The 107670-nt window shown below is 35.4% G+C and overlaps 16 protein-coding genes and 2 pseudogenes across 33 annotated transcripts; 9 read left to right on the forward strand and 9 right to left on the reverse strand.

Annotated features, from left to right (window-relative positions):
• The first annotated feature begins 898 nt into the window (after window positions 1-898).
• On the forward strand, window positions 899-10131 carry LOC107415433 (paired amphipathic helix protein Sin3-like 2). Of its 6 annotated transcripts, none has more exons than XM_016023757.4 (24): window positions 899-1075; window positions 1158-1267; window positions 1403-1478; window positions 2272-2514; window positions 2607-2787; window positions 2868-2966; window positions 3095-3268; window positions 3363-3648; window positions 3996-4132; window positions 4326-4401; window positions 4488-4517; window positions 4695-4888; window positions 4983-5137; window positions 5265-5392; window positions 5501-5755; window positions 6122-6814; window positions 6959-7050; window positions 7158-7763; window positions 7845-7945; window positions 8044-8182; window positions 8256-8408; window positions 8516-8679; window positions 9238-9349; window positions 9595-10131. In XM_016023757.4, the coding sequence occupies exons 3-24, from the start codon at window positions 1405-1407 to the stop codon at window positions 9730-9732; spliced, it is 4230 nt and encodes a 1409-aa protein (XP_015879243.1). In that variant the 5' UTR covers window positions 899-1075; window positions 1158-1267; window positions 1403-1404; the 3' UTR covers window positions 9733-10131. The 6 variants fall into 6 exon arrangements, with proteins under 6 accessions (XP_015879243.1, XP_048327498.1, XP_060672313.1 ...); XM_048471541.2 differs by having other exon boundaries at window positions 1158-1191; XM_025072545.3 differs by having other exon boundaries at window positions 964-982.
• A 1094-nt stretch (window positions 10132-11225) lies between these two features.
• Window positions 11226-14154, forward strand: LOC107415431 (uncharacterized). Of its 2 annotated transcripts, none has more exons than XM_048471127.2 (3): window positions 11226-11590; window positions 11902-11968; window positions 13075-14154. In XM_048471127.2, the coding sequence occupies exons 1-3, from the start codon at window positions 11510-11512 to the stop codon at window positions 13884-13886; spliced, it is 960 nt and encodes a 319-aa protein (XP_048327084.2). In that variant the 5' UTR covers window positions 11226-11509; the 3' UTR covers window positions 13887-14154. The 2 variants fall into 2 exon arrangements, with proteins under 2 accessions (XP_048327084.2, XP_015879241.2); XM_016023755.4 differs by having other exon boundaries at window positions 11231-11578.
• Window positions 14155-15427: 1273 nt separating this feature from the next.
• Window positions 15428-17777, forward strand: LOC112491276 (probable galacturonosyltransferase-like 10). Its single transcript, XM_048472786.2, has one exon. The coding sequence runs from the start codon at window positions 15535-15537 to the stop codon at window positions 16633-16635; it is 1101 nt and encodes a 366-aa protein (XP_048328743.2). The 5' UTR covers window positions 15428-15534; the 3' UTR covers window positions 16636-17777.
• Window positions 17575-20182, reverse strand: LOC107415430 (uncharacterized). The gene is made up of 5 exons (XM_016023752.4): window positions 19597-20182; window positions 19253-19511; window positions 18401-18499; window positions 18012-18220; window positions 17575-17776 (listed from the first exon to the last, which is right to left on the reverse strand). The coding sequence occupies exons 1-5, from the start codon at window positions 20052-20054 to the stop codon at window positions 17701-17703; spliced, it is 1101 nt and encodes a 366-aa protein (XP_015879238.3). The 5' UTR covers window positions 20055-20182; the 3' UTR covers window positions 17575-17700.
• A 153-nt stretch (window positions 20183-20335) lies between these two features.
• Window positions 20336-25156, reverse strand: LOC107415406 (E2F transcription factor-like E2FF). Of its 4 annotated transcripts, none has more exons than XM_048472784.2 (11): window positions 24038-25156; window positions 23879-23952; window positions 23633-23685; window positions 23441-23518; window positions 23280-23351; window positions 22968-23049; window positions 22182-22249; window positions 22055-22097; window positions 21856-21917; window positions 21342-21750; window positions 20336-20859 (listed from the first exon to the last, which is right to left on the reverse strand). In XM_048472784.2, exons 1-11 carry the CDS (start codon window positions 24130-24132, stop codon window positions 20771-20773), a joined length of 1125 nt encoding a protein of 374 aa, XP_048328741.2. In that variant the 5' UTR covers window positions 24133-25156; the 3' UTR covers window positions 20336-20770. The 4 variants fall into 4 exon arrangements, with proteins under 4 accessions (XP_048328741.2, XP_048328740.2, XP_048328742.2 ...); XM_048472783.2 differs by having other exon boundaries at window positions 22025-22097; window positions 24038-24599; XM_048472785.2 differs by having other exon boundaries at window positions 20336-20901; window positions 22025-22097; window positions 24038-24597.
• Window positions 25157-25297: 141 nt separating this feature from the next.
• On the reverse strand, window positions 25298-27379 carry LOC107415373 (protein transport protein SEC13 homolog B). Of its 2 annotated transcripts, none has more exons than XM_016023676.4 (2): window positions 27222-27379; window positions 25298-26525 (listed from the first exon to the last, which is right to left on the reverse strand). In XM_016023676.4, exon 2 carries the CDS (start codon window positions 26444-26446, stop codon window positions 25538-25540), a length of 909 nt encoding a protein of 302 aa, XP_015879162.1. In that variant the 5' UTR covers window positions 26447-26525; window positions 27222-27379; the 3' UTR covers window positions 25298-25537. The 2 variants fall into 2 exon arrangements, with proteins under 2 accessions (XP_015879162.1, XP_015879163.1); XM_016023677.4 differs by having other exon boundaries at window positions 25298-26599; window positions 27222-27377.
• Window positions 27380-28561: 1182 nt separating this feature from the next.
• Window positions 28562-34380, forward strand: LOC107415425 (alpha-mannosidase 2). The gene is made up of 4 exons (XM_016023747.4): window positions 28562-29411; window positions 29946-30095; window positions 30187-30219; window positions 31059-34380. The coding sequence occupies exons 1-4, from the start codon at window positions 28833-28835 to the stop codon at window positions 33798-33800; spliced, it is 3504 nt and encodes a 1167-aa protein (XP_015879233.3). The 5' UTR covers window positions 28562-28832; the 3' UTR covers window positions 33801-34380.
• Window positions 34381-35061: 681 nt separating this feature from the next.
• On the reverse strand, window positions 35062-39632 carry LOC107415348 (uncharacterized). Of its 2 annotated transcripts, none has more exons than XM_048472415.2 (15): window positions 39157-39632; window positions 38914-39011; window positions 38634-38734; window positions 38422-38500; window positions 38252-38312; window positions 38076-38122; window positions 37855-37947; window positions 37640-37730; window positions 37300-37348; window positions 36820-36936; window positions 36588-36735; window positions 36211-36303; window positions 36039-36107; window positions 35544-35586; window positions 35062-35404 (listed from the first exon to the last, which is right to left on the reverse strand). In XM_048472415.2, the coding sequence occupies exons 1-15, from the start codon at window positions 39215-39217 to the stop codon at window positions 35304-35306; spliced, it is 1251 nt and encodes a 416-aa protein (XP_048328372.1). In that variant the 5' UTR covers window positions 39218-39632; the 3' UTR covers window positions 35062-35303. The 2 variants fall into 2 exon arrangements, with proteins under 2 accessions (XP_048328372.1, XP_048328371.1); XM_048472414.2 differs by having other exon boundaries at window positions 36820-36939; window positions 39157-39631.
• Window positions 39633-40315: 683 nt separating this feature from the next.
• On the reverse strand, window positions 40316-43555 carry LOC107410168 (uncharacterized). Its single transcript, XM_048471791.2, has one exon. The coding sequence runs from the start codon at window positions 43466-43468 to the stop codon at window positions 40694-40696; it is 2775 nt and encodes a 924-aa protein (XP_048327748.2). The 5' UTR covers window positions 43469-43555; the 3' UTR covers window positions 40316-40693.
• A 3688-nt stretch (window positions 43556-47243) lies between these two features.
• Window positions 47244-51178, forward strand: LOC107415396 (protein NRT1/ PTR FAMILY 5.9). Of its 3 annotated transcripts, none has more exons than XM_060816651.1 (4): window positions 47244-47898; window positions 48220-48334; window positions 49581-50092; window positions 50194-51178. In XM_060816651.1, exons 1-4 carry the CDS (start codon window positions 47882-47884, stop codon window positions 51014-51016), a joined length of 1467 nt encoding a protein of 488 aa, XP_060672634.1. In that variant the 5' UTR covers window positions 47244-47881; the 3' UTR covers window positions 51017-51178. The 3 variants fall into 3 exon arrangements, with proteins under 3 accessions (XP_060672634.1, XP_048328792.1, XP_048328791.1); XM_048472835.2 differs by having other exon boundaries at window positions 47245-47898; window positions 48220-48437; window positions 49687-50092; XM_048472834.2 differs by having other exon boundaries at window positions 47254-47898; window positions 48220-48437.
• Window positions 51179-54085: 2907 nt separating this feature from the next.
• On the reverse strand, window positions 54086-55437 carry LOC112491442 (metalloendoproteinase 2-MMP-like; annotated as a pseudogene).
• Window positions 55438-58206: 2769 nt separating this feature from the next.
• On the reverse strand, window positions 58207-59453 carry LOC107415409 (metalloendoproteinase 2-MMP). Its single transcript, XM_016023732.4, has one exon. It carries the CDS (start codon window positions 59434-59436, stop codon window positions 58471-58473), a length of 966 nt encoding a protein of 321 aa, XP_015879218.1. The 5' UTR covers window positions 59437-59453; the 3' UTR covers window positions 58207-58470.
• A 3208-nt stretch (window positions 59454-62661) lies between these two features.
• LOC107415415 (metalloendoproteinase 3-MMP) lies at window positions 62662-63684 on the reverse strand. The gene has a single exon (XM_016023737.4). The coding sequence runs from the start codon at window positions 63665-63667 to the stop codon at window positions 62750-62752; it is 918 nt and encodes a 305-aa protein (XP_015879223.3). The 5' UTR covers window positions 63668-63684; the 3' UTR covers window positions 62662-62749.
• Window positions 63685-67594: 3910 nt separating this feature from the next.
• On the forward strand, window positions 67595-68823 carry LOC107415410 (metalloendoproteinase 3-MMP). Its single transcript, XM_016023733.4, has one exon. It carries the CDS (start codon window positions 67663-67665, stop codon window positions 68581-68583), a length of 921 nt encoding a protein of 306 aa, XP_015879219.1. The 5' UTR covers window positions 67595-67662; the 3' UTR covers window positions 68584-68823.
• Window positions 68824-76527: 7704 nt separating this feature from the next.
• Window positions 76528-88232, forward strand: LOC125421856 (metalloendoproteinase 3-MMP-like; annotated as a pseudogene).
• A 44-nt stretch (window positions 88233-88276) lies between these two features.
• On the reverse strand, window positions 88277-91766 carry LOC107415382 (uncharacterized). 4 transcript variants are annotated; one of them, XR_007240428.2, is made up of 3 exons: window positions 90455-91766; window positions 89836-89919; window positions 89485-89702 (listed from the first exon to the last, which is right to left on the reverse strand). XR_007240428.2 is itself a non-coding variant. In XM_048472204.2 (2 exons), exon 1 carries the CDS (start codon window positions 91461-91463, stop codon window positions 90456-90458), a length of 1008 nt encoding a protein of 335 aa, XP_048328161.1. In that variant the 5' UTR covers window positions 91464-91766; the 3' UTR covers window positions 88277-89462; window position 90455. The 4 variants fall into 4 exon arrangements, 3 of the variants coding, with proteins under 3 accessions (XP_048328161.1, XP_048328160.1, XP_048328159.1); XM_048472204.2 differs by lacking the exons at window positions 89485-89702; window positions 89836-89919 and adding an exon at window positions 88277-89462; XM_048472203.2 differs by lacking the exon at window positions 89836-89919.
• Window positions 91767-94037: 2271 nt separating this feature from the next.
• On the forward strand, window positions 94038-96521 carry LOC107415440 (uncharacterized). Its single transcript, XM_016023765.4, has 6 exons — window positions 94038-94353; window positions 95038-95073; window positions 95408-95609; window positions 95829-95907; window positions 96001-96118; window positions 96213-96521. The coding sequence occupies exons 1-6, from the start codon at window positions 94169-94171 to the stop codon at window positions 96235-96237; spliced, it is 645 nt and encodes a 214-aa protein (XP_015879251.3). The 5' UTR covers window positions 94038-94168; the 3' UTR covers window positions 96238-96521.
• A 210-nt stretch (window positions 96522-96731) lies between these two features.
• Window positions 96732-102550, forward strand: LOC107415439 (CRM-domain containing factor CFM2, chloroplastic). 2 transcript variants are annotated; one of them, XR_007240166.2, is made up of 13 exons: window positions 96732-97500; window positions 97785-98304; window positions 98379-98509; window positions 98884-99198; window positions 99345-99501; window positions 99642-99934; window positions 100421-100480; window positions 100594-100647; window positions 100725-100841; window positions 100983-101207; window positions 101322-101510; window positions 101668-101798; window positions 101893-102032. XR_007240166.2 is itself a non-coding variant. In XM_016023764.4 (13 exons), exons 1-13 carry the CDS (start codon window positions 96805-96807, stop codon window positions 102103-102105), a joined length of 3105 nt encoding a protein of 1034 aa, XP_015879250.3. In that variant the 5' UTR covers window positions 96734-96804; the 3' UTR covers window positions 102106-102550. The 2 variants fall into 2 exon arrangements, 1 of the variants encoding a protein (XP_015879250.3); XM_016023764.4 differs by having other exon boundaries at window positions 96734-97500; window positions 101322-101514; window positions 101893-102550.
• The last annotated feature ends 5120 nt before the right edge of the window (window positions 102551-107670 follow it).

Raw genomic sequence — 107670 nt, forward strand, 5'->3', positions numbered from 1 at the left:
TAAAAACACTCCCTAGTTTTCCCTTTGGTTCTAGTGACCAAATATGACCAGTTTCTATTCCCATCCTTTTCTTTTACATTTCTTTGCTATTATTATTATTATTATTTTTTGGGGTCAATTATCGGCTTTCTATTAGTTGGAAAATATAGGTCCTATTATGACTTCTCCATATTTTATTAATTTTATTTCAATTTTTTACCTTTCATTGGCTGAAAGGGCATACAATATTCTCCTGTTGTCGTTGTTTCATATGGTTATCTTTTATCCAAGCTATTTCAACAATGCTTATGGCATAAAAATAAAGTAAATTAGCAACTACTAAACTTTGATATTTCGTTAAGAGGATAAATCGGATCTATAAGATTATTTTATTGAGATCTCAAAAAAAAAACCAAAAAAAAAAAAGTTATAAGAATTCTTTAGAAGTTCATATTGATTCTCAAATAGAGTTTGCTCTTCCAATTTTTCTTTTTTCTTCTGGTAGTAAAGTTTGTGTCCTTCAACTATATGAGGTTTTTGAAAAAATTAAGTGAAAAAGGGGGTTGCCAACATGGAAAAAAGCCAATATTAGGCCCTATTTGAGACGTTGGTCTTCTTGGGAGTATTTCAATAATTTTCAAAAAATACTTCTAGCATTTTTGACTTTCAAATTCACTTTTAATCAACCAATACAATAAAAAAAATGACTTTTTTCCAAAAAAACATTTTTAAGGAAGGGATAACAAAAACCATAACAAACAGGCATTATGAAAAAATTAACGCATTGGAAGAAGAGCAATTTGGGCTGGACAAGAAAGTGTGGTGTAAACCCGACCCGGAAATGAGCCCAAAAAAGAAACAGAAGTGAAAATGGTTCAAGTTGTAAATTGCAAAATCTAAAAATAGGAGCAACCTGGTACGAAACCCCCAAGCACAAGCTATTCCTCACACACCCTTTTTTTCGAATTTCGATTTTGACTGGGATTAGTTCCACACTTCCCACGTACCATACTTTCCTTTCTACATAAACCAAGATTTCTCTCTCTCTCGCCTCTTCTTCTAAATTTTCATTTTTTACGTAGTATAAGCCGAAGAGGTTCAAGCTATTCCTCTTCTTAATTTTTTCTTTTCCTTTTTTTTTTTTTTGGTTTATTTTTTTTTCTTTTTTTTTTTTTAAGGCTTTCTCTGTGGGCGATCAACCCCCTTTACTAGGTTCCTTTTTTCTTCCCTGGAGATTTTCTCACTATTTTCTTGCTTATCTTCCCGAGAAAATCACGAAAGTAGAACAGTGCGTTAATTCCTTTCCACATTTTTAAAACGACCTTTTGGATATTTTCTGCATTTTTTTTTTTTTTTTTGTTCGTGATTTTTTGGTGAACTATTATTACTATTTTTTTTGGTTCATGTTAATAGTTTTCTACAGGTATGAAGAGAATAAGAGATGATGTTTACGCTGGTGCTCAATTTAAACGTCCCTTTGGGTCTTCGCGTGGAGACTCGTAAGTCTCTCTATCTTTATATTTCATGTGATTTTGTTTTTGGAATTACATCTTTTGTTATACTCTTTTTGGTTCGTTAGAAAATTTTCTTATTCATGTTAGTGTATTGTTCTCTTTCTCTTGCTGATGAATGTAACAATTCCTAAAATCTGATCATGTAGGTAGTCATATTCCATAATGTATTTGGTAGTGTTTGAGATGAAAGTTGTTAGTTTGAAGGGTTTGGTGTTCGATTTGGGTAGCTAACGAATCATTTGACGTTTGAGACGATCCATTTGGAAGTTTGTAAAATTTTAGTCACAAAGATCGATTCAAGCACCTTTGTGAAATTATTTTCAATATTTTTCTCTTATTTCGCATATTTTCAAGTAGGATCAAGTTAACTTGATGGGAAGTTTCTTGTTGAACTTGTTCATGACTGTTAGGGTTCTCTTCTTATCACTGTCTGATGTTGCTTTTTTTTTTTTTTTTTTTTTTTTTTTTTCTTTTCAATTTTTTCTCTCCTTATTCTGATTCTTGTATTTGGGATAAAATACTAAATTCAACTTACCTTTAGTAAAAGGTTGATTACCTAATATACGTTATATGTACGGAAGAAATTGTGTGTTTAGAGTAATTGTGCTGCAAATGATTCTCTCTGATATATGTTATATGTCTGTATTTACTTCTTAATTTATATATAGAGAGCTGTTGTACTGTAAGCAGTCATCTTCTCTGATATATGTTATAATTATTTATTATTTGTTTTTTGTTTTTCATCTTAATGCTTCATTTTTAATTTTTGGGTATTAAGCTATGGGAATTCCTCAATCCCTGGAGGAGGAGGTGGAGGTAGCAGTTTAGGAGGAGGAGGAGGAGGAGGAGGAGGGGCTAGTGGAGGTGGAGGAGGTGCGGCTGGGGCAGGAGGAGGTGCTTCACAGAAACTGACAACTAATGATGCCTTGACCTATCTCAAAGAAGTGAAAGACATGTTTCAGGACCAAAGGGAAAAATATGACATGTTTCTTGAGGTCATGAAAGATTTCAAGGCTCAAAGGTGCTCGTTACCTGTCAACTTCTTTTCCATTGATCAATATTTGTTGCATTTTAACTGCTATTGGATTTATGCCGTTGTTTTGTCTCTTCCAGAACTGATACTGCAGGTGTCATTGCAAGAGTGAAGGATTTGTTTAAAGGGCATAGCAACCTAATTTTGGGATTTAATACCTTCTTGCCAAAAGGTTATGAGATAACAATCGATGAGGATGAGACACCACCAAAAAAGACAGTTGAATTTGAAGAAGCTATCAGTTTTGTAAACAAGATAAAGGTGAAAACTGTTCTTTTACTTTTAAATTATGATATCCCATTGTTGCTTCCTAACCTTAATATTTTAACTTTATCCTGCAGAAACGATTCCAAAACAATGAACATGTGTACAAATCCTTCTTAGACGTTTTGAATATGTATAGAAAGGAGCACAAGGACATAAATGAGGTCTACAGTGAGGTAAAACCATGTAGTTTCTGGTTATTTAAAATATAATGGCTTGCTTTGTTAGCCTGGATTTTTCTCAATTGAGAATGTTCTTAATGTATCTGTTGTTTTTTAGCGGTTTACATTTGATCTGTTTTCAGGTTGCATCTCTATTTGATGATCATCCAGACTTGCTTGATGAATTTACAAGATTTTTACCTGATACTTCTGCAACACCTTCAACACATCTTGTTGGATATGGCCGTGCTTCATTTCCGCGTATCAGTGAGCGGGCCTCTGGTACACCCACATTGCGTCAAATGCATATGGACAAGGTAGTTGCATTATATATTGTGTTCTGTTTTTCCTTTCTCTTTTCCCTCTTTCCATTTTAGTTGATTGTTGATGGTGGAAATATCATCATTGCAGCCACGTAGACGGGATAGGATTATTGTCTCCCATGCTGATCGTGATATGAGCGTTGACCGTGCCGAGCTTGATGAAGATAAAGCAACGAAAATGCATAAGGAGCACCGGAAGCGTGCTGAAAAGGAGAATAGGGATAGGAAAGTTCGGGATCATGACGATAGAGAACCTGATAACAACAGAGACTTCAATTTGCAGCGTTTTGACAAAAAAAAATCTTCCAAAAAAGCTGAAGGATTTGGAGTGAATGCTAATTTTACTGCTTATGATGACAAAGACACGTTGAAGAGTGAGTCGTCATGCTGCAATAATATTTTTGGTTTTAGACTCTTATACTTAATGCATTTATACAGGTGGTATTGTTTCATTTTCTAGCATTTTGGAAACTATTTGCATTTCTTTCTTGTTGACAATGATGTATTGCAATGTATCTGCAGTGAATGATGTGTTGCAATGTATCTTTTATATATGATGTGTCACAATTTTTGTTGCAAGTGTTCAACCTTCATGTATCCTCTGATGGCATTTTCTCTCTAAATTGCTGGTGCAGTATTGGTAGCAAATGGAGTTTTACAATATTAAATTCTATGTTCTGTTCATGAGTGTTATTTAATTGCCTTGTAATTTTCATGTCAGGCATGTATAACCAGGGATTCATTTTCTGTGAGAAAGTCAAGGAGAGATTGTGCAGTCCAGATGACTACCAGGCATTCTTGAAGTGCCTTAATATCTATAGCAATGGAATAATTAAAAGGAATGATTTACAAAATCTGGTATGTGTCATTCTATCTTGCAACCAATTCATTATGCATCATCTTATTAACCTTTTAACCCCCTATGGTCAACTAAAGGAAAATGAAACCAATATAATTAAGGAACCATGTATAATTTTTCTAGATTTGGTAACTTGGTTTGTATTTTGTTGCCACTGGTTTGAGTATTTCTTTTGCCTGTCTGCTCATTCAGGTGACTGATTTACTGGGAAAGTTTCCAGATCTTATGGAGGAGTTCAATGATTTCTTGGAGCGTTGTGAGAATATAGGTGAGTCAAAAATATCTATTTGTTTAAGTTGTTTTCTCTTATTTCCATATTTTTGTGGCTGTTACTTATTGGGTATATGCTTGCAGATGGATTCCTTGCTGGTGTTATGAGTAGAAGTATGTGTACATTTCTTCCTTTCCTTTTGATAAATTCGATAATTTGTATATGTAGGCAGAGGAAAAAAACAATCTGTTTTTCACATGCAAATTTTAGCTGCAGCATTACTTAACAGATCATTTAAAGGTTTATTTGGTGAGTTTTGAACTCTGATGATACTAACTTGTTGATTGCAGAATCTATGTGTAGTGACAGTCACCTAACCAGATCACTGAAAGTAGAGGAGAAAGATAAAGAGACAAAGCGTGAAATAGAGGGGAGTAAAGAGAAGGAAAGATACAGAGAGAAGTATATGGCAAAATCCATTCAAGAGCTTGATCTCTCTAGCTGTCAACAATGTACCCCAAGCTACCGGCTTTTGCCTGAGGATGTAAGAAATTTGGTATTACATGCAGTGTTCTGTTTGGAAATAAGCAATATATTTTGTAGTGAAGTGCAACTTTTTGGTGTTTGTCACTCTACAGTATCCAATACCTTCAGTAAGCCAGAGATCGGAGCTTGGTGCACAAGTTTTGAATGACCACTGGGTATCTGTAACTTCAGGAAGTGAGGATTACTCCTTTAAACACATGCGCAGAAATCAATATGAAGAAAGTCTGTTCAGATGTGAAGATGATAGGTAAAAAAGTAGTTTCTTGTAATTTCTGGTTAATTTTTTTTTTTTTTTAGTTTTTATGATACGCATGTATATATCGTTTTTAACTAGTTTCATTGGTAGCTATGATTGACCTTTTTGGTGATTTTAGGTTTGAACTGGATATGTTGTTAGAGTCTGTGAGCGCAACTGCTAAGCAGGTAGAAGAACTATTCGACTTCATTACCTTAAATGAGATCAGTCCAGACACTCCACATCTTATTGAAGATCATTTCACTGGTTTGTTGGCTGGTTATGATTTAATAATATTTTCAGATATTTGCTTCTCGGTGATTTTATTTTATTTTTTACGCCTGACATGCCCTTCTTCACTTTCTTTGGCTGCAGCTCTAAATTTAAGGTGCATTGAACGTTTATATGGTGATCATGGTCTGGATGTGATGGACATATTATGTAAGAATCCATCTTTGGCGTTGCCTGTCATATTAACACGCCTGAAGCAAAAACAAGAGGAGTGGACAAGGTGTCGTTCAGATTTTAACAAGGTTTGGGCTGAAATATATGCTAAAAACCACTTCAAATCACTTGATCATCGCAGCTTCTATTTCAAGCAACAAGATTCAAAGAACTTAAGCAGCAAATGTAAGTTCAACATTGATATTGAATTTACAGCAGTTCTAAACGTCAAGTTCTTTTCCTTTTTGGGTCCTTTGTTCATTAGGGTTATTACAATCAGTGGTTAGCTCTGTTTTTTCCCCTTTAGTATCATGTGTGGTTTTAGTAATATTAAAAGTATTTATTACTTCCATCTTTTAGTTCTTCCATATTTGTCTATAAAGCCATGTCTAGCTGGTTTAAGATTAAGAAAATGGTTTATTACCAATTTCCCAAGGATTAAGGATTTTTATAGTTTGAGATACAGCTTATAAAGAAGCTGCCCTTATTAGTTGCTATTGTTATAGTATTACATCAGCTTCCTCTTTTAATGGTTCTTTTTTGAATTTTCAGCTTTGGTGACTGAGATCAAGGAGCTGAAAGAGCAAAAGCAGAAAGAGAATGGTTTTCTTTTCACTGTTGCTGCTGGAAACAGACAATCTATTGCTCCACATCTAGAGTATGAATACACGGACATGAGCATTCATGAAGACTTGTATAAGCTTGTTCGGTTTTCATGCGGAGAAGTATGCTCTACAAAAGAACAGTTAAATAAAGTTATGAAACTTTATACTTCATTTTTGGAGCCAATGTTAGGTGTATCTTCTCAGCTTCACGGTTCAGAGGCTAACAAAGATGAAAAAGTTAAGAATCATGCTATAAATTGTAGTGCATCAAGCGTAGGTGAAAGTGATGGAAGTCCTGGTGGTGATGCTACTGTTGCCAATTTTACAGAACTGAAATCTGTGAAATGTGAGGATGGAAATACTTTACCAGAATTGGTGAATTTCTGTCAATCTACTTTGGCAAATGGAGACACCTTAGCTAAAGAAAATAGTTCTCTTGATTTGGATCATGTCTGTAGAGATGATCCAATTTCTAATACTCTTCAACTAGAGAACGACCAAAAAAATAGAGATGTGGCTGATAAAATGTCTGGATTCAATAAACAAGTTGCCTTTGCTGGTCAAGTTGGCAATTCAAATGCATCAGTTGCAACTGGAGCAGAAAATGGTCCCAGCAGAACCAGTGTTGAAGGGACATCAGGTCTGCATTTTTGTATAGTTGAATGGTTGATGATTTTTTTCAGTCTTTTTTGATACCCAACTGATAATGAGGCAGTTGTTTCTAATATTTCCTTCCATTGTGCGTTTGTAATGTGCTTTCATACTAAAAATGTTGAGTTTCAAGGTTGTGGTGCAACTCTGTCCATGCCCAATGACACAATAAGTGAAGGTGACAATTTACGCAAAGCTAATATTGATGCTATACCTTCATCTGAGGTATGTGTTGGGACTTAGTTTTTCTTCTATTAGATAAAGTTTATATCACTGATCTGTTTTTGTATGCTAGATGCGAATATTCTATTTTTCCCTTCTGTTTTTTTCAGGGTGGTGGGGCCGCAAAACCTGCTTTATTGGCAAATGGAGATTCTAGTATATCTCAGGAAGGACCTGTTGAACCCACCAAAATTGAAAAAGAAGAGGGTGAGTTATCACCTACTGGTGATTTTGAAGAGGATAATTTTGGTGTCCCTGGAGATGCTGGAATGCGGGCTGTTCCTAAGGCAAACCATGATGTTGAAAGTAGGCAAAATCAATCTGGCAATGGGGAAGAGTTTTGTTGTCAAGAGGCTGGAGTAGAAAATGATGCTGATGCTGATGATGAGAACAGTGAAAATGTTTCTGAGGCGGGTGAAGATGTCTCAGGAAGTGAATCAGCCGGTGATGAGTGCTCAAGGGGAGAGCATGGAGAAGAGGAGGATGCTGAGCATGATGAAGTTGATGGTAAGGCTGAGAGTGAAGGTGAGGCTGAGGGGATGACTGATGCACATTTTACTGGAGGAGATAGCATGGCCTTGCCACCATCAGAACGTCATCTTTTGTCTGTGAGGCCTCTTGCAAAGCATGTCTCGGTTACTTTGCTTGAGGGAAGGAAAGAGGCTCGGGTTTTTTATGGAAATGATGATTTCTATGTGCTTTTTAGGCTTCATCAAGTAAGGGAACACACTTTTTGTTCGTTTATTTGCAATATTGTTTTTGTTGTGCTGAAGGCATTGGTAATTTGAATTCACCAGATTCTTTATGAAAGGATTCTATCAGCAAAAATGAATTCAACTGGTGCAGAAATGAAGTGGAAAACCTCAAAAGATGATACTTCTCCAGATCTATATGGCAGGTATTCCAGTAGTGTGTTTTTGCTTTTACATAAATTCTAAAGACTCTTAAGTGACTGATGCTTTTTACTTCTCAAATTATGACATAATTTTTTTGCAGATTTATGAGTGGGCTATACAATTTGCTTGATGGGAGTTCTGATAATGCAAGATTTGAGGATGACTGTCGAGCTATTATTGGGAATCAGTCATATGTTCTGTTCACATTGGACAAATTGATATATAAACTGGTCAAACAGGTTTGCTTACTTCAATTTCTCTCTCCTATAGTTGTTTCTTAGCAATGGTTGTAAATTATAATTCTTGTTGCAGCTTCAAACTGTGGCATCTGACGAAATGGACAATAAGCTTCTTCAATTGTATGAGTATGAAGAATCCCGGAAAGCTGGAAAGTTAATTGATGCAGTGTATTATGAAAATGCACGTGTACTTCTTCATGAGGAAAATATTTATAGATTAGAATGTGTAAGTTATGTTTCTTCTCTCTCTCTCTCTCTCTCTTAACTGGGGGCTGTTTTGTTTTTATTATCAACTATTTGCCCCATTTCTTGATTTTTATCTCCTCCTTGTAGTCCTCTGCCCCCTGTCGGCTGTCTATTCAATTGATGGACAATGTGAGCGAAAAGCCTGAGGTGTATGCAATTTCAATGGATCCTAATTTTGCAGCTTATCTACACAATGATTTTTTATCAGGCTTTCCTGGCAAAAAGGAGCCACATGGCATTACTTTGCAGAGGTAATAATTCTGTAGTTTGATAATGTGTTTGTTGATATCTCACTTTAAACAGCAGTAGAAGTCCTGAATTGTGTATCACATAAGACAGTTCAAGGTAGTGAAAAATTTGCACGTTATTTGAGCTAAACTGGCAAAATCTGAATTTATTTCTTCTGGGAGATGTAGCCCAGATTATGCTGGGCGACAACGCACCTCTCTACATGTCACCGATTTTATATTTGGCTATATCGCCCAATAGAATAAAATTTTATATGTATATATGTTGTCCTATTCTCCTGGGCAACGAAGCTCAGGAAATGTTGTGAATGTGTAAAATCAAAATCAACATTCCGCAGCATGTTGATGGACACTGTATTGTGCAGCATATCATGGATTCCGTTACCCAGTAGAATATTTTCTCATATATATTTATATATATGTATGTATTTATTCAACTGTGTTTAAATTATCACATGCGGTACTAACGTCTAGCACAATAAGTGATTCTAAATTGGAGAGGTTTCTGTTTTTGATATATAGCATATAAATATTAAGATGAAAATTATTTGAAATTTGCAGAAACAAGCGCAGATATGCATGCTTAGATGAATTTTCAGCCATCGCCATTGCCATGGAAGGTGTGGAAGTAGTCAATGGTTTAGAGTGCAAGATAGCTTGCAACTCATCCAAGGTATGTTGCTTTTTCCATGCTAATGGTAGGCGATCATCAGTTGTTTAATGCTTTATTCACTGCTGTCAGTTATCCTATAGCTGCCCTCTTGGGAATTTTCCTCATTATCGAATCGGTCATGACTTGGTCCGTTTTTTTATGTCTCAATAATTTAAGACAGCATCGTGTTGTGATGCAAAGTAGAATTTTTACGCATGATATGCTTTTTATTGCAATCTATATTAATTTGTAATATAATGTGTCAGATCTCTTATGTGCTGGACACAGAAGATTTCTTCTTTCGGTTGAGAAGAAAAAGGGCAAAGTCATTGGGAGGCAGATCATCGTATCATAATCAGACTAGAACACAACGCTTCCACAAATTCTTATCATCGGCCTCGTGATAATTTAAGCATTTCAAATTTCTAAGGCGGTGATGCTGAAGGGTGGTTGTTCTGTACAGAGAAGCAACAAATCTTGGGAGCTAGTTTTATCACTCTTGTTCCCAAACATTCTATAGAAGTATTTAAAAGAATGGCAAACTACATGCTTTTGGACATGATGAAAAAACAAAAGCTCCCAGAAAGGTTGCTAGAGGGGACGTCTTGTATTGTGTTATAACTGGGGATAAAAGATAAAAAGAGCCTTGACGTCGTTTGCTGTTAGGTCATATTAATGGCTGCTAAGGCCATTGCTGTGTATATTATATTTTTATGTATGATATTTTTGTAGAAAATGAGTTTCTATTTAGTTATTGATGTTCACGTTTATAGGAAATCTAAATCATTATTATTATTATTATTTTTTGTTTTTTTGTTTTTTTGGCTTACCCACTACCTAGCTTCTTCAAAACAATAATTACTAATATTTTGATGAACTGATCTTGTTCGATAGGGTTAGACATGCAAGAAACCAAAGGCAACGATTTGATTTCAATTAATTAATTTCTTTATATAATTATTTTTCATGTGTTTTATATGATTCTTGTTTAAGGTTTATCAGAAAAAAAAAAAATGCTAAAAGAGGTTGACCAAAAAAAAAAAAAAAGAAAAAATAAAAAGGAAGAAAAAAAAAAAAAAAGAGTTTTGTAATAATTATCAATGGGCACTTAAACTATTAAATAGCATAAACAGCTTCATAATCTTAATTTGAAATAAGAACAAAAATTAAACAATACATATCAAACGACCATAAGTGGGATCAATGGGGTTTGTTTGTGGTAAATAGATTTTTCTTTATTTAAGGGTTATTTTCCCAATTTTAATATTTTTTAAAAATAATAATACAGGATTTTAGTTTAAAAAGGTTAAAAAGTGCTTTAAATGCTGCCTATTAATAATTGATATCTGGATTTAGAGATGGAAAATAGCAATATTCATAAAATTTATTTTTTTTGAAATAAAAAATATAACTAATTTTTTTTGGATACAAATTACTTAATTTATAAACTATTTAAAATTTTTTCATTTCATGGGCACAAATAGGAATACTAAACCACTGAAACAATCCGTTTCAGTTTCATGCGTATAAACATAAATACTTAACTACTGGAGTAACCCTATTTAAATATGTAAAATTTGAATGGATCTAATCTAGCCGTCATATTTTTTTTATAAACAATACTTAATCATAATAAGATATATATATATATATATATCTTATTATGATTAATATATATATATATATTATTTTTTTTTAAAAAAAAAGACTTGATAATCATAATATATTCCCGGTGTTAATATCTTTACTTTTTCTTTTATTTTTATTTTTATTAACAAGTGAACATAAATGTCTCTATATAGACAGAATAATAAATAAATAACTCACAAACAAGGAAAGTGAAAACAGAAAAATAAAATAAAAAGAGGAAGGGGGAAGATAACGTAAACAAGGTGGATAGCGATGGGCATTATAGTAAACTAAAAGCAGTTAAATTAGTGATGTGGAAGTGGGAGAGTCAACCGTTTGAGGCCGTCGAAGAAATAGAGAAAGGGCGCAAAACCGGGAAATTCGTAGTATCCATTCCCTCTCTATCTTTTATTCTCATTTGCAAAACCGAAGCGCACAACCCTCTCTCTCTCTTTTCATTTTTTTCAAGAATCAAAATTTTTTTTTCTGGGTTTTTCTTTATCTCTTTAATATCGAATTGGGCTTTTGCCAAATTCCCAAGGTCTTTCACAAATGGGTTCGGATTCTATCTCTTGCTCTCCTGCACCTGCTCTCCCAAAAGATTTGGTCAAGAAGAAAAGGGTAATGTCTAATGTATACTATCTAATTTCAATCTCATTCTATGTTTTTTAGTTTTTTTTGTTTGGTTGCTTGGAAAAAGGGAAAAAAAGAAAAAACAAAAAGTGCGGGTAATCAAAAGGAATTTAAATTGGGAAAATATAATGAAGGCTAAAAGCTGGTTCCATTTGGCCTCGGTTTTCGCCTTTCTTAAAGATTGTTACTTTCTTTCCTCTCGTTTCTTTTTATTTTTATTTATTTATTTATTTTTTTTTTTGGCAATTTTGTATGAAGGTGAATTTGACTTTGTGGACTGAACATTGTTCGTATCGTGATTGTTCCCTCAGACGAACAGGTTGGCCAAATTGAGGCAGAGCAAGCTCGACGTTCGGAGAGAACAATGGCTTTCTCAAGGTATTTCTTGGATTTTGATTGTAATTCCATTATTAGTTTCTTCAATTCACGAATGATTGGGGGAAAAAGAAACATTTTTTTTTTTTTTCCTGAGAAGTCAAATAAATTTTTATCTGTTTTGAGATAACATAAATGTCTTTAATCATGTTTAATAACATAAATGTCCTTAATCATGTTTTAAGGTGTATCGTCTTCATGTGTATTATATATCATTTTGCTTTGGTGTTGCTGATTGGTTACGTTGAAAATGCAGGCTTAAAAGTTTCATGTTTCTACTTTTTACTGATTCTGGTCTGGGCTAGATATCATAGTTATGTTATGTGTTATGTGAATATTTGAGTTATTTGAAATATACTTCTTGGCGGACTAGCTTATAATTGGTTGCTGCAGTTGACTGCTGATTTTTCATATGGTAGAATGAGGGTCTTGAGTTACAATTTTTCTAAGGAGTAAGTTTATTTTAATGCTTAATTTTAATGCTTATGTAAATTTGTTTTGGATGAAAAAAACCAATAACGAACTTTAACAAAGGGCAGTAGTATTTTCATTATCATTCCTCCCCCGGAAAAGTGTAAAAAGTCTGTTCCCTGTTTTTTTTTTTTTTTTTTTTTTTTCCCTTCCTACTCTATTTCTAAATCCTTGCCAACTGTCCATTTGGCATGTGACCTCATCATTCTCACGAACTAAAGGAATATAGGAAGAAGTGTCGTTCTTGTCTCGGAGAATGCTTTAAGTTTTTATCCTATATAGGAAAATCAGAACAAAAATGAAAATAGAAGAGGGGCTTATTTATTTATTTATTTCTATTTTTTAAGTGAGCGGTTCTACACTTTCTTTTCCCATTTGGCCCTTACGATGTTTGCACAATAATTTAATTAAGTGTTACACAACCATGTTCTATCAGTTCATTTATCTGGTTATCAAAGGAACATAAACCAATGCTCTCTCCCGTTGTCTCTCTCTCTCTCTCTGTGCCAATCTCTCTCTCTGTGTGTCCTTATGTAGATGATTAAAGAAGCTTTATAAGGACAATTTAGAAACTTCCATAGCGTTGCAGTATCTGCTTAATTATGATTGTTCATAATGGATTTGTGGTTGTACTGCAGTTAAGAGCAAGGGATGCAAGGTGGATTCAAATGAGAAGGGAAAGTCTCCACCATGTATACAAATAACCAGTGAACAGAATAGATCATTGGATAATTTGGAAATGAGGTCAAGAGGAAGGTGTAACAAGGATTTGAGAATCCATAACAGTGATTTGGAGTCTTTGATGAATAGTCCAAATCTTAATGGTTCAAAGAATCTTAGCAACAGTGGAAGTAGTGGTCATTGTTGCTTTGGAAGCATCAGTGAGGAAGAAATAGATGATGAGTGCCTAGATGACTGGGAGGCCATCGCAGACGCTTTGAATGCAGATGACAATCAGGTTAACTCATCCTCTGATTCTCTTTCTAAACCTGACATTAGATTTGGATCACCTGACCCTGAACTACCTAACAAGAACCCTGGTAACGATTTGTTAAAAACAGAGATTAAAAACATGGTTCCCAGGTCACATGGGAATTGTCGTGCTTGGAGACCTGATGACACTTTCCGTCCTCAGTGTCTTCCTGACCTCTCAAAGCGACACAACTTTCCAGTAAGTTCGGATAGGCATTGTGGACGTGGAGCCATCGCATGGGCATGGCAAAGTATCATGGCCCAGCCATCTTCCTGTCCTATATGCTATGAGGAATTAGATATGACAGATGCTAGTTTTCTCCCTTGTTCATGCGGTTTTCGGCTTTGCCTTTTTTGTCACAAAAGAATTCTTGAGGCAGATGAGCGGTGTCCTGGGTGCAGGAAGCAGTATGATACTGTGAATGGAGATATAAGCTTCAATGGAGGGGTTATAACTTTTAGAGTAGCTCAATTATGAAGTATGAATACTAGGTCGTCGAGACTTCCAAATCATTTGAATGGTGTGCATATCACGTTTAGTTGCTTATGTTTCAGTATGGCTGTCAAACTTTCATTTGAATTGAGGAAAATGAGGGCCAAGTGTGGGAGTTTGATGCAGCTTAGGAGCTGAGCTGGAAATCCATTCACCGCAAGGAAAACTAGTTGCAATTATGTAAAAAAACAGGGGGTGGTGTAGATTTTGAAACTTTGAGAATCAATATAGACCTGTCATTTTTCTTGTGCTGCTTGCTTTTTATTTATTTTTTTTTCCCAATACTGCACTTCTGCTGTGTTCTTTTGAGTTGTGAAATTAAATGAAATTTGGACAAAGTTTGACCATGCTTAGCCTCCTGTTTGACATCCAACATTCTAGATGGTAAGAACAAATATAAAGCCCCTGGTGAACTCAGAGCAAGAAAATTTCACTCGTCGAAATAACAACAAAACTCAAAGCAGAGTATCAATAAAATCTCTTCATTCAGCCGTTTTTTTGGGGATCATGGAAGCTGTTATCTTTTGAAAATGTCAAAATGGAAAGCGTATGGAAATTTTTGGGGGCTAATTACATTTTACTTTGTTTTGTTTTTTTCTTTCTTGGTCTGCGCTATTAATTGTGTTTTCAATTGTTTTCGTAGTAAGGTGCAAGGAATAGCTCCATCAAAAGTTCATTTTACTCTAATCCAGAAACTTCCATATCAGCATTTTCTTTGTGCTTGTTAATGTTTGGTTTTAACTAAAATTAATGTAGTATATACTTTGAAATGAGTAAATAACTAAAAGTTGACCAATGATAAAAATAAAAAAAGTAAAAGTTGACCGAAGATATAAATAACTAAAAGTTAAACATCCTACCTAACTTCTCAGTCATTTATACCCATCAATTATTTCTTTTCTTTTTTTGATAAAATACCCATTAATTTTTACTTTATCTTTTTTAAAAAGATGAAAATAACGAACCTCATTAGTTTAAAAACAAAAAGAATTCGAGAAAATATATTTCTTTCGTACATTAGGAAATTAATTAGACTATTTTTAGTTTATGGCACTTTTGCAACAAACACGAAAAATAATAATCATAAATAAATATATAAATAAAATAAAAAGCAAGAACCAACTTTTGTAAATTCCCAATCACAGATACAGTTATGCTCATTGCACGTGGCCAGATGTGAACAATAAATTAAGAGGGTTCAATAAATAAATTAAAATTAATCAGTTCAAAGCACGTGGTCACTTTCCTTGAAATGTAAATAAGAACATATTCGTCCATTTCCTAGAAACGTATACACAATAATAATGCTAATATTCTTTTATAAACGAAAGCAATGCGAAAATTCCTCGCACACCGACATTCAAATTTCAAAAACCGAATATTACAAGCGCGTTCTTTCTATATGCCTAATATTATTATTATATATTTAACAAATAACGTGTTGTCGTTAATTTTTTCTCCGTTTAGTCAATTTGACTATTTCAATATCTCCGCGTCGTCTCTATATATATTCTCGTTTCATTTGCGTATCCATTTTAGTCTCTCTTATCAGCTTTCTTCAACAAATCTCCCAGAAAGAAAAAAAAAAAAAAAAAAAAAAAGTCCCATCTAAACCTATTCCCGACACAGAAATATGTTCAATTTCAGACCCATTTTTGTGGTGATCATCACTTTCATCTTCCTTGGTTCTCTGGTTTTCTTTCCTACCGAAGCAGTTCGATCATTTCCCAACAAGATCAGCATTAATGGAGCAGAAGGCGAGTTGGGTTTGCCTATTCAATTCTCGGAGGCACCAGATTATAGAAACGGTGTCAAATGCCCAGTTTTGGCAAAAGACGGTGTGGCATTTCTATGCAATCCAAGGCTTGTTCATATCGCAATGACTATTGATTCAGAGTACTTGAGGGGTTCAATGGCTGCTGTCCACTCTGTTCTCAAACACACTTCTTGCCCTGAAAACATTTTCTTCCACTTCATTGCTTCTGATTCCGGTTCGGTAAATATTGAAAATCTTGATTGGACTGTCCGGTCCGCGTTCCCTTCACTGAGTTTCAAAGTCTATGTATTCAGAGAAAGCCTTGTGAGAGATCTAATATCTTCTTCGATTCGTCAAGCTCTTGATAATCCATTAAACTATGCAAGAAGCTATTTGGCTGATTTACTTGAGCCTTGCGTTGAAAGGGTGATCTATTTAGACTCTGATACCATAGTGATCGATGATATACAGAAGCTGTGGAGGGTTTCTTTAACTGGGTCTCGGGTCATTGGAGCTCCTGAATATTGCCATGTAAATTTGAACAAGTATTTCTCTGCTGAATTTTGGTCGGATGCAGAGCTTACCAAGGCTTTTGAAGGGAAAACACCTTGTTATTTCAATACGGGTGTGATGGTGATGGACTTGGTGAGATGGAGAGAGGGCGATTACACAAGCAAGATTGAGAACTGGATGCAAATTCAGAAAGAAAAGAGGATTTATGAACTGGGCTCTCTTCCACCGTTTTTGTTGGTTTTTGGTGGAGATGTTGAGGCTATTGACCATAGATGGAACCAGCATGGGCTTGGTGGTGACAATGTGGTAAATAGTTGCAGGACGTTGCATCCAGGTCCTGTAAGTTTATTGCATTGGAGTGGTAAAGGAAAGCCATGGATGAGGCTTGACTCTGGAGCTCCATGCCTAATTGATTTTCTCTGGGCGCCTTATGATCTTCATAAACCCCATAGCCATATTCAGTAGAAGACAGACAAATATTTTAGCACAGGATTCTTTTAGTTTTTCACATTTCTTGTTTTCTCCTTCGATTCATTTGTACTTAACGAGATTCTTTGATACATGTGTACGTAGAGAAAGAGGCAAACCAAAATTTATATATTATATTGATTCTTTCTATAACTTGGTTCTTTTACGCAAAAATGCAGTATTATTTGCTCTTGAGCATCAATTTTTGCAACCGTACAGCATTAATTCCAGATTAACGCTAACTTGAAACCTCAAATAATATTAGATAGATGGATAAAACAGGGGAAGGGAATGGGAATGAAAATTGAAGAAAGAAAAAAAGAGTCTACATGCTTCCCACATCCCTCTCTTTACAACAATCCGAGGAATGTTTCGACAAAGAGTTCACGGACGTCATCACTTGATTTACATAAATGTTTTGACTGACGGAACGGCGTTCAATTTGGAGGTGTGCCTTCTACTTGAGATAATGTGCAAGAGGACCAAACTTTGTGGGACAACTAGCCTATGTCCAAGCTGTTATGCTTAATTTAAATTGTTGTCTAAATTTTAGCAAGATCATGTATTATTAGTACGGCTAGCAACATCCCAAGAAAGCATTTTCTGTTTAAAGTAACGAACAAATTGCTATTTAGCTAATCATAAATGTTTTTGTTTGCATAAAATTGGTTTATTCAATCGCGAACAAACATCTATTATCCGCAATGTCATGATTCCATTGAGATTTTTTCCCAAGTGATATATGTGTTTAAAAAACTTAAGTTCTAACTTCTTGTAAGGCATCTGTTATTTTGTATATACACAGCCCAAAGTGAAATACAACATATTAATTCCAGGTCGCAGCTCAAAACAAACACACCTACCTTAAACCACTTCTATCATGCCTTGTGCGTACTTGGTGAATGAAATCCTAAATGCCATATGAGAGGTAATAACTAACTTGAAAATCTCAAAATCGTTTTGACTTGATTAAAAATAAATAGTAATATCGATAAACAGGGGAAGAGAAACAAAATGAAAAAAGAGAAAAGAGAAAAAGAATGTACACACACTTCCCTCTCTTTACAACAAGCCAACAACACAACTCAAATGCAATCTGTTTTCCAAGCCTCTCAAATGGTGACCCAGTAGCATACACCTGCCAGCAGAAAAAAGAGTGAGTTCCTAATTCCAGATGAAAAGAGATCGGTTCATAATGGTTAGAAAGTTCAATTCTCGACTGATTACGGGAATCAGAGATATGCCTACGGTGTGAACATGAAGCATTGTCCTTTACCAAAGTGCATATAAACATTCCAGAGTTATAGGTTAAAAAGTAGAAAAAATGGAAGAAAAAGCAGACATTTATAAATGGGAATGACAACTATTCTTACCAGAAAAGCAGCTTTGCTAGGTAATCACGTGAGGTGCCTATGGTTTCACAGAATTCATTGTCGTCGTCTGGGGTACCCTCTTTATTCCCTGTGGTGGATTCTTCCACGAAAGTTGTATCTTCTTTGAAGAATCTTTGCAATATGTTCCGAACAAGCTGATGTATAATATCCTCCACCTCTAATGACGATGGCCGAGATAGTTCTGTCACCTGTTGTAACAAATTGACCATCATAGAATCTAGATATTTCAAGCACAGCATACGCATAGGACCAAAAAGAGAGAGAGAGAGAGAGAGAGAGAGAGAGAGAGAGAGAGAGAATGCACTGGCAGTTTAAGTACGAAACCTTAAGGAAAACAAATATTAAATAAGAAGATTTTATTTCATTACCATATACGAATCCAAAGATCGTAAATAATCCAGCAAATCATTCCTATGCTCTCTGCCATGCTCTATTTGCATACTTTCCTTCTTTCGCACATTCAGTTCCTGAAACAATACACACCAATCAACTTGAGAAAGGCATATCAAGCATTGGGTAAACTGAATACACCGCAAGGAAGAACACGATAAAGCATTAAAATCTTTTACGCTTTACTTAATAGCAAGGACTAAAAATTAAAGAGGACATACGCAGCTGTCTGATTAAATTGAGACATTTTCCAGATTGGCAAGCACTCACATACTCCAAATCTCAAGTATCTCTCGTAAGAAAGCTTAGTAATAATCATCTCGCATTCTATGCGAAGGTATTTGACAAGCATAAAATCACTCCACCATACAATTGCTTATTTAACAGCAATCCAGATAGATGACAACTAGCTCAATCGAAATGAGAAAGAACTGGCACCTTCCTCCATTGAACTTCTAAGTTTAGAGGTCAAAAACTATTAACCATGATTATATGATATGTGGTGGAAGAAAAAAAAAGAAAAAAAAAAAAAAGAAAAGAAAAGAAAGAAAAGGTTGGCGAAGCGCATATTTTCTTTTTGAAATTGCCTGAAAACGTATATATTTGTTGTATATATGTTATATTTGTTATAAGCTTGACGTTGTTTCGAAGTCATAAAAGTAAAATGGTCGGCACTACCAACTCTTGTTAGTATAAACTGTCCTCAGAACGCTCAAGAAAAATACAAGAACGCTTCTCAGCGTGCATTTCTATGAATTCCATAATTGAATTCCACGACTCAAAGTCATGGAAACAAAAAATAAAAGGAAAATTCTGAACAATCAGCTCACCTGCTTTGCATTGGACAACTCCGATTGCAACTGTTGAATATAATTCAAAGCCTCTGGAGATAGATCCCCAAAAAGCTTAGGACTCATTACCTCCAGTTCTTGGGAACTCGCCCCACTACCAATTTCATCCTTCTCCTCGTTTTCAAGCACTTCAGAAACCCCATCCTGCTTTGATTCATTCACAAGCTTCGAATTTTCGTTGGACATATCGAAGTTCCTCATCAACGATACGCGATACTCGGCGTTCCACAGCGTATACCTAATTTCCAAACCAAATCAAACTATTCCGTTCCACCAGCAATTCGAATTTAACCCAAAACTCAAAGATAAAAAAATTTGATTACCCGGTGATGATGGATGACACGAGGAGGCGATCCAGAGGTCCTTTAGAAACCCTAACAGTGACTGAAAACTGATCGGATGGTAGCAACCCAAGCATAGTTGAGATGGTCTGCTTCATAGAGTCCTTGGCGCAATCAGAAACGCCCTTGGAGATAACGCACGTGTCAAGAGGTTCGATTCGCTTGAGCATATTGGCAATTACGGAGAAGCCGCGGTCGAAATCAGACTTCCTCGTCGAAACAAAGTCATCGGACACACCTCCCCCGTCGACACCGGAGATGAGGCAGCTGACGGTGGCGGCCGACCTGGCGAGACGACATCGTTGCAAGGAAGGGAGAAGAGGGCGGGCGATGACGAGGTGGCGCGAAAGTGGAGGGGGTGGTGGTTGGGGGGGCTGACGTGGCCTGAGCGAAAGGTCCGTTACGCGAGAGAGAATGAAAGCTCGAGCTGTGGCTGCCATGAAAATACGAATTGGGCTTTGTCCACTCAGCCGTAAGAGCTCTCTCTCTCTCTCTCTCTGTCTCTCTGCGCCTCAGATTATATGTCTCGTTGGGGTCCTCGCACGACTTCTACGAATCTTTTTCCTTACCCTCTTCTCGGTGCCCACCAAAGCCAAAGCTTGTTAGAAATCACCCTTGCTTTATGAACAAATTACAGATTCGCCACTAGGATTTTTGAACGTCCAAAGTGCGAGGTCGACATTCTCGGATGTGATATATAGGAATAGGATGCTAAGAGACGCCCAGCATCACAGATTCACTGGATTTGTCAATTTTTACCTTTAATTTCCCAATATCCTTAATATTTATGAAAATAATAATAATAATAATAATCTAAATATTAATTATGCACTTTCATCGAATATCTCTCTTTTTCCGTATCACAGCACAGCGGATAAGAGAACGAATATTACAAAGGAAGATGGACCCATAGGCCAGAGCTTTATTCAAGAAATGACAAATTCTGTGTCTTACAAACAAGACCTTTCCAGAAAAAGGGCAAAAAAAAAAAAAAAAAAAAAAAAAAGAGGTTACAAACAAGAAAAAAAATATTGGAAGTCAGTAAACGGAGCAGGAAATTGCATCCAAGAAACACTCTCATATGAAATTAGATAAAACTGTGGACTGTTTGGTATGTACTCAGATTATTTGAAATTCGATGAACAAATTTTGTGCATCAGCATATTTGTTGCGTTTGTTGCTTCCTTGTAGCTTCCAGCCATGATTTCCAAGCCTCCATGTAATGAGCAAAGAGGTCGTACAGAGCTGCCACACCATTAACAAAACCCGTCTTCTATAGTTTAGTTGCTGCAAAATCATATACATAAAAAGTTTGATATGTGCTATAGATCAGAGTGATCCTACAAAGTGCAATTAATATGGACAATGACAAAGCGGCTACTCGTGTGAACAATGTGCTGGTGAATTATTTAAGCTAACTAATACATAGAAGTGGAACTCCACACTGACAAGAAAGACAATACGCATCCATATTTGGGAAACATAAAATGGGATACAAATTCCAAATGGAAATAGAAGTAATGCCTCAAGGTTCTAGTTAATTTGTTATTCCAGTTCTTACTTTGAATCACTATCAAAGAACACAAATATTTTCAAATTCATATGAAATGTTTCCAAACTAATTAACAATGCAAAATTGTGTACAAAGTAAAATACTAACTACCATTTTTTCATGCATAGCCCAAAGGTGGACCATCTAAATTGGTGCATTAAAATTGTCAAAGTACCTTGGTTGTGATACTGAGGACGATATGTAGAAGCCAAGCTCTCCATGTCCTGGACCTGTTTCACATTTTTAAAAGCTGCATCTCTTGCTTTCAACACACTGACGGGAGCAAAAGGGCCAAAGTCAATACCCGTTGACTTATGTCTCGGATGCTGCTTCAATTCATTCTCATCATATTCATGCTCCAAGTCAACTAGTTTATTATGCATTCGCACACTTGTCTCCTTACTTGATTTCCATCCCACTACAGAATTTGTCTTATTTCTCTTTGAATTGTAATTTGTAATATCAGACCCAAAAACTCTTTTCTTAGGCTCATTTATCTCTGAAGCGGTATCAAATCCATTCTTGAGCTTCCCTTTCCATCCCAACCACCTATATGCTGGTTTACCGCTCTCCGAGTGACGAATCTGCAAATCATTCAGAAAATCACAAGAAGTGATGAGAAGAAAATAAAAGCTGAATTTAAGCTTACATACATGTGCACGGTGGATGTTAATAGGAATATACTTTACCTTCTCAATCAGATTCAACGAAGAAAAAACGTTTGCAACATCATATAGTCGTCTAACCTTTGCTGGAAAAATAGATCACAAAGAAAGCATTAGTTGTATGTTTACTTGATATTTCTTCCCATTAATTTCTTATCTATAAAAACAACAATGAAGATGGAAGGTCAAATACTTCTCAAAGTTGTTTCATCATCTGCATCACCTGGCAATGCTTTTGCAGCATTATCAAGCAAAATCATATCCACCTGAACAAGGAAACAAAGAAATTAGCAAATACAAGAAAACTAACAAATCAATAATATGAGAACCATAAAAATAAATCTTCTCACATTTGAACAAAGAAAAAGCTTGATAAAGTTCTGGCTGAGAAGTGCTAGAGATTTGTCACTTTTGTTGTCTGGAAATAAACATTAAGCCAAATAAATTCAAAAAAAGTATTTTGATAAATTTAGATATAAATATTGCCTATGCAAAATGAAGTTCAACTGTAAACAAAAGAAAGACTTTCAAGTGCAACAAGTAAAGAAAGACTTTCAAGTGCAAAAGTAAAGACTTTACATCAATGTTTTATTTCATGTTTTGAAGGATCAATACTGACTTGAGAAGGTTCTAGAATTATCTAAGTTTATTTGATATACTCGAACAGCAAGTAAAGAAACAGAATTGGTGAAGAAACTATCTAAGATTGCAATGTGGAGCACCGACATGATGGAAGAATCAAGAAGCTTTGACAAACCAATATTAGACAAGCATAAATAGGAAGCTTGGTTTTCATGTGAAGTGAGCTACTCAAGTGAGTCAAGAGTAGCATAATTAGCGTGAGTTAAGAGTGAGAGCATGCGAGAAGAGCAAGTATATTGCTGTGTGTGTGAGTGGTGTCCCTAGGAAAGTGTGAAGTTGGTTTTGTGTGGGATCGGTTTATTTATGGTAATATGGTATTGTATAAGTGTGTTTAAATTGTACAAGTTGTTAATGCAATATAAAAGAGATTGCCGCAACAACTTGATAGCAGAGCTAGATTAACCCCAACATGATTGTCATGAATAAGTGTAAATTTAAGTTAAAAGCAATTTAAATAACAGTATCAAAATAGTAGAGCTTGAAATAGAAATTACTCTTTCTTAATGATGCCAAATGATTGGCCTCCCCACCAGTGTTCAGACTCAGAAGCCCTCCACATTGATTTTCATTGGAAACCTATTTAAATATCAAAAAGACATGGAAAGACTAAATGGCAAATTAAGAATTTTTTTATTTTTATTTTTATGTAAATATAGAGGAAGTAAAGTTGCCTAGGTATGCTTACTAGACTAGCAAGTTGCATGCAAGTGATATTATTATAGTATTTCAACATGCAGTCCCAATTATTATTTCAATTCTTTATGGTGGAGCTTCTTGGCAAACGAAGTGGAAGAAAATGAGGATACACTTTTTCTGTGACATACTCTAGCAGAACTGCAGGAACCAGCGCTATTGAAATTTTCTTTCAGACCGTCTTTCTGAAAAGGCACGAGGAATAAATTATGACATGTCGTTCAACCCAAATTTATTAAGAAAAAATAAATAAATAATCAACATCTATATCTACCTTCAGCTGCTCTAAACATCGAGGAATTTCCTCTAAACCCTTCCATGTGTACTGGTTCTTCGCTTTCCTAGCTACAACCTAGCCGAAGGCCAAAACTAACTCAGGACTCAGGGGAAGATTATATTTACCAAAAAAAAAAAAGGACAGCATAAAACTTGAGAAGAAAATCGTTTCTAAAAACTGAGAATTTACTCCAATGCTCTCCAATATATTGACTACGTCATACATGCGGCGCCGCTCAACTCCTGCAAGGTCAAAGGGATTTTACCTTAATTCAATCAAGAAACTATAAGCTTTCTGTTTGGCTGCTGAGAAAATGTTGGAAAATAATAGAAATCAAATATTGGGGCTCAATTTGAGGACTGTGATTCATCTTCCTTATCGATAGAGAGAGAGAGAGAGAGAGAGAAAAAATAATAAGAGATATAAGATGAAGACCTAAGCGGTTAGCAGCATCGTCAAGTCCAACTGTACTCGTTCCGGCACAATCTCCATTGTATAATCCCAAGAAACTGATAAAAATTTCCACATTAAAAATCGATTAAAAAGCTGATTTTTGAACAATATCAAATTCAACAGTGAGGAAGTAGAGAGTACTTGGAGCACAATACTCCCAGAGATTTTTCTTTACGAGAATAAAATTGTGGCCTAGTCTCGGATTCTCCGTAAACCAACGAAACCAACGACGACATTGTTATCAAAACGTTTCTTGATTTTCTTTCTTCTTGGACGCAGAGAGAGAGAGAGAGAGATAAAGAGAGACCGTTGTTGAAAAGAGAAGGGAGTTTCGAAATTCGAAACGCACGGCGTTCAGATCTAATAACTGGTAGACACTCTTTTTACCTTTTTATATTCGAAATGGGATCCGATCTTGGTCTCGTGGAGGTTCTTAGAAAGCGCGTACCAATCACGGGGAATTCAAATTGAGAACTGGTAGCGCGGTAAGCAAATTAGATTACTAAAAGACCCTTTTTGGTCTCACGTTTTACTTCCCGTTCGGAGTTGGTGATGGGGGTATTTGTTGGTAATCTGAATCCTTCCCAGTACTATTTGTTTTGCTTTTGGCCAGAAATATATTAATTATTCAAAGACAACACTACCCCTCTATGAACACCGACTCGTCAATTTTTCCTTTTATAACATCACGTTTGAAGAATCAACGCCAAAAAAATGACAATAAGAAAAAAAAAAAAAAAATTCCGTGAAGAAAAAATGTTCAATTTAGTTTTTAATTATGTATTAAAAAACAACGTAATATCTATAATCCTCTTTGTGTACATTTCATTCTTGACTATATGAAAAGGTTGTTCAAGTTCAACCATATTTGTTTTCACATTTAAAAAAAAAAAAAAGGAAAAAAGGAAAAAGGAAAAACATTAACCACATTTATTAATTTATTTTTAATAAGCATGCCTTCTCCTAAGCATAGCAGAAACACAACAATAAGCAGTGCATTCCTTGGTATGTGTGTGTTAAAAAGATTGATATACGGACAAGATCTTGCCTCTATTGAAATCTCAGGGAAGATTGTGAGTTAATCGTGTGCTCCTGGTTTTCAATTATTTTGAGAAAATAAGTCCAAAAAAGTGTTTCCACATCAATTTGGCACCAAAAAAATTATCAGCAGGCACTCCACATAATTGCATTTCCTAGAAGTTTATCTTAACAGAAGGCGGCTGTAAGCATGCATAGTTTCAGCACATTCTAAGTAACCAAAATTACTCATCTTTATCATTTTCTCTAGCAAGGGACATTATTGTTATAAGATGATCATAATAAAATACAGCATAAGTGAGTTGGAAAAATACAGACTAAATTTGAATCAGATTATACGTATTCAACAGACAGAAACAGGAATTACATAAAGAACAAAAGTTGCATAGGATTAATCAACTCGTAACTGTCTGAAAAAGATATTCTCAACTGTTTGATCCAAGCATCCGGTATTAACAATCCAAGTAAAACACCACCGGTACAAAGTATTCATAAAAAATCAATAAAAAATTGTTAATAGAAGACTGACAGCAAGTTCATGACCATACCAAAGGACATCAACTGGCAGAAGAAAAAAACATAAAAGGGAAAAAAACCTGAAACCTATGGCTCAACAGTGGTAACTTGCTGCCACTCACCATCAACAGCTTCTTTCCACAATGTAACATTGTTATTCCCATCAGCCACAGCCAACAAGTTTCCAGTGAGCGACCATGACACCCTCCAAACTGGGGTCTTAAAATCCTTCAAAACTTTGCCCTCCCATTGCTCACCTTCCTTAGCTACAGTCCATATGACCACTGTACCATCCTGTGAAGCACTTGCAATTGTAGACTTTGGCAGCCCCAAGTTGGGTGCCCAGGCCACATCTCTCACCCAATCTGTGTGCATCTGGAGGGCAGGGAAGCAATCCATCTTCCAAGTACCATTATACAGCTTCCACACCTTCACGGTATTATCACAACCACCAGAAGCCAGCTTCTGCACAGGATCCAACAAGCCAGAACCAACTAGAGCACCAGGAGCCATTGACGGAGCCCAAGAAACTGAGGTTACTCCAACAGGATGGGCTTGGTCTATCCTAGTGGTGTCCCAACCACCATCAGCCCTGGCAGTAAAAACTGAAATGTTGCCATCAGATGATCCACACGCCAAGCATAGGCCAAGTTCATGAGGTGCCCATGCAATGGAGTTTACAGACGACTTGTGGTCGTTAAAAACATGAGCCTGTTGCCATTCATTTTGATTACCCTCCTTCCAGATTATGACTTGGCCATCATAGGAACAAGACGCAAGGATTGAGCCAAACTTGGGATGTGCCCAGGATACCTCCCAAACAGCTCCTTTATGACCAGTCAATGTAGCAAGGTGCTGCGAACCAGCGTTGTTGCTAACTCCAACAATCTTAATGGTGGCATCGGATGAAGCTGTTGCTAGACGCTTTCCATAGTAATCCATGGCTATATCATGGACGGTATCTTGGTGACCCGTTTCAATCTTCTGTGCAGGCATTATTCCTAATTTCTTCTCCCGTACTCAGTTTTCCAATATAAGAAACCTTAACCCTTGCCGATGGGTTTTTATATCTCTCCTATAAATTCCAAAATTTCATATGTCAAGATTCTTACAATTCTTTCAACTAAATTCCCACATAAATAAGTCCACCTACAGCCCATTAGTAACATTATTACAGGTTCAAAAAATCATATATGATTCTGTGCAGAACTCGGAAAATAAATAAGAGCCAACAAGCTGCTAATATTCGCTAGGTTAGATAGTTGAATTATAGAAGATTAAGTATCTAGTTGATCACAAAAAATCTTATCTAGTTGATCCCGTAAAATCTTCCTAAACAGAAAAGTAACAATTCAAATGAGATTTCAAGATAGAAGAAATCTTACCATACAAAATCAGACAACCAATCACGAAGCATATAAGCAACTATACAAACAAACAATCATACGAACTGCAAGTTTTTCTATTCCATAACGAAACTAACTCAAATCAATAAAGACAAATTAACAAGAGAGGGAAAACGAATCGAACCCTAACACTACGTAATAATTGCTTTTAAAACCGAATGATTTACTGCTAACAAGAATTCCAGGGCAAGCATTTAGGAGGCTAATTTTCTGATAATATCCACAGATCAAATGCAATAGATCTGGAAATTAACCATTAGAAGTTGAAAATTTGCCATGTATATATAATCAAAATAAACAATTAAACGCGAAGAAAATGTATATAAAAAAATAATAATAATAATAAGGGCCGAGAAATGACTTACCTATGAGGAAGAGAGAGGGCGCGTCGCGTTGTGTATCTGACCGGAAATTTTAGAGATTTCTATAGCAACCAAATCAACTCTTCACGCTCGATTTGCAATTTGGTTAAAGCGTTGCTTCAACATCGCCACGTTATATTTTATATATCTGAGGGTAAAATAAGAACTGCACGCTGTTTTTACCAAATAAATAAATAAATAAATAAAATAAATTGCCCCTGTAGCTTCAGTTAATTTTATCATTTTTAACAATAATTTTTTTCATGTTACAAAAATTACTAATTACGATTTATTTTACACATTTATATTTAATTCAATTTTTTTTACACTAGTATTATATATAATTTACCCTTACAATAAATAAAAGTATACATATACAATATCATTTTTTCCTAGTCTGTTTAAATAATAATAAAATTAGTAAAAATTTATTTTTTTTACAATAATAATGATTATTTTTGTTTAAATATCTATTATAAGATAGAAAAATATAATTTATAAAATTGGATTTTTATATCAAATATATAAATTATAAAAATCTAAAAAAAATAATTTTAAAATTTATTTAAAATATATTTTTATTTTTAATTTATTATATAATATTAAATTTAATTATTTATAAATTTTAAATTTTCTATTATTAATTAAATATAATAATAAAAAATTAATTTTTAATAATTAAATTTTGAAAATCAATTTCCTTCCCACCAATGTTTTCATATAAATTTAAAAAAATTAAATTTTAAAAATCAATTTTGTTCCATTGGCACCTGCAAAAGAGATGTTAATTCGTAATGAAATTGATCGACTATCCTCCACGTTTCTAAATCCAATTGAAATATCTATCCAAAATTTCAACTGAAGATTATGAATTAATAAATTCTCTAATGTATGTATATATATATATATTTTTTTTTATTTTAAGAAAAACATAAAATATTAATTTAAATCATAAAATTTTCTAGCAATACCAAAGCTGACCGTGACAAATAAGTCAACTTTTTTTGTGAATTTATAAATATTAAAAAATCAAAATGAAATTATAGATATGTTTAGGATTAATAGCACGAATTATCTTTTATCATTTAATTTAAACAGATTTTAACAAAATTATTAATTACAAAACATAACTTATACTTTTTCAAAGTTTTGAACGATATATTATTTAAAAAAAACTTAAAGAAAAAAGAAAAAATAATTTTTTGGGTAATATTTTTTCCCCTAATTTATACATGTCTAATAGATAACAGTTTTTTTAAAAAAAAAACAAAATATATATATATATGAAGGATGTAAAAAAAAAAAAGAAGAGGCCCCACAGTTTGAATAGTCCGATGATCAGACGGACCAGTTTGTGCACTTGAGCAAGAAGGCTAGACTCGCACGCGGCGGGTCTCGAGTCTTCTTCTTCTTCATTTTGCATCCTCACTCACCCACCACAGAGAGAGAAAGAGAGAGAGAGAGAGAGAGAGAGAGAGCGAGAGAGAAGATTGCAAACAGATAGATAGATTCATTCATAGATCGGACAATCCAATTTCAGTTCCGATATATGAAGAAACCTCACATGGCCAAACTCAATTAAGCCCCAAAAAAAGTTCATTTCTATTTACGAAAATGGCCTTCTCCACTCGTCGAGGAGGCTGGGCTAGCTCTCTCCTTCCCACATCCTCCTCTTCCTCATCCCCCTCCTCAACTTCCAAATCCAAGCTCACCAGGAAATCTCGCAGACGATTTGCACTCCGAGACTTCATCTTGGCCAACTTCTTCACCATTGGTTTACTGATCTCGTTCTTCTTCTTCTTCATCGTCGTACTCCGTTACGGCGTACCCAGTCCCATTAGCTCCCGATTGAAACCCAAGAATCCGACCCGTATTTACAAACCCCCGAGAAAATCTTCTCATCGGAAATCCGTTAAAGTGGTTGATAATCTAAACGGTTCCGCTATCGGAGCCACCGTGGATATTACGACCAAGGACTTGTATGACAGGATTCAGTTTCTGGATGAGGATGGTGGGCCTTGGAAGCAAGGTTGGAGGGTGACGTATAAAGGGAACGAGTGGGATTCGGAGAAATTGAAGATATTCGTGGTGCCCCATTCGCATAACGATCCGGGTTGGAAGCTTACGGTTGAGGAGTACTATGATAGACAGTCTAGGCATATACTCGATACCATTGTTGAAACACTATCCAAGGTAAAAATTAGGTCTTTGATTTTGGAATTTTTTTTTTTCGTTGTTTTCGATGCTAATTTTAGTTCATTTAATTTGGTTTATGTTTGGTTTTTGGTTTTTGATTTTTTCTATTAAATTGCATTGAGTTTGCTTAAATTAAAATTAGTTAATATTAGTTGGAATTTAGCATCTCAATTAACTACCAAACACTATTTCCAAATAGGAACCAGCTTGAAATAATTTTCAATTTGTAGTTTATGCTTCCTAACTACCACTCACTAACACTAACAAACATTTGAAGTAAGCTAGCTAAATAAACGAAAGGCATGAACGTTACGAAAGGACCGAGCTGCTATATAACTTGTTGTGGTTAGGAAGGTTTTCAATTTTCAACTGGGTGTATTTGTTTGATTGATTGATGCACATTATTTTGACAGAATTTTCTTGTAAGTGATTTATTTCTAACTGATTCTACGACTGGGAAACTAGATAAAGTTTTTATTATGGCTTACTGTTGGGTTAATATGGTAGAATTTTCTGGACTTGGACATGTAGGATTCTCGGCGCAAGTTTATATGGGAAGAGATGTCTTATTTGGAGAGATGGTGGAGGGATGCCACAGATGAGAAACGAGAATCATTCATTAACATAGTGAACAATGGTCAGCTTGAAATTGTTGGTGGTGGCTGGGTAATGAACGATGAGGTATGATTCATGGGCTTTCTTAGCTTATTTACGTTTGATCCTACACTTGTGGAATCTTCTCTTATTTTCTTAATCCCTCCTCTTGATGCAGGCTAATTCACATTATTATGCCATTATCGAGCAGGTAAAATTGAAGCCTTCTTAGTTTTATTTGCTGTAGTTGCATGTGTCTAAAAATTGTGAAGCTTTGAGTTGTTATAATTTGCAGAAGCTTTGACGTATTCACATTGACATATTGTTGTTCTACAACTGGCATACTACACTCCCAACTAGACATTCCTAGAGATAGTTGTTACATTTTTGTTCTTGATAACGAGTCATAACATTGATGAATTTATAGAAAAGAAAGAAACTGATACATTCCATGATGCCATATACAGTAAAAAGTTACATAATGTATTGATGAGCTTTGAGCTGATGAGAATTATAGAGTTTGTTAAAGTGAGGCACCATAATTGTTTTCAAAATATGTCTGGTATTGTTTTTGGTGAGTTTGTATGTATGTCCGTATAAAAATTCACACAAATGCGATTCACGGTTCATATTTTCATGCAATCTTCAATGTGTTTGTTCGTATAATTTAATCTGAAATTTGACATGTGCATTTTGTTTATCTTCCAATAAACTGTCTTTAACACAGTGAAGATGGGCATCATACGGTTTGTTTTCCAATGAACTTTGACGTGTGCTTTTTGTTTATCTTCCACATAAGGTTTAATCAAACCCTTTTTCTGATACTCAGTACAGTGGTCATGCAAATTCTTCTGCTTTATGATGTGTGTATGTATATGTGTTTGATGAGTGCATAATACAAACAGCACTCTGTCATTTTTTGCATCCCCATGTTTGTGCATATAGAAACACTGTGGTTCTTCTCTGTAGCATTTTATTTTGATGTGGCTATATGGTAGTTAACATATCATTCTCAATTGTTGCTCTATCAATTTGCAATTGATGTGTCAGATGACAGAGGGGAACACTTGGTTAAATGACACCATTGGGGTTATTCCTAAAAATTCTTGGGCAATAGATCCATTTGGTTATTCACCTACCATGGCATATCTTCTCCGTCGAATGGGTTTTGAAAATATGCTTATCCAGAGGACGCACTATGAGCTGAAGAAGGAACTTTCTCTGCATAAGAATTTGGAATATGTATGGCGTCAGAGCTGGGATGTGGAGGAAACTACTGATATCTTTGTTCACATGATGCCGTTCTATTCATATGATATTCCCCATACTTGTGGGCCGGAGCCTGCTATTTGTTGTCAGTTTGATTTTGCTAGAATGCATGGTTTTGTTTATGAACTCTGCCCTTGGGGACAACATCCAGTAGAGACCACCCAGGAAAATGTAAAGGAGAGGGCACTAAAATTACTAGATCAATATAAAAAGAAATCTACCCTATACAGGACAAACACACTTCTTATTCCTCTTGGAGATGATTTCCGCTACGTCAGCGTTGATGAAGCCGAAGCTCAGTTTAAGAATTACCAAATGTTATTTGATTATATCAACTCCAATCCCTCTTTAAATGCAGAAGCAAAATTTGGTACTTTGGAAGACTACTTTCGAACTCTTCGTGAGGAGTCTGAGAGAGTAAATTATTCACAACCTGGTGAGGTTGGCTCTGGTCAGATTGGAGGTTTTCCTTCTCTATCTGGCGACTTCTTTACTTATGCTGATAGGCAACAGGACTACTGGAGTGGCTATTATGTCTCAAGACCTTTCTTCAAAGCTGTCGATAGGGTTCTGGAGCAAACACTCCGTGCCGCAGACATGATGATAGCTTTATTGCTTGGGTACTGTCAAAGATCACAGTGTGAGAAGTTGCCAATTGGGTTCTCTTACAAGTTGACTGCTGCAAGAAGGAACTTGGCTCTCTTTCAGCATCATGATGGTGTAACTGGTACTGCAAAAGATCATGTGGTCCTGGACTATGGTACTCGGATGCATACTTCTTTGCAAGACTTGCAGTTTTTCATGGCTAAAGCTATTGAAGTACTGCTGGGGATACGCCATGAGAAATCTGATTCAAATCCTTCTCAGTATGAGGCAGAACAGGTGAGATCTAAGTATGATGCTCAGCCTATTCATAAGGCAATCAATGCTCGTGAAGGAACCCAACAATCAGTGGTTTTTTTTAACCCTCTGGAACAAACAAGAGAAGAGGTTGTGATGGTTATTGTAAACAGGCCTGATATTTCTGTTTTGGACTCAAACTGGACATGTGTTCAGAGCCAAATTTCTCCTGAATTTCAGCATGATAAAAGTAAGATCTTTACTGGCAGATCTCGTGTCTACTGGAAAGCTTCTGTTCCTGCAATGGGGTTGCAAACATATTACATTGTCAATGGTTTTTCTGGATGTGAAAAAGCCAAACCAGCCGTTGTAAAATTCTTCTCGGCGTCTGGTTCATTAGCTTGTCCCCCTCCTTATGCCTGCTCAAAAGTAGAAAACAACGTGATTGAGATCCAGAACCGGCATCAAACACTCACCTTTGATGTTAGGCATGGTTTGTTGCAGAAAGTAACATATGAAAATGGCTCTTCATATGTTGTGGGTGAAGAAATAGCTATGTACTCTAGTTGGGGAAGTGGAGCATACTTATTCAAGCCAACTGGTGATGCCCAGCCTATCATCGAAGCAGGTGAGCAGATGGTGATATCCAAGGGCCCTCTGATGCAGGAGGTATACTCTTATCCACATACAGCATGGGAGAATAGCCCCATTTCTTATAGCACCCGTGTTTATAATGGAGAAAATACTATACAGGAGTTTCTCATAGAGAAGGAATATCACGTGGAGCTTCTTGGTCATGAGTTCAATGATAGGGAGTTGATAGTTAGATACAAGACTGATATTGATAACAAAAGAATATTTTATTCTGATTTAAATGGCTTTCAGATGAGCCGGAGAGAAACCTATGGCAAAATCCCCTTGCAGGGAAATTACTACCCTATGCCCTCTCTTGCATTCATGCAAGGATCCAATGGCCAGCGGTTTTCTGTCCATACCCGGCAGTCACTGGGTGCGGCTACCCTTGAAGATGGATGGCTAGAGATTATGCTTGACCGCCGCTTGTTAAGAGATGATGGACGAGGTCTTGGGCAAGGAGTGATGGATAACCGTGAAATGAATGTGATCTTCCACATTGTCTTGGAGTCCAACATCTCCACCACTTCAAACCCAGTTTCTAACCCTTTGCCCTTAAACCCCTCCCTTCTTTCTCATCAGGTTGGTGCTCACTTGAACTATCCCTTACATGCATTTATTGCCAAGAAGTCTCAGGAATTATCTGTGCAGCCGCCACCCCCAAAGTCTTTCTCCCCTTTAGCTGCTTCCTTACCATGTGACTTGCATATTGTGAGTTTTAAGGTTCCCCGGCCAATTAAATATTCTCAGCAACCACATGAAGATTCTAGGTTTGTTCTAATCTTACAGAGGCGAAACTGGGATTCTTCGTACTGTCAGAAGGGCAGATCACAATGCACTAGCGTTGCCAATGAACATGTGAATTTGTTTAACATCTTCAAAGGGCTTGCAGTGTTGAAAGCCAGACCCACTTCTTTAAATCTCTTGCATGAAGATGTAGAGATGCTTGGGTATGATGAGCATTCTGGAGATGTTGCACAAGAGGGACAAGTCCTTATCTCTCCCATGGAAATACAGGCATACAAGCTGGAATTACGACCACATCAGTAAATTTGATTTTCATAACCACGGTTTCACTGATCCTCATTTGGCTGGGCTTGTTGCAAAGAAGTGTCATTTCTCACTGCCCACCATTAAATATGATCAAAGTGGAATTACTTAGGAACTGCTGTCTCTATGCATCTGATGAAGTTAATGCTGGAAATGAAGATTTTATAGGTGAGATTTTTCTTAGCGAAATCATCCGAGGAGGGTTGGTTTTTGCCGAGGAAGTCGATTGAAAGACATGGGCACGGGAATTTTTTGGTGTACAATTCCTGTTGACCATTATGTTAGAGAAAAATTAACCTCTTGACATAGTTGTATGTGTTGGGGGAACTGGCATCAGACTTTGATTCCCCAAAATATACCAAAAAAGAAAAAAAGAAAAAAGAAAAAATAGCTTTGAGTTATGTACACTTTTGCTTTAGAATATAATGGTTCGCTTGCATGGATAGAAATTAAACGTTAATTTGTACTGCTATGTTTTCGGTCGTTGTGCTATTTATAGGTTTTCGCAAAGTGTCGCTTTTAATTTTTTTTTTTTTTCCCACAGTAGTTTAATGGATTAACAGCTTAGATATTTCTCTTATTCAACATTGAGTTTCCATTTCTATAGAGGGTTTGGTGGCTCTGAATTATTTCGGTTATATTTGGAACTTAACTTAAATTCTTCTACAAAAAAGAAAGTAGGGATGATATTTGTTTTTATTATTTGGTTAAAACATATATATATTTTTTTTTGGAACAAGGTTAAAAGAGAATTATGACAAGAAAAATACAATATTAAATGAAAACAAAGTATAACCAACTCATAAATTTTAATTTTTCGTTGAAAACTATGATAATTTTTTCCTCATTTCTATCTCCATTATTCCAACGACAGGATTGAGGAATTCTACTTCAACGTGGGCAAGTAAAAAAATTTTAGACCATTTGTGGCTTCGGCTTCGACATCATAAATAGTCTAAACCCAGAGTTGATCCTAAATCCTTAGTAAAACTAGGATTTCAACATTAGATTTCTAGACTAGAACAATGCCAAAGCACCCAGAAGCCAAAACTGTAAAAATCTCTCCTTTTCATAGATATCACACCTACTTCTCAGTCTTCATTTTTAGGCTTAAGACCTTCAATAGGATGATCTTTCACCACTGCATGTCACTCGACTTCCTTGTCAACTATGTCACGATTTGTATTAGCCCATTGCTTTGAGCAGCTAAATTTCACATTTCATATGATCACCAATATTCATCACGAAATAAGAACTCAAATTGATAAGAAAGCATTTCAAATCTTTCCTTTATTATTGTCAGAAAAAAATTGTCTACAAAATGTAACCAACTGCGTGACAAAAAAAACCATGACTAAGTTCTTTCATTTACTGATCCGGAATAATAATAATGATAAAAAATCGTTCCTAGATGATGGGTACCTCGATCATACAAAACCACTTCTAATCCAAGAAAAGGCATACAACAAAACTAGAGGCCTTGTGCAGATTTTCTTCTCACTATTACAAAATGATCTCTTCCTGTACACTGACATTAAGAGTCTTATTCGGTAGAACAATGCTATTGATCACCACAACTTCATCTTCAACAGTCACTGCTTCTCCTGTGTAAAAGTGCAATTAAAAAAAAAAAAAAAAAAAAGAAACTCAAAATTGGTTAGAAGTGAATTGCATTTTCTAACTTTAGAGCATTAAAGTGTACAGGATGACAGAAGAATAAAATAAGAAGACAAGGACAACTACCAAGGATGGTAATTCCGAGCTTTGCGTTATAGTCTCCATCAGCCTGAAACAATCAATCAAGTTTTAATACACAGTAACTAGCAGCGGTCTACATAAGTATCATCTTAGCAATGTTTCATACGAGGTCCTAAGGAGAAATCTGTCAATTAAAAAAATTTATATCTAACCATTCTTTAAATAGGATTTATTATTTATTTATTTTTTCTTTCAGGCCTTCCATAACAATAAGCCTTCAAGATTTATGTTGGCCATTAATTTTGATCCTTAGTTGTGAACAGATTTCCATCCATCATTATATAACCATTCGCCTTTTTATCCTACTCGATTACTCATCTGGGCACAAGTTTTATTACCGAATTAGCTTTGCTATATTATTTATCAATTTCCAATAAATATTATCATTTCTTAGATAGTTATCTCTATTAAATCAAAATCTTCAACAGTGATAGAGAAATATAAAATCTGAACACAACCCAACTGCATCACTACACTTGCCTGGACACGTGACCATTTCCCAATAGATGACTTCCATCCAACAATGGAATGCATTACAACCGCATTTTCCTGTCATGAGGACATACAGACATATACCTTTATATAAAATAGAACAGAAAAGATTGACATCAAACTATAGGTATAACTGTTTCGTAAGTAACCCATTCTGTACCTTAATTTCAACATCATCCAAGATGATGCAACTTATAAGCCTTACCCCTGCACCTACCCGGACATTTGCTGAAATAGAGACATTGGGGCCTATCTGTGAATAAGAGCAACCCACCCTTTAGAAGAAAAGCATGATAGAGGTTTCAGTAGCTCAAATCTTTGTAATCCACTACATCACCATCCATTTAATTCATTAGTCACTTATTATGCATGATAATAATGGACCATACATGTATTTTTGTCATGTTATGGTTTATGAATGCATCTTATGAACAGAGCTCATAACAAATGAGGGAAAAATTTAACTTGCAAATTTGCAATAAGAAAAGAAGAGGAATGGTTGTTCATAATACTGCTAATTATATGAGATGGAACTACCTTTGCAGTTGGATGTACTTTTGCTGATGGATGAACATAAACATCACCAATGATAGTAGCACTCTTGTTTCCATCTCCACCAGCCAAAAGATGGGGGGAGGTAAGTCGAAATTGGGCAAGATACAAAGCCGAACATCGCAAAGACATCCTATAATGCCAAGTACAAATTGATATTGGACAAATAATTGGAAGAATATTAAAGAAAAAGGAAAGTTCAAAGAAGATAAGGTACCCTGGAGTCTTAATTTGTTCCCAGAAATCCATGGTCTCATATGTATATAATTGCTTCTTTCCAGCAAGAGGTGACAAAATATCTTGATCCAGCCTTACAAAATCTGTAGGAAGTGTCCTGCTGAAAGACATGTATATCAGGATGAAAATTGAAAGGAACCTTAGCTTTCAAGATTAATGTACATAAGAAGTAACATGTCCATAGATGAAATATATCATTAAGAAAATTTGTCATCAAAAGGGAGAACATGGCCATTCAAGAATATTGCAAAAATACATATCATAAGACAAGGAATAAAAAATTAAAAGGGCAAGGAAGCTCAATCAGTAACACTGTATGATCTGTTGCCTATCGAAATTCTACGCCTAGTATTACATGTTCTAATAAAAATTTCTCTACTATGTTACCCAAAAAATTAGAAAATGAAACGTCTATGGATTTATGGTTTCAGAAGTGCAGAACTAGGAGAAAGAGATCAACCTTGTTGCAGATTGAAGGGCTTCAAAGCTGGAAACACGGCGTAAATTAGCTGCATTTGATTTGACAAAATATGATACGCTTTAACATCTTGCATATTGCACACCAATATCTAATATCATATGTCATATACCATAGTAAGAAAGAAGGAAAAGGAAAGGAAAAAAGAACTAGATTGGTATTTCTCCAAATGAAACTATACTAGTTATGACAAATATAAGAGAAGAGGGAAAAAATAATTGGAGGTCAGCTTTATTAAGCAGTCACATACATAATGTAAAATTTGTATGGCTAGAACCTCCAACAACAATTAATGAACTGCATATAATTACCAAAGACCAACCTCTATCTTCCCTATGAGTGGAGACGTCTTGGATGGCAGTAAAGATCTCTGGAGTAAAGATATAGACACCACAATTTATCAAATCACTCACCTGCATTTTTTAAGAATAATAAATCCTCATAATATTTGACCAGGATCAGAAGATAAAAACAGTCGGGTTCATTTAAACATTAGAAATTAAATCAGTATCTGCAGAAATTGCATTATATACATACAAAAGTTTCAGGTTTCTCTGTGTAATGCAACAGTTCTTTGGTGATTGGATCAGCGACCAGCTCACCAAACTGGTAAGCAGATTCAGCAGAAACCTGCATACAATAGAGAAATATTTAAACCAAAAAAGTATCTATATTGGAGAGAAATGACTCAACATGATTCAGCTTGCTAATTTTCTCCTTTTCCATCCACGAAAGCAGTTGATGATGCATGCTCAAACCTTGATAACTAACATTGTTCCCATCCCACCGTATCCTTTATGAGCCTCTGAAAGAAAATCCAATAAAAAAAAGTAATGCCCCTTAATATCTTGCCAAATAATAATATGCAACACCATGACTTCTAGTTCTTTAATGTCTAATAAACACGGTTCGATGAGATGTTGGTCTAACCCACCAAGCATGTCGGGCAAGGGAAAATTGCAGCAAACATCACAATTCAGCAGAAAGATATGCGACTGCAAAACAAACATAAAATATAACATAAGAAATTCTCCCCCTATATTTAATTTATTTTATCATTTAAAAAAAAATGAAAATACAAACTAAGATGGAGAAGGCACAAACCGGGTTATCCTCCAATATCAAATCTCTAAAGTAATAAAGGCCACCAGCAGAACCATGCGGTTTGTCTTCTTTTAAGTATCTAAAAATTCCACATAATCAACAACAAACTACAATAAGCTACCGACCAACACTAATATTATTTAAAAATTTTGAATTTACATATATATATATATATATATAAATATAAATAGAAAGAATACTGATAAACCAACCTCACTGGCACTTTAAGCTCATTTGAGATCGACGAGACATATAATGCGAATTCGCGTTCCTCGTAGAATCCAATTAGAAATATTTGTGCCAAATTGGGTATCTATAAAAAAATAAAATAAAAAAATAAAAAATACAACAACGACAACAACAACAACAACAACAAAAGCCAACGATTCCGCCGATTGATTTCGAAGGAAGCAATGCAAATGTAATAGCAGAACTTATAATTTATATAGTTAAAAGAGCGAAATTCAGTATTGGGAAAGCAAGAAAGCAAACCCTTTTACAAGCTGAAATGGGGTGGTGAACCATTGGCTGCCCAGCCAACGGAAACAGTGGCTTCGGAGTATTGAAAGAAAGTGGCCGGAATCTAGTCCCTGTACCCATTTTTTGAAATTATAAATAAAAAAAAAAAAAAAAGCAAACTACAAAATTAGACGAGAAATTTTGACCAGAAATGCAATTTCAAAATTCGAATTGTATGTGGGAAAACAAAGCAAAAAAGAGTCTAAAGAATTTTACCTTTGGTGGGTCCGCCCACCATGATGACGGCGACGACCTTCTCCTCCTCCGAGTTCTCCATGGAGAAATACCCCAGATTAGATCTTCAGCTTCTCGATTCGAAAACCAAAGTTCCTCACGGACTTCAATTTATTAGAAAATGAAATAAATAAATAAAATTTAAAAAAAAAAAAAAAAGGTGGTAGCTTGGTGGCGCAGGAAAACAGGTAGCGAGACTGAAAAAGGTTGGATTGAAATTGAATGAAATGAGAGAGAGAGAGAGAGAGAGAGAGAGAGAGAAGGGTGGAATAGAAGTTTGATGACGGAAAGAAGGAAGCGAGAGACGGTTAGTCGCTGAAACACTTTCACTCTTCGCTTCAACTCAAAATTCTTTCTTTCTCTGTTGCTCTTCCTCCTGAGGGATCCTCGTTGGATCGCGTGCCAACTACATTTTCTGCGGGCGGATCTACATTCTTGAGCCAGAATATTCTCAAACCCTTACGACGTCGTTCGTCTTATATATATATAAACATATATATAAGAATTGGAATATGTTGTGTGTGTGTGTGTGTGTGTGTGTGTGTGTGTGTATATAAATTTAGAAAAAATATATGCTTACCAACCCAAATAAAAAAAAAAAATTATGGTTAACTAGATGAAGAATTTCGCCCAAAAAAATAATTGACTCATGTTTTATTGATTTATGAAAAAAAAAAAAAGAAAAAAGAAAAAGAAAAAAACGACAAGATCTTTTTAGTTTTTATTGTTTGGTCAAGATAAAAAATAAAATGTCTATATATTAGATATTCCAATTTTTCATAAATAAGAGAATATACGATCGGCGTTTATGTTTTTATTCTTTTTAAGATTTTGAAAGGAGTTTCACGTGCTTTGTATTGTTTTCTTAAATATTGTAGCATTTAAATGAGGTTTTACAAATGCAATAAAAATAAAAGTAGTTGCCATAAAATACTCTTTACACATATAAGCTCACTTAAAATATTTACTACGTACAAGCGGAGCACGAGCTACTAATTGACAAAGGAGGATGCGTCGCCCAAGGTTCATCGGTAATTGGTTATGAATTTTGAAGTTGGTTTTCTTACTCGTAAGAAAATTTTGATGTTCATAAAAAAGAAAAAAAAAAAAAAGGATAAAAAAATAAGAAGATGATGCTATATAATAACATAAAATAAATCCCCAAATAAATAAATGCCCAGTGAATATGTTCATTTACATGCATGTCTTCACAATTATACATAGAACCAGATAAGCTACTTCGTTATGTGTTGGGATGGTGACCGACTGATCCAAAGAGAAAACCTTCATCCTCCATGAAGGGAAAGATAGATGCTCATCTTTAACACCAGCAAATATGTGCATCTACCATCTCAACTCTTTGAAATATATGCAATTAAACTTAAGTTTACCCCGACAAGAAGCAGCACAGAAGCTGATTTTCAGAACATCACCATCTAGTCCTGAAATAACACGCACCTTTCTTTCCTTGAATACCATCCAGAGGTGATAGAAAACCGAGTCAAAAAATCCATGAAGCTCATTGCCCAACACATTCAACCTGCAATGTTAAATCCTTGATTCCGGCATCGTGTAAGATGTGAGACACTTGTGCCTTTGTTAAACCCTTGTCGGTTTCAGTTGAGACATGAAGATGAAGTGTTCCCACCACATCTGTGTTAGTGAAACTCCATACATGCAAGTTCTGAATGCCGCAAACCCCCTTCATCTTCCTAACATCATTTAGAGCTTTTCTCAAATCATGCTCATATGCTCTAGGAACTCTTTGGAGCAAAATTTCAGCCGAGTTTCTAAGCAATGGGATAACAGAAGCTACAATTAAGACAGAAATAAATATTGAGCAGGCAGGATCAGCAATAAGCCACCCCTTATACTTGATTAAGAGGGTTGATATAACAACTCCAACACTTCCCATTGTGTCAGCCAGAACATGCAAGAATATACCTTGCATATTATGGTCAATGTGATGATGCTGATGCTTATGTGATTCTTTGCCATTCAATACCAGAATTTTTTGCTGGGATTCACTGTTTCCCAAGGAAGCATGACTATTAGAATGCAAACCTCCTTCTTGAACATGGTCATGGTCATGGTCATGGTTATGATGGTTGTCATGGTCATGGTTATGGTGGTGGTCATGGTCATGGTCATGGTTATGATGGTGGTCATGGTCATGGTCATGGTCATGGTCATGGTCATGGTTATGGTGGTGGTCATGGTGGTGGTCATGGTGATGTTTATGGTCCTGTCTATGATGGTCATGTTCGCATGCATGGTTTTGGTGGTTGCATTGGTGGTCTTGCTCAAGATGGTCATGCTGGTGGTGATCATGGCACTCGTTGTTCCCAAACTGGTGATCATTTTTACAATCATTGGATTTGCCACAGGGAGTAGAGTGATTGTGTTCATGGCCTGAACATTGTTTTCCACAGACTCCATGAGAAATGGAGATAAGCTGCTCATGCTTTTCCCCATTGTCTCGATCATGTTGAATGTGGTCATGTACATGTTGGTGATGGTGGGTGTGGGCATGGGAATGGGAATGGTTATGGGAGCATGATCCTGATCCACCATGGGCATGGTGATGCTCCTCATGGAAGAAGATCAAACCAACAATGTTAACAAGAAGTCCTCCAATTGAAACAGTTAACAGGCTGTTAGTTGATATGTCCTGAGGATCCAAAATCCTTTCCAAGGATTCTAACACTATTAGTGATCCAACCAGAACCAAGAAAACCGCATTGACATATCCTGAGAGAACCTCAAATCTCCCACGACCATAATTAAACTGATTATTTGCAGGCAATCGTGATATGTATGAAGCATATAGACCAATTGCTAAAGCAGCACAATCAAACAACATGTGACAAGCATCCGATATCAACCCTAAACTATTGCACATGAACCCAGCAACAAATTCCACAATCATGTATCCAGTGTTGATCATAAGGAAAAGAGCAATCTTCCTGGATTTCCTCTCACTCAAAATGTGCCTCAGAGGCTTCATAATGAAGCTACTCACTGACTCTGGCGACTCCAACCCTAATTCAATATAAGTTGAATAAAAAGGATCTAATTCCCGAACAGCAACAAATAACAACAAACCACATATCAATAGACCCCAAAGTGATAGCTCAGGATAATAGAACAACTCTAACACAAGAGTACAAACAAACGTGACCAAAAACTCCCTCCGGAAATCTTTAGAAGTCACTAACTTCTCATCACTGAAGTTTTCAGTCAATAGGACTCCAAAAACAACAGTGTTGGCCAGAGGCCAAGCCAAGTTTCCTACAGAGACGCTATCCCCTTCACCTTCAAACATTAATATACTAATAACTGCTGGAAAGAAAAGCACAACTGTAGTGAAAAACAAGGAAATTAGTCGAGTGCGTTTCCGGCCCAGTTCCCCAATTGTCCTCCAGTTCATTGAAACGCGCTCGTAGCACCCCAAAAACCCAGAAAGAAAGGGAAGCAACATTGACCAAATTCTCACACAATTCTCTCCAGGAAACAAAGACAACCCCAATTTATCAACAAACTTAGCAGAAAACGGAAAGCATTCAATACGATCCCAACTCATAGATAACAAAAACAACCCAAAAAACAGAGCGAGAAACCCACGAACCTTAGAGGACCGATCACCAAAATTCAAATTTCGATTCCGTCCCTCGGCTACGAACCGTGCCGCGACGTTCCCAGACAATTCAGCGAGAATCATAGCGGCTGTGCCGCAGTACCGAAGAGCTTGGAACCGGAGGAGAAACACCACAGCGAGAAGAATCGATCTAGCGACCAAGACTCTGTGCTGGGACTTCGTGATCAAGGAAAGAGAGAAGATGGGTTGCTTTTGCTTATGCTGAAAAGGGTCTTTAGAGGATGATGACAAAGACCGCGAGGTAAATAGAGAGACAAACAGAGTGAGCAAGAATGAGAGAAGAGAGACGAGGAACGAGAAAGGGAATAGAGAGAAAGAAGGAGACGAACGGAGGAAAGGAAGGAGGGAATAAAGTGAACGGAGAGAGAAAAGCAAAAGGAAGAGAAAAGAAAGAGAGGATTTGTTGTTGTTGGCGTTATAGTTGAAAGGCTTGGAATTGAAAGAGGATAGGCGATGTTTGGATGGGGTCGCAGATGCGGTGGGAGTGGAAGACGACGCATAGGGAAATACAGGGTAAGCTCTGGATGTGGTGGGCGTAGCCGGAAAAGTGGTTGGGGTCGCCGAGCGCTGAGGAACGGCGAGGCGGAGAGGCCGGTGGTGGTGGTGGTGGTGGTGGTTGTGGTGGTGATCGGCCATGGTGGGCAAGTTCGTTTTGGAAAAGTGGGTTGTTTCTGGTTTTGTTCTGCGAGTCAAATTGAGACTGTGATGAAGTTCACGAATCTGTCCGAAAACCCAGTTAGGGGAGATAGGAGAGTTAGGATCCGGATCCGAAAAGGGTCCGTAACGGTAAGCCCATAAGAGAAGACCATTCTAAGTTTTCAAGGTCCACGGCGTAATTAGTCCGTTGGAGTTGGGGAGCCCAACTTCTAGTTGTCGGACCACATATTAATTAATCGATAATTGCCTGCCAGGTCAACTAATTTTGGGAAAGTTTGGAAAGCCAACTTTGCTTCATTAATGGGCAATGGACTATTTGAATGCTTGACCAAATTTCCCTTCCATATTGCATGTCTACGTACAACTATCCAAAAAAACCACCCGTTTGACCTTTTTTATTTTTATTTTTATTTTCTTTTCCCTGTTTTAAATTTTTTGCCCGATCTTTCTTTTAGGGTTCGGAAACTATCCGGTGGCTACTATTCAAGCCATGGACATCATTAAGTCAACATAAGAACTTGTAAGATTATATAACCTAGGTTAAGAAAAACTATAATTATATAACCTTGATTATAAAGTTGTTTGGTAAAATCACAATGCAAAGTGTAAATATAATAATTATTATTATTATTTTGTTTTGTAAGTTTGATTGAAAAACAGAATAGGTTGGATTTCGCAGGAAAGTAGGACACTCATTTAGTCATCACCGTAGGGACTCAACATTTTAAGCGAAGCAAACGGCATGAATATATTTCCTTAGTTTGAAACATTCCAACAAGCTCACCCGAAGAGATAATCATATCATAATATGCCTATATTGCTGTGGATTTAGTCTCTGTAATTAAAGCAGCTACAGTTTTCTGCTAAGCCATTCATCCAAGGTACGCAATCATATACATATATATATATATGTTCAGAACTTTTTCTCTTTTCTTCGTTGGAGATAGAACAATTGAAACTTTTGATACGTCAAGTAGAGTAAAAAGCAATATCCAAAAAAACAAAAAAGTAAAAAAAAGAAAAAAAAAAAGAAGGGAAATGTGTCATTCAAAAAAACAAAGTATAGTGCAAAGGAATGCATCGATATATATAGCCTCTTAATTATAGGTTCATTTTACGGTAGTGCTTTGAATCTTCTTTTTAGCTTTTCGGTTCAAAGATAAGGTCCTTTCCTTTGTTAACTCCAATTATTATTATCTTTAGGTGGTTTTCTTAATCAAATATATTCATTCAACTATACTAAGCTACTACCAGATTCAGTGACAGGCTATAACTTAAAAACCTTTCTCTTTTCCTTTTATTATTTAGAAGAATTTATAGAATTACAAAAACAGGTTTTTCAGACTTCACACGAACGGTCTCAAAGATAGTTTCGCTTTACTGACCCAGAAGCCCAGCCTAGAGTTTATTTATTTATTTGTTTTAGTGATATCAGAAGTGTCGCGATTCAAAAGAGAAAACATAAATGAGGTGTGTAAAAACTTCCAAAGCGGGGAAATTAATGTTAATATCATGCTCTAAACCCGTTAATTTTACGGTAATAACAGGCTATGATGCTAATAATATGATTAGGACCTTGTAAAGGTGACTTTGTTTGTCTGTTTGACACCATTCCCTATATGGATTCAGACTAAAAAAAAAAAAAAAAAAATCAAATACAGGGTTTCAAAAAAAAATCATCACTGAATCTATGTCGTCGACAAGAGTGGGCAATCATAGATCAGAAATGTCACGTACTTTTGATGGACGGATAAGATGCGTACTTAAAAAATCAGACAACCAAACACTAAACCTCTGCACGGTCCTTTCCGTTCTGTCTCTTTGTTGTTTGCTTCCATGTCAACCAAACACTAAACCACTATTTCCTGAGGGGTCAGGAGCTTAGACTCGTACGACTCCTAGAAAGGATTAGTTTGAAAATATTATTCAATTTATGAATAATAGTATCAAATTTATACAAAATATTACGAGCAAAGATATAGTGTTACTTGTTTTATTAAACGTAGCTACCTACTTTATAGATAATTCTATCGATTTTTTTTTTTAAATGTTACTATTTTATATATAGTGTTATCTACTTTATGATGAAAAAAATTTCATTTCCTTCTCGAGTGAAAAACCAAATATGGAACAAAAGAACAAATTCAAGATAAATTGACTGTTTTTTAATTTGAATTGAAAATTTCATTTCCCTAATGAATTAGGAAAATCCAAATTGATATATAACTAATCATTCTTGATTTTTTTTTTCCAATACCAAAAAAAGAAAGCTTCTCAATTTCAATTATTATCTAATTTATATGAACCATATTATACAAATTTAAGGGGGATGTTTTAGTTCAACCCTTTTAAAGGGTTGTATTATAGAAATTTCCTTTCCCGTGTGGAATTGGCTAAAGAACATGTCGGTTACAAATAACTCCACAAGGACCAACAACAAAAAGCCACCTGGCAGATCTTTTTCTGTTCCATTTTGATCTGAAAATTCAGATATTGATCATGTGGGGATGATAAATAAATAGATAGCTAGATTGATTGGGTTTGGTTTAGAAAGGCAATGTTATCTGCTGACTGTATTGCTTTACTTGCATCAACCTCCATTTAGAGCCTCAAGTGGCATCCATCTCACCAAGCAACCTTGTGGGGGTGTTTCATTACTTTTTTGAAGCACCAAAAGAAGCTCTGACCATGGCTACGCTAACCTGTGATAGATCAAATTCTGTCCATTCTGCGAATGGTCTAGACTCTAGTGGGTTTAAATTTAATTTTCTTTTCTTCTTCTTAATACAAAGAAAATTAGAAAACCATCCTCGTCAGCCAGCACTTCTACTCAGACACTCCCCTGTGTTGGCTATGTGTTTACCTGTGTGGGTTGTGTGTCCGTGCGTGTCTTGCATGCTTTTTGGCATTCATTTGTTATGGCATTTGTCAATTATTAACTTTTGTAGCTAGACTCTCCCCCAACGTAACGTATCCACATATATACGCAAAATTTTCAGTTAAGTTGTTCATTGATCAGCTTTTCTTTCTTTTTTTTTTTTTTGGGCAAATGTCACTGCTTTTTATGGTTTTGGATTTGCTCACAATGTAACGCACAATTTCAATGTTTTTTTTTTTTTTTTTTTTTGGCACAAAAATGTCGACAGTACGAGAACATCAACACCCCTTTAATGGTGAAAGTTCCGTGCTCCAATAGGTTTTCAGTTCAATGGAGCTCTCGAACAAAAAACAGTCAAAAAAGTTGTTTTGTTTTTTTTTTTTGGGGTGCATAAAGATTGAAAATGCTAGCCAATATAAATAATTCATAGGACCATAAAAATCTAATTGTGATATGACTCAAGCAAATGTGATTGCGTAGACTACATTGTTACGGACGAGAAAAAAAAAAAAATGAAAGCAGTAGCCTCAAGAAATATGTATATAGAGATAAAGTAGCTGTTTATAATGCTTATTACTGCTTTCTGTCAATATCTAATTAATAATTGAAGACAGAGACCAAGTGAAACTACAGGGAATTCCTACTAACTTGCATATATATTATTTTTTTATTATAATCATTAAACGTTCTCGAATTTTCTAACTCGGGTTTGTGTTGCATGGGAAAGTCTATAAACTATATAATTATTATATGGCTCTAACTTTAAGAAAGAAAGTTAAAAATCTATATATATATATATATATATATATATTCATGATTCACTACATATATAATGAAATTATCACCATTTGGGTGGTTCTAACTATGAAAAAATCTTATTAATTTTTCGTTTTTGGCTTACAGGGAACAGAAAACAATATCCTCCTACGTGTCAAAGACACTACGTGGCAATGAAGTGGCACATCAAGTATTGCCATCCGTCAGAGTCTCATATGGGGTGGTGTGGTGGTGGCTAAAATTTTGTTTGTGTTGCATGTCGACATCTTTTCCTTCTTATCGGTTACGTTGCCATGACACCAAAGTTTGTCCAAACTATGGTTAAAAGTTTGTCTCCTTATCGATACTCGTTCTTTATTTTTATTTTTTTTTGCATTCTTAAAATAATTCAAAAGCAAATGCAATGTTGGAGGGAGCTTAGTGATTTGTCTAATGTCCCATATTTTAAAAAAAAAGCTATGATAACAAAAAAGTTTTTTCAATTGGGTTTTTAAATGCGGAGCCAATGATGAACATTAGTGGTACTTGGTATACTATATAGTACTATTTGTTTGATGGTGGGAATGAAAGCAACAGTTTTGTGCTTAAGTGACTAAGAAATGATCTATTGTGGTCTTGCTTGCCTTTTTCTTCTCCTTGGCGATCCTTTTTAATCACATCAACTTCTTCGTTCACACTTCAAACATTCCTTCTATTATGGCTGGAGCAGGGCAGAGACGAAAAGGACTCAGCTACTCATGTATTCTCCTAATAGGTAACTATCTCAATTTTATTTTTCTCATATATATATATATATATATATATGAATGAAATTCAATATTGGGGGTGAGCATAAGAAACCATTCTTTTATATTGCCAAAATTAACTGAGGAGGGGGGGGCCTCATAATAATTAATATCTATTCTGGAGTTTAAAATCCATTTGAATTTTCCGAATTGATTCTCCATTGACCATGGAAACCTCTGTTTTTGAACAAATTGAAATGGAAGGAAAGGAATGGAAAATTAATGTTTGTTACTAATAACAATATCCTTGTTTTAATTAATCTGTATCTGTTTATTCATTTTGGTAATAGTGATTGCTGGTATGGAGAGGTTTGCATTCAAAGGAGTTGCATCGAATCTGGTGACTTATCTAACAGATGTGGTAAACATGAGCAATTCTTCTGCGGCCAAGACGGTGAACAATTGGTACGGCTTCACTTCCATGCTTCCACTCTTGGTTGCACCACTTGCCGACTCCTACTGGCACAGATACACCACTATATTAAACTCTTCTTTTCTCTACGTTGTGGTATGTTTTTTTATTTTTTTTATTTTTATTATTAATGCTTTCCTCGTCTTTCTCCATTAATAATTGTTAGCATTTTTTTTGGAGTAAAAAAACTTTCTAAGTACCATTAACATGTCTTTTACTTTCTTTTTATTTTATTTTGGTGGAAAAGAGATATGATTACCAGGTATTGGGAAATTTGGCAGTGATTGGTATTGTCATTAAATTTTTGTTGGTATATAATTAGTTTTATGACCAATGTGATCGACTTATAGACTTTTATTTGTACCGACCCACAAACACTACTATTTCTCCCTTTAAATTGTAATTAAAAGGGACAAATTTATTTAGACTTCCACAATTTTATTTTAATTACAGTTTGATCTATATTTTTTATAAAATTATACTTAGATCTCATTTAGAAGGGATTATTTTTTTCAATTAATTTTTATAGCTAAAAATCATAAATATAATTATAACAAAATTAAAAGGTTTAAATAAAATTTATCCTAATTAAAAATCATTTAGCTAGTGGGTCCACAAACCACAATCCCAATATAAGTGAATGGAAATGGAGGAAGTTCATGATTTAATAATGATTAATTACTAGATTAAGTGATCTACATGTTAATTCTTCTACTTCTTGCGTTCCATAATTAGTAATTCTTCGTGCAGAGAATTTATCACAAGTTTGCAGAGACAGCTTGGAGATATTTTTAATATAATATTGATGCAAACTAGTTTGTTACGTGTGCTAAAGACAATATGAGGCTCAAATTAAACAAAGATGACCTATAAATGCAATAGCACTTAACTTGCGTCATTTTTCTTTTTTTTGGGTGAAAATGTCAAAATTACCAACATCACTGCTTTGAATAGACTTTCCTTTCCTTTCCTTTCCTTGATGTGTCCAAAGATTATGCCAGCCACGCCACTCTTTGTCAAGCTGCAGCATTTATCTCTGTTCATCTAAGTAAATTAATAGCATAGCCTTATTATACTTAGCAAAACTAATTTCATGGTTCAAACTTGGAAAACCAAGTTCCAAAAGTAGTTCACTTTTGTTTATTATTGTTGTTTAATTAGTGTTGTGTTCTCTGACGCCTATATTAAAATCCTGCACTTTACATGTTTGATCATATTTCAATATGATTTTGGCTTTAGGGGCTGATGGCATTGACATTATCAGCATTGACAAGGTCATGGTCCCCATCAAACACAACAAGGTCTTCTTTATTTATCTTTTGGCCCCTCTATTTAATTTCTCTAGGCCAAGGTGGATACAACTCATCTTTGCAAGCCTTTGGAGCAGATCAACTGGACAATATTGAAGAGGAATTGCCTAGCAGCAAAGATGAGCAGAAATCTAATGTAAAGAGTTTGTTCTTCCAGTCGTGGTATTTTGGAGTCTGTGGTGGTAGCTTGTTGGGAGTCACTGTAATGTCCTATATCCAAGACACTTTTGGTTGGGTTTTGGGATTTGCCATACCAACTGTAGCAATGGTTGTGTCAATCGTATTTTTCTCAAGTGGAAGTCGAATTTATACGTATAGACAAAATGAGAAAATGGGTTATAAGCCTATCACGAGCGTGATTCAGAGCATCAAAGAAACTGCATCCAAGTTCCTAAGTTGCAAAATAGCCTTACCAGATGAAAAGGATATAGTCGAGCTAGAGTATGTCAATTTTCTTCCTATATTAATCCAAGTACAAAATCCACTTTATATTTGAGTCATTGTGTTTTAAGTTCTGATGATGATTTTGGTTGCATTGATAGGCTTCAAGAGAAACCTTTTTGCCATCAAAACAATGAAACCAAGGAAGGCTTGGATGAGAGCCGAAGAAATGGAGTTTTACTGCTCGAAAATGCAAAAGTAGTACTTCGGCTTTTGCCCATATGGACAATGCTTCTAATGTTCGCTGTAATCTTCCAACTCCCTGCAACTTTCTTTACTAAGCAAGGCATGACAATGAAGAGGAACATCGGAAGCAGCTTCCAGATCCCACCAGCAACGCTTCAGAGTGCCATTACACTCTCTATAATGCTCCTGATGCCCTTGTATAACAAAGTTCTTATACCAATTGCGCAGTTTGTCACCCGAGACGAAAAGGGCATCAGCGTAATGCAAAGGATGGGGATAGGGATGTTTCTTTCCATCATAGCAATGATGATCGCAGCAGGGGTGGAAACAGAGAGGCTAAAACTGAGCAGAAAGATGGGAATTCATGAATCAAGATCGGAAATAGTGCCTCTAAGCATCTTTTGGTTGCTACCACAGTATATTCTTTTGGGTATCTCTGATATTTTTACAGTGGTTGGTATGCAAGAGTTCTTCTACTCTGAAGTCCCCGTTAGAATGAGAACAATGGGGTTTGCTCTATATAATAGTGTTTTTGGTGTGGGAAGCTTTCTGAGTGCCATTTTGATCTCAATCATTGAAGATTTAACCAGAGGAAGCAATAGCTGGTTCTCTGATGATATGAGCAAAGCACGGCTGGACAAATACTACTGGTTTTTGACCGGCCTAAGTGGACTGAGCTTGCTGTTATATATCATATTGTGTAAATGTTACACAAGTAGGAAAGATTTAGGTGTTTGAAAAATGTAAATTCATTTGTCGTCTTGTTTTCTTTGCCGAACATATAGTTTTATTATTATTTTTTTTTTAACAAAGGATTTAGATCCTCTTCTTTTCCTTAATCCTTGTTTTTTCAATCCAATGGTAAAAGGCCAACTTAATAAAATTAATGGAACTTACTCCTATTGGATTGCAGAGCACTATACAGAGATTTAGTGCTGGTAATATTTTTAATAAAGTAGACTAAAGTAGTGAAATAAGGAAATGGATACCTAATCTAGCCAACTATGTTCACGGAGATTTAATTTAGACATGGTTTTGCCTTTTCTAACCGGACACCATCCCTGTCTTTCCATTGACTATATCTGACACTCTACATCGAGAAACCATCATTTCTGAGACAGTCCTGTGTCTAAATTTCAAGAAACGTTGAGATGGTAATTGAGCTGGTAGAGTTTGATAGCAGACTCCAAACGATCTTCAAAATCATCATCTTCCTTGGTTTTGCTGTTGTGATCTAAGTAGCCAAACTTCTCTGGATATTCTTTAAGGTGGTCAATGCCTAGGGCATGGTCTCCTTTGTGACTTCCCCGAAGACACTTGAGAAACTCAAATAGGGATGATTTTGTTGAAACCACCTGAAGTTGGAAAGGAAGAAGAGGAACAATCAAGAGCAAAGTAAATATTGCGACAATCAAAGAAAAATATTTTTTATGCCATTAGTTACAGTTTGGATATGATTACAGAAGTTACAGTTTGAGAAATGAGAGGAGTACTATTTATCGACTAGTAATAAACTATAAATTGAAACGCCTATTACTTCGTTTGATCTGGGTTATTTAACTTAAAAAGCTTTGTAGAGTACAATCTTTCTCTTAGCTCCTATATTTTTGTCAATTTTTGTATTTTTTTTAATCTCACAATAACAATATTAAATCTTGAATCTTATCTTAATAAATCTAAATAATTTTGCTATAATGGATTTGTACACTCATATCATGGAAGTATAGTCCACTTGCATTCAAGCTTCAAGATATAAATAGAATATATTACCAGATATAAGTAAAAGCCCCATATAAGATGGGCGTGCATGTTCAGTATAACAAAATAATTCTTATTAGTTATTTTTTCTTTTCATAAAAGAAATGTATGTTTGAGGTTAATTTCTTTGAGAGAGCAACAAAAATGTATTGATGAGTATAAATTTAGTTATAATATATTTTTGAGTTTTCAGGCAGACCGATCATGAATGTTTAGTCTTTCAAGGTGTTTGGGGGACTAAAAGTGTAAAAGTAAGAACACCGCACGCAACCACACACTTAAAAAATTAACTAGTATGTTGAATACACAGGCTTTCTTTTCTTTGCCTGTTGGCTACGATATTGCCTTATGGATGAATTTAATTACCACACGTTTTTAACATGGTGTTTATTTATTTATTTTGTTTTTCCACAACTTTACATCATAAAAAGAATCCGTTACTAATTAATGTATGGGCTGACAATGATTCAAATGACCCATGTTACTAATTTACTATCTCTTCAACATATATTGATGCTTTCACGTGTATGTTTGGCACGCAACAATTTTATTTACATTTTCACAAGCATTTGATTATTTTTTTTTAATTTTTTTATAATAGGATTTGGATCATATTCTTACTATTACATTATTTTTTTGGTTAATTTTATTTTGATATTTTCTACTTTCATGATTTTGTAATTTAGGTCTTGAACTTTCCAACTCAGTAATTTAAGCTTTTAATTTTTCAATTTGTTACAATTTAAACTTTTTACCTTTTGACTAAGGAACTCAAACTAAGAATAATAAGAACAATGGAATTTGCTTTAATAATCTTGTTTGCATAAATGTTAATTGTTACACAATAATAGAGGAACTTAAAGATACAAACATGTAATTAATTATCTTGTATTCTTAAAATCCATATATATATATATGTATATATCTTGTATTCTTCTTGCTTAACTTATGAATTTTTTTAATAGGATTTGGATTATATTCTTATTGTTGGTCTTTTTTTTTTTTTTTTTTTTTGGCTTAATTGCATTTCGATACCATCAATTATTGTAGTTTTGCAATTTAAACTTTTAACTTTTTAACTTAATAATTTAAACCCTCAATTTTTCAATTTGTTACAATTTGGATATTTTACTTTTGACTAAGAGGTTTTAACAATGGTCTCATGTGATTGTGATATTAAATTGTATAAAATTTTAAATTAGAAAAAATTAAAGTGCAAAAAATATAAAACTAGTCTTAAAAATATGCATTTTAATAGCTTTTAAGTTTAAAATTTAATACAGTTTAAATAATAGTTATGTGACCATGTTTTGTTTTACAATAAAGGTATTAAAGTACAAATTGTTAAAAATAGTTTTAATATTTTGTATTTTAATACTTTCTAATTTGAAAATTGATATAGTTTAATATAAGTAATTTGAAATGACAATTAAACCTTGTAATTAATAGTTAAATAAGATTTGAATTGTAATAAATTAAAAAATTAAGGGCATAAATTGCTAAATTAAAAAGTTAAAGAATTAAATTGTACAATTCTAAAAGTCAAAGATACCAAAGTATTTTATAATAAATTGAATTTTTCTGTTAGATTTTTTTTTTTTCATTCCAAAGTATACAATTAGCTTGTTTATATGTATAATGTTTTAAATTTGAGCCGTTTATACTCCATTTTTTATTTTTTTATTTTTTTAGAAAAATCAACAGAAAAATTAAATTTATAATAAACTAAACAAGTGTTGAAATTGATGTAACAGCTGTAAAAGAAATGATCTATATATCCTTTTATTAGTATTATTATTTTTTAAATTTGCATAATGGAACTTAGTATAGCTATGCTCCTTTTTTGGGTCTAACAATATTAACAAACTTGGTTTGTTCCTTGCCTTTTTCTCGTGGATCGTGACCTACAGACCAATTGAGGGCGCATATGTGAAAAAGACAAAAATTCTATTTTTTTTTTTGAATTTTTCCAAAATAATATTTATATATATATATATATGTATGTATAAGAGAATATTTCTAATTTATTTTACTAACTTCGGATATTGATTTTTGGAGTAACTTTAAAATCCTACACTTATTTATTTATTTTGATCAGAAGAAAATGAGCTTCATTGATTCATATGACAGGAGGTACACACAAATTAAAAGTTTTAAAACAACATCATCAGCAATAAAAACTTCAGAGTGGTCTCCCAACAAGGCGGAAGAAGTTGACTTATTCAAGGCTTTATTTAATTTCTAAATCCAGTCAGCCACCTTAGCTAGCTGTGATCATATATTATACTACAATTTATTTTTGTATATAAAGATTCTCAGGTTACTCTTTATTGAAACTTAGAGAAATTATCTAGCTGATTAAACATTTTTATTATTTTTATTTTTCTTTTAGCTAGTTTCACAAAGTTCTATAATTCCAAATATTTGAGAAAAGCAGTTAGAGAAGTTGTTGTTATTTATAGCTGTATAACTCTCTAATTCCTTGGATATCGTCATCATGCAAACTCTTTGCCTGACCAGACGGAATAACGGGAAACATAATAGCATTTGGCTCCGAGCTATGGTCCAACCCAAGAAGGTGTCCAATTTCATGCAACGCAACCGTCTCCAAATCATAAGTACCGGGGAAAGCACCCACAGTCGGTGGGAGCAAAAGCATGAGCTAGGGTTCCTCCAGGTCCATCGAAAGGCACTCCATCTCCATGAAACCTCCTCTCGAAGCTTATTTTGAGATCTGGGTTCCCACTGAACCCTCGAGACTGAGAGAAACTGAAGTCTGTGTACGCAGCCCATGTTTGGAAAGCTCGATGGACAGGAGGCATGGCTGCCACTGGGGTGCCTCGGAGAAAAGCATATGTCAAGTGGAACTTAGAAGGTGGCCATTTCGGCATTCCTGTGAAGAATGAATAGTGAGCGACTGTGTTTATGGAGCTGCTTCCATGGCTATGTCGACCATGTTTTTGCTTTTTCTTGCCTGATTGCATCCGAGTGCTGCCGTTTACGATATCTGCCATACCACAACGAGACACCATCATCTCTGATACTGTCTCCGCGTCTAGATATCCGGAGACCTTGAGATTGTAGTTGAGTTGGTAGGTTTTGATTGCAGACTCCAAGCTCTTGTCGAAATAGTCATCATCCGTGTCGGTTTTGTTGTTGTGGTTTAAGTAGCCAAACTTCTCGAGGTATTCTTTGATCTGGTGGAGTCCTTGGACATGGTCACCCTTTTGACTTCCTTGAAGATTCTTGACAAACTCAAATGCTGATGAATTTGATGATGAAACCAATTGAAATTGGAGAGGAAGGAGAATGATTAAGAGGAGAGTGGATATTGTGATAATGGAGGAAAGAGCTTTTGATGCCATTAAATATATGATTGCTGAATGCTAAATGTTTGGCAAGCTATTTATAGACTTTCTAAACGCCCGAGGAAAAAAAACTTAATTACATACAACAGTTATACCATGTTATTCATACAACGGCCAATAATCATGTGCAATGTAAATCCAAAGCTAACACTTGTATGAAATATTAATTTATTGACTATCTGATTTTGAATGTTTCCTTGCAAAACATCACTTTTACAAAATTTTCTTTGGGTTAATTTTGTCAAATTTTGTTAAAATATTTATATTAATTTTGTCAAATTTTAACAAAATACAAAGATAAAAATGTTATTACTGATGAATATGTAAAGTCTTTCAAATTAGCATTGGGGATTCATTATTTGTTTTGTATAGCTAAAAGTGTGTGAATGAGAACATTGCACGCAACTACAGACTCGGAAAATTAACGAATCTGTTGAAACATTTCTACACGGGCTTTCTCAACATTGAGTTTGCCTGCGATACACGGCTTTGCCTTATTTTTCAATGAATTTACTAAAAGTACGTTTTTAAGCGTGGTTTAATTTTCTTTTCTTTGGTTTATCAACGAATTCGTACCATTTAAGCCATATACGTTACTGCATATGCAACCCGCCAATGCTTCAAGTAATTCATGTTATTACTTCCAACTTTAATGTGCTTTCAAATGTGTATATCAGGCAGGCACGCTATAACTTTAATTACCATTTTGACATGCATTTGATAATTATCCCTATGATTTCCAATGTGCTAATAATTCCATTTATTTATGTGAACTAAAATAAGTTAATTAAGTGAAGTAAATACAAATATTTTGAAATTATGGAGTTGAGGATTGGAACTTTGAACCTTTGATCGAGAAAGTAGTGGCTTAAGTACACTTGGTAATTGCTTAATACTTTGGTCTATATAGACCTAACTATATTACATCCTTTAACTTAATTACCTCTATGACTTTTACTTTATATGTCCATTATTGTATATGTTCTTAAGTTTGGTCTTCTCTCCAGTATAATAAGGAGTCCAAGTAGTAAAATTACAATATTTAAGTAATTATTTTAAATTAATGTCTTTTGTTTACTAATAAAAAATATTATTTATCATCATTAATAAACGATTATCAGTAAAACCTACATATCAAATAAAAATTTAAATAGTTACCGTTACATAATTCACTTTTACAGTTTTATAATAAAATTAAATATCTCAATTAAAATTTGTTCTATAGTATGGTAATTGTCATAAATAGCAGGATTTTTTACTAATTTATTCCCAAAACTTACTTACTTTGTTTATTTATCTTTTTAATTAGAACTTCTAAATTGTAGCTTGTTCGAGCACTCTAACTGAATGTGGATTATTAGAAATTACCATGTCAGAAATGTAGACATTTTAAAAAGTCCTCTCTAGTGCAACTGAGATCAAGAAGTGTGGTTAGCAAAAATTTTAGGAAAAAAAAGAAAAAAAAAACCATTGTCAAGAAAAAAATGATTTCTTAAAACAAAAAACAATGAGAACAATGGAATTTGCTTTAATAATCTTCTTTGTGTAAATGTTAAATGTTTCACAATAATAGGGGAGTTTTAGGCAATAAAAATACATTATTAATTATCTTGTATTCTTACTGAATATAAAAGTTTTTTTTAATAGAATTTGGACCGTTTTCTTCATATTATTATTATTATTTTTAAGATTAATTATACTTTGATACCCTTGACTTTTGAAGATTTGAAATGAGAGGCTCAAAACTAAGAACAATGACAACAATGGAATTTGCTCTAATAATCTTCTTTACACAAATGTTAATTGTCACACAATAATTGAAAAGTTTTAGAGAAAAGCGTAGTTAATTATCTTGCACCCTTACTGAACATAAGAATATTTTTAAAAGGATTAGGATTGTCTTCTTATCATAACCTTTTTTTCAAGTTAATTGCACTTGATATTTTTAACTTCTTGATTTAGTATTAAAATGCACAAAATTTAAAGTTAGCTTTGAACATCTATATTTTTAATATCTTCTAATATGAAAGTACCAACAGGTAACTTGCACAACTTTTCTTTTACTTTTCTTTCAAAATAAAGTATATTATAGTACAAAATTAAAAAAAAAAATTTTAACATTTTACACTATAATATTTTTTTAATTTTAAAATTGATATAGTTTCATATCAATCACATAAAATAGCTGTTAAATCTTATAGTAAAAGATAAGAGATTACAATAAATTAAAAATTTAAGGGCCTAAGCCACTAAGTCGAAAATTTTGAGGTCTAAATTGTAAAATTTTAAAAATCAATAATATTAAAATATAAATAACCATATATATATATATATATATATTATCTTTGTTTGTATGCTGTTTTCAATCCGATTTGTTTATACTTCATTTTTATTAAAACGATATCAACAAAAAAAAAAATAAATTTATAATAAATTAAACAAGTGTTAAAATTGATATAACAGCTGGAAAATAAAGGATCTATGTATTTAATTTTATTAAAATTACAAAGATGGAACTTAAAAGAGCTTTGTGCGTCTGTTTGTTCTAATAATATTATCAAACTTTGTTTTTAACTTCCCTTTTTTTTCTCGTAGATCGTGATGTACAGACCAAATTAATTAAGAACCTAAGACAAAATTCATAAGCAAAAAATTTTAGAAGAGGATGAAATTTTATTTTTATTTTTATTTTTTTCTAAAATTATGTGTGTGTGTGTGTGTGTGTGTGTGTGTGTGTGTGTGTAAGTATGTATTTATGCATAAGAAAATATTTCTAATTTATTATACTAACTTGGATATTGATTTTTGGAATAGCTTTAAAAAGCTATCCTTATTCATTTTGAACAGAAGAAAATGATCATATATTACAAGAACTTCAAGTTATTGTTGGATATAGATCATTTCCAATATCTACGTATCCTTCTTGAAACTTAGAGAAAATTATTTTAGCTAATTAAGAGTACCTTTCTTTTATTCTTCCTCTAGCTAGTAGCTAGGAGCTAGTTTCACAAGGTTGTGACTCCAATTATTTTTTGAAATTAACAGTTAAAGAAGGAAGATTAATGTTTACTTATAGCCGTATAAATATCTAATTCCTTGGATATCGTCATTATGCAAACCCTTGGTCTGACCAGCAGGAATAACGGGAAACATAATAGCATTTGGCACCGAGCTATGATCCAACCCAAGAAGGTGTCCAATCTCATGCAAAGCAACCGTCTCCAAATCGTAAGTACCAGGAACACCACCGACGGTCCACTCCTCGTCGGAGTCGTAATGGAACCTTCCGTCGGTGGGTGCAAAAGCATGAGCTAGGGTTCCTCCGGGTCCATCGAAAGGGGCTCCATCTCCATGAGACCCCCTCTGGAAGCTAATTGTGAGATCCGGGCGGCGGCCGTTTCCACCAAACCCTTGAAACAGAGAGAAACTGAAGGCTGTGTTTGCAGCCCATGCTCGGAAGGCTCGATGGACTGGAGGCATGGCTATGAATGGTGTGCCATAAAGAAAAGCATACGTCAAATGGAACTTATTAGGTGGCCATCTCGGCATACCTGGGAAAAATGAATAGTGACCAACTGTGTTCAATGAAGATGAGCTGCTTCCTGCTGCATGGACGTGGTTTTTTGGCCTTTTCTTGCCCGATTCCATCCGACTGTAGCCGTTTACTATATCTGCCACACCACAGCGAGACACCATCATCTCCGATACTGTCTCCGAGTCTAGATCTCCCGTGACGTTGAGATTGTAGTTGAGCTGGTAGGTTTCGATTGCCGACTCCAAGCTTTCGTCGAAATAATCATCGTCCTTGTGGGTTTTGTTGTTGTGGTTTAAGTAGCCAAACCTCTCGAGGTATTCTTTGAGATGACGGAGGCCTTTGACATGGTCTCCCTTTTGACTTCCTTGGAGATTCTTGATAAACCGAAACGGAGATGACTTTGATGATGAAACCACCTGAAATTGGGGAGGGATCAGGAGAATGATTATAAGGAGAGTAAATATTGTGGTAATGGAGGAAAAACCTTTTGATGCCATTAGATATGGTTTTGATGAAGCTACATGTTTGAGTACAAGGCTATTTATAGACTTTTAATTTAAACATTGAGAAAATTTTACAACAGTAATTAATTAGACCTAACTATATACCATATTTCCGTACAACTGCGAATAATCATGTGCAACTTAAGCACATAATCATGTGCAAGCTCAAAGGTATCGCTTGTACCAAATATTTATTGAGTATCTGATTATGATTGTTGCAAAACTTGTACAACAATTTTTTTCTTTTTTTTTTTTAAATTTTTTTTTGAGTTTTCTTATATTAATTTTGTCAAAATTTAACAAAATTCACAGATGAAAATGTTATTACTGATAAGTATGTAAAGTCTTTCAAGCAAGCATTGAGGATTCATTATTTGTGGTTGTGTAGCTAAATGGGTGTGAATGAGAACATTGCACGCAACTATACAGACGGAGAAAATTAACGAGTCTGTTGGAAACATTGTACACGGGCTTTCTCAACATTGAGTTTGGCTATAATATTATACGGTTTTGCCTTATTTTTCAATGAAATTTACTAGACGTACGTTTTTTAACCATGCTTTAATTTTCTTTTCTTTTGTTTTTTTGTTCACAAATTTGTCCCATTCAAGCCATATACGTTACTACATGTACAACCTTTTTTTTGGATACTACATGTACAGCCTGCCAATACATTCATGAATTTCATGATCTTTCCCTTTTTAATATATCTTGCACTTTACATCAACCAAAAAAATACTGCAAATGCTTCAAGTAATTCATGTTATTACTGCCACCTTTATTGTACGCTTCCACGTGTATATCAGGCACACAATAATTACCATGTTGACATGCAATTTATAATTATCCTAAGATTTCCTTTAAGCAAATTAAATAATTCGCTTAGATCATCAATTCCATTTTTTTTATGTGAATATTTTAAGTTTTAAACGAAATTTAGGTTAATATTTGGCTTGATAAAAAAATGTTTAGCTAATATTTTGTGTGCGGATTCGAATTTTGAACTTTTGCTCAAGAAAAATGACGGCTTAAATGCACTTGGTTACTGTTTTCAAAAAAAAAAGTACACTTTTTATGATAAATTGGCCCAGGTGGGGAAATTTTAACGCCTTCTCTTCAACTCAGGATGACATTTGCCTACAAATTTATTCCAAGACTTTCTTTCTTTTTTTCTGTTTTTAAATAACAACTAATCTTAGGTTTTTCGGTTTACCCAAAAAAAAAAAAAAAAAAAGAGTTTCCATTTATCAAAAAAATCCTAGGTTTTTTAGGATATCTTAAATTAAGATGTGAATTGTTAAAAATTAACATTAATACTACAAGTATCAAAGTATTAATAAATAATATTTATCAAATAATAAATTTTAATATATTATTGATTAACATATACGTAAAATATGAATATGAATAAATAAATTCTTTAGTGAATAAAAAAACTAAATAAATGAAATATTGCAACAATATTTACTATATCATTTGGTAAATATTTGATAACTGTTATATTATTGAAACATTAATTGCCACAGTAATTTTATATTATTTGGTAAATATTTGATAATTGTAAAATTATTGAAAAACTAATTGCCATGTCAAAAATATAACAGAGACGTTTTGAAAAGTTCATTGTTGTACATCTGAATGTGGCTTAGCAAAAATTCAAATAAACCAAAATAATATTTTTTAAAAAGAATAAATAAATATACCTAATATTAATTAATTCGTTTTAGACAGAATTATCCAAGACAACAATCTATATCGCCATTTAGATGCTCTTACAACAGTGTAACAATAACTGGAATTAAACACTTACAATTTTTGAGATCAAGAATCATTCACTCATAGACTCTATCCAGCAAAAGCCGATATTCAGGATCCACATTGTCCTGCTGGACCTTCTAATTAAAACCATATTTAATAGTCGCCAACTCTTGACAATTGAATAGTAAATTATTTGTTTATTGGGATATTCTTACTACTCTTGCAGCCTTTGCAATCAGCTACACACCGATCCAACCTGTACTTTAAAAAAATAATGAATTATTTTGATTTTCATTGTATTTCGAATATAATTTAATTTCAAAATTTTTTTTTTTAAGCCAACTCTATCCCCAATAGATTAATCTATTATATGAATTGATGGAATGTTACAAATGGGCCTACGTTGCAAGTTTTGCATTATCTTCTTGCATCAATTTTTGTCTCCTTTTATTCCAATAATAGAAGAGTAGTAGTAAAGTTGTATTCCTTACATAATCGAAGAGAATTTTGCTTTAATCCGATCCCAAGGGATTCGATTGGACAATAAGTGGACTAGGAGAATCGGCCATGACCATGTACTTATAAGCACAAACTTCCAATTAATAAACTTGTTTATGTGATGATCAATTCCAATTTGTCGTCTTTTTGCAATTTCTTCGGATATATATGATACATAATACTCATATATTAATTTGTATACCATCAAAAACCACACCATTAATATATATTTTTTAAATTGCATGATAAAGTTGAGAGCGAGGATACAGAGATTTACCCAATGTAAAATATTCTTATTCATATTCCACCTCCATTATAAAAATACTTTATATATTATGTTTCATTACAAAAAAAGAAAGCCGTAAAAACATCGTAATTCTTTTTTTTTTTTTTTTTTTGAAAAGAAACATTTTAATTAAAAGTAGGACAACTTTGTAGGTTAAGGTTGTTGTTGTATTTTTTTTCCCTCCCTAATGTTTAGTTATTGTTTTCGCTACACTTTTACTCATTGCTTAGTAGATATTCTAATTATTAATCCAAGAGTATTGATTTCTTTTAAACGAAGAAAAAAACAATAACCCCCCATATTTAGAAAGCTCAGCGCTGCATGTAACTAATTACTTGAAAGTATTTGATATTAATTTATCAATTCAACAGTAATTCAATGAAAAATGTTATTTATCATCATTGGTAAATGATTATCCGTAGAATTTACATATCATATTACAATTTAAACGGTTACTATTAAAAGATTCATTGTTAAAATTTTAGTATTAAAAAAAATTAAATACTACAATTTAAATTTGTCACTTAAATTGGTAATTATTACCGGTGAAGACAAATAATAAAATTATAATTCAAAATGTAAAAAATATGATCAATTGAAACAGTTTAGCAATTTAAAAGTTTTGCAATAAATTGATAAGACACTTCACCATACATATACCTTATTCAAAATATATTATTAATGAAATAAAATTTCCATAGACTTCAATTAATTAATTCATGTGAAATAATAAAATTTCATGATAATCAATCGTCCACACCTTTTTCATTTCTTGTACAAGGCCTTAATTCCTTGAATATCATCCCTATGCAAACCCTTGGTCACACCAGAATCAATGGTTGGATACATGATAGCACCTTCCACGGAGCTATGTAAGAGCCCAAGAAGGTGACCTATCTCATGCAAAGCCACGGTCTCCAAGTCATAGGCACCATGCGAAGCACCGACACACCAAGGCTCGTCGGCGTCGTAATGGAACCTTCCGTCCGTCGGTGCATAAGCATGAGCCAACGTTCCTCCTTCTCCGTCAAAAGGCACTCCATCTCCATGGTTACCACGGTTAAAGCTAATGGTAATGTCTGCCTTTTTACGCTTATCTTGGACATGGGTGAACCTGAAGTGGGTGTTATGCGCCCAGGTCCGAAAAGCTCGGGAAACGGGTCCCACAGCTTCGGATGGGAAGTTACCACCTACGAATTTATAGGTCAAGTGGTGTTTAGAAGCTGGCCATTTGAGCTTTCCCGGAAAGAAAGAATAATGAGAGACTGTGTGGAAGGAGTTGCTTCCATGACCATCATGGTCGTGATTGTTCTTTCCCGATTCCATTCGAGTGTTGCCATTGATAATATCAGCCACACCGCAACGTGTCATCATCATCTTCGATACTGTCTCTGCGTCTAGATCACCTGAGACGTTGAGATGGTAGTTGAGCTGGTACGTTTTGACGGCGGATTGTAAGAGACTGTCGAAATCGTCGTCGTTGGCGTGGGTTTGGTTGGAGTGGTAATCTAAGTAACCGAACTTCTCGAGGTATTGTTTGAGGTCGTGGAGGCCTTGGATATGGTCTCCCTTGTGAGCTCCTTGAAGATGCTTGATAAAATCATATGGAGATGGCTTTGATGAAACCACATGAAATAGTAGAGTAAGAAGGATGACGAAGAGAGAAAACGGTTTTGATGCCATTGTTAATTAAAGTTGGATTGGATTAATTGGTACGCAGAAGCTAATGTTTGAGAGAGGTATTTATATAGTTGGGACTAATTAATTTCCACGGACAAACATAATGGCATCTATTGATGCATATTTTAGACAACGTGCTATAAACATTTTTTTTTTCTTAGTTAAATTTGTTTGTTTCCTCACCTATGTCTATTTTTATCATGCAAATTGTTCATAAAATAATAATATTATGTATAGCCCGCCAATGCTCAAAGAACCCACCCTTTTTTTTTTTTTTTTAACTATTTTTGAAATTTTCATTGCATTCACATACACATTACAAACCATTTACGTTTTTTTTTTTTTAATGTTTTAATTTTCTTAAAACGATTCTGACCTATATATATATATATATATATTTTTTTTTAAGCTGAACCATATATATATATATATATATATATGTGTGTGTGTGTGTGTGTGTTAAAACTAAGCACTTGGTAAATTTCTTTCTATCAAATTTAAAGATATATAATTATAGTTTGTTTGCAAAATTAAAATCAACGGCACCGCCAGCAAAAGCATGGTATATTTTGCAAAAGAATTTGTAGATTTCTGAATTGAAATATTAATCCTGCACAACTACTTAATTTGTAGTTCGATAAAATAATTTTAGTTGATATCATACTTCATTTTTCACTTTCAAATCAAAATTACAAATTGAAGGTAAATATCGATCTGTCCAATTCCAACATTCTCGGTGGATCGGCAGGTCATCAATTTGTAGCTGTATACCCTTCTTCACAATTCTCCTTCTTTTTTTAATTGATCAAAATATTCAATTTAATTTAGGGCATTCTTATACCGTTTTTACAACATGTTTTGCATTTTAAGTGTGTATTTTAAGTTTATATTTGTCTTCTTTTTTCGAATAATACAAGTAGAAAACAAACTACAATTATTCCCACATTATGGAAACCAAAAATTATTTCTTTCTATGCCTTATACAGTACAGATTAGTATAAATATAATATATATTCTAATGGACTGAATCGACCATGTTCTCAGCCAGAAACTTCCACCTGAATTATGAGCTGTTCGGGACATCATTTTCCAAATTTTCGTCGTTTTTTATGTCTCTTTTCGGTTTACTGATCCATATGATCATGTAGCTAGGAAATTTCCGCTAACATATATATTTGTATATAATATTATTTTATTTAGGTACACGTTTACTCTCTGTTTTCTTTTTTGTTTTTTTGTTTTTTTTAAGAGAAGAAAAGGAGGATTATTCTAAAGCCAACGAAAATTTGCCAAAAAAGTTATTGGTATACCACAGTGCTTAATTATGATCTATTTGGACCGCTACTTGTGAACTCGAAGAATTATTGTGTCTTATGCAGCTGGGTCTTCCTTATTTGAAATTAGTTTATTGCAATAGCAAAACTCTCTCTCTCTCTCTCTCTCTCTCTCTCTCTCTCTCTCACTATAGATATATATATATATATATATGTATATATCTTCAGCAACGTGGCGTACACTACATGTTGAAAATTTCTCTTAATTATAGCTTCTTCATTGTTCATTCTAATTTCAGTCTCAGAGTCTAACAATAAACAGTAATACCCATTTGAGGAACTTGAAATTGGAAAACTTTTAACTTGTGAAAAGAGTGTCCAAGTTCGTGAACCAAGGACTTGGAAAAATTGAATTATATTTCCCTGGGTAAAAAATTCTCTTGTAACTCTGTTTTACTCTCTCTTTATATTAATGAAATGTGTTAGATAAATAATTTTTGGTTTTCCATTTTCTTAAGTGAGAGAGAAAAAAAAAAAAAAAAAAAAAAAAGAGAAAAAGAAAAGGAATTAGTGTTTTTGGACCAACAACGGGACTCACTGTTATAACTAATATATAAGGTAGTACTTTATGAAGAAATTATTATAGGTTGCAAGTGTCTGATGTCATGCTGACAGAGTAGCGCATTATGCACCTACAATCAATTAAGTTTTATTAGTTTCAACCTGCTGTAATTTTCCGACATGTTTAATTGGCTTCTGTTATTGAACTAATCTTGTAGCCAATAGAGTTTCTCTTATGATTTGTATCTATAAAAGCTTGATCAAGACCATCAAAACCGCAGGGTCTCTCTGTTTTCTTCTTTCTTTAAATTAATCTTTAGCCCAAATTAATATAAAGTGGACTAACTAAACTGGTTAATAAGTAGTTGCTCGGTTTTACCTATTTTTTATTCGTCACTAAAAGAATATTGATAACAATAATATAGATACCTCATATTCCTTAAAAATGAACTTCTTATGTCTCATTTTCTCAAACTGAATTTATTAAATAATAACAATAATAATAACAACAACAGCAGCAACAATAAAGTCTCAAACTGAACGATATTATATACATTAATGATACTGTTATTCAATTGCACGTCTCTCTTCTTATAAGTTTGCAGTTGGCTTTATATATGTTTAGAAATATATTTTTGGACGTATAAATAGAAAAACGACTTGTGCTTGAAGCAGGGTAGAGATCAAAGAAAACTGAGGCCAAATAGGTAAACTAATATTTCCAAGCGACAAGTCTACGCTATATAGAGAGACATAATTGAAGATTATTCAAAGGAAGACCAGCGCTAAGTGGAGCGACAAATTTACGCTATACAGAGAGACTTAATTGAAGATTATTCAGAGGAAGACCAGCGCTAAGTGGAGCGACAAATTTACGCTATACAGAGAGACTTAATTGAAGATTATTCAGAGGAAGACCAGCGCTAAGTGCACTATAGCTTGAGGTCTCGTATGAATGGTTGACTTATTAATAGATTGACCCCAAATATTAAACCAAATTGAATTAAACATTTATATGGTTTGTTTTTTGTCTCTGACTCCGTATCCATGTGTTTAACGTTTGTATTCAAATTAAATTTCTTCCAAATAAAACCCGAAAAATACCAGGAAACTTGTTCAATCCACACCATGGTTTTTAAATTTTATAGAAATAAAAGTACTAAACCGAAGCCGGCCTACTGGGGAATGAAGAGGAAAATTATTTGAAATGTTGTCTCCTAGAACAAAATTGATTTTTGGTACAGGCCAAGTTTTGATGGACTAATATTACTCAATATTTTGAGAAATTAGAACCTTTTTGCCATGTATCTTTCAAAAACAGAAAATTGTTCTCTAAACCATGTACAATCAGGTAATCATACATAAGTTTTTGGGAAAAAGTTTCAAAAACAAAAACAACAAAAATAAAAAAATAAAAACAAGAAACAACAAAAAGTTGTTTTGAGTTGCTTTCAAAATTTTTAAAAAATGGAAAACTAATATTTTGGCAATGACGTTCACACTTTGGTAATTTTCTTATTTAAAAAAGAAATGGGATCAATTTGCTAAACATTTATTGGATTCATATATAAAACAACTTGTTATTCTCTATTTTGAATTCTAAACAAAAATACAATAACAACCTTTCAAAAAGAAAAAGTACAAGAAGGTTAAATAAACAGCTAAAAATTATTTATTATTTATCCTAGCTAGCCAGATTAGTAGATTTACAATTGATATGCTTGTGTTGACCTCTGAATAATCAAAGACTTAACCATATATAAATATAGTATAGGAAATTTAGAGCAACGGTCTTTTAAGGGAATATCTTTCTTATTCATTTATATATATATATATATATATAAGTATAGATGCTATATATCCTTCAAAGTGTATAATTGAATCACGATAATTTCATCAGGACTGTCTCAATGGTAGACCGAGTATATATGTATATAGAACCTAATTCTAGAACCGCATTCGATTGAACGTGTTTTTGGAGCAAGGAAAAACTGCACGAATTGACTACTAACTGCATGCCATGAAAAAACAAGAATTCTTTGCATCCATTTTCTCATTAGGAGTAGTGGCCTATAAATAGAGCTCGAAATAAGAGCTACACACACAACAGCGAGCAAAAAAAATTACAATCAAATTGCTTTAGCTTTCCTCATTAATGTAGCCATGGCTTTCGAAGCTTTTGTGCTTGTCATTTGCCTTCTTTCCCTTTCTCATGCAACTTTTGCAGAGAAAGAAAATTCATCATCACCCTTTGGTTTTCTCAAGCATCTCGAGGGATGTCACAAGGGAGAGAAGGTCAAAGGCATTCACGATCTCAAAAAGTACCTCGAAAACTTTGGCTACTTAAGCTATCAAAATGTCAAGAACAACTCCCATGCCAACGACGACGATTTTGACGATCTCTTGGAATCCGCAATCAAGACTTACCAGCTGAATTACAATCTCAAATCCACCGGAACTCTCGACGCGAAAACGGTGTCGAAAATGATGACGCCACGATGCGGCGTCGCCGATATTGTTAACGGAACGACGAGAATGAGATCAGGCAAGAAAAGCAACCACCAACATGGCCGTGGCAATTTGCACATAGTCGGTCACTATGCTTTCTTCCCAGGATATCCCAAGTGGCCTTCAAACAAGTACCAACTAACCTATGGTTTCCTTCCCGGCACGCCTTCGGAGGCCATGAATCCGGTTTCGAAAGCCTTCCAAACATGGGCTTCCAACACCCACTTCGCATTCTCCCAAGCCCAAGATTATACCAACGCAGACCTCAAAATTGGTTTCCACCGCCGAGACCACGGCGATGGATCGGCTTTCGACGGCCCTGGTGGAACGTTGGCCCATGCATTTGCTCCTACTGATGGACGATTCCACTACGACGCTGACGAGACATGGTCCGTCGGGGCGGTTCCCAATGCATTTGATCTTGAGACCGTGGCTTTGCATGAAATTGGTCACCTTCTTGGACTTGGACATAGCTCGGTGGAGGGAGCTATCATGTACTCTGGGATTGCCGCTGGAGTGACCAAAGGCTTGCATGGTGACGATATCCAGGGAATCAAAGCTTTATACAATGCTTGAAATGTGGGAAATTACGAACTTACAGTCACAGAAAATAATGGATGAAAATATACCATACATAGGCATTTCGGTTATAATTAGATTAGTAGCACTTTCCATACCGTACCTTTACATATAACGTACCGGATATCGGTAACCCATGAAGATCACCATGTTAATTTTGTTTAATTTCTTGGTACTCAATTTATGAGTTTTCTTTTGCGTTAATTAATTAATGGAAATAAATTAAGCATTGGATTATATGTATTGTTGTGTTGCATATATTTTTAATTGAAAATGTGCTTATACATTCAATTATATATCTATATATATATATATATATATTATACGTAGATAATTGACATGTCTGTGCTTATATAAAGGACTAACTAGACAAGGAGTATCCAATCTAGCAGTGAATGATCACATATTTGTTCATTTGTTCTCTTTTTTTCTGTATTTTACCTGTTTCATTAATCTTTTATTTATAATAAGATTCTTAATTAGCTGCATATACAATTTTTTTTTTTTTTTTTTTTTTTTTGGAAATAAGCTGCACATACATATTGAAGGGGTTTTCATTATTTAATGGCAAGTGATAAATATAGTCATGGGACAAGAAAGTGGAGGAAGCAAAATGACATGTCATAAAGATAGTCGACAGACAAGGAAGAGAAGGGAATGAGATAAAAATAAAATAAAATAAACTCATTATTGTGATTTTTTCATAGATCACCAGGAGGAAGAAATTGAATCTTTGATAACGAGAATAAACAAAATAATTCTTTTTCTGTACAATCAATACTCTACCAGGTAGTTGCATTTATATTCACACACTCGTATAACCTCTGTAGTTACAATAGATAACTCTTATCGCTCATATGACTCTTATCTTAACAACATGAAAGACTAATCAATATAACAGCAAGTATATCACTATAACCTAAAAACAGGACTGAGAAATGTGAAGTCCAGCCGCACCAACCACACCAACCTCACCAACCACAGCCGCACCAACCACAGCCACCATTGTTGACAGCCACCATTGTTGACATGCTGCACCGATCAACAATTGTGGGCTAAGATGTTGAAAATTGTAGCCTTGTAAGCCTATAAATAGGCTCCTTACCGTTCCATGATAACCAAGCCAAGAGAGCAATCTCAATCCTCCCAAGTGAGGAGAATTGAGAGAAAACTCCAAGAGAGAGAGTTGTTTAAGTTCCAGAGAGAACTTGAGAGAAGAGTGAGCAATTCCAGAGAGAATTGGAGAGTGCAGAGAGAGGTTCCACGAGAGAATCCTCCATGAAAGAAGTTTTTATTTTTGTATTCTATTTTTAAGAGATTAATAGAATTCTTTTATTTTCTTCTCATATTTCTTCTCTAAAGTGGTCAGAGAACCACAACAAGTGGTATCAGAGCTCCAGGTTGAGAGCTTGGGTCCAAAATTTGAAGAAACAAAGCTACTGTTCTTCAAGTTGGTGTTTCGGAAAGTTGCTCAAATAATTAATTTGACAATCCCAGGTGAAAGTACCCGACGAGAGGAGAACAACGAAGTTCGCCGGAGAGAAAACGGACGTCCCACGCTCCCGCACGCGCCGACTGAAATTTTTCTGCAACTGTTCACGCGCCCACGCGCCGCACGCGCCGTCTGGAGGTTGAAGACGACCACGTCAGCAGCCACGTCAGCGAACCCCTGCCACGTCATCTGCCACGCCAGCGACACGTCGTCAGCCACATCATCTGCCACGTCATCTGCCACGTCAGCAATATTTTCTGAAATTACGGAAAGGCCCCTGAAGTTTCGGAAATTATGGAACAGCCCCTGAGTTATTGGAAATTACAGATTGACCCCTGTAGTTTTCTGAAATTACGGTGCATCCCCTGAACTATTGGAAATTACAGATTGACCCCTATAGTTTCTGTATTTGCAGGTTGACCCAAAAATTTTGTGAAATTACATTTTTGCCCCAAAATTTCTGGTAATTATATTTTGACCCCGGAAGAGTCAAGTCCACCATTTTCGGCCGTTCCGGACGCAACGGTTAACTCCATTTTGCCAAATTCAGCTCCATTTTTTGGTCAAGCCATAATGTCAATGGAAGAATCATCTTCGGGAGCTATGGTTAAGCTCACTGCCACAAATTATACACTTTGGAGACCTCGGATGGAAGATCTCCTCAATTGTAAGGATCTGTTTGATCCTATAGAAGCTAAAGGCGAAAACCCCGATCCCAGCAAAGTAGCAGAATGGAAGAAATTAAACAAGAAAACGATCGGTCAGATCAGGCAATGGATCGACCACAGTGTCTTCCATCATGTAGCGAAGGAAACGGATGCATATGCCCTCTGGACAAAATTGGAGGACATGTACCAGGCCAAGACTGCTCGGAACAAAGCCCTGTTGCTTAAGCGATTGGTACATCTCACATTACAGAGTGGAACTTCTGTAGCCGAGCATACCAGTGAGTTCCAGAGCTTGGTAAATCAACTATCTGCTGTGGATTACCAACTAGGGGATGAGGATCAGGCCCTCCTACTTCTAAGCTCTCTTCCAGACAGTTGGGAGACATTGGTAGTCTCTCTCAGCAATTCGGCCCCGAATGGCAAACTTACTATGGCTATGGTTAAGGATGCCCTATTTAATGAAGAGGCCAGGAGAAAGGACATTGGCATGGATCAGTCACATGCCCTCGTCACAGAGAGAGGAAGACAGCAAAGAGGTGGTCGAGGTAGGGGGAGAGGCAGGAGCAAGAGCAGAGGCAGATCTACAGACGGTAGAAAATCATCGTATAAGTGCTATCATTGTGGCCTGGAGGGTCACATGAAGAAGAATTGCAGAAAATTGTTGAGAGAGCAGAGACTCCAAGGTAATCAGCCGAAGAAGGATGGAGAGACACTAGTCACTTGTACAGGAGAAGTGGCGCTCTGCTCCACCGAAGAAGAGACATGCCTTCATATATCAACCCAAGATGTTGAGTGGGTAGTCGATACTGCAGCATCCTACCATGTCACTCCACATAGAGATTTCTTCAAAACGTACAAAGCAGGAGACTTTGGTACGGTAAAGATGGGAAATTCCAGTTTCGCAAAGATTATGGGAACTGGTGATATTCAGATAAAAACGAATATTGGTTGTACAATCACTTTGAAGGATGTCCGTCATGTTCCAGACCTTCGGCTTAATCTACTTTCGGGAGCAGCCTTAGACAAGCAAGGCTATGACAACTATTTCAGCAAAGGCACATGGAAAATGACGAAAGGTGCCATAGTTGTCACCCGAGGACATATTTGTGGAACGTTGTACAAGACTCATGTGAAGATATGTGCAGACAGCCTCAATATTGCAGAAGGAGAGGCGTCTCAAAATCTGTGGCACCAGAGACTCGGTCACATGAGTGAAAAAGGATTGTCCACTTTGGCAAGGAAGAAGCTTATCACTGTTTGCAAGGATGCTGCGCTAGATCCTTGTAATCACTGCTTGTTTGGTAAGCAACATAGAGTCTCCTTCAGTTCCTCTGCATCGAGAAAATCAGAGTTGCTTAGTCTGGTGCACTCTGATGTTTGTGGTCCCATGGAGGTGGAATCATTAGGTGGCAACAAGTATTTCCTGACCTTCATTGATGATGCTTCTCGGAAGGTGTGAGTATATTTCTTGAAGACAAAGGACCAGGTATTGGATTACTTCAAACTGTTTCATACCATGGTAGAGCGTGAAACAGGAAAGAAGCTGAAATGTCTCCGTTCAGATAATGGAGGCGAGTATACTTCCAAGGAGTTCGATGCCTACTGCAGAAGACACGGCATTCGACATGAGAAGACGGTCCCTCGCACCCCACAACATAATGGAATAGCCGAAAGAATGAACCGAACCATTATGGAAAAGGTCAGAAGTATGCTCAGTATGGCTAAGCTGCCAAAGCCATTCTGGGGAGAAGCTGTTCGTGCCGCCCGCTATTTAATCAACAGATCACCGTCAGTACCGTTGAATTTTGAAATTCCGGAGAAAGTGTGGTCGGGTAAGATTCCCTCCTACTCTCATTTAAGAGTGTTTGGTTGTATAGCTTATGTACATGTATCCAAGGAGCTCAAACAGAAGCTCGATGCAAGATCTACTCCATGCATCTTTATAGGATATGGAGACGAAGAATTCGGATACAGGTTTTGGGACCCGAAAACCAAGAAGGTTATTAGAAGCAGGGATGTAGTATTCCATGAAAACCAGAAAATGGAAGACATTGCAAAGCCCAGAATGTCTCCTAATTGTAGTTCTAGTGCCGAGAATTTTTGTCCTAATCCAGCACCAGCACAAATAGCCACAGAGGATAATGAGGTGCATGAAGATATACCAGAAGCAGACCAGGAGGAAGAAGGGGATAATGAGCAGGGGGAGACTCAATCCTCTCAAGCAGCTGCAGGGCCATCACAGCGGTCAGATGATGGTACACCTCCTGAAACCAGTGGTTTACAAGTTCGGAGATCTGAGCGAGGCCGAATTCCATCAAAGAGATTTCCAGAATCTGAGTATATTCTGCTTACTGAAGAAGGGGAGCCAGAGAGTTTCCAGGAAGCTGTTTCTCATCAAGAGAAGGAAAAGTGGCTGTAAGCAATGCAAGATGAGATGGAATCCTTGCAGAAAAATCATACTTATGAGTTGGTTGAGCTTCCAACAGGAAAGAAGGCACTAAAGAATAAATGGGTGTTCAAGCTCAAGAAAGATGGCAGCGGAAGGGTGGAGAAACACAAAGCCCGATTGGTGGTCAAAGGATTTCTTCAGAAGAAAGGAATTGACTTTGATGAGATTTTTTCACCAGTGGTAAAAATGACTTCAATTCGAGTCATTTTTGGTTTAGTAGCAAGTCTAAACCTAGAGCTTGAGCAAATGGATGTGAGGACAGCATTTCTTCACGGTGATTTACATGAAGAAATCTACATGGAGCAACCAGAAGGATTTGAGGTTTCAGGGAAAGAAAACCTCGTATGCAAGCTAAAGAAGAGCTTGTATGGCCTCAAGCAAGCACCAAGACAATGGTATAAGAAGTTTGACTCGTTGATGGTGAGTCAAGGCTATAAAAGGACTGCAGCAGACCAGTGTGTTTATATTAAAAAATTTTCAGGTGGAAACTTCATTGCACTTTTGCTATATGTGGACGACATGTTGATCGTTGGACAAGATGCAATGAAGATTAGTCAGCTGAAGAAAGAATTGTCTAAGTCTTTTGATATGAAAGACTTAGGACCAGCTCAACAAATTTTGGGAATGCAAATAATCCGAGACAGGAAGAATAGAAGGTTATGGCTATCTCAAGAGAAGTATGTTGAACGGGTGATAAAGAGATTCAACATGGATAAAGCCAAACCGGTCAGCATTCCACTTGCAAATCATTTTAAGTTGAGTAAGAGATTGTGCCCCTCATCCAAAGAAGAGATAGAGGAGATGGCTTCAGTACCATATTCTTCAGCGGTAGGAAGTCTGATGTATGCAATGGTGTGTACCAGACCAGACATTGCTCATGCAGTAGGTGTTATGAGCAGATTTCTTTCAAATCCTGGAAAGAAACACTGGGAAGCAGTCAAATGGATTCTCAGGTATCTTAAAGGTACATCGAAGCTGTGCTTGTGCTACGGGGGAGGTGATCCAATCTTAGAAGGCTATACAGATGCAGATATGGCCGGAGACCCTGATAATAGAAAATCTACATCAGGTTATCTCTACACTTTTGCAGGGGGAGCTGTGTCATGGCAGTCAAGATTGCAGAAGTGTGTTGCTTTATCCACTACTGAAGCAGAGCACATTGCCGCAGCGGAAGCGGGTAAGGAAATGTTGTGGTTAAAGCGTTTTCTCACAGAATTGGGCATCAAGCAAGAAGACTACAAGGTACATTGTGATAACCAAAGTGCCATGGATTTGAGCAAAAACTCAATGTATCATTCCCGTACAAAGCACATTGACATTCGCTATCATTGGATACGCGAAGTAATAGATCAACAGTTGCTGAAACTGATGAAGATCCACACAAAAGAGAATCCAGCAGATATGCTAACAAAAGTTGTTGCTCAAGAGAAGCTGAAGCTATGCAGAGACATAGCTGGAATAGATGGCAGATGACCATCAGTTTTAAATGCGGCTGGAGGGGGAGAATTGTGAAGTCCAGCCGCACCAACCACACCAACCTCACCAACCACAGCCGCACCAACCACAGCCACCATTGTTGACAGCCACCATTGTTGACATGCTGCACCGATCAACAATTGTGGGCTAAGATGTTGAAAATTGTGGCCTTGTAAGCCTATAAATAGGCTCCTTACCGTTCCATGATAACCAAGCCAAGAGAGCAATCTCAATCCTCCCAAGTGAGCAGAATTGAGAGAAAACTCCAAGAGAGAGAGTTGTTTAAGTTCCAGAGAGAATTTGAGAGAAGAGTGAGCAATTCCAGAGAGAATTGGAGAGTGCAGAGAGAGGTTCCACGAGAGAATCCTCCATGAGAGAAGTTTTTATTTTTGTATTCTATTTTTAAGAGATTAATAGAATTCTTTTATTTTCTTCTCATATTTCTTCTCTAAAGTGGTCAGAGAACCACAACAAGAAACACAGTAACTGCAACAACTGCAACTAAAACTAATCACTACACTTTATCACACCATTCAGATCTTCATCTAATAGCTAAACTCCTAAGGGGTGCGGATCTTCTCTGTCTCTGTTATTAGATGTCCATACCTATCTTTTCTAAATAGAATAATAACACTTCTACCAAGTGAAAACAAAAAGAAAAGGATAATTAACAAATAATAATAAATTTTAAGGAGTTTTTTACACTATGTACAATTCCACAGTTTCATATTTCGACATAATTTTTTTATCTATTAGGAAAAAAATTTATTTCAAAATTATCATATGAGTAATTAAATTAATTTGTCTTAAAAAAATTATTTTTGCACTTACTTTAGTTATCCCCTAATTGATTGTCGTTATTATTATTTTATACACCATAAACATGAACTTCATAAACGTCTATACTACTTTTGTGCTTATAAGCACAAAAAAGGAAGGGGAACGTAGGAGTTTCCTGCCTGTTTCCACTCTTTATTCTTTAATTCAAAGTGATAATGTGGAGCTGGCCGATCCTCTGTTGGTGTTCCTAAATGTCTCACCAATTAATCAATGCTATGTTATTTAAAATTGATTCCCTTTTTTTCCGTCAGTTTCTTCCGTTCTCTCTCTTTTTTATTTATATTTACATTTCGTTTGGTTATGGCTGGAAAAATTGTTACTAAGCCAGCAAATAAAAGTAGATATGTTCTTTCTTTTTTCTTTTTTTCTTCTTTTTTTGTATATATTGGACCAATCACACTCTTATCCATGAAAGGGAATGATGCTTTTTGGTTTAATATAATAAAATATACAGACTGAATGAGGAACATCACCAAGTTTTGTTTTATTCTTATTTTGAGACATAAATGCCCAAGAGATATGTGCTTGGTTCGTGGGAATCAGAATTTAATGGAAATTAACATTGGTTTCCTTCATAAATTTTTAAATGATGTATTAAAATTTTATGAAATGAAACAAGTAAAATGACATGTCATAAAGATGTAAAAAAAAAAAAAGAAAAAAAAATTGAATATTTTTATTTTGACAGGACATTGAACTTATTATGATGCTTTATATATATATATATATATATATATATAGATATAGATGACCATTCAAATCGATTCGATCAACTTCATTTTTTGCTTTATCAAAAAATAAATAAATAAATAAAAACTCTTCATATTAATTTCTGCACTATTTTTTTTTTATCTAAGTGGAAAAAAATTAAATTTCAGTATTATTATGAATAAACAGGGCAAAGGGCAGAGGGCAAAGCCACTGTATATGTCTTATTTATAAAAAATAAATAATTAAAAAAAACTTTTTTGTGCACGTTAATTAATTGTCCCTTATTATTATTATGTTTTGCTATAATGCATCACAAATCTGAACCTTCGAGAAAGTCCCTACTGTTTTGTGTTTCACGCACAAAAGAGAAGGAAGAAGCGCAGAAGGTTCATGTCCGTTTCCACTCTTTAATTCAAAGTCGTCCGATCAATCTAAGAACATTCCAAGCCCAGCGACCATGCAGGTTTCGGCACCTTTTGGGAAGTTTCATTCCCTATGAATAAAAACCAAAAATTATGTCTATCTACTTTTTCTTTTTCTTTTTCTTTTTTCTCATAAATTACAAAAAGAGATTTTAGATAGGAATTATTGCTGATTTTGATTGTTTATATTAGTTTTAAGTCAATGGTTAATGATTATAAATGGAACATGTTACTTTGCCGTATCATTGTAGTAAATATTTGGATAGATTTTTTATTATCTTAATAATTATTTCAAAACTTAATAAGAGATAGCTAAATTGTTACTTACATAAAAATCTCATTTATACTCCATTTTCCATGAAAACAAATAACATTTTTCCAAGTTTAACAGTCCTAGCCGTATTAATTTTACTATATACATATACAGAGATATAGAGGATTAATTCAAAGTATGACCACACAAGTCTAGCCGGTATATAGAGGATTAATTCAAAGGATGACCACTACAAGTCTAATTTTAGGGTTCACGACTAGTTGACCCCACGGTTTTAAACACGAGTGTTAGGACCGCACTGGATCGACTCTTATGATGATGTGTGCATCCATACGTCGCTGTGTCATTCTGGCTTCTTTTCTCTCAAACAAGACGGCAAGTTGACCTACTAGAATCCACACTGAAGCTTTAGCTTTGAAAATATTATTTGTTACTATTATTGATGATCATTAGTGAGTTTAATTAATATTTCAGTTTTGACAATTTAATTGGCTGTTTTTAAGAGTTAATTTTATTTTTACTTTTAAAAAAAATAAAAATTTAAAATAAAAATAGATTTTTAAAATAAATTTAGATAAAACAAATCTATTTTATCTTGTCAGCATTGGACTCACATATCTGCTATGCAACTGATTGATCATACTGATTTTGGACTTAAAAGTATTGAGTTTATTAATCATGATCTGCTTGGAAATAAATATTGGATTATAAATGGAATCTAGTTCAAAATTAACGTATAGTTCGAGTAAGGATTAAATTTGTCTCTTCTCGAGTAGGAAAAGGCAAACTGCATACATTGAATATGACAGGCTGATTGCCTACGGAAGATCAAAAACACGAATTTCTTTGCATCCACCAAATAGAATATCCTTATATATTATTAGTAGTAGTCTATAAGTAGAGCTCAAACCAACGAACTACGTACTCCCCTGCATCCAGTAATTGCAAGTTAATAAATCGCTTTGCATGCTTCCTTTTTACTTAATTAGCTAGCGTCCAAAGATTTTATTCTCTTCACGTCTACACTTCTCATTTTCCTTCTAGCCAACTTCATCACCCTTTGGTTTTCTCAAACACCTTGAAGGATGTCACAAAGGAGACAAGGTCAAAGGCATCCACGATCTCAAAAAGTATCTCGAGAACTTGGGCTACTTAAGCTATCAACATGTCAAGAAAAACTCCCATGCCGACGACGACGATTTCGATGATGTCTTTAAGAGTCCGCAATCAAAACTTACCCGCTAAATCACAACATCCAGGCCACTGGAACTCTCGATGCCAAAAAGGTGTCCAAAATGATGATGCCACGATACAGTGTGGCCGATATCATTAATAGAACCACGAGAATGAGATCAGCAAGGAAAAGACGCCATCATTTGCCATGGCTCATTGCATACAATGGGTCACTATAGCTTCTTCCTCGGAAACCCTAGGTGGCCATCCTCCAAGTACCATCTTACCTGTATGGTTTCCTCCCTAACACGCCTTCCTAAGCTATGATGAACCCAGTGGCGAATGCCTTCCAAACATGGACCTCCATCACCTTCACTAGGGGTTCAAAACCATAGAAATGCCGATCTCAGCATTGTTTCGGGAGGGATGATCACAGAGATAGATATCCTTTCGATGGCTGCAGCGAGACATTGGCTCATGCGTTTGCTCCAACCAATGGGAGACTCCGTTATGATGGGGACAACTGGTCCGTTGGTGTAAGGCCGAATGTACCACCTCGTCCCGAAGTACTCTGGAATTTTCTCATGTTGACCAAGGTTGACTGGGTTTGACCGTCGTTGACCGAGAATGATCAAACTTTGACTTTTTGACTCAGAAAGAATTCTAGGTTGATCAAGGCACCATTATGAATTACGCATCGACACGAGTCCGTAAACTAGTAGCATATCGAAAACGGAGCTACGGTTTGAAAGTTATAAGCAAAACAAGTTGATGTCCGAATTGTCCGAAAATGCTGGAGTTGACTTTTTATTTTTGTGAAATTGAGTTTTGACTCATACATAGTTCTAAAGTGCTCGTCGATACGAGTTTGTAGACTAGCGGCACGTCCAATTTGGACATGTGGTTTTAAAGTTATGGACCTATAAAGTTTTTCAAATATCGTATTATTTTAATATTATTTTTAAACATGTGAATAGTATATACCACGTGTAACTTAGTTAATGGTGTCAGGACCCGTCAAGAATTCCTCCCCGGAACCCTAAACAAGCCCTGATCCCAGGGAAATATCACCGAACCTTCCAACGGAAAATCCGGTAGCACCTCCCCTAAGGGTAGGACTTACCAAAAATTACCTGCACTGAAAACATACTTCTATATTCATCCCCTTATTCCTCCCACAAAACTACAAATTGATACCACACATTTACAACACTTCACAACAATAACAGCAACCCAGTGCATAAATAAAACATAAGTGTCCAGAATAGTATACAGAGCTTCATGAAGTGCTATTCAATAGAAAATACAACAAAGATGAAAGAAATAATACAACTGAAATGAACGAGTACAAAAGTACTTCTCAAAACACGATAGCGGCGGAGAACTGGTTCGCCCCGGAAGAACGTCTACCACCCCTTGCACCTAAGGGAATGGAATTTAAAAACGTGAGATGCTAATCATCTCAGTGAGCGACCCTAGCTACTGAACACTTTTAATATTAATAATAATAATATAATAAATAAGGGAATTTAATTAATACCAGCAATTAAACAGGTAAATAAATAATAACAGTTGAAAACAATAATTTCTCTCAAAACTCTCACTAATCACTTCGTTGGAAATGTTTCCTTTTTAAAACATTTTTCACAAAACCCGATATTCGTATTTCCCGAAAACCAAGGGATCAAACAATTTAATAAACAATAAATAAATAAATACCCCAAATGTAATTAAAGTGTAGATACATATAATAAATAATTTTTGAACACTTTGGGGTTTGAAATTTTGTCTGAAAATTTACATTTGACGCACCACACCATATACCGGTGATGCCCTCCGATACCTAGCGTCCTGAGCACCGACTGGCGGGGAGATTAAAGAGAGAAACTTGCAAACGGCACTTCGGCGTCCCGACAGTACCGCTGCTAAAACCGTCATCCCGGCCAAGGAGGGGGGTGGCTGTGGCCAATATCAAACTTGCCTGCCCACGGTCCAATGGCAACTCACGGGAGACATACTACTTGCGCGCTAAACCACATATACATACACCAGAACACCAATACTATATGAATACGTCTAAAATAATTATTAAATCAATTATAACCGTACCGTTCTTTCCAAAATTACCGTGGGAAATATACCAATTTTCACATTTACCATCCCACATTTTTTCATTTAACAACCCGGTACGAAAACATCGATAACCAATAAAAATAATTTTTCTCGTAACACGAGATTCAACAAATAAAATACCGTGGGCATAATTATAAAAATTAAACCACCAATTTAAATAAATATTTTCATAAAATATTTAAACCAATTATGCCCAAAAATAATATTAAAACCACATACAATTTATTACTGAAAATACATTGCTCATGCATAATAATTAAAATTAAATCACAATAAAATCATAATTAAATTGCACCACATAAGCATAATTCAAATATCAATTAAACACCAATTAAACATAATTAATTGCCCCAAAATATTTTTAAAGGTGGGTCACTCACCTTAAGCGCGTATATCAGCTAAGATCCTCCGCAGGATCAACTCCACTACTCGCACGCGCACCTAAAACATCCACAATACACCAACCAAATATATTAATATTTTAATCGGTTAACTCCCAAATGGGTACCCGTGGAGCGAACACAAACGACAACTAAAAATTACGAGTGATATACCGAATCGAAGCTTGAGTGATGAGAATCACGGATTCGGTCTTACTTTCCGGAGATCGAACCCAAGGTGGCCGGAATCTCGCCAGAAAGCTTTCAGGATTCGATTCCTCAATTCTCCCAAATCCTCGTGAATTGGAGGAAAAGGACGCCGGATTTGGATTCAGGAGGTCGGAATCAGTAGACAGGGACCAGCGGTGCAATTGGGTACTCGCCGGAACAGTGACTTCCGGCGAGCCGCCGCGGTCACCGGCAACCGTCGCCGGCGGCGGAGCGTGCGATGGCCGTTGGCTGAGATTTTTGGTGGTTTTGTAGATCGAGGGGAGAGGATTCCAACGGGACCCACGATGAGGCAAACGGAGGCTGGACGGTGGAGAGATCGGGTTTTGAGGATTTTCGGTGCCTCGCCAGAAAATGCTCCGATCCCGGCTCGTCGGAGGTCCGGTGGCCGTGAAATTTGGTGGGTAGGCCGGAATTGCCACAGGTGAGGGACCAGTCAGGCGCGTGTGGCTTAAAAGTGGCCGGAAACGGGTCAACGGCAGTGGCCGGCGGTGGAGGGGAAAAATCACCGCCGAGCTTCGCCGGCTCGGTCTGGGCGCGTCCGGCGACCGACAGTCGTGAAATTTCAGGGTTCGGCTGGAAATGGGAAGGCGCTCCCGTCTGGCCGGCGCGTGTAGCAAGGGTCGACCGAAAAATTGAACGATTTCCGACGGCCGGTCGTTTCTCTCTCTCTCTCTCTCTTTCTCTCTCCTCCCCAGCGTTTTTGCCAAATAAAAGCCACCGTGGGTGACACTGTTCATCCACGTGGACCAATCAAGTGACGACACGTGGAGTTACTGAGCACTTAAGCCAGATATAACAAACTATTAGGGTATCCGGCGAACTTCAAACATCCATAACTTTTTAACCAGATGTCCAATTTAAGCGTGCTGCTAGTCTATGAACTCGTATTGACGAGTACTTTACAACCATACAAAAGTCAAAACAAAATTACACAACAACAAAAAGTCAACTCCCGACACCTTTTGGACAGTTTGCACCTCGACTTATTTTGCCCATAACTTTCAAACCGTAGCTCCGTTTTCAACGTGCTACTAGTCTACGAACTCGGGGCATCATGCACTTCGCCACGATACCCTGGTCAACTAGAAATTTCAACTGGAACAAAAAATCAATTTTTGACCCACTCGGTCAACGGTCAACCTCGGTCAACGTGCACGAATTCCGATGTGGTTTGGGTTGGGGTGTTACAAATGGTGCCGTGTGTCACGATGAGAAAATGCCACATGTTAGACACAAGTAAATGATATATTACCTTATTTTTGTTATTATTTTATATATTATACTATTATAATATTATTTTATATTTATATTTTTTTAATTTTCTTTTTCTTTTTCGATATATTTTCTTTCTTTCCTCACATGGGAAAATACCTTCCCACGAGGTCCCCTTTTCTTCTTCTTCTTTTCTTATTCTTCTTTTTCTTCTTCCTCCCGTCAGTGTAACACCCCGTCCCGAACCATGTCGAAAATTTTGCACGTTGACCGAGGTTGACTATTGACCGTTGACTTTGACTTTGACCAAAGGAGTCAAAAGTTGACTTTTTGACTCGATTGGAATTCTAGGTTGACTGAGGTACCGTTACGAAGTACACATTGGCACGAGTTCGTAGACTAGTAGTACGTTGAAAACGGAGCTACGGTTTGAAAGTTATGAGCAAAACAAGTTGAAGTCCAAACTGTCCAAGGGGTGCCCGAGTTGACTTTTTATTCATGCAAAGTTGAGTGTTGACTCATGCATGGTTGTGAAGTGCTCGTTGATACGAGTCCGTAGACTAGCGGCACGTCCGATTTGGACATGTGGTTTGAAAGTTATGGATCTGTAGAGTTTTTTAGATACTGTGTTATTTTAATATTATTTTTAAACACGTAACGATGCGCCACGTGTGACTAAATAAGTGTGACCATGTGTCACCATAATGAGGTGCCACATGTCAACCATGTATAATATCATATTATTTTATTATTATTTTGTGTAATAATATTATTTAATTATTTTTATTTTATTTTATTTTATTTTCTTTTTTTTTATTTTCTTTTCTTTATCTTTTTCTTTTCCTTTTCTTTTCCCCACGTGGGAAAACACCTTCTTCTCTTTTCTTTTCCTTTTCTTCCCTTCTTCTTCCTCGAGCCCGACAAAGACAAAAAAAAAAAAAAAAAAAAAACACACAGCAAGGACTCTCTCTCTCTCTCCTTTGACTCTCTCCCCCGCTCTCTTTGACCGGCCTTTTGGCCGGATTTCAGTCCCCGGACTGCCACACGCACCGGCCACCGGTGAAGCCCAGCTCCCCGCGACCTCAGCCTCCAATTTTCCCGGCCAGTCGCAGCCGGACGAGCCCAGATCGGGCCGGTGAAGTCGGCGGCGGCCGGTTAAGTTTTTCCGGCGATTCTCGCCGTTTCCGACCAACCCAGCCCGATCCATACCTCTATTCCACCATTTTCGACCCCTCTGAGTCCATTTCCGGGGTTAGATTGCCCAAAATCCCCACCGTTTGAGAGATCCCTCAAGTTTAAATCCGGCCGAAGCTTTCCAGCCAAATTCTGGCCACCTCCGGTGGAATTGGGGTCGATGGAGACCGGATTTGTAATCCTCGTCGCTCAAGCTTTGATTCGGTATATTATTCGACTATTTTGGATAACGTTTGTGTTTGACCCCCCGGGTACCGGGTATTATTTATCCGAATAAAATATTAATTTATTTGACTGTGTGTGAATTTTGTTCTAGGAGTACGGATGAGTCATGGAATTGATCCCATGGTGAATCTTGGATTAATTGCGTGCTCCAGGTGAGTGACCCACCTTTGAAAATATTTTTGGGGTAATTAATTATATTTATGTCGTGTTAATTTGATATCTGCAGTTATGCTCATGTGGTGTACTTTAAATATAATCGAAAAAAATATTATTTTATATATATTTACCCATTGGTGCTAAATGGAATTTTGGGTTATTAAGAAATCCCCGATTTTTATTATTGTGATTAAATGGTATTTATTACACATGAGCAAGTATTTTCAGTAATTCGTTGTGTTTAAATTTTATATTATTTTTGGGCATAATTGGTTTGAATATTTTAAGAAAATTATTTGTTCAAATTGGTGGTTTAATTTTCATAATTATGCCCATGGTATATTATTTGTTGAACCGCATGTTGAGAGGAAAATTATTTTTATCCGTTATCGATATTTTCGTACCGGTTTGTTGAATGAAAATATGTGGAATGGTATGTGTGAAAATGTGGTATATTTCCCACGGTAATTTTGGAAAATGGTACGGTTGGTTTAATAATTATTTTAGACGCATTCACACAGTATTGGTGTTCTGGTATATGTATATGTGATTCAGCGCGCAAGTATTATTATTTCTCCCATGAGTTGCCATTGGACCGTGGGCAGGCAAGTCTTATATAGTGCACACAGCCGCCCCCCTCCTTGGCCGGGATGATGGTTTCAGCAGCGGTACTATCGAGACGCCGAAGTGCCGTTTGCAAGTTTCTCTCTTTAATCTCCCCGCCAGTCGGTGCTCAGGACGCTGGGTATTGGAGGGCATCACTGGTATATGGTGTGGTGCATCAAGTACAAATTTTTCGAATAGAAATTTCAAACCCCAAAGAGTACAAAATTATTTATTATAATTTATTGTAGTTTATTTATATTTGGGGTATTTATTTATTTATTTGTTGTTTATTAAATTATTTGGTCCCTTGGTTTTCGGGAAGTACAAATATCGGGTTTTGTGAAAATGTTTTAAAAGGGAAACATTTCCAACGGAGTGAATAGTGAGGGTTTTGAGAGAAATTGTGACCTCAATTGTTTATTTATTTATTTATTTAATTGTTCGGTATTGATTAATTAAATCCCTTTATTTGGTATATTATTAATATTAAAGGTGTACAGTAGATAGGGTCACTCACTGAAATGATTAGCTTCTCACGTTTTTAAATTCCGTTCCCCTAGGTCCAGGTTGGGAGACGTTGATTGTCCGGGGCGAGCAAAACGTCTCAGTTCGTTGCCGAAAGTCCAAGAAGTATTTCTTCCCTTTTTCCTCTCCATCCTGTATTACTTCTTATCTGTCATTGTATAAATTTCACATTTATCTGTATAATGCTCTGTATACTGTATTGGGCATGTAGTTATTATTTATGCACTGGGTTGCTGCTGTTATTATTTGAAGTGCTGAAATTTGTGGAATCAATTTTTAGTATTGTAGGAGGAATAAGGGGATGTTTATAGAAGTGTGTTTTCAGTGCAGGTAATTTTTGGTTAGTCCTACCCTGAGGGGAGGTGCTACCGAATTTTCCGTTGGAAGGTTCGGTGGTATTTCCCTGAGATCAGGGCTTATCTAGGGTTCCGGGGAGGAATTCTGGACGGGTCCTGACAGTCGGTCTCTCCTTGCTGCATCTCTTCCGACCACCGGACGGCCACACGCGCCGAACAGGTAGGAAGTCGGTGGAAAACGCGGCTGGTAACTGAAAGGACAAGGTCAAACGTCACCGAACGCACCGGGATCGTGCGTCCATCGTCAGTGACGGCAAGTTGGTTTTCCAGCCACCACCGGGCCAAATTGATACTCCTTTCTACTATTTTCGAATCCTCCGAACTCAATTTTGAGATCCATTCAGCTCAATTCATTGTTGTTTGAGAGATATGAGAAGTTGAACTTTGACCGAATCTTTCTGTCCATTTTTCGGTAACCACCAATCAATTTGAGCCCAATGGAAGTCGGTAACATATTTCTCGTCTCTTTAGCTTCCTATAGGTACCTTATTTATGAATTATGATTGACTATTTTGAAAGATGCCATTATTAGATTAAATATTATTATTTTAATATGGTAGTTCCGAAAGATGTACTGTTTCATATTTAAATAATTGTTATTTATATTGAAGATGTTAAATTGTGTTGAATTGCATAAATATGGATTTAATTAATATTTCTGAAATTGGGAAGCTGTTAATTTTGAAGGTGCTATTAAATTATTGTTAATTTTATTGTGAGATTATAGTATCTGTTAGAATATATTTTTGTATACTTATTTATATGTGAAGTTGTGAAATTATATATGGATTAAATGATATTTGTTGTGAATTGATATGAAAGTTGAGGAATTAATTGTATTAAATTACCGTGATAACAAAAATATATTATGTAATTTAAATTATTTAAGAATTTTTATATTGTTTTGGTGAAAATTGATTTTACGGAATTGAAAAACAAAAATTATTTAAAATTTAGTATTTCCAAAAAATATATTTATGTATTAATTAATTATTTAATTAATTAACTATTCATAAATCTGATTTTATCTTATTTTATCGAAACTTATTATTTTAATAATACTATAAAAAAAATTTATAGTTTTTAGATGCACCATACACGTACCGGTGTTCTATAGTTGTAGATGTGATTAGCGCGCATGTGGATGTGGATGTGATTAGCGCACAGGTTGTAATGTCTCCTGTGAGTTGCCATCGGAACGAAGGCATGTGTAACAGCCCAGACCACCCGCATCAGGATATTGTCCTTTTTGGCCCAGGGTTCACACCCTTTCTCCCCCCTGGCCTCAAGGTTTTGCTCACAAAACGCGTCCTAATGGTTAGAGGTCCTACCTCTTAACCTGCCAGTGCCACTGGCCCGGACCTCCCATGCCCAATCAAGATATTGTCTGCTTTAGGGTATTCCAGGCCGTAGCCCCCCTCACGGTTTTACTTTCGCAGCGGAAGCTGAAACGCTTCTTGAAGGGAGAGGTATCCACAGCCTTATAAAGACCGCTTCGTGCCCCTCTCCAACCGATGTGGGATGTTACACATGCAAGTTTGATATTGGCCATAGCCGCCCCCCTCCATGGCCGAGATGACGGTTTAAGCAGCGGTGCGGTGGGATGCCATGCGACCGTATGCCAATTTTTTTCTTTAATCTCCCCTTCAGACGGTGCTTTGGGATGCTGGGCACCGTAGGACACCACTAGTATATAATATGTGCATCAAGCATCTTTTGTATATATATATATATGTTATATTTGTATGTATCACACCGTACGGGGATAGCGATCCGATGTGGTACCTGAAGAGCTAACCTCGGTATATATATATATATATATATGTTATATTTGTATGTATCACACCGTACGGGGATAGCGATCCGATGTGGTCCATGAAGAGCTAACCTCGTCACTATGTTGCCTACGAGTCCAGGGGATTGGACGGCCAATCCAGGCAACCATCCCGGACTGTATTGGTAGCAGGATGCTGACGATAGCTGGAAGCAGAGATTGCACAGCATGTTGGAGGGTATCGTTTGTACTCCTGATACGAGTACATATTTCATAATATATTTTGAATTTAAAATATTATTTGACCTCGTACTATTCTATCTATTCATAATCTTATTTTCTAACATTATACTTAATTGCTTTTATTGTCATTACTATTATTAATATTATTCTCGTTATTAATAGTACAATTATTATTTACAAGAATTATGTTTACAATTATTTTCATTATTACTAATATCATCATCATCATCATCATGATTATTATTATTATTATTTTTATTATTGTCATTATTTATTTTTATTTTATTATTATTATCGTGATTTTCATACTGTAGCGTTGAACAAGTATCACAACCGACGGGTGAGAAATATGGCCATCGGGCAAGTGTGATAGTCCTTGGGCAAGTGATAGCCATTAGGCGAGTATGACAGCCCTTAGACAGGTGTAGTTATATGATAGCCTTTGGGTATGTGGGATGACTGTTGATAGCTTCGGACGAGTTATATTAATATCATTATTAGCATTAAATGGTTGGTATTATTATTATTATTGTTGATATAGCGGTTAATTTATCTTTCTTTCTATATTACACACTGGTATATTTTTAAAACGATGTAAAATGTATTTGAGATTTGCAGCACTAAGTAGGTGGTGTGGGTGGTCATGAATCTATGACGGTATATTTTGGTTGCTTACTTAGTAAATTATTTCCGTTGTATATATATTTTATATCTAATTTGTTATCGAAGTGCTGCCATTTGTAAAATTTATTTGTAGTAAGGTGGGAGGGATAAGGTGATAGTATATAGGAGTGCATTTTCGTGCAGAGAAATTTTGGGCATGTTTTACCCGTAGGGGAGATACTGCTAGATTTTTCATAGGACGATTCGATAGGATCTCTCTAGGATCAGGATTTGTCTAGGGTTCTGGAAAAGAATTTTGAATGGTCTTGACACCAAAAGCGTTTGACCTTGAAACTATGGCTCTACATGAAATTAGGCTCCTTCTTGGCCTTGGGCATAGCTCTGTGGAGGGAGCTATCATGTTTACCAGAATTGGCAGTGGAGTGACAAAAGGTTAGCATGGGGATGATATTCAAGGAATTAAAGCTTTATACAACGTTTAAGATTTATCAAGGAATTAATTTGACACTAACCATAGAGAAGTGGATGGTTTAGAATGAAAACTATATTAATTTCCAATCAGTTACAATGTAATTTTCCTTACCCTACTTACTTTTTAGCAAGCAATATATTGAGCACCAAATGTTGGTACTTAGAATCAACGTGGCCAGCTATTTGAACTAGTTGCGTGTTTTTGAGTGAAAAAAACCATGTTTCTTGAATTCAATTCTGTGTGTCTTCATTCTTGTACATACATGCGGTCTCCCTACAAGCCATATTCTGATCAACATTCCTTATGTCCTGATCAGCCATGAGAAAGGCATGAAGAATAGCCTCTTATCTTCATTTAATACTCCTTACTTTGAGCCAAAAGAAAAGGGGGGAAAACATAAAAATAAAATAAAAAATAAAAAAGCGCTAATTTCTCTTTGACCTCTATTCACTACTGTGAGCTAATGGGAAAATAACGTATCATCACCCATGACAGGTTAAAGTGGATTCCATCAAGCGCAAGAAATTTCTGTATTAATGGCAGGTTACATTGGGAAAGAGGTTGTGTTTGCTTGGCTGTGGGAAAGAGAGTTTAAATTGCTGGGAAAGTTTTTATTCTTTATATACTTTTTGTTTTTTTGGATTGAAAATTGTAACATAGGGAATATTTTGTACATCTAGATTAGTATAGGGGCCATACTGCTAGAAATTGAAACGTTTAGAGGAAATTGAAACTTGATTAAAACTTCAGGGGTGATATTAAATCAACTGACAGAGTTCTAAGTGATTAGTTGACCGGTTAATTCTTAGCGTTGATACTTTACCAAAAAGAATATATTCCGCCATATAAACACACAATATAGCAGAAAAATGAAATCTATTGTGTATTTATTATCTATAGTATATATGAAGCAAAACAACTTACTAATGCTTGTTCATCTAGTTTTTTGCATTTGGTAAAAACGTCATGAGTTGGAATACTATCGACAACCAGAATAGAGAGTGAAAGATTTATGTCAAATCCATCTAAAAGTAACTTTAATTTGTCTTTCTTTTTCATCATACATGTAAGTTATCACTCATTCCAAGGAATGTATAAACAAGCCTAGGTTGCAAATTACAAGGATACGGGCAAAAAATCCTAGCTACACTAATTAACTTAACAATGAGAGGAACCAATCTACATATAATTATAAATATTTATGCATCAAGCACAGCAATAGAAAAACATCACCATCCACCTGCAAATCCAACCAAAATGAATGGCTAATAAAAAATCAAAACCCAATAATTATCATTGTTGCATGTCCAATGTAATGGAAAAATTTACAAATTCTTGCCTGCTTTTCTTTCCACACTGCGAGAATTGAACATAAACCAACCTTCCTTACATTACATTATCACTTTCCTTTACCGGACATCACAACATGCAAAAGCTAATAAACCAACCTCCTTAGGTTTCCAATCTGTGACTGCTGTTTCTGAGTTCGATAATAGAACATTATTGAAATTTTAAAACTCATCAAAATATAATCTCGTTTTTCTGAGAAAGTGAGAACTATGAATTATATTGTATGTGAACCAAATGTATTACTGGAAAGCTTGAAAACTCACTCACTGATATGGTACTCTTTCAACTAGAACTTGAAGACGAGAACATGTCATCATGCTTACCTTCACTCTTTTGGAATTCTCAACCTTTCAAAATAGTAACAGAGTGCACAGGAAAAGAAATCACAAATAATAAAGCAAATCACTTTCGGTTGCCAATTTTCAAACCAATACAATAGGACCATTCTCAATATTAAGCTAAACAAACCATATCGATGGTAGTTATTAATATGCAAAAATTAGCATCATAACACAAAATTTATCTTTCCATTCATTTTTCCTACTTCAAAATCAAAGAATTGAAAAGCCAAGGGACGGATAAACACTTTTCTATATGAACTCTGTTAAACTATGTAAAATAATAAAAAAAATTTTCCCCAACTCCTTAAACAGATATCATATCACTATTCATACCATATTTGGAAACAAAATACAATGTATCATACAGAACTTTAATCCAATCTATCTAGAATTATAATCAAATCTGTAAACAACCAGAGCAATCTGATTCATTTCTACAAAGTCAACGGTAAAAAAAAAAAAGGAAAAAACAATGATTAGCTGTAAGAAAAATAGAAACGTTCCTAAATTTCATCATATATCAAAAATTGGGTAGATGTACCTCACCGAATAGATCCATTACCATTCACAGCCAGTTCCACTACACCTGCCTTCCTAACATTGTCCTCTTCTTTAACCTCTTCAATTACATCATCATCAGAATCCAGAGTGAACTGGTTCTCATTCTCCAACTGCTGCAACTCAGCTAGCGGTTTATAAGTCCTAAAATCATTCTGAATTCCACTCCTCCGAGCAATGATCGAGTATATACCCACAGTCAAAACCACCAGAAGAGCAAGATGGCAATTAAACTGAAGCGTAGCGATGGCTCTTGCCCTGTGATATTCAGGGTGTCCTTTACACTTCACCGTGTAATTCCCTTTGCTCTTTTGGTGCAGAGAGCATCCTTGGGCCATCAAATCGGTGTAAAAAGAGAAACCCATTTGCACAAACCACATTCCGTGGAGAATCAATCCGACCCCACGAGCGAGTTTTGGAACACTCGATTTGGGCGATTTCAATTCAAGAACCGTGGAGAACAGACAGATGGAGATGGGCACGAGCAAAAGATCGAAATACCGATTCTCAACTCCATCTGGGTCTTTCTTCTGAAGGTAATAGAGCAAGAACTCTTCGACGAAAGCGAAAAGACCGATCAAACCGATGATTGACGAAGGCAGAGAGAATCTGTTAGTGAAATTCACCAGGAATCCCATAAAGGCGTACATCAAGAACAGAGAGGCGATTGCAAAGACTTGCAATTGGAGAGCCGAACCAACCGGGTCGCTTGCGTTAACCGCGTCCATGAAAGAAATTAGAGAATTTAAGATGAACAAGAGAGAAAGAACAAAAATTGAAAGGAAAGACAAAGCCAACAAAGAAGATGGCTTTGCTTTGGTATTAGTAGTAGGAGGTGTGGAAGAAGGAATTTGGGTCTGAATCGAGGAAAGAGGCGAAGATGGAGCAGAAATTTGGTTGGGATTTGCGTTTCCGGTTGAAGAAGTGAACGCTTCCAACGCACCGATGAGCACGAAACCACCACCTGCAACGGCAAGATTGAAAAACCCCATTCGTTGAATATATGTGAGGGTACAGAGTCAGAGAGAGAGAGAGAGAGAGAGATAGAGAGAGATCTTGATTTAGATTCAGAGGTCGGCGGTGGAGAAATCAGAAATGGAGGTGAGGAGGATCCGAATGGGTTTGGTTGTGTGGGATGTTGGTCAGCTTCTTCTTCTCCTCCTCCTTGTCAAACATGTTTAGGAAATGTTTACGAGGTCAGGGACCGCCTTTTGTTTGTTTTGTTTCCAATTTTTATAAGTTGAAGAGTTTGAGGAATGTGGATCTTTCCGCCTTGTCCTCTCTTTATCTGCTGGTTCTGCGAAATGGACGCTACCGTATTGTAATTTAGCAAATACAATACAACTTTTCGGACCCCAAAGCCCTATCCAAGTTCCAACTACTTTGTCACCTACCCCCAAAACCCAAATGCACTGTGGGTTGAAAGCAAAACAACGATGTGATTGATAGTAGATGTTGGGCCCTTTTATTTTTCATTTTGTCTTCGGCTTGTATTATGAAAAACTCTCAATTTACTTAATTGTATTGTTTTTTTTTTAATTATCTTTTTCTGAAGTTGTAATAATACTTAATTTGATGAAATATTTATTAAATTTATTAATTAAATAACATGGTAGGCAGATGATATTGTATTATTTAATTAGTTTAATTTTTTAATTCTTTTTTTATATCATATGAACATGTTAATTAATAATATTTAATAAATAAATTTAGCTTAGTACACGCTTGATTTAGATAAAACATCTGGACATGTGTTGAGGCAAAAAAAAAAAAAAAATCTCGGGACATTGAATTTGTCCAATGAAAAATGTTTCTAACAATAATTTACAATTTAAATTTTATAAAAGCCACATAATCGTTGTTTAATTCAAAACGATAATTTATAATGCGTACATGTCATTTCACATAAAATATATTTATATACATAAAAATAAATATTGGAGATGTAAGTTTCATGCCATTATGGGCTGGATGGATAGGATAGGGCCTTTGATTTGGATAAAGTTTGAAACAGATTGGTCGCAAGCCATTCTATGACACCTCCTCAATACGGCCCATGTGCCTTCCATCCATCCTCCAAGTTGCAATACACTGCAACCAATCTCTGTTGTCAAGGTTTGCAACCTATTTCAGCTTTGTTTTTCCTTTGTTTTCGATTTTTCATTTAAATGGTACCAATAGGTATCATTCTAGTGAAGAAGAATATATATATATATATATATTGAGATATATACATATATTTTGAGATAATAGTGAAGAAGAATACTACAAATTTCAAATAGTTATTCACCTCCTTTGAGCTTGATTAATTGTTTCACAATAAAAATAATATTATGGCATAAGTTAAACTATTTAACCTTTTCAAATAATGATAATGGTGTGTATATAAAATGATTTTTTGAAAAAATAATAATAAGAAAACAAAGAAGCCAATATGAGATCAACATAAACGGAGATCAACTTCCACCATGCAATCGGTTGCAGAGGATAGAACATTAACAGTCAACTAATTTGGAAAAGGACAGAACATACATGATTAACCAGTAAAAGAAAAATTATAACAAAAAAAATAAAAGGAGACGTTGAGGGAAAAAGAAAGAAATCATATGCTGTGCGTTGAACATATTCTAAATGTTGAAGATGTAAGTTTTAAGGCTATGCATTAGGAATCTGGATATTTATAAGCTGAGTTTGTAAAAGCAAAAGCAAAAAAAAGGTTATTAAAGTGTGAAGAAATGCTTTATTAATAAGGAAATGTAAATGGCTTAAGACAAAAGCGTCACGTGCTTTTGGCTTGGTTTATAGTCTTCTAGAGGCCGGCTATTTCATGTGTGTGCTTCCCCTTCCAAAAACCAAAAAGAAAATAAAATTTCAAAAAAAATAAAAAATAAAAAATACAAAAGTGGATCAGAAAGCATGGGCCGGATAAAGATAGGAGGCCCTTTGATCCGGATAAAGCTTGTAACTGATAGGTCACGGCCCATACTGTGGGACCCTCAAATAAGTTCTATGCGTTTTCCATCCACAAAGCGCCGTAATTAACCGCGGCCAATCTTCATCTTGTCTAGCGAGGTTAATTCTGTTGGTTAAACAATTATAAATATGAGAGGTCCGTACATTTCAAATACCAAAATAATGGAGGAAATTTTGTAATTGATTGAGAAAATCTGTGTCTTCAAGTTTACCTATTTCAACTTTGTTTTTTTCCTTTTTCTTTTTTTAAAAAAAAAAATAAAAACTTTGTTCTTATTATTATTAATTTTTTGTGAATATAAAAAAAAGAAAAAGAAAAAAAAGAACACTCACTTCAAAAAAAAATAAAAATAAAAAAAACACTTTGTGGCTTGTGCTCTCCTACTTTCTCTTTTAGATCCTACCTAGAGATAAAGTAGTATATCGATAAATTTTAAATCAATTATTTTTCCCATGGAAATAATATTCATGGCAAAATATGCCGTATATATAGAAAGAAATATATTTTATTGCCGGCCAGAAAACTAGAAGTTAGCATGCTATTGGTTGCAGAGGATATAACTTCTTTCCTGTTTAATAGTCAACAAACTTCAAAAGGCACGGTTGAGGGCCAGTAGTTAGCCGTATATTTGTGTGTATAAGCACGGAATTGTTTGTAAACTGTCTGAACACACACACACACACACACATAAAAAAAAAAAAAAAAAAAAAAAAAAAAAAAAAAATGAAAATCGAAGGAGGTGTTTATTATGTTTTGTGGTTGATTTTTGTTATGGTGCGTATCCAAATCCAAGATTCTGTGCAGGGACGTTTACTCTCTATCGACAACAACAAAAACAAACCCGACCCCAAAAATGCCGCTGCTACTGCTCGTTGGTTGGTCTCTCAGAATTCCTGGGGTGTCTTGAAGTATATTCTCTTTTTCCCCCACTTCTTTTGTGATTAGGGTCTCAATTTTTGCTTGTGTTTTGTGGTTCTGATTCTCGATTCTTTGTTTGCTTTTCTGTTTATCAAAGGATCCTATCAAGTTATTTAATTGGTTTTGCTTTGATTTTTAGCTTGTTTTTCAATCTATTCGATTTGATTTCCAATCATTCTAGTCTTGATGAAGCATTAAAAATTTATTTGGGTTTTTAGTGTATTCGTAGTTGTTGAGTTCTTCTTGCTGTTTTTTTCCGGTAATTATAATCTGGGCTACCTCTGATTATTCCATTCTATTAAATGCGTTCTGTTTCTATGTATTGAAGCACTCTTGAAAGTAAGGTTATCTCCTTGTTCTAATGAGTATATTTGGCTAAGTTACAAGTTTTAGATGTATTTCTAATGTAAATGGATGGGAAATTTATGTTGCCTTGTTATTCTGATCCGTATATTTGTTAATTAAGAGAAAAATGAAGATGTGATGCTTTTCATTTTTTAAGATGTAACAAAAGACAATAACATAAGTACATAAGAACTCGACTTAAAATCGATATTAATGCAACTTTCGTCATGCTGAAACTAAACTCATTTTAATTTTCCTTTTTATATTTATGTCACTTTATTGGAAAGCTTGTATATCCAGAGCTTATATCAATCATTTTAATTTTGCAGTACCATTTCAATTGATTTGGGAGGAGCTCCCTTTGGGTAAGTTTTCCTCTTTGTCATATGTATATATACTTCTTAGGTTCAAGCTGCATGCACTTTTGCTGCAATCTCTAGATATAGTACTGATTATGAGTGCTTATATATCTTATACCTATTGAGAGCACACAGTCAGACATACTTGCTTTCTTCATCGTACCTATTGAAAACACACAATCAGACATACTTGCTTTCTTCATGCATTTTTACATCCTCTTGATTCAGCATTTAACTTCTAAAAATTAATTCACTTCTCTTTGCCTTGGGAGTTTTAGGTTTCTTTACATCTCCTGGCTGCTGGCCGAAACTACTTTAACATAATCTAAATTCAATGCAGGAATGTGGTTTCGTTTAGTGATGGGCTACCGGACAACGGTAGTGGTATCCCATACTTTTACTTGACAGCTCTTGATCCAACCGCACGAAATGCACTGAAAGACAACAGAGCTTCACTCACAATCAGTGAGTATCCTATTGGAACCTGTGGCAAGGTTGACCCTGAGAACCCCACTTGTGCAAAGATTACCCTTACAGGAAAGGTATGTTTCTAATGTCAAAGTTTTACAAAACCTTGTTGCCTATGTGCCAGTGATTCTTCTTTTTACTCTCTTATCTCTTTAGTTTCCACTATGCAATAATTATAATAAGCTAATATACATGTAATATCCAAAAAGGGTTACTATTGAGTTGACTTGACAATTAAAGGATATAATGTTGACTCAGCTGAATAATATTTTGCTTCATTAATGATGTTTCAGTTGAAGTTGGTTGATGGAAACTCCAAAGAAGAAGAATTTGCTAGAAAAGCACTATTCTCGAAGCATTCAGAGATGAAAGGTAATTATTAGTCAAAATCACTAGTTTGTAGTTTGGCCTTGTTCTAATATTTGATACCGAACTGATATTTAATTTAAACTGGGTGGTTGGCAGACTGGCCTGAGGATCACAATTTCCAGTTCTTCAAATTAGAGATTGAGGATATCTTTTTGATCGATTGGTTTGGTGGTCCTAAACCTCTTACATTGGATCAATATCTACATTTCCAAATGTAAGTACACTATTATTAGAGCACTACCAATACCATGTTCATATAAACTGAAATACCAGACTGACTCTTTTTTCTTTTTTTTTCTTGGTTTCAGGAAAGAACTGGCCATCGTTCTGTGAATGCCCAGATCATCTTCCTTGTCATCAGACAAGCATGTTCTGGCCATCGTTCTGTGAATACTCAGATAGTCTTCCTCGTCATCAGATGAACATGTTCTAAGATGTGCAATTGAACTGTGTATAATAAATTTGTAATGGGGATATTAAACAAATGTAAATGCTGTATTCTTGTTAATGTATTGTACAAAAAATGCCAGCAACTTACTTTTTTTTAATTTGGCAAACACAAACACATTGATTGTTCGTTCAAAATGATACAAAATAAAATGTATAGATTCCTGCAATTACAGATTTCTCTTACATATTTGTTGTATCTATTGTGTTGAAATTGTTTATGTTGTGCCAAACTGGCTCGATACAATACTAAATGAGGCAGTACATGAAAAAATTGAGACAAAATAAAATTTGTGATTTAAAATGCACCTGCGAGCCACGTGATATAAAGATGCTGAGAGATAACCTTATCTTGTAGGAGTTGGCCAAACTATATACTGACTCCCAGTGGCTTTTTTCAATCTGCTTTTGCATAACATTACCAAAATCTGCTTTTGCATGTGACGTATTGAAATGCTTCTTCCCCTTGCTCACCTTTCCACCACCTCACTACTACTCCTGCCAAACAAGACTCTACCGGACCAATCGCTTCTCAAAACCCAAATCTTCCCCAATCCTAAACCCATCAACTTCCTTGTCCGGAGCTCCACCACCGATGCCCAAACCCAAGCTCTACTGCCCAAGTCCGCCATCCAACGAATTGCCGAAAAGCTCCGAAACCTCGGTTTCACGGACGAAAATGTCGATCCGAAACCCGTATCCGAACCCTCTCGGAGCTCCTCCTCCACCTCCGCCGGGGAAATATTCGTTCCGTTGCCGGAGCGGTTGGCCAAGAGTAGGGTCGGCCACACTATTGATTCCAGCTGGAGCACGCCGGAGAACCCGGTTCCGGAGCCCGGCACGGGCTCTGCAATTGCGAGGTTTCACGAACTGAGAAACGAGGTGAAGAAGCAGAAGAAAGAATCGGCTGTGAACAAGAAGAAGGAGAGTGTGCCGACGCTGGCCGAGCTCAGCTTGCCGAAGGAGGAGCTGAGGAGGCTAACTACCTTGGGGATTGCGTTGAGGAAGAAACTGAAAATCGGGAAAGCCGGGATTACGGAAGGGATCGTGAATGGAATCCACGAGCGGTGGAGACGATCGGAGGTCGTCAGGATAGTCTGCGATGATTTGAGTAAGCTGAACATGAAGAGGACACATGACTTGTTAGAGGTCAGCATCGTTGTGATTCATTTCCCTTTTTTTCTTTTTTCTTTTTGTATTTATATGATTTCAAATTTCGCTCAAACATTAAACATTCTGTTGTTTCATGATCTTGTTGATTCTTTGAATTGTTTGATATTGTAATCAAACTCAAACTTTATTTTGCTGCTCGGAAGTAGTAAACGGAGAATAAAGTTGCCAACTTTATATTTTTATTTAAGTCGTTAGAATAGAATATCAAATTTGGCATGCATTCACCTGATTTAAATTGTTTGTTGTTTTAACATTATCAGAGAAAAACCGGAGGTCTAGTTGTTTGGAGGGCTGGAAGTAAGATAGTATTGTATAGAGGGATCAACTATAAGTACCCTTATTTTCTGCGTGATACAATTTCGACAAATGACACTTCCGCCAATGCATTATTGGATCAAGATGATGAAGATGGAGAACATGAGACCTGCTCTTATAGCATAAATGGAGTGAAATCTGCTACCCCAGTTCCAACTAGTGAAAAAACTCAGCCAGCCTTAATACAGGGGGTTGGTTTGTCAAATAGAGTACGATTTCAACTGCCAGGTGAGGCACAACTTGCAGAAGAAGCTGACCGCTTGTTAGATGGATTGGGCCCACGTTTTACTGATTGGTGGGGACATGATCCTCTGCCTATTGATGCTGACCTTCTACCTGCGGTCGTTCCCGGGTACAGGAGACCGTTCCGCCTTCTACCTTATGGTGTGAAGCCTAAACTAACAGATGATGAAATGACTACATTAAGAAGACTTGCCCGGCCCTTACCATGCCATTTTGCATTGGGTTAGTTTACCTTGTTATACCATGAGCTGTTATAATATGTTAAGAATGTTTACTAGCTTTTTTCATTTTAACAGGAAGAAATAGGAATCTTCAAGGATTGGCTTCTTCCATTGTCAAGCTCTGGGAAAAATGCGAGATTGCCAAGATTGCTATAAAGAGAGGGGTACAGAACACCAATAGCGAGATGATGGCTGAAGAGTTGAAGGTTAGAGATAGTCAAAACATTTTTAATATGTTTTTTCCGTGTTCGATAGCAGGCACCTTGATTATGTATTGTGATTTGATCATTGGGTTATTAAGTGACAAATCTACCAAGAATGTTAATTTGTGAGATTACAAGCATATATGTGCATTGTTTTGTGCTTCTTTAAATTGTAAAACCGTAGCTTCCATCGCAAAATAGTACTTTGTCAATTTAATATTTGTAATCTAAGATTTTTACTTTACTGTCTACGTCCAATGAAGCCAGCAAACAAATTATTGTACTCTTTATGCATACTTTTATTAAAACTATCAAAGGAGACATTCTAATCTAGATGAAGATGCTCAAAGACATCTTATGTAATGATTTTGTTGCAGTGCCTGACTGGAGGAACTCTGCTTGCTCGGGATAGGGAATTTATCGTCTTATACAGAGGAAAGGATTTTCTACCACCGGCAGTTTCGTCTGCAATAGAAGAGCGGAGGAAATATCGAATGCATATGGAGAAACAGAGGACAGAGACTAATGCATCAACTGCAACTACAGAAGAGCTTAAACTTGAGACTGTTGAACATGGTACAGAACATGAATCTAGAGGGATCAATGAACACAAGACAGGTCTCCTTTCTGGGCAAAAAAAGCTAAGACCCACCGAGAAATTTATCAAAAGGACTAGCATCAAACTGTCTATGGTATGGTTTCTTTGAGGAACGACAGTTGTCTGTCTCATTGTTAAAATTTCCTTGAGGTGCTATAGTTGGATGACTTATTCTTTTAACCTCTTTTCTGCTTCTTCTTCTTCTATTTCTTTAACACATGGCATCTATCTCTCAAACAGGCCATAGAAAAAAGAGAGAAGGCAGAGAAACTTCTAGCAGAGCTGGAGAAAGCAGAGATCCAACAACAACCTGACATAGATAAAGAGGGTATAACAGAAGAAGAAAGATATATGTTGAGGAAGATTGGCTTGAGAATGAAGCCTTTCCTATTATTGGGTGAGTTATCTGATCTAATGAAAGTTTTCAGTATTGAGAACATTTTGTTTAAGTTTTAAATGTTCAGTTTAGCTTGTATTAAAACATATTACTTTGTTATATAGGAATGTGTCTGAACAACTTTCTCTTTAAATTCTCAGGTAGACGAGGTGTTTTTGATGGAACAGTTGAAAACATGCATCTTCACTGGAAATATAGGGAACTCATAAAGATTATAACTAATGGAAAAACCATTGAAGATGTTCACCAAGTAGCACGAACCCTAGAGGCAGAAAGTGGTGGAATATTGGTGGCTGTGGAGAGGGTAAATAAAGGTTATGCAATTATCATATATCGTGGAAAGAATTATAAACGGCCTGCTTCTTTAAGGCCTCAGACTCTTTTGAATAAAAGACAAGCAATGAAGCGCTTTATCGAGGCACAGCGACGTGAGGTAAAATTGACTCGTCTAATACTCTATGTGCACTTGTAAAGGTCAATTTCTTTCATTCTGACTATTCCTTCATGTTAAAAGGAGAAAAAAAAAAAAAAATGCTTCAAAGCAATTGCACATAAAGAGTTATAATAACTTTCAACATATGTAGCATTACTCAGTTAGGAAGTTGGATTTGGACACACATCTAGGTGTTAAACCATTCCTTTTCTACATTTGGAGTTTCCAGGAGTGATATCCTTTTCTTGTGTCATATCCTTTGGACATTTATACAGCTAGTTGAAGGGCAGGGTTAGTATTTTTTGAAACTGTCACATGAAAAGACCATTTTCTATGGATTATCAACTCTGTTATGACATGAATCTTTTGCTTGGTTAAGGTTATTTGTCGATCTGTGGGTTTTTTATTTTTCTTTTTGTAATTTTCTGTTTCAAGTTTCAACTTAATCCGATCTGACATTTGCTCTTTCATCGGTTGATTTTGCAGTCCCTGAAACTACATGTTTTGAGGCTTAATAAAAATATAGACGACTTAAAGCTTCAGCTGGTGAATTGTCCCATATGTTCTCTTTTCTCCTACTTTTTTCTGCACTTCTTTTTTTTTGGCTTTTCAAAATTCTTCATCAATTATCTTCAATCAAAGAAATCAATTCTACTCAGGTTAAAGACAAGGATGCAAAAGAAATACAGTCAATTAATGAATCGAGTAAATTGGTGAGCCATCTCATCTTTATTTATTTTATCCCCAAGTAATAATTGAAGGAAAATTTTACAGTTATGGCATAATTTAGGTCAGAGAGGATATTAAAGGTGTGCAATCATCTGAGGATTTGAGTCCAAATCCTGAACTCAAGTCAGGATCTCTCTCTCATCTTGGAAAACCAGCTTGCAATGAAGAGATTTTTCAGGTGGGGAATACACAAATAAATAACTGATTTCACAGTTCCCATTGTTTGAGTATTCTGCACATATAAAGCTAGTTGGCTGATATATTTATTTTTTCGAGTGTGATTTCAGTATTTCTCACGCATTTGGTATGATTACTTAAGGCTAGGGATGAAAATAGAGCGCATTATATTCCCATAAACCTGAAAGATGGCATGGGTACTTCCATCAAAGCTCGGCTAGCGGCTCAGCAGGATAAACTAATTGATAGCTCTCAGTCATGTGATGGGAATGAGACTGGTACACTTGAACCAAGATCATCATATGAATCAAATGGTAGTCAAAGCGACTTAAAGGATATAAATTGTGCTGTTAAAGCTGTTGTTAGGGTAATATCATCAAGTACTATGCTTGTTTACATACTTGTTTTTCTTTAGTTGTTAATGGACTTTTAGGTGTATTTCATCAAGGGATTGACTTGTTCTGTTACTGTTGATTCTCAGCATTGTGTTTCTAATAATGAGACAATGGAGTCTTCAAGTAAATCAAACAAAAATGACTCTGAACAATCAGTTCCATCACTGGTAGAGAATGGATTGAGCATGTCCTCCAGAGCTACACGGCTTTCCAATAAGGAAAGACTTCTTCTACGGAGGCAGGCCCTAAAGATGAAAAAACGTCCTGTGCTTGCTGTAGGTAATTGCACTTACTCATTTTTGGTTTCTGATAATTGCACTCAGTTTTTATAAGTGCGGCCTTAAAAAAAATCATTTATCAAAAAAATTCATTGATATAATCATGGGAACTGATCACATATCAATAACTTTGCTGCTTCTAATTACTTATCAGGGAAGAGCAACATTGTAACTGGTGTTGCAAAAGCAATAAAGGCACACTTTGAGAAACACCCTTTAGCTATCGTAAATGTGAAAGGTAGAGCGAAAGGAACCTCAGTCCAAGAGGTGGTCTTCAAGCTGGAGGTTTGCACCCAAGCTTGGCTTTTTCCATATTTTAGTTAAGCCAAATCAAATCAGATCTGATTTACTTCATTTTATCTATCCATCTATCTCTCAGCAAGCAACGGGTGCAGTTCTAGTCTCTCAAGAGCCTAGCAAAGTTATACTTTACAGAGGTTGGGGAGCAGAAGATACTTCAGAATGCACTAAGAAGAATCTTGGTGACGCAGGGAAAAAGGTTGATACTCAGCCCGTCATCTCTCCTGAACTCCTTGCTGCTATCAAGCTTGAATGTGGTTTGCAGTCTCAAGAAACAGATGCATCCCCATAGCCCATTGGTAGGAGATATGAAGTTGTGGCAAAGTGGTTTTCTGTTTTGGCTTGAACCAGCCTATACTCAATTGTCCATACAAGTCTACAAGCCATCTGCCAAGCTTAGCAGCAATTAAAGCAGACAATCATGTATCTGGATGACATGCTAGTCCGAGTTACCTGCTTTTAGTGAGAAATTCAATGTGGCGACAGAACAATCATGGTGACTTTTTCCAAAACTCGACAATTGGTTATCTATTGGTCCGATTTGTTGAAAGCCGATTGTTTGGTTCAAGAAGGGTAAAAGAATGAATGCGCTGTGTTCGATGTTGTGACATTTAAACTTCAAAGTGCTGGATTTGGGTTGCATCCAATTATTTGTATTGTAAAGTAAACACTAGGTTGTACATGTATATTAGATTATTATAAACATGAAAAGAAAATAACGTAAAATGATTCATTCCTGTTTGGGCTTTTTCATTGTTTATGTTTAATTTTTATTGAGGAGGAGGAGAGAAGAAATTTCTGCGTTGGACTTGGAATGTACATGGGAATTGGGAGTTGGGCTTGCCTCCCAACTCTTTTTCTTTTTCTTTTTTTCCTTTTTCCTTTTTCCTTCTTTTAATTTTTTATTATCTCTATATTTTTACTTTTTGTTTTCTGGAGGGGATGAGCCAAAAGTCCTAAATTCATCTTATGGATTCCCAAAGACTTGGCTTTATAAAGGTAATGATAATGAAAGAGCTTTAAAGACTGTATTTTACACAACAAGTAGAATGGTTTACAGTTATTAGCCATAAACTCTTTTGAGACAGTAAAGTCAAAAAGTAGAAGAAATGGGAAATTTTTTTTAAATTTTTTTTTTTTTTTTCCGAAGGAGAAAAAATATATTGGGAGTCAATAATCCCATTTATGCATCCAACCCGATACCACTAGGCGACCCATATTTGGAGGGTGTGATTGCGGGGTGAGCTACAAATTCTACTTTTCTTCTGCAATACGGTTATTTGTCGTGGAGGGTCAAGAAAAAGTCATTCTACTTTTTTTGTTTTTGTTTTTACATGCTTGATCAACTCCTATAACTTTTCAGAAATTATTGTGCTTGTGAACGTTTGTGCTTAGCTGTTTAAAATTTTTTCCAATAATCTGATTTGGCTCTAATTAATTAGCTAAACACAACCAATTAACAATGTTTAATCATTTTCGATTAAAATTTAAAAACTTCATTTATTTTTTAGTTAAAAGTTGAGTTGAAAGCAATTTCTCATATCTGAGAATGGGAATGAATAGAGGTGGGTTAATGGGTGTTGTGTTTGTGTTTGGTCCATTTAGAAGAAGATAGGGTCAAAATGAACAGGAAAAAAGAGGAGAATAGTGTGCAGAAGAGAGGAGAAGAGGAAGATGTGATGATTAGAATGGAAATGGAGTAGGTGATTTTGATATTCCTGAACAAGTATGTAAATGAACATCATCACTGTTCCTCATGAGTACTATCTACTTTCCTTTCCTCTTTTCTGCTAAAGATTTCAAAGTGCACAATTTGGGTGGCACACGCATAGTTTAATATAGGAGGGACCAACCTTCAGGCGCATTTATTATATTTGGGTTTTCTTTTTTCTTTTTCTTTTATTTATTTTTTTTTCTCCTTACCCTTTTTGGGTCCAAACAAACTATGCCATCATCATTTCCTCTCCAGCTAATTTTATCCATCGTAAATTACAAAATATTTTGCTAGCTTTCCTTCAATAAAAACAACAATTTGGCTTTTATGGTTCAAAGAGGGTGAGTTAGAAAGGATTATTCCTTCCCTCAATAAAAAAGCAAGTTACTTTATGGAGAACAATAATGGGTTATGTAAATTTTAAAAAAATATATAAAATATTATTCAATTCAGAAAATATAACAAGTAGTGGTGAATTCAATTATCATCTACTCAAATAAAGCAGCAATAGCAACTAGTTATAGGAAAAGGCTCTTTCTATTACCTTTTAATTACTAATTGTTTCACTAAACACACAAATTAAGAACGATTGAGCATTTTGTTAATGACCACTTAAATTGCAAGTCTTGTAATATTATAAATATTTCTTTAAATTTTCCACATTCTTTTTGTCCCAAACCACTGTATATATGCCAAAACTCCTATAACGATTATAGAATATTACTAATTATCTAAATATAATATTTAAAATATTAGTTATAAATTTTAAATCATTATTCAAGATAATAGCAATTTTACCATTCCAATGTTCCGATTCGATGTCCGGACAATTATGTGCATATAATATTTATGAATGGCTTTATTAATGAAGCTAGTTAACATAAGTTGGAAGAAGTTTAACCCACAACGTTAAAAAGCGTGTAATTGATTGTATAGGAAGAGGAATGATATATAGCTAGCAATAAAACCTGAAATAGAGTTTTGGTAAATAAATGCAGTAGAAGAAGGTTTTAGAAGAAGTAATAAATATTTGGACAGCCTGAGCTTGAGCTGACTGTAGTAGCTTTTGTTTTCACACGCGCGGTAGCTCATAAGAAAGAGTGGAGGTGGTGATCAGCTACCCATCTTCCACATCTATCATATAAATAACTATATAATAAATGCATTTTTATACAAAAGTCTCTGGGGCTCCATGAATCATCATCATTCTCTTTTTTGCTCTTTCTCTCTCTATCTCTAGCCTAGCGATGTCAGAAGAGAGAAAGAGGGGCAAATAAAACCTAGAAACTTTTCTTTTTCTTTTTTTTTCTTTTAGGTTTTTTGGGTGTGGTTTTTTTTCAGAGCCTGGCCTTTGTTTCAACGCCAGAACCCAAAAGCAATCATCATGTCTTCTCTCTACCTTCTCCATCACCATCATTGTTCCCACACTGCTCTCTCTTTCTTTCTCAACCACCCCACGAGCCCCAAAGCACCATCATTACCACCAACGAAAAAGTTAAACCAAAACAAAAACAAAAACAAACCACAACAACAAGTCACTGATCACATAATATTGGTCATGCTGCTCATGGTGGTGGTGGACTACTACATCTACATGTGTTTGCTGGAGGAGTACTCGGCCGCTGAAACTTCTCTATCCACCAACTGCTTCAGCTTTTCTATGTTTCCACCGAAAGAGAGGATCTTCTTCTTAATTTGAAGTAGTTCTCTTTCTCTTTCTCGTTTTCTTTTGGGTTTTCCGGGGAATCAAGCATCTTTGGTCCGATGGTTTGCTAGATCAAAAAGCAAATCGAACTTCCTCACCTTTCTTACATATGATCAGCTTTTAATAATTTGTTTTAGTAAATTTCTAGATCTTGTTGTGGTTGGATAACTACGAGGCGTTTCATGGATTTTGCTGGTTTTGTTATAATTATAGTGCCTTATTTAAGACCAAACTGAAGTTTCTAGCTATTTGGTAAGCAAGCTCCTGTATTTTCTGTTGTGTTTTAATTAACCTACTACTTTGTGTGTTGTTTTTCTTTCTTATATATATATATATATATATATATGGAGAAGCTGTTTATTATTCTGATAGTAAATGTTTGGAAAAAAGACCCATATAATCCCTTTGTGAAATGAATAATATTGTACGTTGCTTTCCTCAAAAGTGTTAATTTCTGCTTTGATTATTCTCTTTTTTCCAATTGGATCAGCAAGATTCATACTAGGGTTTGCAAACCTTTTCTTCTTGTCTAGCTAGAATTTATATTTCTAGAATATCCATGTCCATCTACATGACATATATGTGTATATATATGTATATATATATATAAATATATATCGACATATTGTATTCTATTGGCCATCATGAGGTTTTTGTTTCTGTATTTGAGTCTTCAAGTCCTATGAACATCTTATAATTAAGATGAACATACACACATACATATATGAAAATACCTTGCATGTGCACTAGTAAAGAAAGCCAATATTTATTCAGTCAAAAAAACAAAAAAAACAAAAAAAAGCCAATATCATAAACGCCATGATTGATTTTCAGTTTCATAACTTCTTCTTTTTTTTTTCTTTTTTTTTTTTTGTTAATAGATTAAAAGTTTTATACTACGAAGCAAGCATGAAAATCTCTACATGTATATGTTTGTGTGTATATACATGTATTTTTAATCTGGTTGCTTGTTATATATGATTTTATTTTCCTCTTCCTTCTCCCTAGTATATGTAAGCTTCAATAAGGCATTAGGTAGCGTTCTCGTTTGGAATCATTTCTGATTTGCAGGAACTGACTTCTGAATATGTTAAAGAAAATGCAAAATCGTGGTTGCGAAAATTTGTCAGATGCATGAAAAGTTGTATGTTAATAGAAGTATATATATTGTTTGGTATTTATTAACATTCAGCAATTTGATAGAATTTTCCAAACTTCATAAATATCTATATATATATATATATATATATTTGTAGCATATTAATTTAATTGTTTCCAAATTGCTAAATCAAACAATTACTTCTGTGGTCTTTTAACACTTATGGTTTCTTGGCTTCTTTTTGGTGAATTATGGTTTCTTAACTTCTTTTATATATGTTGAACGTTATAACAGATTTTTCTCATTTGGTTCCAAGCAATAATCTTTTGGCCGCCATTTTCCATGGAATCCTGATAACTATATTTGTTCTCAGCAGAATAATCAACTTAGCCACTAGGCTCTGCACTGATTTGCGGATGGGGGAAATGAGAACAATGCAAATTATATATAAACCATATTTATATTTGTGTATTTTGATCAATAAATAATTAGAATGAGCACTAATGGTGTCATAAACGTATAGGACTCAAAAGGGAAATAATTTGTCAGCTTTAATTGGAAAAACATAAATAGAAACATTTTATTTTTCTTAACTATTCAAGATAGACAGCATTAAACAAATATGTACTAATTTCTTTTCCCTGTCTCTCTCTATCTCTCTCTTGATTAACCAACAGAATCTCCGTATACTCTTTTCTCACCAAGTTCAAAAAAAAAAAAAAAAAAACAACTTAGCTATTAATGCATATTTATGTATTGGGAGAAATACATGAATTATATAAAGAAATTACCAAAAAAATTTGAATTATATGAAGAATTGGCCTCGGTTGAGTAGTACATCGCCACTTGTAGAATGTGATTAGATAGATATCGAGTATAGACAAGAGGAAACAGCATGTCCTTGTCAGTCTTGAAGTATAGACATATAAAGAATGGTACTATAGCCAGCAGTGGCTAAAATAAATTGGTATGCAGAGTCATATTAATTATTAATCACAACCTGACATATTTTTCCCATTCATAATGTTCAATGTTCTTGAGACTTTCCATTTGAGAAAAAAAATATGAATATTCATTGATATTTGAGATTTACAGCTCTTTTCACATTTTGTTGGGTACTACGTCGTTTAATTAGTGGCCATGGGACCTGGAGAGCTTGGTGCATATCCGTGGACTAGTCCATGGTTATTTCATAAATAGATTGATGAGCTGTAGTGGGCTCGCCGTGAATGTGTTATATATAAAAATTTGCATTGGATTAATTAAATTAATTTGCTCCCACCAGGGAACGAAAAAAGAGTCACCAAATGCCTTTTTGTTCACCTTTTTCAGAAAAATG

Source organism: Ziziphus jujuba, chromosome 4 (genome assembly GCF_031755915.1).
Source record: "Ziziphus jujuba cultivar Dongzao chromosome 4, ASM3175591v1".
NCBI classification, from domain to species: Eukaryota; Viridiplantae; Streptophyta; class Magnoliopsida; order Rosales; family Rhamnaceae; genus Ziziphus; species Ziziphus jujuba.

What these genes read in the sequence shown, in the direction of transcription:
- LOC107415430 (XM_016023752.4), bottom strand. Translation starts at nt 20,054, where the DNA reads ATGGCAGCCACAGCTCGAGCTTTCATTCTCTCTCGCGTAACGGACCTT. An exon ending in GATCTTTGGATTCGTATATG is followed by an intron (nt 18,221 to 18,400) that starts GTAATGAAATAA and finishes TTGTTACAACAG; the next exon opens with GTGACAGAACTATCTCGGCC. An exon ending in CTAGCAAAGCTGCTTTTCTG is followed by an intron (nt 17,777 to 18,011) that starts GTAAGAATAGTT and finishes TTCTGCTGGCAG; the next exon opens with GTGTATGCTACTGGGTCACC.
- LOC107415373 (XM_016023676.4), bottom strand. Translation starts at nt 26,446, where the DNA reads ATGCCTGCACAGAAGATTGAAACGGGTCACCAAGATACCGTCCATGAT.
- LOC107415425 (XM_016023747.4), top strand. Translation starts at nt 28,833, where the DNA reads ATGGCCTTCTCCACTCGTCGAGGAGGCTGGGCTAGCTCTCTCCTTCCC. An exon ending in TTGTTGAAACACTATCCAAG is followed by an intron (nt 29,412 to 29,945) that starts GTAAAAATTAGG and finishes TTGGACATGTAG; the next exon opens with GATTCTCGGCGCAAGTTTAT. An exon ending in ATTATGCCATTATCGAGCAG is followed by an intron (nt 30,220 to 31,058) that starts GTAAAATTGAAG and finishes TTGATGTGTCAG; the next exon opens with ATGACAGAGGGGAACACTTG.
- LOC107415382 (XM_048472204.2), bottom strand. Translation starts at nt 91,463, where the DNA reads ATGGGGTTTTTCAATCTTGCCGTTGCAGGTGGTGGTTTCGTGCTCATC.
- LOC107415410 (XM_016023733.4), top strand. Translation starts at nt 67,663, where the DNA reads ATGGCTTTCGAAGCTTTTGTGCTTGTCATTTGCCTTCTTTCCCTTTCT.
- LOC112491276 (XM_048472786.2), top strand. Translation starts at nt 15,535, where the DNA reads ATGTTCAATTTCAGACCCATTTTTGTGGTGATCATCACTTTCATCTTC.
- LOC107410168 (XM_048471791.2), bottom strand. Translation starts at nt 43,468, where the DNA reads ATGGCCGATCACCACCACAACCACCACCACCACCACCACCACCGGCCT.
- LOC107415433 (XM_060816330.1), top strand. Translation starts at nt 1,405, where the DNA reads ATGAAGAGAATAAGAGATGATGTTTACGCTGGTGCTCAATTTAAACGT. An exon ending in AAAGAACTTAAGCAGCAAAT is followed by an intron (nt 5,756 to 6,121) that starts GTAAGTTCAACA and finishes TTGAATTTTCAG; the next exon opens with CTTTGGTGACTGAGATCAAG. An exon ending in CAGTGTTGAAGGGACATCAG is followed by an intron (nt 6,815 to 6,958) that starts GTCTGCATTTTT and finishes TTGAGTTTCAAG; the next exon opens with GTTGTGGTGCAACTCTGTCC.
- LOC107415415 (XM_016023737.4), bottom strand. Translation starts at nt 63,667, where the DNA reads ATGGCATCAAAACCGTTTTCTCTCTTCGTCATCCTTCTTACTCTACTA.
- LOC107415409 (XM_016023732.4), bottom strand. Translation starts at nt 59,436, where the DNA reads ATGGCATCAAAAGGTTTTTCCTCCATTACCACAATATTTACTCTCCTT.
- LOC107415348 (XM_048472414.2), bottom strand. Translation starts at nt 39,217, where the DNA reads ATGGAGAACTCGGAGGAGGAGAAGGTCGTCGCCGTCATCATGGTGGGC. An exon ending in TCCCTTGCCCGACATGCTTG is followed by an intron (nt 38,123 to 38,251) that starts GTGGGTTAGACC and finishes ATTTTCTTTCAG; the next exon opens with AGGCTCATAAAGGATACGGT. An exon ending in GAACAAATTAAGACTCCAGG is followed by an intron (nt 36,736 to 36,819) that starts GTACCTTATCTT and finishes TTGGCATTATAG; the next exon opens with GATGTCTTTGCGATGTTCGG.
- LOC107415440 (XM_016023765.4), top strand. Translation starts at nt 94,169, where the DNA reads ATGAAAATCGAAGGAGGTGTTTATTATGTTTTGTGGTTGATTTTTGTT. An exon ending in AATTCCTGGGGTGTCTTGAA is followed by an intron (nt 94,354 to 95,037) that starts GTATATTCTCTT and finishes TTAATTTTGCAG; the next exon opens with TACCATTTCAATTGATTTGG. An exon ending in AGATTACCCTTACAGGAAAG is followed by an intron (nt 95,610 to 95,828) that starts GTATGTTTCTAA and finishes ATGATGTTTCAG; the next exon opens with TTGAAGTTGGTTGATGGAAA.
- LOC107415396 (XM_048472834.2), top strand. Translation starts at nt 47,841, where the DNA reads ATGGCTGGAGCAGGGCAGAGACGAAAAGGACTCAGCTACTCATGTATT. An exon ending in CTCATGTATTCTCCTAATAG is followed by an intron (nt 47,899 to 48,219) that starts GTAACTATCTCA and finishes TTTTGGTAATAG; the next exon opens with TGATTGCTGGTATGGAGAGG. An exon ending in CTTCTTTTCTCTACGTTGTG is followed by an intron (nt 48,438 to 49,580) that starts GTATGTTTTTTT and finishes TTTTGGCTTTAG; the next exon opens with GGGCTGATGGCATTGACATT.
- LOC107415406 (XM_048472783.2), bottom strand. Translation starts at nt 24,132, where the DNA reads ATGTCGTCGTTGGTTTCGTTGGTTTACGGAGAATCCGAGACTAGGCCA. An exon ending in GATGTTTAGAGCAGCTGAAG is followed by an intron (nt 23,352 to 23,440) that starts GTAGATATAGAT and finishes GTGCCTTTTCAG; the next exon opens with AAAGACGGTCTGAAAGAAAA. An exon ending in AGCTTTTTCTTTGTTCAAAT is followed by an intron (nt 22,098 to 22,181) that starts GTGAGAAGATTT and finishes TTCCTTGTTCAG; the next exon opens with GTGGATATGATTTTGCTTGA.
- LOC107415439 (XM_016023764.4), top strand. Translation starts at nt 96,805, where the DNA reads ATGCTTCTTCCCCTTGCTCACCTTTCCACCACCTCACTACTACTCCTG. An exon ending in TCGAGGCACAGCGACGTGAG is followed by an intron (nt 99,935 to 100,420) that starts GTAAAATTGACT and finishes TTGATTTTGCAG; the next exon opens with TCCCTGAAACTACATGTTTT. An exon ending in TTAATGAATCGAGTAAATTG is followed by an intron (nt 100,648 to 100,724) that starts GTGAGCCATCTC and finishes GGCATAATTTAG; the next exon opens with GTCAGAGAGGATATTAAAGG.
- LOC107415431 (XM_048471127.2), top strand. Translation starts at nt 11,510, where the DNA reads ATGGGTTCGGATTCTATCTCTTGCTCTCCTGCACCTGCTCTCCCAAAA. An exon ending in AGAAAAGGGTAATGTCTAAT is followed by an intron (nt 11,591 to 11,901) that starts GTATACTATCTA and finishes TTGTTCCCTCAG; the next exon opens with ACGAACAGGTTGGCCAAATT. An exon ending in AGAACAATGGCTTTCTCAAG is followed by an intron (nt 11,969 to 13,074) that starts GTATTTCTTGGA and finishes GTTGTACTGCAG; the next exon opens with TTAAGAGCAAGGGATGCAAG.